The sequence below is a fragment of the Hyla sarda genome, chromosome 6 (assembly GCF_029499605.1).
Source record: "Hyla sarda isolate aHylSar1 chromosome 6, aHylSar1.hap1, whole genome shotgun sequence".
NCBI lineage: Eukaryota > Metazoa > Chordata > Amphibia > Anura > Hylidae > Hyla > Hyla sarda.
In genome coordinates, this window is record NC_079194.1 from 113,885,402 (window position 1) to 114,029,580 (window position 144,179).

Genomic DNA, 144,179 nt, shown 5'->3' on the forward strand with positions numbered 1-144,179 from the left:
CATAATCGCTTGCTCACAAAAAGCTTTCTAAAGTTATTGCCATTTAAAGGGGTAATCCTGTGCAAAACATCTTATCCCCTGCAATAGCCGGTGTGGCACCCCGGTCATCCATGCATGGAGCGAAACCTGCTCCATGCTAGGTGACTGGCAACTACAGCCGCCGCACCCCCTCCATTCAGGTCTATGGGAGGAGGCGTGACAGCTAGTATGTAGCCGTCACGCCTCCTCCAATAGACCTGAATGGAGTGGGTGCGGCAGCTGTAGTTGCCAGTCATCTGGCATGGAACAGATTTCGCTCCGTGCACGGATGACCGGGGTGCCATGCCAGTAAGTAGCCGTCACGCCTCCTCCCGTAGACATGAATGGAGGAAGCATGGCATGGCATGACGAATACGGGAGCTCCACGTTTTCGTGTTCTGGACGCCACTGCTGCCGGCCAGGAGATCGCAGAGGACCCCAGCAGCAGGACCCCTGCGATCTAACATCTTATCCCCTATACTTTTGATAGGGGATAAGATGTTTTGCTCCAAAGTACCCCTTTAAAGAGACACATGTCAAATAAATTTTTTTTTTTTTAAAAAGAGCTTGGTAATTAAGGTAAAAAAAATGGGTCCATCCTTAAGGGGTTAATGATCGTACATTTCCATATGCGACACCAAATATGTTTGTTTTTATTTGTTTTAATTATTTTTAAAATGGGAAAAGGGGAGTGATTTTATATTTTGTATTTGGGGGGGCGGGGGCTTTTTCACATTTATTAAACCTTTTTTGTTTAAGTCCCCATAGGGGACTATTTATAGCAATCTATTGATTGCTATTACTGTTCAGTGCTTTACACGGGCATAGCACTGATCAGTGATGTCAGATATCTAATTGTATGGTCTGCCAGAAGTGGCCCTGGAGCAGATGAGCGGTGCCCAGAGTTGGACTGACCATCGGGCACATCAGGAATTTGCCGGTCCGGGACTCATATAACTATAAGCGTATCTTACAGATGCGCCTATAGTTAAGGGGTATTCTGGCTTTATACATCTTATCCCTTAGCCAAAGGCTTGGGGATAAGATGTATGATCGCAGGCATCCCACCACTGGGGACCCCAGCAATCTCGGTGCAGCCCCCGGCATTACTTTGGATGAGGGATAAGATGAAAAAAGCTGGAATTCCCCTTTAATTGTAGCGCTCGGCTCAATGACAGAGTGAAGAACCATTGGCATAATACATAGACATACAAATCTATGAGAAATGATATAATCTAGCCATTTAGGTGTCTAAGAATAAGAAAGCTAAAAAGAATTCTGATTAGTTCATACAATGCAGATGAAAACTTTATTGTACAATGAATTTTCATAATAAATCTCCAGCACAACATATAGACTTTCCTAAAGTTACAAAGAAGACATTAAATATAAACATCTTTCTACACGAAATTCACTTTATCCATTATTTCATTTTTATGCTAAAATCTCAGTTGTCAAATATTCCTCAAAGCTTCTTAAGATAATTACAAGGAATATTTAATGCACTTATCTTTTGACTGTAATCATCATATCAGTGCTCCGAGCCAACAAAAGCATTAAATATACATTGGATAGAATTCAAAGAAATGGAAACTGCATACAGTATAGTGATCTATAACACTGTAAAGGCCATGACCTTATACATGTACATTCACAGCAAAGCTGAGAATGGAGCCCCGCTCTACCATAATCCCCTCCAGCAGCAAGTACATAAAATACAAAAGTTATAAACCTTCCATTTAAAGGAAACCTGTCACATTGTAAATGCAGCCAAATGTGCAGGCAGAATATTACTGAGCAGGAGGAGCAGAGCAGATTGATATATAGTTTTATAGGAAAAGATTAATCATTTAATGATCTAAATCTTTGCTCATTCTTTGCTTAGGGTCTATTCACACGTACAGTATTCTGCGCAGATTTGATGTGTAGATATGATGTACAGGATTTTAAGATGTGTAAGCTGAGCATCAAATCTGCGCAGAATACTGTACATGTGAATAGACCTTTCAGAGTCCAGTGGGAGGTCCTACTTATTGATTGAAAACCTTCCCTGTATAATTTTACGTAATAGCCATTAATTAGGACTGCCCACCGGACCCTTAAGTCCAGAATGAGCAAATATATTGATCAATAAAGTTTAAATGAATCTTTTTCTACAAAGCTACTTATCAACCTGTTCAGCTCCTCCTGCTCTATAACATGCTGGCCACAGATTGGATTGCATTTTCATGGTGCCAGGTTCCATTTACAGTATTCTGAGTTAATACTGGGAGGAAGACCATTTCTTTTTTCATTTTATAATCAGATTAAATCCACTTTAATAGCCCGAACATAGTAAGCCATGTGACTTAGCAGGACTTAAAAGCATAAATAAAAGCATATTTGCAAGAAGTGGCTTACTAGGTGTTTATGTCCAAGCCAAGTGCACCATGGTATATGTCGGTATCCCTTCTTTGATAAGATGCTTATGTTTATTTGAACTACATTAATGTAGGGTGAACCTAACAAGTCGGGACTGCCCAAAGTAGAAAATTCCATACCTTGGCCTTCACACTATCCCAAGTATGTAGAAACATAAATCTGATCCCATGTAAAAATTTATTTTGGGATAAGTTACTATCATTATATGGCATGTGCCATACACAATGCAAACAAAACATGATGGTGATGGGGTTAATGGGGAAATCTCTGGGGCAGTGGTGTAGCTATAGAGGTCGCAACGGTCGCCATGGCGACTGGGCCCCTTAGCCAGGGGGACCCGCATGATGGCCGGCCGCCATCATAAGTACTTATGTTATTGTCCTGGTGGGACATTCTTCAAGTCCAAGTGCGGCCGCTGCTGCAAAATGTTCCCATACTGCAGCAGTGGAGTCAAGATGAGGGCCCGGGGCCCGCTCCGAACATATCCCGGAATGGGCGGGGACAGCGCAGAGGAATCATCACGCCCTGGCCCCGACTGTCCCGCCCTTGCTTTGCCGCATTGTGAGTGGAGATGAGGAGGAGGGGCGGGGCACGCACGAGGCCCGTCCAGGAAGCTCTGCCCGAAGCCGTCCGCCTATCCTATACTGCCGATGTGTCTCACCTCACACCAACACTTCATCCAGGTGAAGGCTTCCCTGATCAGCCAGCGGTGCCCGCGTCCGGTATGACCCTGCCTTAGACGCTGCGCGCTGTAAATGCACGGCGCTAGGGTGTCCTTGCCGCAAAGTGACATGCAGTGTTTCCCAACCAAGGTGCCTCCAGCTGTTCTAAAACTACAACTCTCAGCATGTCCAGACATCCTTTGGCTGTCTGGGCATGCTGAGAGTTGTAGTTTTGCAACAGCTGGAGGCACCCTGGTTTGGAAACACTGCATTATTGTATATGTACCACAAATTAATTTATAGAAAAAAAATTTAAGTTATGGAAACTCACAATTAAAAGATTTATGATAAAACATCTTGTATGGATTAAAGTATTATTCCCATAAAGCAGTGGTCTCCAAACTGTGGCCCTCCAGCTATTGCAAAACTACAACTATCAGCATGCCCAGACAGCTTTTGGCTGTCTAGCCTGTCTGGGCATGCTGGGAGTTGTAGTTTTGCAACAGCTGAAGGTTTACAGTTTGGAGACCAATGTCATGAAGTGATAATGCATCAAGTGTAAAGCCCAGTGACGTAGTAGCTATAGATATCGCAACAGTTGCTATTGCGACAAGTCCTCTAGTTAATTCAAGCGAGGGTGTCTCATGATGACGGATATCAGCGATCATGCTGATGTCCGCCATTTACTCTATAGATGCCATGATTAATGCTGATCATGGCATCTATAGTGAGGATTGAGGTGCGGGTTTGGGTGGGCTCATCACAGCGGGATGTGTATTATGGATGTGTGTATGGGGGCGGTAGTGGGATGTGCATATGTATGATGGTTGTGTGTGTATGAATGATTGATAGATTTGTGGATGGATGGAGTAGTGGCAGTATTATATTCAGAGGGTACGGTGTGTGGCAGTATTATATTCAGAGGGTACAGTGTGTGGCAGTATTATATTCAGAGGGTACAGTGTGTGGCAGTATTATATTCAGAGGGTACAGTGTGGGACAGTATTATATTCAGGGGTACAGTGTGGGACAGTATTATATTCAGAGGGTACAGTATGTGGCAGTATTATATTCAGAGGGTACAGTGTGTGGTAGTATTATATTCAGAGGGATCAGTGTGTGACAATATTATATTCAGAGGATACAGTGTGTGGTAGTATTATATTCAGAGGGTGAAGTGTGTGTCAGTATTATATTCAGAGGGTGCAGTGTGTGTCAGTATTATATTTAGAGGGTGCAGTGTGTGACAGTATTATATTCAGAGGGTACAGTGTGTGGTAGGATTATATTTAGAGGGTACAGTGTGTGGCAGTATTATATTCAGAGGGTACAGTGTGGGACAGTATTATATTCAGGGGTACAGTGTGGGACAGTATTATATTCAGAGGGTGCAGTATGTGGCAGTATTATATTCAGAGGGTGCAGTGTGTGGCAGTATTATATTCAGAGGGTGCAGTGTGTGGCAGTATTATATTCATAGGGTACAGTGTGTGGCAGTATGATATTCAGAGGGGACAGTGTGTGGCAGTATTATATTCAGAGGGTGCAGTGTGTGGCAGTATTATATTCAGAGGGTACAGTGTGTGGCAGTATTATATTCAGAGGGTACAGTGTGGGACAGTATTATATTCAGGGGTACAGTGTGGGACAGTATTATATTCAGAGGGTACAGTATGTGGCAATATTATATTCAGAGGGTACAGTGTGTGGTAGTATTATATTCAGAGGGATCAGTGTGTGACAGTATTATATTCAGAGGATACAGTGTGTGGTAGTATTATATTCAGAGGGAACAGTGTGTGGCAGTATTATTTTCAGAGGATACAGTGTGTGGTAGTATATTCAGAGGGTACAGTGTGTGGTAGTATTATATTCAGAGGGTACAGTGTGTGGTAGTATTATATTCAGAGGGGGAAGTGTGTGTCAGTATTATATTCAGAGGGTGCAGTGTGTGTCAGTATTATATTTAGAGGGTGCAGTGTGTGACAGTATTATATTCAGAGGGTACAGTGTGTGGTAGGATTATATTTAGAGGGTACAGTGTGTGGCAGTATTATATTCAGAGGATACAGTGTGGGACAGTATTATATTCAGGGGTACAGTGTGGGACAGTATTATATTCAGAGGGTGCAGTATGTGGCAGTATTATATTCAGAGGGTGCAGTGTGTGGCAGTATTATATTAAGAGGGTGCAGTGTGTGGCAGTATTATATTCATAGGGTACAGTGTGTGGCAGTATGATATTCAGAGGGGACAGTGTGTGGCAGTATTATATTCAGAGGGTGCAGTGTGTGGCAGTATTATATTCAGAGGGTGCAGTGTGTGGCAGTATTATATTCAGAGGGTGCAGTGTGTGGCAGTATTATATTCAGAGGGTGCAGTGTGTGGCAGGATTATATTCAGAGGGTGCAGTGTGTGTCAGGATTATATTCAGAGGGTGCAGTGTGTGGCAGGATTATTTTCAGGTGCAGTGTGTGAAAAGGTTCTAATTATTATTGTCTTCATATAGAGGATGAGGATCTGTTGACAAAGTGGGGAACCAATGATGTCCGGGTGCCAGAAAATGTAGCAGAAGTAGTTCTGGTGTCTGGACCAGATGAATAAGAACGGGAAAGACTACAGTGAAGAACGCACTCAGGTCAAGGATATCATTGTGTATTCTCCTGACTGTCCCATTGCTGCTGAATTCACTTGTATGTTCTGCAGGGATGATGGGTGAAACGTTACCCCAATCTGAGGCTCTAAAGGTGTTACAAAACTACAACTCCCATAATGCCTGAGGCTCTCCAGACATGATGGGAGTTGTAGCTTTCCAACAGCCGGAGAGCCACTTGAACTGAGGTGATCACTGGGGGGTCAGCAGTAGGACCCCCACCAAAAAAATGGTCTTCTTAAATTGGTCCCAGTCAGGCCCTGTCTGTGATTCACTAATATCATTGTATATTATTTTGGCTGTGTTCCATCAGTGCTGTAGTCACTAATATCTTTGTGTGGTTGGGGAAGGCGGTCATTCGAGGTTGGGGGTCGTCGGGGGGTGGGGGCCCAGGAATTTTTTTTGCACCAGGGCCCTGTGGTTTCAAGCTATGCCCCTACTCTGGGGGTTTAGGGATTGAATGGTAATTGCTATAATGTTATAGCATATCCTGGCATATGACATTAGATGATCACTGGGGACAGCCTATGAGAACCTTGGTGAACTTTAGAATGAAGAAACCCTGGTTCTCCTGTATAGCTGTGCTCTGTCCATCTGCCATGTAAGGTGCTTACATGGGCTCATCACTTCTCCATGTCCTCCCTGTCACCATAGATTTTACCAGGAAGCTGAACGTAACTGCCTTCTGTTCTCTGGCTGCTGAAGGAGAAATGTATCCATATCAATGTGCAGCTACACAATATATATCTGACTCAGCTGGGTCCACCAGAGTAAGAGCTAATGTATTGAATGGCTTTTCCAAGCCGAGTAACTTGGTCTCAGTGCATGTAATGCAAGCCTCCATATTTCCCCAACCCTTTGTAAATAAATAAACCAAACTAGTGTTGGAAGAAATGGCCAAAGGCCTTTTGTTGGAGAAATAAACAATTTTATTAAACAAAATATTAAATAAATATTAACCAATAGTAAACATAAATATAACTATTAAACTTCAGCCATAAAATAAACTGTCCACCCAGGTTGCCTGGGCGACCACACACCAATAAAAGACCGATGACAGGGAGGGAGGGATGGGGGATAATCTTCTTGTCTTGATCCGAAGATGCTGTCAGAGGTCCCAGAGGAGGGGAATATATATCCCCAGCTTCCCGCTTCCACAGAATCCCGCAAATACGAAATTATAAATAAAACACAAATTTGCCCAGATACACCCGGCCCATAAGCAAATAACCCCAGCAACAGCTGGATAAAAAACGCTGCCCAGAGACAGGTGGCCAAACCTGCCCAGCAACTGACCTAACATATAAAAGTAAATAATTATCCCTTAACTGACCGGAAAATGGAGGCGCATTACATGTGGGCCCTCCATTAACCCTTCTGGCCCTTTGGCATGTAATGCAAGCCTCCATATTTCCCCAACCCTTTGTAAATAAATAAACCAAACCATTGTTGGAAGAAATGGCCAAGGGCCTTTTATTGGGGAAATAAACAATTTTATTAAAAGTAAGTAAATAATAAACATTAAACGAAATATTAAATAAATATTAACCAATAGTAAATATAACTATTAAACTTCAGCCATTAAATAAACTGTCCACCCAGGTTGCCTGAGCGACCAAACCCCAAAAGCATGGCTACTAAAAGCCATGGCCCTTTCTAACAGATTTTGTAGTCCCAAATTAAAAATGTCCAGACCAATTTCTGTTAAGTGGACCCTGTCTCGCCTATAAAGGCCCACCAAAAACCCTTCCAGGTCACAATGGCGATATGAAAATCCCCCAAAACTAGACAAAAATCTACCAATACCCCTATTTAGTCTGCGGCGGATACGCTCTATAAAGAAAAACCTGCGTTCCGCCCATACTAATCTGGGAATAATTTCAGAGAAACAAAGTCTGCAGGAGGGGAAATGCTATAAAAAAAAAAACATTTAAATACCTGAAACAAAGTTGAAGTGTTACCCCGATCAATGTCATTACCTCCCAAGTGTATCACCAAAATATCCGGTGAAGGCCAAACATCCGACTGTGAAATGCACAGCTCCAGAAGACCCGCTAGGCATAATCCACGAACTCCCAACCAAAAAACTGATGCTTTAGCCAGATCGATGCCTAGATTAGGTGTGTAAGGCCTAGAGAGCCCAATAAATAAAAGACTGCCCAATCACCCAGATGATGGTCGGCATGGCTTCTGTAAAATAAATCAAGAATAAATTAAAAATTGAGGTCTGACATACAACTTAAAACGGTCTGACTCCCACCTCCCTAATACTTTAATGTTGTCATCCAAAAGGCCAGCCACAGAGGCTTCCGTGGCAGCGCTATTCCGGAAGGAATGTGTGCCTAAGGACACACCCTGTAAACCCAAAACAGCCTTGCATTTGTTAAAAATATAGCGGAATTGAAAAGTGGTAACCGGAGAACTATCTACATGTATAAAAAAATAAACCAGAAACACAAGGACGGATAGACAGATAACTGGACACCTGAGACACCGGACATAAAGGAGCACCAGGAAGAGGATTCAGGTGAAGACGGCGCCCCTTACCAAGGCGGTCCGTCTTGGAAAAACGAACATAAACACACACACCGGAGGGAGACCATTGCACATCAGACAGACAAGGGGGGAACAGATTGTTTGTTAGCTGCAGTGAACTCACCTACACGAAAAGCACAGAAAAACGCAACAACAAAAGTAGTTTGAAACAGACAAACCTCAAAAGGATCTCTACAAACTGAAACACAAGCTGAACAAAAACGCACTAAAAGAGAAAAAACAATAGGCCTTCTATTATCCTTCTTAACCCTAGACAAACAATACCCCTTTAACCCCTTAAGGACCGAGGGTTTTTCCGTTTTTGCATTTTCGTTTTTTCCTCCTTACCTTTAAAAAATCATGGCTAAAACAGACAAAATGGGGTACAGCGCTCCATGGTGCATTAAAAGATAAACCTGTGAGGTGTATAGAATATGAATTCAACGCTCACCTATAGGGGTTGTGTTTCCACATACACAACAATGGTGAGCGCGTATAGTGGTGGTGTCCGCAGCCGGCCGGTCAGGTATAGAGATTAAACGGATATCTTCGAAGAGGAACACCGGTCTCAGTGTGGTGCTGGACACAGATGGTAGGAGTGGATAAAAGCAAGGTAGTTTATTCTCCCATCATGCAACGCGTTTCACTGCAACAGCAGTTGTGCGTGATAAGCAAAACCAGGGGCCAGTGGGCAATTACGGCAGCATTAGGTCGACTCACAGCCTCCTTCCAGGTACCGTGATCAATGCCGCGCGCTATTAGCCACGGGTCCCGGCCGTTGTTAGAGGCCGTGGCCCCGCGTTATAGATCGGGAGCGGACACGTGACGTACCGGTACGTCATGTGTCCTTAAGGGGTTAACAATTGCTTCACCTGAAAAAGAGAAGTCACTGGGCGCAAACCTAACCACCGCTGGAAGAAAGAAACACCTGCCAAACCATTACAAATAGCAGAATGAGACCAACCCTTTTTAAAACAAAAACACAAGAATTCAACACCAATCCCAGAATCTGCAGCAAAAGACATAGTATGTTTTGATAGACAAAATTCCTGCCACAAAGACCAAGATTTACAATACTTTGACCATGTAGAAGGAGCCACTGAAGACCTCAGCACATCAGCTACTAAGACAGGACAAGATCCCATAGAATGCAGGGGCAGGGGAGGCCTTCCTTGTCCGCACCAGGCACCAACTGGAAAAACCTGCAAAACTGACCACGGGAAAGGGAATCAGCAATGACATTCGATGTACCCCTAGCATACTTAGCCTTTATCCACACATTTAATTTTAAACACACTAGCACTAGGTGGTGCAACAACTTAACTACAGGTTCTGACTTGGAAGAAAGACAATTTAAAGCATAAGCTACTCCCTTATTGTCAGTATTAACAATCACCCTCCTATTACTAAAATAGTCCCCCCAAATTACCAAGGCTACCACCACAGGAAAAAGTTCAAGTAAAACAATATTACTAGTGAAACCCGCCTCAACCCAAGAGAGAGGCCAAGGCTCAGCACTCCAGTGGCCCTGAAAGAAAACACCATAACCCATAGAACCAGAAGCATCAGATAAAAACCTCAAACAGTCAAGATCACAAAATTCCTCCTGCCAAATAGAACACCCAACCGTATATGGCAGCGAGGGGATTTGACCCCCCTGCTTGCCATATATAAACGTTTAGAAAAAACCCACCCCATAGGGATAACCTTTGCTGCAAAATTAAACATTCCTAACAGACTATGTAAGGCTGGGTTCACACTACGTTTTGTCCCATACGGGAGCGCATACGGCAGGGGGGAGCTAAAACCTCGCGCTCCCGTATGTGACCGTATGCACTCCCGTATGCCATTCACTTCAATGAGCCGACCGGAGTGAAACGTTCGGTCCGGTCGGCTCATTTTTGCGCCGTATGCGCTTTTACAACCGGACCTAAAACCGTGGTCAACCACGGTTTTAGGTCCGGTTGTAAAAGCGCATACGGCGCAAAAATGAGCCGACCGGACCGAACGTTTCACTCCGGTCGGCTCATTGAAGTGAATGGCATACGGGAGCACATACGGTTACATACGGGAGCGCGAGCTTTTAGCTCCCTCCTGCCGTATGCGCTCCCGTATGGGACAAAACGTAGTGTGAACCCACCCTAACTCTTTCAATGTAACCTTCTGTTTACCTAACATAACCCGAATTAAAGATAACATACCTTCAACTTTGGCTATAGGAATTCTAAACTGCATAATATTGGAATCAACAGAAATACCTAAAAAAATCTAGAGAACAACAGGGATGAACAGTTTTTTCTACAGCTAAGGGGACACCAAAATAACCTGCAAAAGACACAAAACAATCCATCAATGACTGACAAACATCCGTACCTTGTGGACCTACAAAACAAAAAGTCATCTAAATAGTGCACCAATGTGTCATGACCAGAGGAAAAAGAAACCACCCAATGTAAAAAAAAACAAGAAAGACTCAAAATACGCACAGGACAGGGAAAAACCCAAAGGTAAACATTTATCAAAGTAAAACATATTATCAAATTGAAAACCAATGGAATTATAACCAGACTCACAAACAGGGAATAACCTAAATGCAGATTTGATGTTCACCTTAGCCATTACTAGTGTTGAGCGGCATAGGCCATATTCGAATTCGCGAATATTCGCGAATATATGGACGAATATTCGTCATATTCGCGAATATTTGCATATTCGTAATGTTCTCTTTTTATTTTCGCATATGCGAATATGCGCGTGTGCGAAAATTAACATATGCGAAAATTTGCATATACAAAAATTAACATAAGCTAAAATTCGCATATGCGAAACTTATCATATGCAAATATTCGCATATGCGAAAAATCGCACACCAGTCTCACACAGTAGTATTAGAGCCTTCTTACACCACATAAGCTGGAAGCAGAGAGGGATGATCACTGTGATGTGTACTGTGAAAAAAAAAAAAAAAAAAAAAATGAATATTCGTAATTACGAATATATAGCGCTATATTCGCGAATATTCGCGAATATGCGATATTCGCGAATAAAATTCGAATTGCGAATATTCGCGAGCAACACTAGCCATTACTGCACCCTGACCGCAGCGGCGCAGCAATGACAAGGCAGAGTCAAATGAGGAATAAACCACAGACACATTAAAGGGGTATTCCAGGAAAAAAACTTTTTTATATATATCAACTGGCTCCAGAAATTTAAACAGATTTGTAAATTACTTCTATTAAAAAATCTTAATCCTTTCAGTACTTATGAGCTTCTGAAGTTAAGGTTGTTCTTTTCTGTCTAAGTGCTCTCTGATGACACCTGCCTCGGGAAACGCCCAGTTTAGAAGAGGTTTGCTATGGGGATTTGCTTCTAAACTGGGCATTTCCCGAGACAGGTGTCATCAGAGAGGACTTAGACAGAAAAGAACAACCTTAACTTCAGAAGCTCATAAGTACTGAAAGGATTAAGATTTTTTAATAGAAGTAATTTACTAATCTGTTTAACTTTCTGGAGCCAGTTGATATATAAAAAAAAGTTTTTTCCTGGATAACCCCTTTAACCCCTTGGGGACGGAGCCCATTATGACCCTAAGGACGGGAGCATTTTTTGCAAATCTGACCACTGTCACTTTAAGCATTAATAACTCTGGAATGCTTTTACTTATAAATTTGATTCCGAGATAGTTTTTTCGTGACATATTCTACTTTATGTTAGTGGTAAATTTTCAGCGATACTTGCATCCTTTCTTGGTGAAAAATTTGAAAATTTCATGAAAAATTTGAAAATTTAGCATTTTTCTAACTTTGAAGCTCTCTGCTTATAAGGAATATGGATATTCCAAATAAATTATATATTGATTCACATATACAATATGTCTACTTTATGTTCGCATCATAAAATTGATGAGTTTTTACTTTTGGAAGACACCAGAGGGCTTCAAAGTTCAGCAACAATTTTAAAATTTTTCGCAAAATTTCGTGACCAGTTCAGGTTTGATGTGGATTTGAAGGGTCTTCTGGTTAGAAATACCCAATAAATGACCCCATTATAATAACTGCACCCCCCAAAGTATTCAAAATGACATTCAGTAAGTGTGTTAACCCTTTAGGTGTTTCACAGGAATAGCAGCAAAGTGAAGGAGAAAATTCAAAATCTTCATTTTTTACACTGGCATGTTCTTGTAGACCCAGTTTTTGAATTTTTACAAGGGGTAAAAGGAAAAAAATCATCTCAAAATTTGTAACCCAATTTCTCTCGAGTAAGACAATACCTCATATGTGTATGTCAAGTGTTCGGCGGGCGCAGTAGAGGGCTCAGAAGCGAAGGTGCAACAATGGGATTTAGGAGAGTGAGTTTTTCTGAAATGGTTTTTGGGCATGTCCCATTTAGGAAGCCCCTATGGTGCCAGGACAGCAAAAAAAACCACATCGCACACTATTATGGAAACGACACCCCTCAAGGAACGTAACAAGGGGTACGGTGAGCCTTAACACCCCACAGGTGTTTGACAACTTTTTGTTAAAGTCGGATGTGTAAATGAAAAAAAAATATGTTTCCACTAAAATGCTGGTTTTTCCCCAAATTTTACTTTTTTACAAAGGATAGTAGGAGAAAATGCCCCCCAAAATTTGTAACCCCATTTCTTCTGAGTATGGAAATACCCCATGTTTGGACGTCAAGTGCACTGCGAGCGAACTGCAATGCTCAGAAGAGAAGGAGCGCCATTGAGCTTTTAGAGAGATAATTTGTTTGGAATGGTAGTCAGGGGCCATGTGCATTTACAAAGCCCCCCGTGGTGCCAGAACAGTGGACCCGCGATCCCCCTTCTATACCGGGTCACCGGGTCACCATAGACCCGTAATGACCCGGAATCGGCGCAAATCGCAAGTGTGAATTCACTTGCGATTTGCGCCGATCGCCGACATAGGGGGGGGTCTAATGACCCCCCTGGGCATTTGCACGGGGTGCCTGCTGATAGATATCAGCAGTCACCCCGGCCCGGTCCCCGCCCGGCGCGGCGGGGGCCGAAATTCCCACGGGCGTATAGATACGCCCTTCGTCCTTAAGTACCAGGACGCAAGGGCGTATGCATACGCCCTTCGTCCCCAACAGGTTAAGAGGTAAAATGTCATCATTTAGCGAATTGTCAGGGGGGGGGGGGGAAGGATAAATGATGAATTAGCCTAAAACTACCTGGCTCCTTTTTTGGGACAACACCTAGGGGAGACAAGTGGAAATTGGGAAAAGGAGGGGAAGAAAAAGGACCTTCCACCCTCCCTTCCTCAATCTCTTAACCACATGCTTATGGAGAAAAACTGACCGCAAGTTATCAACCTACAGACAACCACTCCCCCTAAACTCGGGTACATAAAACTCTTTTGAGAACCCAGTAATTAAATGCTCAGCCATCTGTCTGTCTGGATACCAGTTTAGCCACGGCAGCGTGTTTTGCAGCCTCACTGGTGTCAAGGCTGCGGGAAAGCGCCTCCTTGGCCAGTGGCTGCTGTTGACTAGACTGGGACAACTTTTTAAAACATTTAGACACGGAATGAGCCCCGCTGCAATGGGCACACTCATGCTTGTAGCGACAATTGGCCTGCCATCTGCATTGTGCGTCATTGAAGGCGAAACACACCCCCTTACAAAAGGAGGGTGTGGATACCGCCGGAGCCTGTCTATGGCGTTGTGGAATCATTAAATGAATCCAAATGCCCACATCCTTCTGACCCCAGTGAATATGGGGGTGGACCGCTAGCTTCTGACGAAAAAGCTCATCATATTGAAGCCAGGCCACCCCCCCCAAAATTCCTGTATGCTTCTAACACAATGTCTACATGTTGAAAAAGGCTAGAGCAATGCTGGGGGGATTTCTCCCCCAGCACGGCTGCAAAAACACAGAAAGCCTGTAACCAATTATTAAAGGACTTAGTCACATTTACATGTTTTCTATCATCCTCTTTATCATCCCTCTTCTCATTAGCCTTTGTAATCTCTCTAAATGAAGGCAAGAGGGAAAATAAGTCCACATACTCCCCATTCCACATTTTCTCCTTTACCGCTGGGGATAAATGAAACCCCAGCGGGGAGACATCACACATCAGGGCCTCTTTGAAGCACGTTTCTGGTACACCTTTGGAATGGGTTGGCTGTGGAGGGTCCACGGCAGAAGGTAGAGGGGGGGGAACCCATAGCAGACTCCACCGCCATAGGGACCCCAGACCCAATAAAAGGGGGAATTTAAACTAGAGGCCGCTAAAGGTACTGAAGAAGGAGGGGCTGGGGGGACCCAAGCTGCTGATGCCCCCAATGCGGAACCAGACCCACCCTGCATTAGCGGAACTGTAGATAACAACTGTAAAAAATTTGCAATGCTACTGGCTAAGCTAAGGTGCCCAGGGAGAATATTACTACCCCTAGCAAAAGAAGGTGAAACATGCTCACCATCCTGGAAAGAGCCGCTCCCGCTGACGCCTGCCGACACCGGACCACCAACGCTGTCCCGGGACTGCACAGCTGGGGAATGAGAAGAAGCTGCACCGCTGGAACCGGAACCGGATGTAGAGGGCCGAGGAGGGACGCTCATGGAGGACTGCGAAAGCGAGGCTTGGCTGTAGGGCCGCTTCCTGCTTGAACCGGAAGCGACGTCTTGAAGAACAGGAGACGGCCGACACTTGGAACGGCTGGAGGAGCGCTCGGAGCGACGAACACCAGGAGGAGCAGGAACCACTTCAGGCTGTACCGGAGGCGATGCATAAAACGAGGAACCAGGATCAGTTGGCAGGGAAGACAAGTCCGCAGGATCAGGAACCGGAGAAGACAGGATGGCACCGGAGGAGGCCACAAACGAAGGTCCAGGCAGGTCATCAGCAGCAACGGAAGGATCCCCGACATCGGAAAGGCACCGCCGGGCCCAATCCGCACCATCAGGAAGCGAAGCTCGGGACATCAGAAGCTGAAGAATGTCCTGGACATCAGAAGCTGGATCCAACACGGTGAAGATCAACGCAACAGGTAAGGATAATCTTCTTGTCTTGATCCGAATATGCTGTGAGAGGTCCCAGAGCAGGGGAATATATATCCCCAGCTTCCCGCTTCCACAGAATCCCACAAATACGAAATTATAAATAAAACACAAATTTGCCCAGATACACCCGGCCCATAAACAAATATAAACAAATAATCCCAGCAACAGCTGGATAAAAAACACTGCCCAGAGACAGGTGGCCAAAACCTGCCCAGCAACTGACCTAACATATAAAAGTAAAGAATTAACCCTTAACTGACCGGAAAATGGAGGCGCATTACATGTGGGCCCTCCGTTAACCCTTCTGGCCCTTTGGCATTACCTGCAACAGGGCCTTCAATTATTATGTGTCATTTATAGTACTTGGAACACTTAGGCTCCAAGGCTTAGGTGTAACTGTAACTCCCTACACCAGTATTTCCCAAATGCGGTCCTCAAGTACCCCCAACAGGTCCTATTTTCTGGATTGCCTTAGTCTTTCACAGGTGATATAATTATGGTCAGTGCATCAGGCATCCCCATAATTATATCGTCTGTAAAGACTAAGGAAATCCGCACCCCCCCTCTCCCCCCCTTCTCTATAAGTATATGCAGAGCACCCCCCCCCCCCCCCCGCCCTTCCCTATAGGTATAGGCAGGGTTAAAAAAATAAAATAAAAAAAGGATGCTCACCTGATATCCCACGCAGCGATCTCCTCAGCTGCAGAGCCCTCGTCTTCTCCCCTCCACAGTACAGACCTCAGCAGCGGCGGTGGCGGGTCAATCCGCCCCTGGCACCCCCCTTGAGAGTGGCACCCGGGGCGGGCCTCCCCCCCCCGATTGGCTCCCGGGGCGGGCCTCCCCCCCCCCCCCCCCCCTTGGTACCCCACTGATAGGAAGCATTTTGGTTCACCTGTGAGGCCGGCAACATATCAGCCTACTAGGGTGGGGCTCATAGCCTTCTTCCCTCCTCCCATTGTATGTGTGCCCAGCCACACTGGAGGTAACTAGGAGCAGGCTGTGAGTTGGAGCTAATGTCGCTGTAATTGCCCACTGGTCCCTGGTTTTGACCATACAGCACAGGTAGGTTTAGTGTTAGGTCCCGTGCCACTTCAGAAACCTTGGCATTGGGGTGCGGGCTCAGGTAAGTCCTTTATATAAGGATATACTGGCTAATGTTTCAACTTTAACATCATTTTGAGGGTTAGTCATGTTACTGTCTACATCTACCACAGTAGTACACCTAAATTTATGCATTCATTTCTTTCTCATTCATGTCTCCGCTTTCTAATTTCCAGAAGTGTCCTAATATGAATTACCTGTGATTGACAATAATGACTGTCCCTTCATTTCTGTACATTAAGAAGTCTCATCAGCAAAGGAAACAATTTCCAGGCTTTACCCATTATTCAACGATGTTAAAAACATAAATTATACCAGCAATATATTTATTATAATATAAAGGCAATTGTCTGTGCCTCTCAGTGATGCATTACTGGAATGCTTTCACATTTTCAGCTACTTTACTAAGGATTCACTCCTAAAATGATAGCAAAATTTGGGTTAAAGGGGTACTCCGGTGCTTAGACATCTTATCCCCTATCCAAAGGATAGGGGATCAGATGCCTGATCGCGGGAGTCCCGCTGCTGGGGACCCCCGTGATCTTGCATGCGGCACCCCGTTTGTAATCAGTCCCTGGAGCGTGTTCGCTCCGGGTCTGATTACCGGCGACAACAGGGCCGACGGTGTGTGACGTCACACCTTCGCCCCTGTGTGACGTCACGCTCCACCCCTCAATGCAAGCCTACGGGAGATGGCATGATAGCTGTCATGCCCCCTCCCGTAGGCTTGCATTGAGGGGCGGAGCGGGACATCACACGGGGGCGGAGGCGTGACGTCACACGCCGTCGGCCCTGTGGTCGCTGGTAATCAGACCCGGAGCGAACACGCTCCGGGGACTGATTACAAACGGGGTGCCGCGTGCAAGATCACGGGGGTCCCCAGCGGCGGGACTCCCGTGATCAGGCATTTTATCCCCTATCCTTTGTATAGGGGATAAGATGTCTAAGCACCGGAGTACCCCTTTAAGTCTTCCTAGTTGAAAACCAGGAGGGCAATACAGCTACTGTTGTTTGTGGTCTAGTCAAATAAGGAACTCAAACTTACCTGTGGTTCTACACCACCAAACATTCCCCCCCCCCCCCCCCCCGCCCCGCATTAGAAGGTTGGGAATTTCTTGATTTGCACATGTTTAGAAACATGTGGCATAAAGTTGGCACACTCCATGCCATACATGTTCATACTGTCAATTGGAAATTTTTGCATTGTATGAGAAAATTAGGTCAGTGTTTTACATTTGTTGTGTGTTGTACAGTGCTTTTTTGGTGTGTTTTATCTAATGTAATAAAGTCATGTTTTATTGGCATCTTCCTTTGGGAATTATCACCATTTAGCATTTGTAGGCTATTTGCCCACTGGGGACAGATATGAGACAGTAACACATGGACCTTAGGATCAGACTCTAAACTATATCAATGATTTTTAATCTGTAACCATGGAGACACGTATATTTGCATAGGGAATGTAAATATAAACGGTAAAAAAATCTATTTAATGAATGCAGCTACATACATGAAATCTCTGACGCGTTTCACGCTTTCGCGCTTAGTCATAGAGTGGCATATAACACATAAGAACACATATATATACTAAAATTCCTCCTCACCAATTGGTGATAACACAGATGGAAGTAAAATGCGAAACGAATCCGGTGTGTTCGAAAACATGCACCGGATTCTCAAAAATACATTGTATTGAGAGTACGGTGTGGATAATATTCAAGACATTTGTAAAACTGCAACAAATATATATATTTATTAAAATCAGTATATACTGGTTATAAAAGAACAAAAATTTTTTAGAAATAATAACAATTATGAAAAAAATGCAGAAAAAAACGCATATGTCTGAATATGGTTCACACTATCCAATACCATATGTAATCAGGGACCATTATCAAAAACAAACTAATTAATTATATATATTTTACAATAAGTTCCTCTTTCTGCCGAACACCCAACAAAAATTTTAATATTAATATGTCATAATTAGGTCCAGTCTATGATTTAGACCTGTTGGGTGTCTGGTATTCAGAACGAACATCCAGTAAGTCTCTCTGTTAAGCAATTTTCTACGGAGATCTCCTCCCCTAATGTTATGTTTGACCTTTTCGATGCCCATAACTACAAGAGATATAACGTCCCCTTTATGAATATCTCTAAAATGTTTGCTCAATGCTGAGATGTTGAATTTATCAGTACGGACATCGGAAATGTGTCTCCTAATTCTTTCTTTTAAATGGTTGCTCGTACAACCGACATATTGTTGGCGGCAAACTGTACATGCTGCCAAATAAACCACCGATGTTGTGTTGCAGTTCACAAAGGTTTTTATGACATATTTTGTGCCCGTAACATACGATTCAAACTCCTTGCTAACCTTCATATGTGAACAAGTGACACATCTTCGGTGGCCACATTTCCAATTTCCCGTGCTGTTCAACCAAGTGCTGGCTGCCGCACTGTCTGTATTACTACTAAAGAGACTGGGTGATACTTTGGATCCTAAAGATGGCCCTCTTCTAGACACTACATTAACACCCCCAGATACTGAATTTTTCAAAAACGGATCCATTTCAAGTATTGGTAAATATTTGTTGATAATATGTCTAAACTGTCTACTATATGAGGTGATAAATGTTGGCTTACGTTTTTCTTGTTTTTTCCCCATCTCTATTTTTTCTTCTACTTTCTCTAATTAAATCTCTTCTGTCTATTTTCTCCACTTTATTTTTAGCTATCTCTATATCCTTTTTACCATACCCTCTTTCAAGAAATTGTTTTTCCCCAAATCCTTTTTTCTATTTCGTACTTGTCTGGATCCGAACAGTTGTGTTTAATTCGACATAATTTCCCAAAGGGAATATTTTTTACAACATGTCGTGGCAAGCAACACTGCATTGGTTGCTGTTTCTTTCCTATTTGGACTTACCACAAACCTGTCATCCCGGCATGTCACTGTAATGTCCAAAAAATTCACAGAGATATTATCAAAATGGGAGGTAAATTTTAAATTAACATTGTTTTCATTTATATAACTCATAAATGGATTAAATTCACTTTCTTTTCCCCTCCACACCAGCAGTAGGTCGTCTATAAAACGACCCACCCACTGGATGTGGAAGAAGAAAGGATTAGTGGATGAAAAAAGAAAACAAATTTCCCAATAAATCATGAAGATGTTAGCCAATGAAGGCGAATATTTGGCCCCCATCGGGGCTCCCCTGGATTGAAGGTAATACTGGCCGTCAAACATGAAAAAATTATTATGTAACAAAAAATGTAATGCCATAAGAATGTATTCCTTCAATCCAGGGGAGTAGCTACTGAACTGATCCAGACAATACTCTACAGCTCCCATGCCTTTGTCCCAGGGTATAGAGGGGTATAGTGCTGTGACATCACATGTGGCCAGGGCTAGGCCTGGCTCACAGGTGATGTCATGAAGCATATTGATGATATGTTTTGTGTCTCTTATATATGTCGGAGTCATTTTTGTAATGGGCTGCAGATAATAATCCACCCACTCCCCCAAACTTTCCACAAGGGAGCCTATACCCGCCACAATAGGTCTTAAAGGTGGCAGAAGATTCCCTTGTGGACTTTGGGGAGTGAGTGGAAAAATGGGCATCACAGGGTTTTTTACAAACATGTATTCCTCTAGTTTTTCATCAATAACACCTAGAGCTACTCCCTCACTCAGAACTTTTTCAAAGTGATCCATTCATTTTTTGGTTTGGAAGCTTTTATCATGAATACAATAAGTACACTTCATAGACATAAGACTGAGCAGCCCTATAAACACTGCCATAATAGCGTTAATCTTATCCTGGACTTTTTAATATATAAAAATATATATTTGCCACTATATTAAGTCACATAGCAAACATTACCTTGCGTAAAGTTAGTCTGTCATGTTGGAACTTGTCATTGTATTGTTTATGTCCATCCAGTCAGACAGAATTTATCCATTTTCCCTGTGGCGTAATGACTTCAGCCCGAAAAATATGTGTGTGATAAAGGAAGCATTGATCTTTGTTGTGACAACCACTGGACCTTGTGCCCACAGGCTGCTGGTATAGATCACTGACATTATTTAAGGTGTGACTAATCTATGGCCGTCAGCTGTTATCACAGAGATCAATATGAGAGCAAATGCTTTGTACTTAGAGAAACTTCAAGTATTTTAACAGCTCTTATTCCTTGCTTTTAAACTTTGCTTTTAAACTATTAAAACAATTTTCTCCCCTGAAATGACATGCTGTAGTTTGTAGAATCAGTTTTTATGATTGTAAAAAATCATATCCATATCCAAAAAATGTATCCATTTCGAAAAGGTGAATGTTGAAATTTAAATTTTGTTTAACAAGCTGCTACTATACATGTACAGTATTAGTTCTAAATACTGAACAATTGACCGCCTCTAGAGGTTTGATAATTTATATGGTGTCTATTATTCTAATCTAATCTATCTATGTCTCTATCTATCTGTAGAGAGGGTTAGGCTAAATTTCAACTTGTTTTTTTGTGTGGCCCAAAACACACAAGAAAAAAAAATGCCAGAAAAGACGCCACAGCATTTACCTATATTTGGCGTTTTTTCTTGTTTTTTTTCTATAATGTCATGTGTGTGTGTTTTTTCACTTTTTGTTCTTTATTTTTTAGGGAGTACTACTACTCACAGCATGGAGCAGACTGTGCCATGGTGGGATTAGTAGTACCTGTACTAATGGACAGATCGCCCGGGTGTCACTCCTTACACCCGATGCGATCTTCCATAATATAGCAGAGCGCTCGCATCTCTGCATTATATTCTGGGCCGTCCAGCGATGTGAATAGAATTTCACATCACTCATTCATATTTTCCGCCCAGATTGGGGATTGGCCGGATGGTGGCAGCCAATCCCTGCTCTCACCGGGAAATATGAATGAGTGAGTGACCGGCCAGAGTACAGAGCAGAGATGCGAGTGCAGGAGAAAGCCACTCCACATCTCAGGGATGAAGGATGATAGCAACAAGTGTCAGTAGTAACACCCACTGTGATGTGTCCTTAACTGCAGGTACTGCTGCTCCCAACATGGAGCAGAGTGTGCTCCATGTTGGAAGCAGTAGCACCTGCAGTTAAGGACAGATCATAGCAGATGTCACTCCTGACACCTGCTGTGATCCTCCTGTATAATGTATAGAGGCGGTCGGCCACTCTTCTAAGGACCCCTGCACTGACGTATATATACACCTATTCATATTTCCCACAGGGAGTTGTGATTGTCGGCAACCATCTGGCCAATCACAGCTCTCTGCGAGAGATATGAATAGGTGTATATATATGGCAGTGCAGGGGACCATAGAAGGGCGGCCGGACGCATCTATAAATTATACAGAAGGATCGCAACGGGTGTCAGAAGTGATACCTGGGGCGATCTGTCAATTAGTACAGATACTACTACTCCCATCATGAAACATTGTGTTCCATACTGGGAGTAGGAGTACTACCAGAATTTTTATTTTTTTTTAAAGTGAAAAACACACCCACACTACATTTTTTTATTGTCGGCTACATTTTTAGTGCCCTTCCCACCCACATAAATTGATCCCTGTTTAAAAAAAATTAAAAATTTTGTTATAAAAAATATACATTTCATTAAATACAATTTTTTCCATCACTACTGTATCTTTTTTAATATATTTTTTTTAATGGTACCCTATGACATTTTATTTAAAAAGGTATCTCCATCACTTTTTTGGATTGCTAAAGTCCAAAAAAGAATAAAAACCGCCTGCAAAAATGCCAAAGTTAAAACCCAGATGGCGTTTTTCTTGGCATTTTTTTTTTTACTCCCCTAGACTTCTACGGGAGTAAAACGGCCCAATTTCAGGGGAAAAAATACCATAGGTTCATGCTACGACTTTGCAAAACTACCAAGGAGCTAAAAAAAGAGGGAAAAAACGCCAAAAGGATAAAAAAAAAAAAAAACGCCAAACTGGAAAACTCAAAGTGGAAAAAGAATTTAGTGATTTCTCATTGATTTACATCTACTAACATCTGGCCACAGCGTGTTTTCAATGAAAAAACACCATGAGGGCTGTTTTGGCGTTTTTTGGGGGTAAAAAACGCACACAAGAAAACAAATGAAGTCTTAGCCTAAAAGAGCTATTACCAATAGAGGCACTTACCTCCTATCAGTAGAATAAGGGATGTGTCTGAACATCGGGGGTCATAGAAGTGAGTGGCATATTGGTAAACTATAGAGGAAGAGCGATGATCAGAACTAAGGGAGGCTGCAGATGGGTCCATTTTGGGCATCTTGAGAATTAAATGGGAAATCCCTTGCCTAGTAGGCCAATAGGAACTACTTGCCTGTAAAGTGGCCTTAGAAGTTATTCCTAAAAGTGTGCCCTGGATTGAGGGGCCTGGCAATTGGTCTGATTAGGTCAGTGCTCTCAGCATTGGATTGAGCCTGGTAGACATTGCAAGGGGTGGTAAAGTGGGGTCCCTGTGTGTGGGGTCCTAAGCATTAAAGAGTACTCTGGCAAAAAATAACTTATCCCCCTATCCGCAGGACAGAGGATAAGTAACTGATCGCAGGGGGTCCAACTTCTGGGGCCCCACGCAATAACCAGGACGGGACTCCAGTGCTCTCAGTGAGGAGCGCGTGTTGTCTACCAGTAGACGGCATGTGCTCCATTTATTTCTATGGGAGCGCCGATGATGCCCGAGAGCTGTACTCGGTTCTTGTCGGCACTCCCATAGGAATGAATGGAGCTCGTGCTAGCTGCAGCTCCTCACCGAGCGCCAGGTCTGGTCCCAGTGATGGGGGGAGGGGGGGGCAGCAGTCGGACCCCCACGATCAGCTTCTTATTCCCTATCCTGTAGATAAGGAATAAGTTATTTTTCGTTGGAGATCTCCTTTAAATTGGAGGGAAGCTACATTTTGGTCAGGCTCTGTCAAAAGCAAGCAATCACAAGGCAGAAGGTGGAAAGAGCCAAATGGGTGTACATGTATTTTAAGTAACAGTAACCAGAAGAGAGTTCCTGACAAGAGGTTAAGGTCCTAAGCCCTAAGTGAAGGGTTGAAGACTACTATGTCCCTGTTAACATTAAGTTATTTTATAACAATTACCAAAGTGTGCCAAATTGTGTGAAAGTAATGGCCAATCTATCTATCGATCTAATTTATCTTTCTTTCTGTCTTTAAAGGGGTATTCCAGGAAAAAACTAATTTTTCGATATGAACTTGCTCCAGAAAGTTAAACAGATTTGTAAATGACTTCTATCAAAAAATCTTAATCCTTTCAATAATTATCAGCTGCTGAAGTTGAGTTGTTGTTTTCTGTCTGGCAACAGTGCTCCCTGCTGACATCCCTGCTTGTCTCGGGAACTGCACAGAGTAGAAGAGGTTTGCTATGGGGATTTGCTTCTAAACTGGGCATTTTCGGAGACACGTGTCATCAGAGAGCATTTAGACAGAAAAGAACAACTCAACTTCAGCAGCACATAAGTACTGAAAGGATTAAGATTTTTTAATAGAAGTAATTTACAAATCAGTTTAACTTTCTGGAGCCAGTTGAGATAGATATATATATATATATATATATGTATATATATATATATATATATATATATATGTTTTTTCCTGGATAACCCCTTTAAGTCTAAATCTATCATACTGATCCTTGTCCATTCCTGCTTTTTATCTTTAACACTTATGTCAGACGGGTGCATTCTGTGCCCAGTGTAATGATAACACTATAGGAAACCTGATAATAACACTCTCTGTATGTCTTCACATCCCCTGCAGGCAGTGTAAATTTAGTGCCCTGTTATTTCAGAGCAGATACTCTGGAGTTTCCTCATTTACAGCTACTTTATTGAGAATCCCTATGGTATCATTGCCATTTGTTTATCCCCATGATGGTTTTAGAACATGCCCAGGTTATAAATGCTTAAAGCCTGTTTGAGTTCCAGGAGTGCAGTCAGCCTATAGCCAGCACATTACAGCACTGTACAGAGGCATGTATGCTCATTTTTACAGTCTTTTATTCATTAAAAATGATCAGTATATTATCTGTCTTCATAAAATTCTTCATTTGTGAATGTTTTCATTGCAGGTGTGTAAAAGAATAATTTTATGATATTGTCAAGATCCCTTAATAATCCTGAACTGGTTATATGGCCTCCGATAGCACCAATTAGGGGCCTGAAAAATAGGTAATCATGTAGGGTTTTAATATTTACATGTACAACTGGTTTAAGCAAAAATATTAGAGGTTTACTTCAAATATGCCCTAAGGGGACGTGCTGCATATTTTCTTTCCCACTGAAGTCAATGGGTAGAAAATACGCAGCTGATTTTGCTCCCATTTACTTCAATGGGTAGAAAAAATATGCAGCCGCAAATACGCAGCAAAATACGGCAGGTGGGAACGTACACTAAGGGTACGTTTACACGGGCGGTTTTATTTACGGGTTTCTCGCTGCGTATTTGAAAGGGGGCGGGCAGATTTTCCGCTGTGGAATTTCTGCTGAGGAAAATCCGCCGCAAGCCCCATTGAAGTCAGTAGGGTCTGTGGCGGATTTTCCACAGCGGAAATTACGCAGCGGAAAAATGTGCTGCGGACAGCCGAGAAGAGCCCACCCCCTTTCAAATACGCAGTGGGAAACCCGCAAATCTGCACGTGTGAATGTACCCTAAAGCAGCAAATGTTAAAGCTTTCCTTTTACTTTTGTGCCATTGGATGCTGTTGTACAGAAATATTCAACCACAGAAGCATTGTAAGGATGCCATACAGCCTCTAATGTGATAGTGCACCTTCCCTAGCTGTAACTGATGGCTATTTCTCCCATCCTCACTGTACACCTGCACACTTGGTTTGACCAAATATGCATGTGTAATTGCCTACACCTCCTGGTGACTTGTGCAGACATCAAGAGATCAGAGCTGCAGCCTACAGAGAAAGATTTTATGGTCAGGATTGTGGACTAAAGCATGTTAGAGGTAGCATGGTTAAAGTAGAACTTGTGGACTCGCGGGGAATTTACTTAGACCAGCGTTTTATAAACCAGTCTTAAAGGGGTTATCCACCATAAGGTAATTTTAGTACGTACCTGGCAGACAGTAAAGGACATGCTTAGGAAGGATCTTCGCTTGTCTTGGGGCTAAATGGCTATGTTGTGAGATTACCATAACACTGTGGCTAGCTTTTTGTGAACTGGTATTTCCTGTTTGAATTTTCTTCTTTTGCCTACAAATCTCATAATTCCATTTTCCTCCCTCCCACACATCAGCTACCCCATCCATCGAAACATAAATGAGCTGTATCCATTCAAAAGACCTGTGGTTTTCATTCAGGGTGCCTACAGCTGGTGCATTAGTTGCAGATTGATCTCTCTCCCACCAAGCGATCGCTCCACCCACTGAAGCAGACAGGCTCCCTGTCATCAGCTGACTAGTGAGTCAGGTCTCGGCCACATTGCAACCTGGGAAAAATCTGAGACAACAGTCATTTTGTATGCTGTTAAAAATAAATATTGGGGTGAAAATCACAGAAGAATTGTGAGAAAACCGTCACACACAGGTACAGACACTATATTATGAACTACACTAACTTTACAGCCCCTGTAGCATAGTCAAATAAAAAAAAATAATTCTGGAATGCCCCTTTAAAGTTATCAAGCTGATAAAATGTTTCCAAAGCTCTGCAAAACAAATAATTTGTTACTCATCAATCCAGTGGTGCACCCCCCATTCAAACTCCAATCAGTGCCTCCGTTTTTCTTGACAAGCAGGTGACACATGACCACGGAAGCCTCAGTGGTTACCCTCTATACTCCTGGCATTGTGCCCCCCCCCCCCTTAAGCCAAACAAAGCTAGTGTGAGATGTGCCTCTTAATAAATAAGGTGTATCTTTGTAAGTCATTACAATAAATAGCGTTTTTCGACAATTTGTAGTTCATAAAGATGTGACCCCTTTTTAAATAATACATCAAATTCATAAACAATGCTGCTATAGAGGTGGCCCACACCAACATTATGAAATCTAGGGGGCAGATACTATTTGAAGTGCTCCTACAAGTTTCCTCTAAAGGAATTGTCTCATGAATAAATATTATTTTATTCTGATAGATCAGGAAAACCATTGACCAATGCAAATCATCAAAAATGCTCCTGGTTGTACATTTTGCTGCTACACATCTGGTATTGTGGCATACCATGGTATACGCCGGTTTTAAGTCCGGTCACAGACCAGAGTCACTATCTCACCCCGGTCGGCTCCTTCAAATTAATGGGATGCGGACCCGGCCCACATCTCATTCATTTGATCCTGTGACCATATTAACAAACTTTGGTGTGAATGCACCCTAAGAATTGTAGCCTCAGTTTCTGATTTTAGCTGACAGGAGTGGCACCCAGTCTCCTGCTGCTGTAGTCCATCTGCTTTAAGGTTGGACATGTTGTGTATTTAGAGATGGTATTCTGCATACCTTAGTTGTAATGAGTGATTATTTGAGTTATTGTTGCTTTTCTGTCATCTCTAACTGCAGAAAAATAGAACTCAAAAAATCTGAGAAAAAAACCCCCCCACAGTTACTGGTTACTGGTACAAGGGCAGATTAGGCACCTATTCCCATTATGATGCAGATCAGCCACAATTCAATATAAGGGGAGGTCACTCAGGTGCAAAATACTGATGAACAACCACTCACACGCCTATTACTCATGAGGGGGGTAACTGCTTAGTAACATAGTTACACACAGATAAGGCATACACAGGGTGGCAGTGACATGATAATGTGTAGTGCACCATGCTAGCTTACAACCTTACTGATGCCCCTATTATTTAATCAGGTGGGCTGCCCAGCATCTTCTACCCCACAACGCACTGACACCCCGAGCACCCCTAGCATCACAGAGTCAGACTACATCATCAAATATACATATTATATATTAGAGATGAGCGAATTTACAGTAAATTCGATTCGTCACGAACTTCTCAGCTCGGCAGTTGATGACTTTTCCTGCATAAATGAGTTCAGCTTTCAGGTACTCCCGTGGGCTGGAAAAGGTGGATACAGTCCTAGGAGACTCTTTCCTAGGACTGTATCCACCTTTTCCAGCCCACCGGAGCACCTGAAAGCTGAACTAATTTATGCAGGAAAAGTCATCAACTGCCGAGCCGAGAAGTTCGTGACGAATCGAATTTACTGTAAATTTGCTCATCTCTAATATATATATACTCCAGTCCATATGATAAACATTAGGTATTAGTTGATATTTTAGCCAAAATATGCAAGCTCACAAACCACGTCAAGGGTCCTCATAAAAATGACAGAAAAAAGGCTACACTTACTGGTACAAGGGCAGGTTGGTTAGACCCCTTTTTCCATTATGTCATCTCTAACCAATCTGCCTATTCTCCTCTGACATTAACAAGGCATTTTCTTCCACACAACTCCCACTCACTAGATATCTATCTTTTTTCAAACCATTCTCTGTAAACCCTAGAGATGTTTGTTCATTAAAATCACAGTAGATCAGCAGTAGGGAACCAACATCCGTGCCACATTGACAGTCACTAAAATCTCTTTTCGATTGGACAAGTGTACCTAATAAAGTGGCCAGCGAGTGTATACTATAGTAATAGCCCATGTAAGCTGCTTTGGGGGTCTCTAGAGAGAGGAGCCAGACAGGTTTGCATTGTCTCTGACCCAGCTGGAAGAGTACACAGTGTTCTCTAGATCAGTGTTTCCCAACCAGTGTGCCTCCAGCTGTTGCAAAACTACAACTCCCAGCATGCCCGGGAAGCCGAAGGCTGCCCGGGCATGCTGGGAGTTGTAGTTTTGCAACAGCTGGAGGCACACCGGTTGGGAAACACTGCTCTAGATGGTAGAATTGAAATATGTTGATTTCTGTCCGGTAATTCACACTACAGTCCCATGCAAAATGCACAAATAATTACAATGCATGTTACAAATACAACATAGAATACATTGTGTCACCTCTGCTGGGGTTTATTTTTCTCTTTTTACAGCAGCCACTATGTTGCAAAGTAGAATAGAATAGTTGATCCCTCCTTACTGTTCCCATTGCTTAGCAACCATGTCAACATCTCCATGGTAACATAACCAAACATAACAGTGTGGGGAAACCAAATAGACAGGAGCCTCCACTGGGTCAAGAAGAACACCTGAAAATTAGGATTTGTATGTGGGCTGTGGATATAGGGTGATGCCTGAAGCAAATACTGGATCCTGGGTAACTATACATTTATTTTCTTATTGTTGTTTTCTTTTCTCCTTCTTTATGACAACATAGGTTTATACATTGTGATTGTTTGTAATCTGACCAGATATAAAGCTTGGATCTCCTGGGTCCCTAATACCAAACCTAAAGCTGGGTACCCCGCCAGATAACAGCCACTGGCTGCCAGTGCATGATGGGAGTTAGAATTTTAGAGACCATAGTTATGCCACTGGCTGACACAATCCAAGTACAGAACAGTGATCCCTCAACTTACAATGGCCTCAACATACAATAGTTTCAACATACAATGGTCTATTCTGGACCATTGTAACTTGAAACCAGACTCAACATACAATGCTACCGACAGTCCAGATCTGTGAAATGTGTCACAACTGGAGGTATTGACCAATCAGAATTGGCATTTTACTGGTAAATCACCTCTATTACTGAAGTGCATGCACTGACTGGTGTCTGGTAGCGACTCCCTACAGTACAGGTAGGAACTACAAGTTCCGTACTACTCCTTACCTGTGCCAGGGTGGCTCCATTTGGGACACTATGTGTACTGTTTAGGACCCTGAAGAAGCTCCTGTCCTCTACATAAACCATTGTTTCCCAACCAGGGTGCCTCCAGCTGTTGCAAAACTACAACTCCCAGCATGCCCGGACAGCCAACGGCTGTCCAGGCATGCTGGGAGTTGTAGTTTTGCAACAGCTGAGAGGCACCCTGGATGGGAAACACTGACATAGACAGTGATTTACAGCTCCCAGCAGATCTTTCTTACTTTTATATGCAAGGACTTAATTTATCTGTATTAGTTATCTACTTATTTTTCTTTAACCCCTTAAGGACCTGGGGTTTTTCCGTTTTTGCATTTTCGTTTTTTGCTCCTTGCCTTTAAAAAATCATAACTCTTTCAATTTTGCACCTAAAAATCCATATGATTGCTTATTTTTTGCACCACCAATTCTACTTTGTAATGACGTCAGTCATTTTGCCCAAAAATCTACGGTGAAAAGGAAAAAAAAATCATTGTGCGACAAAATTGAAAAAAAACCCACAGTTTTGTAACTTTTGGGGGCTTCCGTTTCTACGTAGTACATTTTTCGGTAAAAATGACACCTGATATTTATTCCGTAGGTCCATACGATTAAAATGATACCCTACTTATATAGGTTTGATTTTGTCGGACTTCTGGAAAAAATCATAACTACATGCAGGAAAATTAATACGTTTAAAATTGTCATCTTCTGACCCCTATAACTTTTTTATTTTTCCGTGTATGGGGCGGTATGAGGGCTCATGTTTTGCGCCGTGATCTGAAGTTTTTAACGGTACCATTTTTGCATTGATAGGACTTATAGATTTTTATTCATTTTTAAATGATATAAAAAGTGACCAAAAATGCACTATTTTGGACTTTTGAATTTTTTTGTGCGTACGCCATTGACCGAGTGGTTTAATTAACGATATATTTTTATATTTCGGACATTTCCACACGCGGTGATACCATATATGTTTATTTTTATTTACACTGTGTTTTTTTATGGGAAAAGGGGAGTGATTCAAACTTTTAATAGGGGAGGGGTTAAATGATATTCATTCACTTTTTTTTCCCACTTTTTTTTTGCAGTGTTTTAGCTCCCATAGGGACCTATAACACTGCACACACTGATCTATTACATTGATCACTGGTTTCTCATAGGAAACCAGTGATCGATGATTCTGCCGCTTGACTGCTCATGCCTGGATCTCAGGCACTGAGCAGTCATTCGGCGATCGGACAGCGAGGAGGCAGGTAAGGGCCCTCACGCTGTCCTGTAAGCTGTTCGGGATGCCGCGATTTCACCGTGGCTATCCCGAACAGTCCACTGAGTGAACCGGCACTTTTTACTTTCGCTTTTAGCGGCACGGCTCAGCTCTGAGCGCGCGGCTAAAGGGTTAATAGTGTGCGGCGCAACGATCGGCGCTGCGCGCTATTAGCGGCGGGTCCCGGCTTCACTATGACGCCGGGCCCGCCGTGATATGATACGCTGCTGTGTAACCCCACGTTTGCTTGTAACCCCATGTTTGCTTGTAAACATTTGCAACATTATCAGTTGTTTTGGTGCAAGGTCTAACTCCCACTTCTATGGCTTGTTCACATCATGACAGTTCACAGAGTAGTGTTTTTCAACCAGTGTGCCTCCAGCTTTTGCAAAACTACAACTCTCAGCATGCCGGGACATTCAAGGAGTTGTAGTTTTGCAACAGCTGTAGGCATGCTGATTGAAAACCACTGGACTATAGAGATTGGGGTCAGACTGGTCCCCCAGATTAACAGAGGATGATCCAGTGAATGCAGACTCTGTCACCATGATGTGTCCCAATAAGTATGGACAAAATCGCTTGCCGCTAGGATGTGTTTCTTAAGAGATTGTTCACAAATAATTTGTCGCATTTAATAAAATGTCCTATGTGTACTATGATAACAGCAAAGGTTATGACGCAGTTAAAGGAGTTGTACACATGTTCTGTATAGGTGAAAAAGAGGAACCCCAACTTCACCTCTTCCACTTGGAGACATTAGAAAAAACAAGGAAACTATAGGTTGGACTTCAATCTGTCAGATTCTAATGTTTCCTCTTAGATAAGGTCTCCTTTACACATGTCCGGTGTCCGGCATCTTTTCTAACCGACTCTGGAGAAAATGCGCAGGAGGGAAACTGATGCTTAAACTGATCCTATTCATTTAAATGGGACTGTTTACATTCATCTGGTGTATCAGTTTGGATCCTGGATGGTTGGACACACCGGACTGGCACTGGACAAGGGAACACGTCTAGCTGCATTCCCCCATCTGGAGATCAACAATGGATGCCAGATGCTACACAACCGATGCATGTTGTCATCAGTTGTGGCATCAGTTGCATCGAAATGTAGGCTGGGTTCAGGTATGGTGGATGCCGGACATATGTAATCCCAGCCTGGCAACTACTTATCTACATCCACTGGAACATCATGTATAAGTCATATATACCTTTGTACAGAGTCAGCTGTCATCTGAATAATCATGAGACTTATGGCTAATGCATTTCTATGGGTCAGTTTTAGCCACCCCGGTGTGATAATATTGTTTCTGCCTTTTTTTTTTCCCATGTATTTATTTGATTGATACATGATTTTTTTTTTTTTTTGTAAATCAATAACTACATACAGATCTGAGAATAAGCAGCAGATCCAGCAGAGATCTATCATACAAGCAGAATATTTTGAAACAGTTCCGAAGCTTTGTTTGTTATTATGGAAATCCTATGCCATAACTTAGGATAGGATGTAACAAGCCTCATGCATTTCCAAAGCATCTGTATAATCAGTATTGATGTATGCACCACTGGTGGAGCACATTACATCTGAGTAGGCCAAGCATTATATACATGTAGAGTGACCCAGGATTTATTTGCCTCATTCAATGCCAATCATGAGGTAGGAGGTGTCTCTCAAACTCCTTGTAGACACTGCAGCTAAACCATAGTCACTGTACAGCCCTGTACAAGAAAGGCTGAGCTCAAAAGCAGCCAGACAGCAAGATATTGGGAAAATAAATAACAGGTATACATTACCTGCTTGTACTGTAATGATGCTGGCTGGTCACTAGACTGCAGAACCAGGCTTCACCTTCAGTACTTGCCTTTCCCAAGTCCGAACAATGGCTCCTAGTACACAGATACCCCCAGGACTTATGGAAGGACACAATAGTGGGACCAATCAGCAGTGGCAGAGGAAAACCATACAAGTTTATATCAAACTTCAGAACCAAAAACAAATGTCAATTCACATTAAGGGTACGTTCACATGAGCGGATTTTGCTGCGGATCCGCCGCTGAAGGACTCTCTGTATTCTGCCTTCACATGTGCCTGCTCGTAGTGGCAATACGTCGCTACATGCAGACACACTGAAACAATGTGCGCCACGCATGCGTGGTGTTCTCGCACACATCGCGGCCGCTCCCCCTGCTCAATGAGCTCGGCCGAGAGCTGCCGCGAGTATACTGCACGCACATCGCACTGTGTCTGCTCGTAGTGGTGTATTGCCGCTCTGTAAAGGCAGAATACAGAGGGTCCATCAGCGGCGGATCTGCAGCGTAAAATATGCTGCAAATCCGCTCATGTGAACGCACCCTTAAGGTACGTTTCCACCTGGCGTATTTTGCTGCTGCATATTTTATTTCCCATTGAAGTCAATTGGTAGGAAAATATGCAGCAGCAAATACGCAGCAAAATACGCCAGGTGGGAACGTACCCTTAGATGTCCTTGGTCAAAATCTAATAGTAGTAGTATTTTTGCAGGATGGCTCAGACACAGTGCAACAACAGACACATAACAGGACAAAAAAGACAAATGGAAATGTGGTGTCCCAGTACCGCATTTCATACCGTACTTATTTATCTATGGGTCCCCGTAGCCAGAGTCCCTAGGATTTAGTAATCTCTGTTAGTCAGTCCGCCCCTAGTCGCCTCTATTATAGTATATAGATTTCTAATTTGTCCATAGAATAATGTATATAGTATTATTTCTGTATATAGATGGTTAATTACCTGTTGCTATTAGCGTTGCAGGACCTGCCGGTCGTGTGACAGGGTGAACTCTATGGTTTTAGCTTAAGGACCTTTGGAGGCCCTCTTATGTCAGTAATCCCATCACACCATGTACTGGTGAATGGCAGATGTTCGGACCAATCAGAATTGCCACGCCCCCTGCCCATATAAGGGAGCGACGGCCATCTTTTCGCTCTCTTTCTCCTGGCTCTTGATGAGAGAAGACCTATATCGCAGTAATCACAGTGATTTAGGCCTGAGCCTTGCGGCAACGGCTGAATGATCTAAATTATAGAGTGTGTCATCCCCTAAGCACTCTGCAGTATCACTGGACCCAATATTTCCCCTAAATCCGGATGGATCTGCACATCACTCCCTAAATTCAGAGACTATAAGTTTAATGCAAGGTCCACAACTTCTGCCAGTCGCTAAGCAACCTAAGAACTGTTATATGAGACTGTTACTACGCATTGGATATTGCAAGCACTGCAGTAAAGTTATTCAAGTTCAAGTTAAATCTACTTGTGGACCTTCAGTCATTTCATTGCACCTATCGCTTCTGGGAAGAGCGGCGGTAGGCCGGAACATAGATTCAGCATACCAGCCCTTACCCTGGCGTCACGAGTGACAGGGTTAATATTAACCCCTCATATATCAACATCATACCATCCCTACCATACACCCCCCAAGAGCTACCACAGAAACATCTGACAACAACAGGACCAGGAAAATCAATAGACAGAATTATGCAATATACCAGAGAAACGTCTAAAATCAAAACACATATTCAACAATATAGAAGAGCATGGCCACAGAGCGCTAACACAATGAACAACAAAAACCTGGCATGGATCTCCAGTACAGCAAAAACGAACTCTGCTGCCAACAAACATCCACATTAAAGGTTAGATGACATGGCTGCTAATAATAACTGATACAGTGGTATTTAAACAGTGTTTGACATCTCGGGGAGCTGATTCACTGTTATGGCAGCCTAAGGCCATTAGTAGCCTAAGCTACTGGTACATTCTGCCATAGGCAGTATTACATTGATCTGTATGAGCAATTAAATTTGTCCAAACAAGTCCCCTAGAGGGACTAAAAAAGTGGAAAAAAAAAGTGAAAACATGAACCCATTTTTCAAATAAAAAAAAATAGCTGGCAGTGATTGGCCGCAGGAGCCGGCTGCTGCGTATTGCCGGATACAAGAAGACTAGAGCATCACCTAAAATCTAGTTCTGACATTATAATCATTGAAAGTATGTCATCAATTGTAGGCCAATGGATTTTTCTTGTTTTTATAATGGGTAGAAGCTGTGGTGTTTCCCACTCTAGATATAGATCTATTAATACAGTCTGAAACAATATTTTTTTTCCATTGACATGTTAATTAAAAACAATAGCTACTAATATGCATTTTTTCAACATAAACTATAATGTGTAGAATGCCTAAAGCATCTGTATATATATATATTATAATTTTTCATGTACCATGCTCCAGTTAACCTTGAGCCATTAGAATTACTCCATGAATTATAAATCGTAATCTCCTTTGGGAATTAGAACAATGAATTGCACGATACGAAGTTTCTAATAATAATTTTGTAAAACATTCATGAACAACGGTTGCCCAAAGGCTTCAAGCTGTTTGCTTCAGAGGCAGACACGAATGGGCTGTTCACTACGTCGGTACAAAAATATGTCATTGTCTTGACGCCAAGGGGAAGAAGGAAGAATTTAGATGGGTGCAATTAATCCAAGCACCAATTTGATTCTTGACTAAAGGGAGGATAGAAAATAAGTCCTAGTCATGCTGATTTAGCCAGAATAGATTATATAACCGAGTACATATTGTAGCAATTATCCAGTAAGTTATCTGTAATGTACACAAACACATAAAAGGTAACAGAAGTTTAAATAAAAAAAACAATTAATTAGCTTTTTTTGTTGTTAAATTTTACAATATACCCATAAGAGATGATGGCATAGTTAAGCCCAAAACACAACAAAATATCTAGAATGTTTTTGTTTTTCAAAAATTCAAAAATAAAATGTGTCAGAATGATTGTGGCTTGTAAGGAGTATGAAATATCTTTTTATCTACTTTCAGTTCCCTTCTGGCTTTCATGGACATTTCAGAAGCCATATTCGCAATGATATATGTCAGGCATATCGCATGGAAGCAAAACCACCGCCTCCGAAAGCCTTCTCCAAACGAATAAAAGTAAGACTACAAAAAAAAAAATTTTTCATTTTCATTTCCAAAAGATGTCAGCATGCAAATATGTCAGAATGCAAATCTTAAACTTTTTCTCCATAGGAAAATGAATTTGAGTGGATGTGAAACACTTTATGAAGCACCTATGGCTTAGTTTTTTTCCCCATAGGTGTTGTGCCTCTTACTAATTGTGGCATGTTTAGGTTGTGTGCACACCACGTTGCTGCTAATTAGCGACACCGCAACTAATTACCATGTGCTACTAATTCCTAACAAAAACTCACATGGTAATTATTTACAGTACCGTTATGAAATGAATCAAAACATGTCCCAAATGAAATAAGATTGAAAGAAAATGCAAAAGGCTAAAAAAAAAAAAACATCTGAAAGTTTCAGATTTTATTTTTGTCTTTAAAAGGTCAGATACTCTGCCAGACAGTCATCCAAATAACTCTCCCAATCAATAAATTAGGGCATTGCTGTGTATTCTGTGCAGATTATTTTCCATAGATTAGGGCAACTGGACAGTAAAGATGATACAGACTGAGAATATCACACTTGATAGACATATTAGGTAGAGATAGCTGGGAGTATGTCACTGTTGCAGTCCTTGAACAATGTAAAGAATATAGACTTGGGGATTGTTTGAATTGTTGTAGACTAGTTCTCTATCCCTAGTGGTACATGCTGGGCTCAGAGTCGTGCAGTGATTCTGACCTGTACTACACTGCACTTGCAGGACAAGATTAGACACTTAAGACTTTAGACTACAACTTGAGACTTGAGTTAAGACTGAATTGAGTTGGCTGTACTTTTGGCAGCTTTCAAGTGTGAGTGTGTACTTAGTGGCCTTAATGTTGGTTTTCTGTGGTAAACTTTGCAAAGTCTTCCTCCCTATATTTCCTTGGGTTACTCTGAGACATCACTGACCAGAGGGCATCCAGAAGAGAGACTTCAGACGCTAGTCCATTACTTTGGACAGGCCAGCTCAGAGGATACCCAAACCTTGTCCTTCCTTTGCTAGAGGGCCTGTCAGCTTTGCTCTTGTCCCTAAAGCATCCACTTGGACAGGAAAGAAAATTTGCAGCTTGTTGTCTAGACCTGGAGTATTGTAGCTGGAGTCAGACTCCCACTGAAGGTATGAGAGCTGCTGTTGGGTGACCTTCCCTGACCAGAAGCTTAATACAGTGAAGTTAAGGATTGTGGGTAAAGACATCTACATATATAGAAAAATACACTTGCATAGCAATATGTTTAACAATAGACCTGAAACTGAGCTGGGGGCCTGGGAGGCAACAGCCACCCAAACACAGTTCATGGTAGCAAAAGATTAGCCCGCTACATCTACTTCTTTGTCTTGCAAGTTATAGCAGAATCCTTCAATATATGGAAAAATATCCCACCTCTAAGAGATAAATGGGTAAAAGCAGAAAAGCATGGTGTCATCACAACTCACTGATATAAATTATATATGCACAGAAGTGGGTTATGATGACATTACCACCTGTGTTCTGTGCAAATTATGACAGTAAAGGATCTGTCAGCGGCGCAGAGGCCGTGTCAGTTCTGCTTCGGTACAGACGAATCTTTCTCTTTATAATCCTGATCCATGGGGCTGTCTGCATAAACATCATCCTCTGGTGGTTGACGTGTTTGTTTACCGTCTCTTTGGGAGATGTTTACCTTGTGCTTTTTCCTTGTCTAACCTTCAGATTAGCGTATAGAAGACACATCTCCTTACTTGGAAAGAAATGTTATGACATGTTTATATTACGGCTACCAGGCCAAACTCAAAGGAAAGACTTTATCCCTCCATTATAACATCTGTGTTTCTAGCCTTACAGGATAATAGTTTGTCCTTGCTGAGAATATTTGCAGGATCTGCTGTAAAGATCGCTTCTCCGAGATAAAAAAAAATTAACAATTCTTGCCCCTTTCTGTTGTTTTTTTACGGCATTCACTGTGAGGGATAAATAACATTACTTGTCATTGTATTGAAAACCATTTGACTTTTTCCCTGTTATACTATGCTGAAGTACAGATGTATGTCAGTATAGTATAACTGTCAGTATACACTGACAGTTCGCCTGTAAGACGCTGCCTATAGCTTGACCTCACTGGTTTTCGTACTCGGCATACAGAAGGCCATTACTTGGCCTCCTGCTGCCGTCGCAATCATTGGGATGCCATAGTTGCATTGCAGGGTTGCCGATGAGCGACAGGGGTATCGCCACCACCTGTCAACCCTATAGATGCTGTGGTCAGTATTGACAACGGCATCTATGGAGTTAATAGCGCCAGTCTTGGCAGCTGCGGCGGGATCCAGGTTGTAATTAATAGCTGCCCTGCCATGGCAAATCTCTTGTGCCGCATCCAGGAGAACAGGAGATAGACGAATGGGTATGTTCTATCAGGGTAACGTACCCGCTGCAAGTCCGTAACCTATATGTCCCATACCTTTTACATTTTTTAGGTGAAAACATATAATCAGGTTGCGCTGCAGCTGCAATGCAATTATAAATGATACAATGAAATTCTTCCATTACTTACTACTGGAAACTGACGTGATACAATTACAAACCACTGTGTTGGTCAATGTCTGATCACAAAGAAAGAACATGATTAATACAGTCAGTGATGTTAGTGGAATTGTGACACCTCTTAAGGTGACCATATCATTTCAATATCTGTTGGCCTAACCTCCCCATACACATGAATGTTTGTGTGTTGTCTATAGGGAGGAAAGGGGTAAGCCACAGTCAGACAGGTCTTATACTGGCTTATCCCTCTCAGAACAACAGGTTTGGGCCGCTCCGGCAGAAATCCAAAACACTCCACAGGCTCAGGAGGCCACCATACACCTTAGACAATCGGCCAAATCCGAATAAGGTGTATGGGCACCTTTAGTTATTTCATAGTACCCAGAGAGGAACCATTGTGTTTCTGAGAGATAATGCAAGGGGGAGGATTATTGTACCTTTATAAAAAATTGTGGGAAGGGAGAAGAATTGTCCACAACAATTTATAGGGGTCTAGTGTTTACCACAACTGAACTTCTGTCCCAAGTGAATGAATGTGTTGTTGTGAATTTTAATAAATTGTTACTATCAAATCTAGAATATCTTTTTATTATTAAACTCAAAGTCTCAGCTGACCTCACATTAAGGATACAGGGCATCTGAACACAGAGCATTTACACTCGGATAGCTTTTTTTTTTTTTTTTTTTTTTTTTTTTTATCTCTCCCTGTATGAACGCAAGACTATTCCATTTTAGGAGATACAGTCAGGGTCGCATTTTCCATTTTTTACTTTAGGAACCAAGCAGAAGATTTCAGAGATAATTGTGTAATGTCACTTTCCTGCTCGGCCCCAGCTAACGCTTTTTCTCCCTCTCTCTCTCTCTCTCTCTCTCTCTCTCTTACATTTGTATGCACTCTCCAGTCTTTTGCATAAATTGGAAGTTTGGTAATTACTTATACTCTTAATCTTACTCGTCCTATTCAGCTATTCAGCCGCTTAGCTGCCTCAGAAAAGACAGAGAAATTCAATTCTGGGAGGTCAAAAATGGAAGAGCTCTGCAGTGTCCTGGCAGATTTTTGGCTTCTTATATGAAATGCTATTTGTGCTCTGTTTTCCTGGCCTATACACAGTGCACACCACTTGGTAGTAATTTTATAGTTGGTACTGTGTTTTTTCTTACTTGCCCTTGTTGTTATGCTTTGTCCTGTGATGTTTGCATTTTATCCTGGTTAATATTTGGCCATCTCCTTTTCTTAACATTTTGATGGCTGATGACCAATATGCGAGGTTAGTGCAAAACTGTGATCAAGATATACAGTGGGGGAAAAAGTATTTAGTCAGCCACCAATTGTGCAAGTTCTTCCACTTAAAAAGATGAGAGGCCTGTAATTTTAATCATAGGTACACTTCAACTATGAGAGACAAAATGGGGGGAAAGAATACAGGAAATCATATTGTAAAATGCTAAATTCCTAAAATAAGGATTTGGTCGACTATAAATAAGCAAGATTTCTGGCTCTCACAGACCTGTAACTCCTTCTTTAAGAGTCTCATCTGTCCTCCACTCATTACCTGTATTAATGGCACCTGTTTGAACTTGTTATCAGTATAAAAGACACCTGTCCACAACCTCAAACAGTCACACTCCAAACTCCACTATGGCCAAGACCAAAGAGCTGTCGAAGGACACCAGAAACAAAATTATAGACCTGCACCAGGCTGGGAAGACTGAATCTTCAACAGGCAAGCAGCTTGGTGTGAAGAAATCAAAACTGTGGGAGAAATTATTAGAAAATTAAAGACATACAAGACCACTGATAATCTCCCTCAATCTCGGGCCCCATTCAAGACCTCACCCTGTGGTGTCAAAATGATCACAAGAACGGTGAGCAAAAATACCAGGACCACACGGGGGACCTAGTGAATGACCTGCAGATAGCTGCAACCAAAGTAACAAAGGCTACCATCAGTAACACACTACGCCGCCAGGGACTCAAATCATGCAGTGCCAGATGTGTCCCCCTGCTTAAGCCAGTACATGTCCGGGCTCATATGAAGTTTACTAGAGAGCATTTGGATGATCCAGAAGAGTATTGGGAGAATGTGATATGGTCAAATGAAACCAAAGTAGAACTTTTTGGTAAAAACTCAACTCGTCGTGTTTGGAGGAGAAAGAATGCTGAGTTACATCCAAAGAACACCATACCTACTGTGAAGCATGGGGGTGAAAACTTCATGCTTTGGGGCTGTTTTTCAGCAAAGGGACCAGGACGACTGATCCGTGTAAAGGAAAGAATGAATAGGGCTATGTATTGTGAGATTTTGAGTGAAAACCTCCTTCCATCAGCAAGGGCATTGAAGATAAAACGTGGCTGGGTCTTTCAGCATGACAATGATCCCAAACACATCACCGGGGCAATGAAGGAGTGGCTTCGTAAGAAGCATTTCAAGGTCCTGGAGTGGCCTAGCCAGTCTCCAGATCTCAACCCCATAGAAAACATTTGGAGGGAGTTGAAAGTCTGTGTTGCTTAGCAACAGCCCCAAAACATCACTGCTCTAGAGGAGATCTGCATGGAGGAATGGGCCAAAATACCAGCAACAGTGTGTAAAAACCTTGTGAAGACTTTCAGAAAACGTTTGACCTCTGTCATTGCCGACAAAGGGTATATAGCAAAGTATTAAGATGATCTTTTCTTGTTGACCTAATACTTATTTTCCACCATAATTTGCAAATAAATTCTTTAACCCCTTAAGGACATGTGCCGGGAATGTACGGCGCTGCATAGCACCTCTTAGCGCACAGCGGCGTACATTTACGACGCGGCTGTGATACAAGCACAGAAGCTGCGCTCGCTTCATTCCCGGCGGGTCCCGGCGGCTGTCAGCAGCCGCGGACCCACCGGTAATGGCAGACATCAGCGATCATGCTGATGTCTGCCATTAACCCCTCAGGTGCCGTGATCAAAACAGATCATGGCATCTGCGGCAGTGGGCACTTATAACGGCTGATCTGATCACCCGCTGCACTGCTGTGGGGATCAGATCAGCCAAGATGGCGGACGAGGTCCCCTCACCTGCCTCCGTCCATCTCCCGGGGTTTTCTGCACTGATCTGCCTTCCAGCAGAAGATCACCGATAATACAGATCAGTGCTATGCCCTATGCATAGCACTGAACAGTATTAGCAATCTAATGATTGCTATAAATAGTACCTATGGGGACTAAAAAAGTGTAAAATAAATGATCCCCTACGGCGAACGGCGTAGACGTAAAAAAAAAGTCAAAAATTTCAGCTTTTTTGTCACATCAAACTGCCAAAAAATTTAATAAAAAGCGATCAAAAAGTCACATATATGCATTCTGGTATCAAAACAAACTACAGATCATGGCGCAAAAAATTAGCCCTCACACATCCCTGGATACGGAAAAAGAAGAAAGTTAGAGGTGGTCAAAATAGGGCAATTTTAACCCCTAAATGACGAAAGACGTAAATGGACGTCCTGGTGATGCGGTACTTAACGCACTAGGACGTACATTTACGTACTAAGCATAACCGTGGGCATCGGAGCGATGCCCGGATCATGCGCGGCAGGTCCCGGCTGTTGATCACAGCCAGGGACCCGCCGGTAATGGCGGACCTACGCGATCCCGCGGATGTCCGCCATTAACCCCTCAGATGCCGTGATCAGTGCAGATCACGGTCACTTAATTGGATGATCGGATCGCCTGCAGCGCTGCCGCGGCGATCCGATCATCCAGCACGACAGCCGGAGGTCCCCTCACCTGCCTCCGCTGTCTTCCGGGAGTCTTCTGCTCTGATCTGCCTTCCCGCAGACCAGAGCAGAAGATGACCGATAACCCTGATCAGTGCTGTGTCCTATACATAGCACTGAACAGGATTAGCAATCGAATGATTGATTTAAATAGTCCCCTATGGGGACTATTAAAGTGTAAAAATAAAAGTAAAAAAAGTAAAAAAATAAAGTAAAAGAAATGTGAAAACCCCCTCCCCCAATAAAAACGTAAATTGCCCCATTTTCCCTATTTCACCCCCAAAAAGTGTTAAAAAAACATTTTATATACATATTTGGTATCGCTGCTTGCGTAAATATCTGAACTATTAAAATAAAATGTTAATGATACCGTACGGTGAACGGCGTGAACGTAAAAAAAAAAAGTCCAAAATAGCTGCTTTTTTATAACATTTTATTCCAAAAAAAATTAATAAAAAATGTATTAAAAGTTTTATATAAGCAAATATGGTATCAATAAAATGTAAAGATCACGGCGCAAAAAATGAGCCCTCATACCACCGCTTATACGGAAAAATGAAAAAGTTATAGGTCTTCAAAATAGGGGAATCTTAAACGTACAAATTTGGTTAAAAAGTTTGTGATTTTTTTTAAGCGCAACAGTAATAGAAAAGTACGTTATCATGCTAAATAATGATTTTTTTTAAATTTCCGAATACAAAAAATTATTTTTGGGGTTTGCCATAAATTTTAGGGTAAAATGAGGGATGTCATTACAAAGTACAACTGGTCACGCAAAAAACAAGCCCTCATATGGGTCTGGGAATGGAAATATAAAAGAGTTTTGAATTCTAGAAGGCGAGGAGGAAAAAACAAAAACGCAAAAATAAAATTGGCTGCGTCCTTAAGATGAAAATGGGCTGAGTCCTTAAGGGGTTAAAAATCCGACAATGTGATTTTATGGATTTTTTTTCCCTCATTCTGTCTCTCATAGTTGAGGTATACCTATGATGAAAATTACAGGCCTCTCATCTTTTCAAGTGGGAGAACTTGCACAATTGGTGGCTGACTAAATAGTTTTTTGCCCCACTGTATTTACTGTACAAGTTAAAGGAGATCTGCGGTGTATAAAACACTTATCTCCTATCCGCAGGAGTGTCTGATCGTGGGTGTTCCGAATGCTGGGACCCCCCGCGATTTCCCGTACAGGGTTCGTATAAAGGGTTAGTATAAAAGAATGAAATTAGAAATAAAAAGGGTTGCCCCTCCAACAAATACAGGCTGAGACATCAGACTTAATTAAAGGGGTACTGGTGGCAGAAAGTTAAACATATTTGTAAATTACTTCTATTAAAAAATCTTAATCCTTCCTGTACTTATTAGCTGCTGAATACTACAGAGGAAATTCTTTTCTTTTTGTAATTCTCTCTGATGACATCACGAGCACAGTTCTCTCTGCTAACGTTATTATAATAATGACACTTTATTTATTGTTGTCCTTAGTGGGATTTGAACCCCAGTCCTTAGTGGGTCAAGTCCCCAGCACTGCAAGGCAGCAGTGCAAACCACTGAGCCATCATGCTGCTTTTAGCATACAACTGCTATGCATCTGCTATGCATGGTTGCTAAAATGGACAGAGATGTCAGCAGAGAGCACTGTGTTCGTGATGTCATCAGTGTTCCAAAAAGAAAGGAATTTCCTCTGTAGCATTCAGCAGCTAATAAGTACTGGAAGGATTAAGATTTTTTAATAGAAGTAATTTACAAATATGTTTAACTTTCTGCCAGCAGTTGATTTAAAAGAAAAAAGGTTTTCACCGGAGTACCCCTTTAAAACAAACTTACAGAACGTGCAGTACTCATGCATTACATCACATGCCCTAAACTACGGTGATACTGATAATACATTTATCTCTATCAGCTCAGTAGATATAATTTCCTTTATTATACCTTATTTAAAGCATTTGCGCTAATCCTCCCTCTCTGAGGCTGAATAATTACAATTAGTTGTCATCTGATTAATGTTCGTTCGTACTTTGCAATTATTACAACAAAATGATTACATGTTATAGATGGGAGCATTTCTTCTTTCCTGAACATTCCATGAATTAAATGATAAATCATATGCGTCTGCAGTCACTTTGCTTTTAATTACCCCTCAGATGTGAGCTTTGATTATATACTTCCTGACGGCCTGGCGTTCACAGACACAGGAGCATAAAAGGAGAATCACAACTTCCTGCTATTCATTAATCCATTATTCTAATAAGAGAACATCACCCGTGGCTCTTTACTCTTCATTTCTGGCCCTGTCCTTATATAGTACATTTAACCCATGTGGTAATCTAAGTCCATTGAACCACCAACTGCTTAAAAAAAAAAATAGAATATTCAAAGCCACCTAGTGTCATTTTGTAGGGGGACATGGGCCAACATCTACAGCCTGCCACCTTCCAAAACTATATATAAGCATTGTACATAATGTGTCCCACTGTCACTATGGATAGGGAGAGTTAGGAACACATACAGACACACCCACCTGGCCATCCGTAGTTTCTTCTTTTATTGTGGTGGCCGGGACTGATGTGTGATGGTGCTCCTACGCGGGTCTGCACAGGAACTTCACTTGTACGACATTCCGGCCACAGGCACACTGTTTTAACCCCTTCAGGACCAAGCCCATTTTGGCCTTAAGGACCAGAGCGTTTTTTGCACATCTGACCACTGTCACTTTAAACATTAATAACTCTGGAATGCTTTTAGTTATCATTCTGATTCCGAGATTGTTTTTTCGTGACATATTCTACTTTAACATGGTGGTAAATTTTTGTGGTAACTTGCATCCTTTCCTTGTGAAAAATCCTAAAATTTGATGAAAAATTTGAAAATTTTGCATTTTTCTAACTTTGAAGCTCTCTGCTTGTAAGGAAAATGTATATTACAAATAAAAAAAAATTTATTCACATATACAATATGTCTACTTTATGTTTGCATCATAAAAGTGACGAGTTTTTACTTTTGGAAGACACCAGAGGGCTTCAAAGTTCAGCAGCAATTTTCCAATTTTTCACAAAATTTTCAAACTCACTATTTTTCAGGGACCAGTTCAGGTTTGAAGTGGATTTGAAGGGTCTTCATATTAGAAATACCCCACAAAAGACCCCATTATAAAAACTGCACCCCCCAAAGTATTCAAAATGACATTCAGTCATCATTTTAACCCTTTAGGTGTTTCACAGGAATAGAAGCAAAGTGAAGGAGAAAATTCTTAATTTTTTACACTCGCATGTTCTTGTAGACCCAATTTTTGAATTTTTACAAGGGGTAAAAGGAGAAAATGTATACTTATATTTGTAGCCCAATTTCTCTCGAGTAAGCACATACCTCATATGTCTATGTAAATTGTTCGGCGGGCGCAGTAGAGGGCTCAGAAGGGAAAGAGCGACAAGGGGATTTTGGAGAGTACGTTTTTCTGAAATGGTTTTTGGGGGGCATGTTGCATTTAGGAAGCCCCTATGGTGCCAGAACAGCAAAAACCCCTCACATGGCATACCATTTTGGAAACTAGACCCCTTGAGGAACATAACAAGGAATAAAGTGAGCCTTAATACCCCACAGGTGTTTCACGACTTTGGCATATGTAAAAAAAAAAATATTTTTTTTCACTAAAATGTGTGTTTCCCCCCAAATTTCACATTTTTCCAATGGTTAATAGCAGGAAATACCCCCCAATATTTGTAACCCCTTCTCTTCTGAGTATGGCGGTACCCCATAAGTTGACCTGAAGTGCACTATGGGCGAACTACAATGCTCAGAAGAGAAGGAGTCATATTTGGCTTTTTGAGAGCAAATTTTGCTCGGGGGGCATATCGCATTTAGGAAGCCCCTATGGTGCCAGAACAGCAAAAAAAAAACACATGGCATACCATTTTGGAAACAAGACCCCTTGAGGAACGTAACAAGGGATACAGTGAGTATTTGCCCCCCCACTGGTGTCTGACAGATCTTTGGAACAGTGGGCTGTACAAGTTTTCATTTTCACGGACCACTGTTCCAAAGATCCGTCAGACACCTGTGGGGGGTAAATTCTCACTGCACCCCTCATTACATTCCGTGAGGGGTGTCGTTTCCGAAATGGGGTCACATGTGGGGTTTTGTTTTTTTTGCGTTTGTCAAAACCGCTGTAACAATCAGCCACCCCTGTGCAAATCACATCAAATGTACATGGCGCACTCTCCCTTCTGGGCCTTGTGCGCCCCCAGAGCACTTTGCGCTCACATATGGGGTATCTCTGTAGTCGGGAGAAATTGCGTTACAAATTTTGGGGGGCTTTTTTCCCTTTTACCTCTTGTGAAAATGTAAAGTATAGGGCAACATCAGCATGTTAGTGTAAAAAATGAAATTTTTTTACACTAACATTCTGGTGTAGACCCCAACATTTCCTTTTCATGAAGGGTTAAAGAAGAAAAAGACCCCCAAACCTTGTAACGCAATTTCTCCCGAGTACGGCGATACCCCATATGTCGCCCTAAACTGTTGCCTTGAAATACGACAGGGCTCCAAAGTGAGAGCGCCATGCGCATTTGAGGCCTAAATTAGGGATTTGCATAGGGGTGGACATAGGGGTATTCTACGCCAGTAATTCCCAAACAGGGTGCCTCCAGCTGTTGCAAAACTCCCAGCATGCGTGGACAGTCAACGGCTGTCCGGCAATACTGGGAGTTGTTGTTTTTCAACAGCTGGAGGCTCTGCTTTGGAAACAGTGGCGTACCGGACGTTCTTATTGGGGGAGGGGGGCTGTGTAGGGGTATGTGTATATGTAGTGTTTTTAACTTTTTATTTTATTTTGTGTTGGTGTAGTGTAGTGTTTTTAGGGTACAGTCACATGGGCGGGGGATTACAGCGAGTTTCCCAGCGCAAAATTTGCTGCATCTCAAGATGCGAGAAACCCACTGTAAAAGCCTCGCCCATGTGAATGTACCCTGTACATTCACAGGGGGGGGGGGGGGGTGCACCAGCTGTTGCAAAACCACAACTCCCAGCATGCATGGTCTGTTAGTGCATGCTTGGAGATATAGTTTTGCAACAGCTGGAGGCACACAGGTTAGGAAACACTGAGTTAGAGACAGACAATGTTTCCCAACCAGTGTGTCTCCAGTTGTTGCAAAACTACAACTCCCAGCATGCCCAGTCAGCTGAAGGGCATGCTGGGTGTTGTAGTTCGGCAACATCTGAAGGGCCAGATGTTGCTGAACTAAAACTCCCAGCATGCCTGGACAGTCAGTGCATACTGGGAGTTGTAGTTTTGCAACAGCTGGAAGAGCACAGATTGGAGACCATTATACAATGGTCTCCAAACTGGGGCCCTCCAGATGTTGCAAAACTACAACTCCCAGCATGCATGGTCTGTTAGTGCATGCTGGGAGTTATAGTTTTGCAACAGCTGGAGGCACACAGGTTAGGAAACACTGAGTTAGAAACAATGTTTCCCAACCAGTGTGTCTCCAGTTGTTGCAAAACTACAACTCCCAACATGCCCAGACAGCTGAAGGGCATGCTGGGAGTTGTAGTTCGGCAACATCTGAAGGGCCAGATGTTGCTGAACTAAAACTCCCAGCATGCCTGGACAGTCAGTGCATGCTGGGAGTTGTAGTTTTGCAACAGCTGGAAGAGCACAGATTGGAGACCATTATACAATGGTCTCCAAACGGGGGCCCTCCAGATGTTGCAAAACTACAACTCCCAGCATGCCCAGACAGCCAAAGGCTGTCTAGGCATGCTGGGAGTTGTAGTTTTCAGACTCCTAGAAGCAGCAGTGAAGATCTTCACTGCTGCCTCTGAGGACCACATACTTACCCGTCGCTGCTCCTCGGTCCCGCTGCTGGATCAGGTAAGTCCGCCGGTCCCCACGTGTTCCCCTCCTATGCCGCAGGTCCCCGCAGCCATCGTCCCCCGTTCTGCCCGACTTCCAGGGGCGGGCAGTGCGGGGGATCTGAACGTTCACCCCAGATCACTGTGATTGGTCCACAGGGACCAATTACAGTGATCGCTGACCAGGACCATCAATGGATGGTCCTGGGGGTGAAGCAGAAGTTGTCCCCTGCTGGAAACAGCGGGACTTCTGCCAGTTAACCCGTGCGATGCTGCGCATCGCCGGGTTAACTGAATGTCATTTATAAACGCCGGGATGCGCGAACACACTGCACAACCCAGCGTTTATATATGACATTCTGCGGGAAGGGGTTAAAGGCCGTGGCATTGCTTTGGAACAGTGAGCCGCAGCACAGCGGCAGGGCCGGCTCAAGACATTGTGCTGCCAGGGTCCAAGAATGAAATGCTGGACCCCCCCCCCCCCCCCCCCAAAAAAAAAAGAAAAATAAATAAAACACAAATACACGTGCTCATATATATAGTTAACATAACAATACTGTATACCTAAATATACTAGTCGAGCAGTTACCAATTGATACCACTGAACTAGGAGCAAATAGTACCTTACATTATTGTAACCTGACCAGATCGGGCATACTGAGACCAACAATACCAATAATACTGGTATAGCAAGATAAATATTACCAATATTACACCTATATAAGGGACACATAATACCGCCACACGAGGACCATTACACCACAAAGCAACTAGTGACTGGATAATTCCACTATACTGTTATTAAATAAAATCCACTATATACAAACAAAGATTCCCCAAATACTCCCCCCCCCCCCCAATACAGTGACCATATAGTGGTATATACAGGATCTGTATACCATATAAGTGATTAAATACAGGACCATGTATTGCTATATACCAGCTGTACACAGGTTCTGTATACCATATAAGTGATTATATAAAGGACCATATAGAGGTATATACCAGATGTTTAAAGATCTGTGTACGATATAAGTGATTACAATTACATTTAGGGACTGTAAAGATCTTACCGTAAGGGCTGAGTAGTTGTAGTGGATCCGCTGTCCTGTGTGAACTTTGACTGAACCATACCAGGGAGTGGAGTCAGTGCCGCTGGTTTTCACCAGAGCCCACTGCAAAGCGGGATGGACTTCCTGCGGCAGGCGGCACCCAGGTCGCTACCCCTGGCACGATCCGTCCACACAGGTTGCCCAGTTGATGCTTTGCCCAGAAGAAGGCGGAGTCAGACGAAGCACAGGTCAGAAGGAACACACTTCTGTAATGCTTTTGTGGTAGCTTGGGGGGTGCAGGGTGAATAGGGTGTAGCTGTGCAGTGATGAAAGGGTGTAGCATTAACCCTTAACTGTCGTGACGCCAGGGTGCGGGTTCCTCTGCATATATATATCCTACCGCCACCCGTCCCAGGAACGATAGGGAGGAATAAAGGATTGTCCACAACTGGAATTGTAATAAACTGGAAATAACTTTACTGCAGATTTTATGCAGGATGCAATCAGTAAACAGTCTTTACAAGAGGACCGGACTTTAGGCTCCTCACAGGTTGGTTGGGACTTTGTAGGGAATAAGCTTTGAGGCTTGCTTTACGCTGTTCCACTGAATTTAGGGGTTTGATTTAGGTTCAGTAGTCACGTAGAATTAGCTGAATTGGAGTTAGATAGACTCACGGTTATCAAGAAGTTGAAGAGATAGGCTTCAGGCCTAATAAGACTTGTAGATTTGCACAGAGCTCCGCTCACTGTCATATCCCAGGGGAAAGAGAGCGATCATTGGATACAGCGCCCTTATATCTGAAGGGGTAGGCTCAAAGCTTATTGGTTCCCCAAACCTGTCAGTCCTATCACAAAGGATTGTGGTACATCACATGACTAAATCACATGACCCGAAAGGTCCTTAACTTTAGCATAACACATTTACTATGAATCACATGACCCAAGGTCCTGTAAGTAACCTTTATATTATTAAATATTCTAAATATATACAATAAATTACAGATTTATGAGGCGACTGAGGGTTATCCCACTGAGAGAATCCTAACAGCACGGAGGAACTCTGACTCTGACTCTGACACTTTCTCTTGTCACAAGGCACATAGATCCGGCACCACAATAAGGAGGTGTTGGACTAATATAGGGTCCGCCGAGCAGGACATCAATTAAGGGCGTACTGGCCCCTTAAACTTAGTAACGCCGGCGCGCGTGCTCCTTAAGGACGGTGGGTGCGCACGAAGGCAAGGCAAGACAGCAGAGAGGCTGTGGACGGAGGAAGATAAGGGAATGCCCAGGGATCGCATGCGGGAGCGCTCCGCATAGCGAGTCCCGGAACCAACAGTAAAGACAGAAGTGGTGTACTCACGGCCGGAGCGTTGCCCCTAGTAACGCCGGGGACACACGTGCGGGTGCGTCCTGCACTGCGAGTCCCGGAGCCAGGGAAGTCAGGGAGGGGGGAGCGCTAATGGCCAGAATGAATGGCCAGAGCACAGGCACAGGGGGGGATCAGAGGGGGATTTGGAATTGAGGTGGCCCCTCTGATCCCCCTGTGCAATTTTAATTACCCCCCATGCCATTTCATTCACAACCCTCCCTCCCTTGTGCCATTTTAATTAACCCCCCCCAAAACCCCCTGTGCCATTTTGCCATTTCATTAACCCGTCCATCACCTTAGCCATTTCATTAACCCCCCTCCCTATGCCATTTCAATGCCCCCTTCCTCTCATCCCCGGTGCCATTTTATTACCCCCTCTCCCCCCCCTGTGCCAATTCATTAATCCCCCCTCCCTCTGTGCCAATTCATTAACCCCCACCTCCCCTCATCCACCCTGTGCCAACTCATTAACCCCCCCCCCTTCCCCTCTGTGCCAATTCATTAACCCCCCCTTCCCCTCTGTGCCAATTCATTAACCCCCCTTCCCTTCTGTGCCAATTCACTACCCCCCTTCCCCTCTGTGACAATCCATTAACCCCCCCTTCCCCTCCTCTCTCCCCCCACTGTTCTAATTCATTAACCCCCTCCCCCCCTACTGTGCCAATTCATTAACCCCCTCCCCTCTTAGCCATTTAATAACCCCCCCCCCCGCTGCTGCCTCACCTTAACACACACTCACCTGACCTGTGAATGCAGCAGACTCAGGTAGTGCACTGTGTCCATAGCCGGGAGTTGAAGTTATGCAACAGCTAGAGGCACATGGTTGGGATTGGGAAACACTGAGTTAGGTAACAGAATATCGCAGTGTTTCCGCACCACTGTCTGTTTCCTAAATTAGTGTTTCCCAACCCATGTGCATCCAGCTGTTGCAAAACTACAACTCCCAGCATGCATGGTCTGTCAGTGCATGCTGGGAGTTATAGTTTTGCAACAGCAGGAGGCACACGGGTTGGGAAACACTGAGTTAGGAAACAGACAATGTTTCCCAACCAGTGTGCCTCCAGTTGTTGCGATACTACAACACCCAGCATGCCCAGACAGCCGAAGGGCATGTTGGGAGTTGTAGTTATGCAACAACTGGAGGAGAACAATTTGGAGATCACTGTGTAGTGGTCTCCAAACTGTAGCCCTCCAGATGTTGCAATACTTCAACTCCAAGCATGCCCAGACTGCCCAGGCATGCTGGGAGTTTTAGTTCGGCAACATCTGAAGGGCCAGATGTTGCCGAACTACAACTCCCAGCATGCCTGGACAGTCTCGGCATGCTTTGAATTGACATCTGGAGCGCTACAGTTTGGACACCACTGTATAGTGCTCTCCAAACAGTGCCCTTCCAGATGTTGCAAAACTACAACTCACAGCATGCTGAGACTGAGTCAGTCCCCGCCGCATCCATGGCCCCCGCACATCGTCGCCATCTTCCCCCGCTCTGCCCCGACATCCAGGGGCGGGCAGAGCAGGGCAAATGAACGTTTATCCCCACCCCTACCCTGCGATTCGCAGGGGATAGGAGGAGGTGGCACCCCTGCCACCTCATTCCTATCCTTTAGGATGATCAGTTATTCTCTTTTTTTTTTCCCCATCTGGCACAGGACATCATGGAACCTGCAACACAAACATATTAGTATTAGACTCTGCACTTTTCCAGCATTATCCTCCCCTTTTCCGTACAAATGACTCCAGCCATCTCCAAACACAATGCCACCAGCCTTCCCACAATGCACGAGGGGGAGGTTTACCAAAACCTGTGCAGAGTAAAAGTTTCCCAGTTGCCCATAGCAACCAATCAGCTTGCATTTTTCATTTTTAACAAGGCCTTTGCAAAATGATTGGTTGCTTTGGGCAACTGGGCAACTTTCCTTTGCACAAGTTTTGATAAATCTCCCCCAATGTTTCCAGCCTCACTCAAATGCCCCCCGCCCCCACCCACAAGCACACACAATGCCTCCTGCATTACCCCACAAAGTGACAGAGGGGTGTACATGGGAGACAGGGGTGTAGAGGGGTGTACATGGGAGACAGAGGGGCATACAGGGGTGACGGGTGTAGAAGGGTGACAGAAGGGTGTACGGGATAGCAGAGGGGTGTCCAGGGGTTGCAGAGAAGTTACAAGAGGTGACAGAGAGGTTTAGAGGAGTGAAGGAAGGGTGGGGGTGCACTACCTGAAGCTGAGTAGGCCTCTGTCAGCGCTGCCCCTGCTCCTTCCCTCCATCCACATCATTCTGCTGAGGGACCAGGGAGAATCCCGAGCTGCTCCACAGGAGAAGGAGGATACATGAGGATTGGAGCTCCAGAATCACCCTTCCCGGTGTGAGGTGGTTTTTTGCACCCCCGTAGATCCATGCGTCCGCTCCTCCCCCAGCTCTCCGAACATTTCCGAAGCTAGAACTGGGGGAGAGCAGAGCAAGGGGAGAGAGAAGGTCCACGCCCCCTCCCTCATCTCCCCTCCCTGAGCTCGGCTGGACACAGATCTCTACGGCACGCCCCCTCCCTGAGGACGTAAATCTCCATGGCAGGTCCCTCCCTCACCTCCCCTCCCTGAGGACGTACATCTCCACGGCAGGTCCCCTCCGAGGACGTAAATCTCCACGGCACGCCCCCTCCCTGAGGACATAGATCTCCACGGCAGGTCCCCTCCCTGAGGACGTATGGCAGTGCTCCCAATGAGCTCTAAGTGTAAAGAGGGACATACTGTACGGGCTAAAGGGGGACATACTGCACGGGCTAAAGGGGGACATTTAGCCTGAACAGTATGTCCCCCTTTACACATAGAGCTCATTGGGAGCTTTAGCCCGTGCAGTATGTCCCCCTTTAGCCCGTACAGTTTGTCCCCCTTTAGCCTGTGCAGTATTCCCCCCTTTAGCCCGTGCAGTATGTCCCCCTTTAGCCCGTGCAGTATGTCGCCCTTTAGCCCGTGCAGTATGCCCCCCTTTAGCCCTTGCAGTATGTCCCCCTTTAGCCCGTGCAGTATGTCCCCCTTTAGCCCGTGCAGTATGTCCCCCTTTAGCCCGTGCAGTATGTCCCCCTTTACACATAGAGCTCATTGGGAGCACTGCTCTACGTCCTCAGCTCGGGAGATGAGGGAGGGGACCTGCCGTGGAGATTTACGTCCACAGGGAGGGGAGATGAGGGAGGGGACCTGCCGTGGAGATCTATGTCCTCAGCTCGGGAAGATGAGGGAGGGACCTGCTGTGGATATCTCTGTCCTCAGGGAGGGGGCGCGCCGTAGAGATCTGCGTCCAGCCGAGCTCAGGGAGGGGAGATGAGGGAGGGGGCGTGAACCTCCTCCCTCCCCTTGCTCTGCCCTCCCCCAGCTCTAGCTTCGGAAATGTTCGGAGAGCTGGGGGAGGAGCGGACGCATGGATCTACGGGGGCGCGCCGTAGAGATCTGCGTCCAGCCGAGCTCAGGGAGGGGAGATGAGGGAGGGGGCATGAACGTCCTCTCTCCCCTTGCTCTGCCTTCCCCCAGCTCTAGCTTCGGAAATGTTCGGAGAGCTGGGGGAGGAGCGGACGCATGGACCTACGGGGGCGCAAAAAACCTCCTCACACCGGCACTGCACACAGACTTCCTTCCCGCCTGGCCTGCACGTCTGTGACTCACAGGTCTGGGCAGAAAAATAAAAAAATATTAGCACCATATTTCCCACCTGAGTGTCCTGGCACCCTGGTTGGGAATCAATACCTCAGTGTAATGTGTGCTGGATGTGCCCCCTTGCAACAGCACACCTGAAAATGTGCAAAAAATACAAACTTCTAAAAAAAACTAAAATCTGTGAAAAAAGAGGTAGTATTATATGTGACAAGGTCATCAAGGGTGGATTTAAAAGGGGGGCAGTTTAAGTTGTAGAAATTTCACATAACCTCAACACTACATACTGTCCTGCACAACACCTCAACACTACATACTGTCCTGCACAACACCTCAACACTACATACTGTCCTGCAGGACAGTATGTAGTGTTGAGGTGTTGTGCAGGACAGTGTGGGATGTTGAGGTGTTGTGCAGGACAGTATGTAGTGTTGAGGTGTTGTGCAGGACAGTGTGGAATGTTGAGGTGTTGTGCAGGACAGTATGTAGTGTTGAGGTGTTGTGCAGGACAGTGTGGGATGTTGAGGTGTTGTGCAGGACAGTATGTAGTGTTGAGGTGTTGTGCAGGACAGTGTGGGATGTTGAGGTGTTGTGCAGGACAGTATGTAATGTTGAGGTGTTGTGCAGGACAGTATATAGTGTTGAGGTGTTGTGCAGGACAGTATGTAATGTTGAGGTGTTGTGCAGGACAGTGTGGGATGTTGAGGTGTTGTGCAGGACAGTATGTAGTGTTGAGGTGTTGTGCAGGAGAGTGTGGGATGTTGAGGTGTTGTGCAGGACAGTATGTAGTGTTGAGGTGTTGTGCAGGACAGTGTGGGATGTTGAGGTGTTGTGCAGGACAGTATGTAGTGTTGAGGTGTTGTGCAGGACAGTATGTAGTGTTGAGGTGTTGTGCAGGACAGTGTGGGATGTTGAGGTGTTGTGTAGGACAGTATGTAGTGTTGAGGTGTTGTGCAGGACAGTGTGTAGTGTTGAGATGTTGTGCAGGACAGTATGTAGTGTTGAGGTGTTGTGCAGGACAGTATGTAGTGTTGAGGTGTTGTGCAGGACAGTATGTAGTGTTGAGGTGTTGTGCAGGACAGTGTGGGATGTTGAGGTGTTGTGCAGGACAGTGTGGGATGTTGAGGTGCTGTGCAGGACAGTATGTAGTGTTGAGGTGTTGTGCAGGACAGTATGTAGTGTTGAGGTGTTGTGCAGGACAGTATGTAGACGTTAAGGTGTTGTGCAGGATAGTGTGTGATGTTGAGGTGTTGTGCAGGACAGTGTGGAATATTGAGGTGTTGTGCAGGACAGTATGTAGTGTTGAGGTGTTGTGCAGGACAGTATGTAGTGTTGAGGTGTTGTGCAGGACAGTGTGGAATGTTGAGGTTTTGTGCAGGACAGTATGTAGTGTTGAGGTGTTGTGCAGGACAGTGTGGGATGTTGAGGTGTTGTGCAGGACAGTATGTAGTGTTGAGGTGTTGTGCAGGACAGTGTGGGATGTTGAGGTGTTGTGCAGGACAGTATATAGTGTTGGGGTGTTGTGCAGGACAGTATGTAGTGTTGAGGTGCTGTGCAGGACAGTGTGGGATGTTGAGGTGTTGTGCAGGACAGTATGTAGTGTTGAGGTGTTGTGCAGGACAGTGTGGGATGTTGAGCTGTTGTGCAGGACAGTATGTAGTGTTGAGGTGTTGTGCAGGACAGTGTGGGATGTTGAGGTGTTGTGCAGGACGGTATGTAGTGTTGAGGTGTTGTGCAGGACAGTGTGGGATGTTGAGGTGTTGTGCAGGACAGTATGTAGTGTTGAGGTGTTGTGCAGGAGAGTGTGGGATGTTGAGGTGTTGTGCAGGACAGTATGTAGTGTTGAGGTGTTGTGCAGGACAGAATCTAGTGTTTAGGTGTTGTGCAGGACAGTGTGGAATATTGAGGTGTTGTGCAGGACAGTATGTAGTGTTGAGGTGTTGTGCAGGACAGTATGTAATGTTTAGGTGTTGTGCAGGACAGTGTGGGATGTTGAGGTGTTGTGCAGGACAGTATGTAGTGTTGAGGTGTTGTGCAGGACAGTATGTAGTGTTGAGGTGTTGTGCAGGACAGTATGTAGACATTGAGGTGTTGTGCAGGATAGTGTGGGATGTTGAGGTGTTGTGCAGGACAGTATGTAATGTTTAGGTGTTGTGCAGGACAGTGTGGGATGTTGAGGTGTTGTGCAGGACAGTATGTAATGTTGAGGTGTTGTGCAGGACAGTATGTAGTGTTGAGGTGTTGTGCAGGACAGTATGTAGTCTTTAGGTGTTGTGCAGGACAGTGTGGAATATTGAGGTGTTGTGCAGGACAGTATGTAGTGTTGAGGTATTGTGCAGGACAGTGTGGGATGTTGAGGTTTTGTGCAGGACAGTATGTAGTGTTGAGGTGTTGTGCAGGACAGTGTGGGATGTTGAGGTGTTGTGCAGGACAGTATGTAGTGTTGAGGTGTTGTGCAGGACAGTGTGGGATGTTGAGGTGTTGTGCAGGACAGTATATAGTGTTGAGGTGTCGTTCAGGACAGTATGTAGTGTTGAGGTGTTGTGCAGGACAGTGTGGGATGTTGAGGTGTTGTGCAGGACGGTATGTAGTGTTGAGGTGTTGTGCAGGACAGTGTGGGATGTTGAGGTGTTGTGCAGGACAGTATGTAGTGTTGAGGTGTTGTGCAGGAGAGTGTGGGATGTTGAGGTGTTGTGCAGGACAGTATGTAGTGTTGAGGTGTTGTGCAGGACAGTATGTAGTGTTGAGGTGTTGTGCAGGACAGTGTGGAATATTGAGGTGTTGTGCAGGACAGTATGTAGTGTTGAGGTGTTGTGCAGGACAGTATGTAGTGTTGAGGTGTTGTGCAGGACAGTATGTAGTGTTTAGGTGTTGTGCAGGACAGTGTGGAATATTGAGGTGTTGTGCAGGACAGTATGTAGTGTTGAGGTGTTGTGCAGGACAGTATGTAGTGTTGAGGTGTTGTGCAGGACAGTATGTAGTGTTGAGGTGTTGTGCAGGACAGTGTGGGATGTTGAGGTGTTGTGCAGGACAGTATGTAGTGTTGAGGTGTTGTGCAGGACAGTGTGGGATGTTGAGGTGTTGTGCAGGACAGTATGTAGTGTTTAGGTGTTGTGCAGGACAGTGTGGAATATTGAGGTGTTGTGCAGGACAGTGTGGGATGTTGAGGTGTTGTGCAGGACAGTATGTAGTGTTGAGGTGTTGTGCAGGACAGTATGTAGTGTTTAGGTGTTGTGCAGGACAGTGTGGAATATTGAGGTGTTGTGCAGGACAGTATGTAGTGTTGAGGTGTTGTGCAGGACAGTATGTAGTGTTGAGGTTTTGTGCAGGACAGTATGTAGTGTTGAGGTGTTGTGCAGGACAGTGTGGGATGTTGAGGTGTTGTGCAGGACAGTATGTAGTGTTGAGGTGTTGTGCAGGACAGTGTGGGATGTTGAGGTGTTGTGCAGGACAGTATGTAGTGTTGAGGTGTTGTGCAGGACAGTGTGGGATGTTGAGGTGTTGTGCAGGACAGTGTGGAATGTTGAGGTGTTGTGCAGGACAGTATGTAGTGTTTAGGTGTTGTGCAGGACAGTGTGGAATATTGAGGTGTTGTGCAGGACAGTATGTAGTGTTGAGGTGTTGTGCAGGACAGTATGTAGTGTTGAGGTGTTGTGCAGGACAGTGTGGGATGTTGAGGTGTTGTGCAGGACGGTATGTAGTGTTGAGGTGTTGTGCAGGACAATGTGGGATGTTGAGGTGTTGTGCAGGAGAGTATGTAGTGTTGAGGTGTTGTGCAGGACAGTATGTAGTGTTGAGGTGTTGTGCAGGACAGTATGTAGTGTTGGGGTGTTGTGCAGGACAGTATGTAATGTTGAGGTGTTGTGCAGGACAGTATGTAGTGTTGAGGTGTTGTGCAGGACAGTATGTAGTGTTGAGGTGTTGTGCAGGACAGTGTGGGATGTTGAGGTGTTGTGCAGGACAGTAAGTAGTGTTGAGGTGTTGTGCAGGACAGTATGTAGTGTTGAGGTGTTGAGCAGGACAGTGTGGGATGTTAAGGTGTTGTGCAGGACAGTATGTAGTGTTGAGGTGTTGTGCAGGACAGTATGTAGTGTTGAGGTGTTGTGCAGGACAGTATGTAGTGTTGAGGTGTTGTGCAGGACAGTATGTAGTGTTGAGGTGTTGTGCAGGACAGTATGTAGTGTTGAGGTGTTGTGCAGGACAGTATGTAGTGTTGAGGTGTTGTGCAGGACAGTATGTAGTGTTGAGGTTTTGTGCAGGAGAGTATGTAGTGTTGAGGTGTTGTGCAGGACAGTATGTAATGTTGAGGTGTTGTGCAGGACAGTATGTAGTGTTGAGGTGTTGTGCAGGACAGTATGTAGTGTTAAGGTGTTGTGCAGGACAGTATGTAGTGTTGAGGTGTTGTGCAGGACAGTATGTAGTGTTGAGGTGTTGTGCAGGACAGTATGTAGTGTTGAGGTGTTGTGCAGGACAGTATGTAGTGTTGAGGTGTTGTGCAGGATAGTGTGGGATGTTGAGGTGTTGTGCAGGACAGTATGTAGTGTTGAGGTGTTGTGCAGGACAGTATGTAGTGTTGAGGTGTTGTGCAGGACAGTGTGGGATGTTGAGGTGTTGTGCAACACAGTATGTAATGTTGAGGTGTTGTGCAGGACAGTATATAGTGTTGAGGTGTTGTGCAGGACAGTATGTAGTGTTGAGGTGTTGTGCAGGACAGTATGTAGTGTTGAGGTGTTGTGCAGGACAGTGTGGGATGTTGAGGTGTTGTGCAGGACAGTATGTAGTGTTGAGCAGGACAGTATGTAGTGTTGAGGTGTTGTGCAGGACAGTATGTAATGTTGAGGTGTTGTGCAGGACAGTATGTAGTGTTGAGGTGTTGTGCAGGACAGTATGTAGTGTTAAGGTGTTGTGCAGGACAGTATGTAGTGTTGAGGTGTTGTGCAGGACAGTATGTAGTGTTGAGGTGTTGTGCAGGACAGTATGTAGTGTTGAGGTGTTGTGCAGGACAGTATGTAGTGTTGAGGTGTTGTGCAGGACAGTATGTAGTGTTGAGGTGTTGTGCAGGACAGTGTGGGATGTTGAGGTGTTGTGCAGGACAGTATGTAATGTTGAGGTGTTGTGCAGGACAGTATATAGTGTTGAGGTGTTGTGCAGGACAGTATGTAGTGTTGAGGTGTTGTGCAGGACAGTATGTAGTGTTGAGGTGTTGTGCAGGACAGTATGTAGTGTTGAGGTGTTGTGCAGGACATTATGTAGTGTTGAGGTGTTGTGCAGGACAGTGTGGGATGTTGAGGTGTTGTGCAGGACAGTATGTAGTGTTGAGGTGTTGTGCAGGACAGTATGTAGTGTTGAGGTGTTGTGCAGGACAGTATGTAGTGTTGAGGTGTTGTGCAGGACAGTATGTAGTGTTGAGGTGTTGTGCAGGACAGTGTGGGATGTTGAGGTGTTGTGCAGGACAGTATGTAGTGTTGAGGTGTTGTGCAGGACAGTATGTAGCGTTGAGGTGTTGTGCAGGACAGTATGTAGTGTTGAGGTGTTGTGCAGGACAGTATGTAGTGTTGAGGTGTTGTGCAGGACAGTATGTAGTGTTGAGGTGTTTTGCAGGACAGTATGCAGTGTTGAGGTGTTGTGCCGGACAGTATGTAGTGTTGAGGTGTTGTGCAGGACAGTATGTAGTGTTGAGGTGTTGTGCAGGACAGTATGTAGTGTTGAGGTGTTGTGCAGGACAGTGTGGGAGTGTGGGATGTTGAGGTGTTGTGCAGGACAGTATGTAGTGTTGAGGTGTTGTGCAGGACAGTGTGGGATGTTGAGGTGTTGTGCAGGACAGTATGTAGTGTTTAGGTGTTGTGCAGGACAGTGTGGAATATTGAGGTGTTGTGCAGGACAGTGTGGGATGTTGAGGTGTTGTGCAGGACAGTATGTAGTGTTGAGGTGTTGTGCAGGACAGTATGTAGTGTTTAGGTGTTATGCAGGACAGTGTGGAATATTGAGGTGTTGTGCAGGACAGTATGTAGTGTTGAGGTGTTGTGCAGGACAGTATGTAGTGTTGAGGTTTTGTGCAGGACAGTATGTAGTGTTGAGGTGTTGTGCAGGACAGTGTGGGATGTTGAGGTGTTGTGCAGGACAGTATGTAGTGTTGAGGTGTTGTGCAGGACAGTGTGGGATGTTGTGGTGTTGTGCAGGACAGTATGTAGTGTTGAGGTGTTGTGCAGGACAGTGTGGGATGTTGAGGTGTTGTGCAGGACAGTATGTAGTGTTGAGGTGTTGTGCAGGACAGTGTGGGATGTTGAGGTGTTGTGCAGGACAGTATATAGTGTTGAGGTGTTGTGCAGGACAGTATGTAGTGTTGAGGTGTTGTGCAGGACAGTGTGGAATGTTGAGGTGTTGTGCAGGACAGTATGTAGTGTTTAGGTGTTGTGCAGGACAGTGTGGAATATTGAGGTGTTGTGCAGGACAGTATGTAGTGTTGAGGTGTTGTGCAGGACAGTATGTAGTGTTGAGGTGTTGTGCAGGACAGTGTGGGATGTTGAGGTGTTGTGCAGGACGGTATGTAGTGTTGAGGTGTTGTGCAGGACAGTGTGGGATGTTGAGGTGTTGTGCAGGAGAGTATGTAGTGTTGAGGTGTTGTGCAGGACAGTATGTAGTGTTGAGGTGTTGTGCAGGACAGTATGTAGTGTTGAGGTGTTGTGCAGGACAGTATGTAATGTTGAGGTGTTGTGCAGGACAGTATATAGTGTTGAGGTGTTGTGCAGGACAGTATGTAGTGTTGAGGTGTTGTGCAGGACAGTATGTAGTGTTGAGGTGTTGTGCAGGACAGTATGTAGTGTTTAGGTGTTATGCAGGACAGTGTGGAATATTGAGGTGTTGTGCAGGACAGTATGTAGTGTTGAGGTGTTGTGCAGGACAGTATGTAGTGTTGAGGTTTTGTGCAGGACAGTATGTAGTGTTGAGGTGTTGTGCAGGACAGTGTGGGATGTTGAGGTGTTGTGCAGGACAGTATGTAGTGTTGAGGTGTTGTGCAGGACAGTGTGGGATGTTGAGGTGTTGTGCAGGACAGTATGTAGTGTTGAGGTGTTGTGCAGGACAGTGTGGGATGTTGAGGTGTTGTGCAGGACAGTATGTAGTGTTGAGGTGTTGTGCAGGACAGTGTGGGATGTTGAGGTGTTGTGCAGGACAGTATATAGTGTTGAGGTGTTGTGCAGGACAGTATGTAGTGTTGAGGTGTTGTGCAGGACAGTGTGGGATGTTGAGGTGTTGTGCAGGACAGTATGTAGTGTTTAGGTGTTGTGCAGGACAGTGTGGAATATTGAGGTGTTGTGCAGGACAGTATGTAGTGTTGAGGTGTTGTGCAGGACAGTATGTAGTGTTGAGGTGTTGTGCAGGACAGTATGTAGTGTTGAGGTGTTGTGCAGGACAGTATGTAGTGTTGAGGTGTTGTGCAGGACAGTGTGGGATGTTGAGGTGTTGTGCAGGACAGTATGTAGTGTTGAGGTGTTGTGCAGGACAGTGTGGGATGTTGAGGTGTTGTGCAGGACAGTATGTAGTGTTTAGGTGTTGTGCAGGACAGTGTGGAATATTGAGGTGTTGTGCAGGACAGTGTGGGATGTTGAGGTGTTGTGCAGGACAGTATGTAGTGTTGAGGTGTTGTGCAGGACAGTATGTAGTGTTTAGGTGTTATGCAGGACAGTGTGGAATATTGAGGTGTTGTGCAGGACAGTATGTAGTGTTGAGGTGTTGTGCAGGACAGTATGTAGTGTTGAGGTTTTGTGCAGGACAGTATGTAGTGTTGAGGTGTTGTGCAGGACAGTGTGGGATGTTGAGGTGTTGTGCAGGACAGTATGTAGTGTTGAGGTGTTGTGCAGGACAGTGTGGGATGTTGAGGTGTTGTGCAGGACAGTATGTAGTGTTGAGGTGTTGTGCAGGACAGTGTGGGATGTTGAGGTGTTGTGCAGGACAGTATGTAGTGTTGAGGTGTTGTGCAGGACAGTGTGGGATCTTGAGGTGTTGTGCAGGACAGTATATAGTGTTGAGGTGTTGTGCAGGACAGTATGTAGTGTTGAGGTGTTGTGCAGGACAGTGTGGAATGTTGAGGTGTTGTGCAGGACAGTATGTAGTGTTTAGGTGTTGTGCAGGACAGTGTGGAATATTGAGGTGTTGTGCAGGACAGTATGTAGTGTTGAGGTGTTGTGCAGGACAGTATGTAGTGTTGAGGTGTTGTGCAGGACAGTGTGGGATGTTGAGGTGTTGTGCAGGACGGTATGTAGTGTTGAGGTGTTGTGCAGGACAGTGTGGGATGTTGAGGTGTTGTGCAGGAGAGTATGTAGTGTTGAGGTGTTGTGCAGGACAGTATGTAGTGTTGAGGTGTTGTGCAGGACAGTATGTAGTGTTGAGGTGTTGTGCAGGACAGTATGTAATGTTGAGGTGTTGTGCAGGAGAGTATATAGTGTTGAGGTGTTGTGCAGGACAGTATGTAGTGTTGAGGTGTTGTGCAGGACAGTATGTAGTGTTGAGGTGTTGTGCAGGACAGTATGTAGTGTTGAGGTGTTGTGCAGGACAGTATGTAATGTTGAGGTGTTGTGCAGGACAGTATGTAGTGTTGAGGTGTTGTGCAGGACAGTATGTAGTGTTGAGGTGTTGTGCAGGACAGTGTGGGATGTTGAGGTGTTGCGCAGGACAGTAAGTAGTGTTGAGGTGTTGTTCAGGACAGTATGTAGTGTTGAGGTGTTGAGCAGGACAGTGTGGGATGTTAAGGTGTTGTGCAGGACAGTATGTAGTGTTGAGGTGTTGTGCAGGACAGTATGTAGTGTTGAGGTGTTGTGCAGGACAGTATGTAGTATTGAGGTGTTGTGCAGGACAGTATGTAGTGTTGAGGTGTTGTGCAGGACAGTATGTAGTGTTGAGGTGTTGTGCAGGACAGTATGTAGTGTTGAGGTGTTGTGCAGGACAGTATGTAGTGTTGAGGTGTTGTGCAGGACAGTATGTAGTGTTGAGGTGTTGTGCAGGAGAGTATGTAGTGTTGAGGTGTTGTGCAGGACAGTATGTAATGTTGAGGTGTTGTGCAGGACAGTATGTAGTGTTGAGGTGTTGTGCAGGACAGTATGTAGTGTTAAGGTGTTGTGCAGGACATTATGTAGTGTTGAGGTGTTGTGCAGGACAGTATGTAGTGTTGAGGTGTTGTGCAGGACAGTATGTAGTGTTGAGGTGTTGTGCAGGACAGTATGTAGTGTTGAGGTGTTGTGCAGGACAGTATGTAGTGTTGAGGTGTTGTGCAGGACAGTGTGGGATGTTGAGGTGTTGTGCAGGACAGTATGTAATGTTGAGGTGTTGTGCAGGACAGTATATAGTGTTGAGGTGTTGTGCAGGACAGTATGTAGTGTTGAGGTGTTGTGCAGGACAGTATGTAGTGTTGAGGTGTTGTGCAGGACAGTATGTAGTGTTGAGGTGTTGTGCAGGACAGTATGTAATGTTGAGGTGTTGTGCAGGACAGTATGTAGTGTTGAGGTGTTGTGCAGGACAGTATGTAGTGTTGAGGTGTTGTGCAGGACAGTGTGGGATGTTGAGGTGTTGCGCAGGACAGTAAGTAGTGTTGAGGTGTTGTTCAGGACAGTATGTAGTGTTGAGGTGTTGAGCAGGACAGTGTGGGATGTTAAGGTGTTGTGCAGGACAGTATGTAGTGTTGAGGTGTTGTGCAGGACAGTATGTAGTGTTGAGGTGTTGTGCAGGACAGTATGTAGTATTGAGGTGTTGTGCAGGACAGTATGTAGTGTTGAGGTGTTGTGCAGGACAGTATGTAGTGTTGAGGTGTTGTGCAGGACAGTATGTAGTGTTGAGGTGTTGTGCAGGACAGTATGTAGTGTTGAGGTGTTGTGCAGGACAGTATGTAGTGTTGAGGTGTTGTGCAGGAGAGTATGTAGTGTTGAGGTGTTGTGCAGGACAGTATGTAATGTTGAGGTGTTGTGCAGGACAGTATGTAGTGTTGAGGTGTTGTGCAGGACAGTATGTAGTGTTAAGGTGTTGTGCAGGACAGTATGTAGTGTTGAGGTGTTGTGCAGGACAGTATGTAGTGTTGAGGTGTTGTGCAGGACAGTATGTAGTGTTGAGGTGTTGTGCAGGACAGTATGTAGTGTTGAGGTGTTGTGCAGGACAGTATGTAGTGTTGAGGTGTTGTGCAGGACAGTGTGGGATGTTGAGGTGTTGTGCAGGACAGTATGTAATGTTGAGGTGTTGTGCAGGACAGTATATAGTGTTGAGGTGTTGTGCAGGACAGTATGTAGTGTTGAGGTGTTGTGCAGGACAGTATGTAGTGTTGAGGTGTTGTGCAGGACATTATGTAGTGTTGAGGTGTTGTGCAGGACAGTGTGGGATGTTGAGGTGTTGTGCAGGACAGTATGTAGTGTTGAGGTGTTGTGCAGGACAGTATGTAGTGTTGAGGTGTTGTGCAGGACAGTATGTAGTGTTGAGGTGTTGTGCAGGACAGTATGTAGTGTTGAGGTGTTGTGCAGGACAGTGTGGGATGTTGAGGTGTTGTGCCGGACAGTATGTAGTGTTGAGGTGTTGTGCAGGACAGTATGTAGTGTTGAGGTGTTGTGCAGGACAGTATGTAGTGTTGAGGTGTTGTGCAGGACAGTATGTAGTGTTGAGGTGTTTTGCAGGACAGTATGCAGTGTTGAGGTGTTGTGCCGGACAGTATGTAGTGTTGAGGTGTTGTGCAGGACAGTATGTAGTGTTGAGGTGTTGTGCAGGACAGTGTGGAATATTAAGGTGTTGTGCAGGACAGTATGTAGTGTTGAGGTGTTGTGCAGGACAGTATGTAGTGTTGAGGTGTTGTGCAGGACAGTATGTAGTGTTTAGGTGTTGAGCAGGACAGTGTGGGATGTTGAGGTGTTGTGCAGGACGGTATGTAGTGTTGAGGTGTTGTGCAGGACAGTGTGGGATGTTGAGGTGTTGTGCAGGAGAGTATGTAGTGTTGAGGTGTTGTGCAGGACAGTATGTAGTGTTGAGGTGTTGTGCAGGACAGTATGTAGTGTTGAGGTGTTGTGCAGGACAGTATGTAATGTTGAGGTGTTGTGCAGGACAGTATATAGTGTTGAGGTGTTGTGCAGGACAGTATGTAGTGTTGAGGTGTTGTGCAGGACAGTATGTAGTGTTGAGGTGTTGTGCAGGACAGTATGTAGTGTTGAGGTGTTGTGCAGGACAGTATGTAATGTTGAGGTGTTGTGCAGGACAGTATGTAGTGTTGAGGTGTTGTGCAGGACAGTATGTAGTGTTGAGGTGTTGTGCAGGACAGTGTGGGATGTTGAGGTGTTGCGCAGGACAGTAAGTAGTGTTGAGGTGTTGTGCAGGACAGTATGTAGTGTTGAGGTGTTGAGCAGGACAGTGTGGGATGTTAAGGTGTTGTGCAGGACAGTATGTAGTGTTGAGGTGTTGTGCAGGACAGTATGTAGTGTTGAGGTGTTGTGCAGGACAGTATGTAGTATTGAGGTGTTGTGCAGGACAGTATGTAGTGTTGAGGTGTTGTGCAGGACAGTATGTAGTGTTGAGGTGTTGTGCAGGACAGTATGTAGTGTTGAGGTGTTGTGCAGGACAGTATGTAGTGTTGAGGTGTTGTGCAGGACAGTATGTAGTGTTGAGGTGTTGTGCAGGAGAGTATGTAGTGTTGAGGTGTTGTGCAGGACAGTATGTAATGTTGAGGTGTTGTGCAGGACAGTATGTAGTGTTGAGGTGTTGTGCAGGACAGTATGTAGTGTTAAGGTGTTGTGCAGGACAGTATGTAGTGTTGAGGTGTTGTGCAGGACAGTATGTAGTGTTGAGGTGTTGTGCAGGACAGTATGTAGTGTTGAGGTGTTGTGCAGGACAGTATGTAGTGTTGAGGTGTTGTGCAGGACAGTATGTAGTGTTGAGGTGTTGTGCAGGACAGTGTGGGATGTTGAGGTGTTGTGCAGGACAGTATGTAATGTTGAGGTGTTGTGCAGGACAGTATATAGTGTTGAGGTGTTGTGCAGGACAGTATGTAGTGTTGAGGTGTTGTGCAGGACAGTATGTAGTGTTGAGGTGTTGTGCAGGACAGTGTGGGATGTTGAGGTGTTGTGCAGGACAGTATGTAGTGTTGAGCAGGACAGTATGTAGTGTTGAGGTGTTGTGCAGGACAGTATGTAGTGTTGAGGTGTTGTGCAGGACATTATGTAGTGTTGAGGTGTTGTGCAGGACAGTGTGGGATGTTGAGGTGTTGTGCAGGACAGTATGTAGTGTTGAGGTGTTGTGCAGGACAGTGTGTAGTGTTGAGGTGTTGTGCAGGACAGTATGTAGTGTTGAGGTGTTGTGCAGGACAGTATGTAGTGTTGAGGTGTTGTGCAGGACAGTGTGGGATGTTGAGGTGTTGTGCAGGACAGTATGTAGTGTTGAGGTGTTGTGCAGGACAGTATGTAGCGTTGAGGTGTTGTGCAGGACAGTATGTAGTGTTGAGGTGTTGTGCAGGACAGTATGTAGTGTTGAGGTGTTGTGCAGGACAGTATGTAGTGTTGAGGTGTTTTGCAGGACAGTATGCAGTGTTGAGGTGTTGTGCCGGACAGTATGTAGTGTTGAGGTGTTGTGCAGGACAGTATGTAGTGTTGAGGTGTTGTGCAGGACAGTATGTAGTGTTGAGGTGTTGTGCAGGACAGTATGTAGTGTTGAGGTGTTTTGCAGGACAGTATGCAGTGTTGAGGTGTTGTGCCGGACAGTATGTAGTGTTGAGGTGTTGTGCAGGACAGTATGTAGTGTTGAGGTGTTGTGCAGTACAGTATGTAGTGTTGAGGTGTTGTGCAGGACAATGTGGGATATTGAGGTGTTGTGAAGGACAGTATGTAATGTTGAGGTGTTGTGCAGGACAGTATGTAGTGTTGAGGTGTTGTGCAGGACAGTGTGGGATGTTGAGGTGTTGTGCAGGACAGTATGTAGTGTTGAGCAGGACAGTATGTAGTGTTGAGGTGTTGTGCAGGACAGTATGTAGTGTTGAGGTGTTGTGCAGGACAGTATGTAGTGTTGAGGTGTTGTGCAGGACAGTATGTAGTGTTGAGGTTTTGTGCAGGACAGTGTGGGATGTTGAGGTGTTGTGCAGGACAGTATGTAGTGTTGAGGTGTTGTGCAGGACAGTATGTAGTGTTGAGGTGTTGTGCAGGACAGTATGTAGTGTTGAGGTGTTGTGCAGGACAGTATGTAGTGTTGAGGTGTTGTGCAGGACAGTGTGGGATGTTGAGGTGTTGTGCAGGACAGTATGTAGTGTTGAGGTGTTGTGCCGGACAGTATGTAGTGTTGAGGTGTTGTGCAGGACAGTATGTAGTGTTGAGGTGTTGTGCAGGACAGTATGTAGTGTTGAGGTGTTGTGCAGGACAGTATGTAGTGTTGAGGTGTTTTGCAGGACAGTATGTAGTGTTGAGGTGTTGTGCAGGACAGTATGTAGTGTTGAGGTTTTGTGCAGGAGAGTATGTAGTGTTGAGGTGTTGTGCAGGACAGTATGTAGTGTTGAGGTGTTGTGCAGGACAGTATGTAGTGTTGAGGTGTTGTGCAGGACAGTATGTAGTGTTGAGGTGTTGTGCAGGACAGTATGTAGTGTTGAGGTGTTGTGCAGGACAGTGTGGGATGTTGAGGTGTTGTGCAGGACAGTATGTAGTGTTGAGGTGTTGTGCCGGACAGTATGTAGTGTTGAGGTGTTGTGCAGGACAGTATGTAGTGTTGAGGTGTTGTGCAGGACAGTATGTAGTGTTGAGGTGTTGTGCAGGACAGTATGTAGTGTTGAGGTGTTTTGCAGGACAGTATGCAGTGTTGAGGTGTTGTGCCGGACAGTATGTAGTGTTGAGGTGTTGTGCAGGACAGTATGTAGTGTTGAGGTGTTGTGCAGGACAGTGTGGAATATTAAGGTGTTGTGCAGGACAGTATGTAGTGTTGAGGTGTTGTGCAGGACAGTATGTAGTGTTGAGGTGTTGTGCAGGACAGTATGTAGTGTTTAGGTGTTGAGCAGGACAGTGTGGAATATTGAGGTGTTGTGCAGGACAGTATGTAGTGTTGAGGTGTTGTGCAGGACAGTATGTAGTGTTGAGGTGTTGTGCAGGACAGTGTGGGATGTTGAGGTGTTGTGCAGGACAGTATGTAGTGTTGAGGTGTTGTGCAGGACAGTGTGGGATGTTGAGGTGTTGTGCAGGACAGTATGTAGTGTTTAGGTGTTGTGCAGGACAGTGTGGAATATTGAGGTGTTGTGCAGGACAGTGTGGGATGTTGAGGTGTTGTGCAGGACAGTATGTAGTGTTGAGGTGTTGTGCAGGACAGTATGTAGTGTTTAGGTGTTGTGCAGGACAGTGTGGAATATTGAGGTGTTGTGCAGGACAGTATGTAGTGTTGAGGTTTTGTGCAGGACAGTATGTAGTGTTGAGGTGTTGTGCAGGACAGTGTGGAATGTTGAGGTGTTGTGCAGGACAGTATGTAGTGTTGAGGTGTTGTGCAGGACAGTGTGGGATGTTGAGGTGTTGTGCAGGACAGTATGTAGTGTTGAGGTGTTGTGCAGGACAGTGTGGGATGTTGAGGTGTTGTGCAGGACAGTATGTAGTGTTGAGGTGTTGTGCAGGACAGTGTGGGATGTTGAGGTGTTGTGCAGGACAGTAAATAGTGTTGAGGTGTTGTGCAGGACAGTATGTAGTGTTGAGGTGTTGTGCAGGACAGTGTGGAATGTTGAGGTGTTGTGCAGGACAGTATGTAGTGTTTAGGTGTTGTGCAGGACAGTGTGGAATATTGAGGTGTTGTGCAGGACAGTATGTAGTGTTGAGGTGTTGTGCAGGACAGTATGTAGTGTTTGAGTGTTGTGCAGGACAGTGTGGGATGTTGAGGTGTTGTGCAGGACGGTATGTAGTGTTGAGGTGTTGTGCAGGACAGTATGTAGTGTTGAGGTGTTGTGCAGGACAGTATGTAGTGTTGAGGTGTTGTGCAGGAGAGTATGTAGTGTTGAGGTGTTGTGCAGGACAGTATGTAATGTTGAGGTGTTGTGCAGGACAGTATGTAGTGTTGAGGTGTTGTGCAGGACAGTATGTAGTGTTAAGGTGTTGTGCAGGACAGTATGTAGTGTTGAGGTGTTGTGCAGGACAGTATGTAGTGTTGAGGTGTTGTGCAGGACAGTATGTAGTGTTGAGGTGTTGTGCAGGACAGTATGTAGTGTTGAGGTGTTGTGCAGGACAGTATGTAGTGTTGAGGTGTTGTGCAGGACAGTGTGGGATGTTGAGGTGTTGTGCAGGACAGTATGTAATGTTGAGGTGTTGTGCAGGACAGTATATAGTGTTGAGGTGTTGTGCAGGACAGTATGTAGTGTTGAGGTGTTGTGCAGGACAGTATGTAGTGTTGAGGTGTTGTGCAGGACAGTGTGGGATGTTGAGGTGTTGTGCAGGACAGTATGTAGTGTTGAGCAGGACAGTATGTAGTGTTGAGGTGTTGTGCAGGACAGTATGTAGTGTTGAGGTGTTGTGCAGGACATTATGTAGTGTTGAGGTGTTGTGCAGGACAGTGTGGGATGTTGAGGTGTTGTGCAGGACAGTATGTAGTGTTGAGGTGTTGTGCAGGACAGTATGTAGTGTTGAGGTGTTGTGCAGGACAGTATGTAGTGTTGAGGTGTTGTGCAGGACAGTATGTAGTGTTGAGGTGTTGTGAAGGACAGTGTGGGATGTTGAGGTGTTGTGCAGGACAGTATGTAGTGTTGAGGTGTTGTGCAGGACAGTATGTAGCGTTGAGGTGTTGTGCAGGACAGTATGTAGTGTTGAGGTGTTGTGCAGGACAGTATGTAGTGTTGAGGTGTTGTGCAGGACAGTATGTAGTGTTGAGGTGTTTTGCAGGACAGTATGCAGTGTTGAGGTGTTGTGCCGGACAGTATGTAGTGTTGAGGTGTTGTGCAGGACAGTATGTAGTGTTGAGGTGTTGTGCAGGACAGTATGTAGTGTTGAGGTGTTGTGCAGGACAGTATGTAGTGTTGAGGTGTTTTGCAGGACAGTATGCAGTGTTGAGGTGTTGTGCCGGACAGTATGTAGTGTTGAGGTGTTGTGCAGGACAGTATGTAGTGTTGAGGTGTTGTGCAGTACAGTATGTAGTGTTGAGGTGTTGTGCAGGACAATGTGGGATATTGAGGTGTTGTGAAGGACAGTATGTAATGTTGAGGTGTTGTGCAGGACAGTATGTAGTGTTGAGGTGTTGTGCAGGACAGTGTGGGATGTTGAGGTGTTGTGCAGGACAGTATGTAGTGTTGAGCAGGACAGTATGTAGTGTTGAGGTGTTGTGCAGGACAGTATGTAGTGTTGAGGTGTTGTGCAGGACAGTATGTAGTGTTGAGGTGTTGTGCAGGACAGTATGTAGTGTTGAGGTTTTGTGCAGGACAGTGTGGGATGTTGAGGTGTTGTGCAGGACAGTATGTAGTGTTGAGGTGTTGTGCAGGACAGTATGTAGTCTTGAGGTGTTGTGCAGGACAGTATGTAGTGTTGAGGTGTTGTGCAGGACAGTATGTAGTGTTGAGGTGTTGTGCAGGACAGTGTGGGATGTTGTAGTGTTGAGGTGTTGTGCCGGACAGAATGTAGTGTTGAGGTGTTGTGCAGGACAGTATGTAGTGTTGAGGTGTTGTGCAGGACAGTATGTAGTGTTGAGGTGTTGTGCAGGACAGTATGTAGTGTTGAGGTGTTTTGCAGGACAGTATGTAGTGTTGAGGTGTTGTGCAGGACAGTATGTAGTGTTGAGGTTTTGTGCAGGAGAGTATGTAGTGTTGAGGTGTTGTGCAGGACAGTATGTAGTGTTGAGGTGTTGTGCAGGACAGTATGTAGTGTTGAGGTGTTGTGCAGGACAGTATGTAGTGTTGAGGTGTTGTGCAGGACAGTATGTAGTGTTGAGGTGTTGTGCAGGACAGTGTGGGATGTTGAGGTGTTGTGCAGGACAGTATGTAGTGTTGAGGTGTTGTGCCGGACAGTATGTAGTGTTGAGGTGTTGTGCAGGACAGTATGTAGTGTTGAGGTGTTGTGCAGGACAGTATGTAGTGTTGAGGTGTTGTGCAGGACAGTATGTAGTGTTGAGGTGTTTTGCAGGACAGTATGCAGTGTTGAGGTGTTGTGCCGGACAGTATGTAGTGTTGAGGTGTTGTGCAGGACAGTATGTAGTGTTGAGGTGTTGTGCAGGACAGTGTGGAATATTAAGGTGTTGTGCAGGACAGTATGTAGTGTTGAGGTGTTGTGCAGGACAGTATGTAGTGTTGAGGTGTTGTGCAGGACAGTATGTAGTGTTTAGGTGTTGAGCAGGACAGTGTGGAATATTGAGGTGTTGTGCAGGACAGTATGTAGTGTTGAGGTGTTGTGCAGGACAGTATGTAGTGTTGAGGTGTTGTGCAGGACAGTGTGGGATGTTGAGGTGTTGTGCAGGACAGTATGTAGTGTTGAGGTGTTGTGCAGGACAGTGTGGGATGTTGAGGTGTTGTGCAGGACAGTATGTAGTGTTTAGGTGTTGTGCAGGACAGTGTGGAATATTGAGGTGTTGTGCAGGACAGTGTGGGATGTTGAGGTGTTGTGCAGGACAGTATGTAGTGTTGAGGTGTTGTGCAGGACAGTATGTAGTGTTTAGGTGTTGTGCAGGACAGTGTGGAATATTGAGGTGTTGTGCAGGACAGTATGTAGTGTTGAGGTTTTGTGCAGGACAGTATGTAGTGTTGAGGTGTTGTGCAGGACAGTGTGGAATGTTGAGGTGTTGTGCAGGACAGTATGTAGTGTTGAGGTGTTGTGCAGGACAGTGTGGGATGTTGAGGTGTTGTGCAGGACAGTATGTAGTGTTGAGGTGTTGTGCAGGACAGTGTGGGATGTTGAGGTGTTGTGCAGGACAGTATGTAGTGTTGAGGTGTTGTGCAGGACAGTGTGGGATGTTGAGGTGTTGTGCAGGACAGTAAATAGTGTTGAGGTGTTGTGCAGGACAGTATGTAGTGTTGAGGTGTTGTGCAGGACAGTGTGGAATGTTGAGGTGTTGTGCAGGACAGTATGTAGTGTTTAGGTGTTGTGCAGGACAGTGTGGAATATTGAGGTGTTGTGCAGGACAGTATGTAGTGTTGAGGTGTTGTGCAGGACAGTATGTAGTGTTTGAGTGTTGTGCAGGACAGTGTGGGATGTTGAGGTGTTGTGCAGGACGGTATGTAGTGTTGAGGTGTTGTGCAGGACAGTATGTAGTGTTGAGGTGTTGTGCAGGACAGTATGTAGTGTTGAGGTGTTGTGCAGGAGAGTATGTAGTGTTGAGGTGTTGTGCAGGACAGTATGTAATGTTGAGGTGTTGTGCAGGACAGTATGTAGTGTTGAGGTGTTGTGCAGGACAGTATGTAGTGTTAAGGTGTTGTGCAGGACAGTATGTAGTGTTGAGGTGTTGTGCAGGACAGTATGTAGTGTTGAGGTGTTGTGCAGGACAGTATGTAGTGTTGAGGTGTTGTGCAGGACAGTATGTAGTGTTGAGGTGTTGTGCAGGACAGTATGTAGTGTTGAGGTGTTGTGCAGGACAGTGTGGGATGTTGAGGTGTTGTGCAGGACAGTATGTAATGTTGAGGTGTTGTGCAGGACAGTATATAGTGTTGAGGTGTTGTGCAGGACAGTATGTAGTGTTGAGGTGTTGTGCAGGACAGTATGTAGTGTTGAGGTGTTGTGCAGGACAGTGTGGGATGTTGAGGTGTTGTGCAGGACAGTATGTAGTGTTGAGCAGGACAGTATGTAGTGTTGAGGTGTTGTGCAGGACAGTATGTAGTGTTGAGGTGTTGTGCAGGACATTATGTAGTGTTGAGGTGTTGTGCAGGACAGTGTGGGATGTTGAGGTGTTGTGCAGGACAGTATGTAGTGTTGAGGTGTTGTGCAGGACAGTATGTAGTGTTGAGGTGTTGTGCAGGACAGTATGTAGTGTTGAGGTGTTGTGCAGGACAGTATGTAGTGTTGAGGTGTTGTGCAGGACAGTGTGGGATGTTGAGGTGTTGTGCAGGACAGTATGTAGTGTTGAGGTGTTGTGCAGGACAGTATGTAGCGTTGAGGTGTTGTGCAGGACAGTATGTAGTGTTGAGGTGTTGTGCAGGACAGTATGTAGTGTTGAGGTGTTGTGCAGGACAGTATGTAGTGTTGAGGTGTTTTGCAGGACAGTATGCAGTGTTGAGGTGTTGTGCCGGACAGTATGTAGTGTTGAGGTGTTGTGCAGGACAGTATGTAGTGTTGAGGTGTTGTGCAGGACAGTATGTAGTGTTGAGGTGTTGTGCAGGACAGTATGTAGTGTTGAGGTGTTTTGCAGGACAGTATGCAGTGTTGAGGTGTTGTGCCGGACAGTATGTAGTGTTGAGGTGTTGTGCAGGACAGTATGTAGTGTTGAGGTGTTGTGCAGTACAGTATGTAGTGTTGAGGTGTTGTGCAGGACAATGTGGGATATTGAGGTGTTGTGAAGGACAGTATGTAATGTTGAGGTGTTGTGCAGGACAGTATGTAGTGTTGAGGTGTTGTGCAGGACAGTGTGGGATGTTGAGGTGTTGTGCAGGACAGTATGTAGTGTTGAGCAGGACAGTATGTAGTGTTGAGGTGTTGTGCAGGACAGTATGTAGTGTTGAGGTGTTGTGCAGGACAGTATGTAGTGTTGAGGTGTTGTGCAGGACAGTATGTAGTGTTGAGGTTTTGTGCAGGACAGTGTGGGATGTTGAGGTGTTGTGCAGGACAGTATGTAGTGTTGAGGTGTTGTGCAGGACAGTATGTAGTCTTGAGGTGTTGTGCAGGACAGTATGTAGTGTTGAGGTGTTGTGCAGGACAGTATGTAGTGTTGAGGTGTTGTGCAGGACAGTGTGGGATGTTGTAGTGTTGAGGTGTTGTGCCGGACAGTATGTAGTGTTGAGGTGTTGTGCAGGACAGTATGTAGTGTTGAGGTGTTGTGCAGGACAGTATGTAGTGTTGAGGTGTTGTGCAGGACAGTATGTAGTGTTGAGGTGTTTTGCAGGACAGTATGTAGTGTTGAGGTGTTGTGCAGGACAGTATGTAGTGTTGAGGTTTTGTGCAGGAGAGTATGTAGTGTTGAGGTGTTGTGCAGGACAGTATGTAGTGTTGAGGTGTTGTGCAGGACAGTATGTAGTGTTGAGGTGTTGTGCAGGACAGTATGTAGTGTTGAGGTGTTGTGCAGGACAGTATGTAGTGTTGAGGTGTTGTGCAGGACAGTGTGGGATGTTGAGGTGTTGTGCAGGACAGTATGTAGTGTTGAGGTGTTGTGCCGGACAGTATGTAGTGTTGAGGTGTTGTGCAGGACAGTATGTAGTGTTGAGGTGTTGTGCAGGACAGTATGTAGTGTTGAGGTGTTGTGCAGGACAGTATGTAGTGTTGAGGTGTTTTGCAGGACAGTATGCAGTGTTGAGGTGTTGTGCCGGACAGTATGTAGTGTTGAGGTGTTGTGCAGGACAGTATGTAGTGTTGAGGTGTTGTGCAGGACAGTGTGGAATGTTGAGGTGTTGTGCAGGACAGTATGTAGTGTTGAGGTGTTGTGCAGGACAGTATGTAGTGTTGAGGTGTTGTGCAGGACAGTATGTAGTGTTTAGGTGTTGAGCAGGACAGTGTGGAATATTGAGGTGTTGTGCAGGACAGTATGTAGTGTTGAGGTGTTGTGCAGGACAGTATGTAGTGTTGAGGTGTTGTGCAGGACAGTGTGGGATGTTGAGGTGTTGTGCAGGACAGTATGTAGTGTTGAGGTGTTGTGCAGGACAGTGTGGGATGTTGAGGTGTTGTGCAGGACAGTATGTAGTGTTTAGGTGTTGTGCAGGACAGTGTGGAATATTGAGGTGTTGTGCAGGACAGTGTGGGATGTTGAGGTGTTGTGCAGGACAGTATGTAGTGTTGAGGTGTTGTGCAGGACAGTATGTAGTGTTTAGGTGTTGTGCAGGACAGTGTGGAATATTGAGGTGTTGTGCAGGACAGTATGTAGTGTTGAGGTTTTGTGCAGGACAGTATGTAGTGTTGAGGTGTTGTGCAGGACAGTGTGGAATGTTGAGGTGTTGTGCAGGACAGTATGTAGTGTTGAGGTGTTGTGCAGGACAGTGTGGGATGTTGAGGTGTTGTGCAGGACAGTATGTAGTGTTGAGGTGTTGTGCAGGACAGTGTGGGATGTTGAGGTGTTGTGCAGGACAGTATGTAGTGTTGAGGTGTTGTGCAGGACAGTGTGGGATGTTGAGGTGTTGTGCAGGACAGTAAATAGTGTTGAGGTGTTGTGCAGGACAGTATGTAGTGTTGAGGTGTTGTGCAGGACAGTGTGGAATGTTGAGGTGTTGTGCAGGACAGTATGTAGTGTTTAGGTGTTGTGCAGGACAGTGTGGAATATTGAGGTGTTGTGCAGGACAGTATGTAGTGTTGAGGTGTTGTGCAGGACAGTATGTAGTGTTTGAGTGTTGTGCAGGACAGTGTGGGATGTTGAGGTGTTGTGCAGGACGGTATGTAGTGTTGAGGTGTTGTGCAGGACGGTATGTAGTGTTGAGGTGTTGTGCAGGACAGTGTGGGATGTTGAGGTGTTGTGCAGGAGAGTATGTAGTGTTGAGGTGTTGTGCAGGACAGTATGTAGTGTTGAGGTGTTGTGCAGGACAGTATGTAATGTTGAGGTGTTGTGCAGGACAGTATGTAGTGTTGAGGTGTTGTGCAGGACAGTATGTAGTGTTGAGGTGTTGTGCAGGACAGTGTGGGATGTTGAGGTGTTGTGCAGGACAGTAAGTAGTGTTGAGGTGTTGTGCAGGACAGTATGTAGTGTTGAGGTGTTGTGCAGGACAGTATGTAGTGTAGAGGTGTTGTGCAGGAGAGTATGTAGTGTTGAGGTGTTGTGCAGGACAGTATGTAATGTTGAGGTGTTGTGCAGGACAGTATGTAGTGTTGAGGTGTTGTGCAGGACAGTATGTAGTGTTAAGGTGTTGTGCAGGACAGTATGTAGTGTTGAGGTGTTGTGCAGGACAGTATGTAGTGTTGAGGTGTTGTGCAGGACAGTATGTAGTGTTGAGGTGTTGTGCAGGACAGTATGTAGTGTTGAGGTGTTGTGCAGGATAGTGTGGGATGTTGAGGTGTTGTGCAGGACAGTATGTAGTGTTGAGGTGTTGTGCAGGACAGTATGTAGTGTTGAGGTGTTGTGCAGGACAGTGTGGGATGTTGAGGTGTTGTGCAGGACAGTATGTAATGTTGAGGTGTTGTGCAGGACAGTATATAGTGTTGAGGTGTTGTGCAGGACAGTATGTAGTGTTGAGGTGTTGTGCAGGACAGTATGTAGTGTTGAGGTGTTGTGCAGGACAGTGTGGGATGTTGAGGTGTTGTGCTTGACAGTATGTAGTGTTGAGCAGGACAGTATGTAGTGTTGAGGTGTTGTGCAGGACAGTATGTAGTGTTGAGGTGTTGTGCAGGACAGTATGTAGTGTTGAGGTGTTGTGCAGGACAGTGTGGGATGTTGAGGTGTTGTGCAGGACAGTATGTAGTGTTGAGGTGTTGTGCAGGACAGTATGTAGTGTTGAGGTGTTGTGCAGGACAGTGTGGGATGTTGAGGTGTTGTGCAGGACAGTATGTAGTGTTGAGGTGTTGTGCAGGACAGTATGTAGCGTTGAGGTGTTGTGCAGGACAGTATGTAGTGTTGAGGTGTTGTGCAGGACAGTATGTAGTGTTGAGGTGTTGTGCAGGACAGTATGTAGTGTTGAGGTGTTTTGCAGGACAGTATGCAGTGTTGAGGTGTTGTGCCGGACAGTATGTAGTGTTGAGGTGTTGTGCAGGACAGTATGTAGTGTTGAGGTGTTGTGCAGGACAGTATGTAGTGTTGAGGTGTTGTGCAGGACAGTATGTAGTGTTGAGGTGTTTTGCAGGACAGTATGCAGTGTTGAGGTGTTGTGCCGGACAGTATGTAGTGTTGAGGTGTTGTGCAGGACAGTATGTAGTGTTGAGGTGTTGTGCAGGACAGTATGTAGTGTTGAGGTGTTGTGCAGGACAATGTGGGATATTGAGGTGTTGTGCAGGACAGTATGTAATGTTGAGGTGTTGTGCAGGACAGTATGTATTGTTGAGGTGTTGTGCAGGACAGTGTGGGATGTTGAGGTGTTGTGCAGGACAGTATGTAGTGTTGAGCAGGACAGTATGTAGTGTTGAGGTGTTGTGCAGGACAGTATGTAGTGTTGAGGTGTTGTGCAGGACAGTATGTAGTGTTGAGGTGTTGTGCAGGACAGTATGTAGTGTTGAGGTTTTGTGCAGAACAGTGTGGGATGTTGAGGTGTTGTGCAGGACAGTATGTAGTGTTGAGGTGTTGTGCAGGACAGTATGTAGTGTTGAGGTGTTGTGCAGGACAGTATGTAGTGTTGAGGTGTTGTGCAGGACAGTATGTAGTGTTGAGGTGTTGTGCAGGACAGTGTGGGATGTTGAGGTGTTGTGCAGGACAGTATGTAGTGTTGAGGTATTGTGCAGGACAGTATGTAGCGTTGAGGTGTTGTGCAGGACAGTATGTAGTGTTGAGGTGTTGTGCAGGACAGTATGTAGTGTTGAGGTGTTGTGCAGGACAGTATGTAGTGTTGAGGTGTTTTGCAGGACAGTATGCAGTGTTGAGGTGTTGTGCCGGACAGTATGTAGTGTTGAGGTGTTGTGCAGGACAGTATGTAGTGTTGAGGTGTTGTGCAGGACAGTATGTAGTGTTGAGGTGTTGTGCAGGACAGTATGTAGTGTTGAGGTGTTTTGCAGGACAGTATGCAGTGTTGAGGTGTTGTGCCGGACAGTATGTAGTGTTGAGGTGTTGTGCTTGACAGTATGTAGTGTTGAGGTGTTGTGCAGGACAGTGTGGAATATTGAGGTGTTGTGCAGGACAGTATGTAGTGTTGAGGTGTTGTGCAGGACAGTATGTAGTGTTGAGGTGTTGTGCAGGACAGTATGTAGTGTTTAGGTGTTGTGCAGGACAGTGTGGAATATTGAGGTGTTGTGCAGGACAGTATGTAGTGTTGAGGTGTTGTGCAGGACAGTGTGGGATGTTGAGGTGTTGTGCTTGACAGTATGTAGTGTTGAGGTGTTGTGCAGGACAGTATGTAGTGTTGAGGTGTTGTGCAGGACAGTATGTAGTGTTGAGGTGTTGTGCAGGACAGTATGTAGTGTTGAGGTGTTGTGCAGGACAGTATGTAGTGTTGAGGTGTTGTGCAGGACAGTGTGGGATGTTGAGGTGTTGTGCAGGACAGTATGTAGTGTTGAGGTGTTGTGCAGGACAGTGTGGGATGTTGAGGTGTTGTGCAGGACAGTATGTAGTGTTTAGGTGTTGTGCAGGACAGTGTGGAATATTGAGGTGTTGTGCAGGACAGTGTGGGATGTTGAGGTGTTGTGCAGGACAGTATGTAGTGTTGAGGTGTTGTGCAGGACAGTATGTAGTGTTTAGGTGTTATGCAGGACAGTGTGGAATATTGAGGTGTTGTGCAGGACAGTATGTAGTGTTGAGGTGTTGTGCAGGACAGTATGTAGTGTTGAGGTTTTGTGCAGGACAGTATGTAGTGTTGAGGTGTTGTGCAGGACAGTGTGGGATGTTGAGGTGTTGTGCAGGACAGTATGTAGTGTTGAGGTGTTGTGCAGGACAGTGTGGGATGTTGAGGTGTTGTGCAGGACAGTATGTAGTGTTGAGGTGTTGTGCAGGACAGTGTGGGATGTTGAGGTGTTGTGCAGGACAGTATGTAGTGTTGAGGTGTTGTGCAGGACAGTGTGGGATGTTGAGGTGTTGTGCAGGACAGTATATAGTGTTGAGGTGTTGTGCAGGACAGTATGTAGTGTTGAGGTGTTGTGCAGGACAGTGTGGAATGTTGAGGTGTTGTGCAGGACAGTATGTAGTGTTTAGGTGTTGTGCAGGACAGTGTGGAATATTGAGGTGTTGTGCAGGACAGTATGTAGTGTTGAGGTGTTGTGCAGGACAGTATGTAGTGTTGAGGTGTTGTGCAGGACAGTGTGGGATGTTGAGGTGTTGTGCAGGACGGTATGTAGTGTTGAGGTGTTGTGCAGGACAGTGTGGGATGTTGAGGTGTTGTGCAGGAGAGTATGTAGTGTTGAGGTGTTGTGCAGGACAGTATGTAGTGTTGAGGTGTTGTGCAGGACAGTATGTAGTGTTGAGGTGTTGTGCAGGACAGTATGTAATGTTGAGGTGTTGTGCAGGACAGTATATAGTGTTGAGGTGTTGTGCAGGACAGTATGTAGTGTTGAGGTGTTGTGCAGGACAGTATGTAGTGTTGAGGTGTTGTGCAGGACAGTATGTAGTGTTGAGGTGTTGTGCAGGACAGTGTGTAATGTTGAGGTGTTGTGCAGGACAGTATGTAGTGTTGAGGTATTGTGCAGGACAGTATGTAGTGTTGAGGTGTTGTGCAGGACAGTGTGGGATGTTGAGGTGTTGCGCAGGACAGTAAGTAGTGTTGAGGTGTTGTGCAGGACAGTATGTAGTGTTGAGGTGTTGAGCAGGACAGTGTGGGATGTTAAGGTGTTGTGCAGGACAGTATGTAGTGTTGAGGTGTTGTGCAGGACAGTATGTAGTGTTGAGGTGTTGTGCAGGACAGTATGTAGTATTGAGGTGTTGTGCAGGACAGTATGTAGTGTTGAGGTGTTGTGCAGGACAGTATGTAGTGTTGAGGTGTTGTGCAGGACAGTATGTAGTGTTGAGGTGTTGTGCAGGACAGTATGTAGTGTTGAGGTGTTGTGCAGGACAGTATGTAGTGTTGAGGTGTTGTGCAGGAGAGTATGTAGTGTTGAGGTGTTGTGCAGGACAGTATGTAATGTTGAGGTGTTGTGCAGGACAGTATGTAGTGTTGAGGTGTTGTGCAGGACAGTATGTAGTGTTAAGGTGTTGTGCAGGACAGTATGTAGTGTTGAGGTGTTGTGCAGGACAGTATGTAGTGTTGAGGTGTTGTGCAGGACAGTATGTAGTGTTGAGGTGTTGTGCAGGACAGTATGTAGTGTTGAGGTGTTGTGCAGGACAGTATGTAGTGTTGAGGTGTTGTGCAGGACAGTGTGGGATGTTGAGGTGTTGTGCAGGACAGTATGTAATGTTGAGGTGTTGTGCAGGACAGTATATAGTGTTGAGGTGTTGTGCAGGACAGTATGTAGTGTTGAGGTGTTGTGCAGGACAGTATGTAGTGTTGAGGTGTTGTGCAGGAAAGTGTGGGATGTTGAGGTGTTGTGCAGGACAGTATGTAGTGTTGAGCAGGACAGTATGTAGTGTTGAGGTGTTGTGCAGGACAGTATGTAGTGTTGAGGTGTTGTGCAGGACATTATGTAGTGTTGAGGTGTTGTGCAGGACAGTGTGGGATGTTGAGGTGTTGTGCAGGACAGTATGTAATGTTGAGGTGTTGTGCAGGACAGTATGTAGTGTTGAGGTGTTGTGCAGGACAGTATGTAGTGTTGAGGTGTTGTGCAGGACAGTATGTAGTGTTGAGGTGTTGTGCAGGACAGTATGTAGTGTTGAGGTGTTGTGCAGGACAGTGTGGGATGTTGAGGTGTTGTGCAGGACAGTATGTAGTGTTGAGGTGTTGTGCAGGACAGTATGTAGCGTTGAGGTGTTGTGCAGGACAGTATGTAGTGTTGAGGTGTTGTGCAGGACAGTATGTAGTGTTGAGGTGTTGTGCAGGACAGTATGTAGTGTTGAGGTGTTTTGCAGGACAGTATGCAGTGTTGAGGTGTTGTGCCGGACAGTATGTAGTGTTGAGGTGTTGTGCAGGACAGTATGTAGTGTTGAGGTGTTGTGCAGGACAGTATGTAGTGTTGAGGTGTTGTGCAGGACAGTATGTAGTGTTGAGGTGTTTTGCAGGACAGTATGCAGTGTTGAGGTGTTGTGCCGGACAGTATGTAGTGTTGAGGTGTTGTGCAGGACAGTATGTAGTGTTGAGGTGTTGTGCAGTAAAGTATGTAGTGTTGAGGTGTTGTGCAGGACAATGTGGGATATTGAGGTGTTGTGCAGGACAGTATGTAATGTTGAGGTGTTGTGCAGGACAGTATGTAGTGTTGAGGTGTTGTGCAGGACAGTGTGGGATGTTGAGGTGTTGTGCAGGACAGTATGTAGTGTTGAGCAGGACAGTATGTAGTGTTGAGGTGTTGTGCAGGACAGTATGTAGTGTTGAGGTGTTGTGCAGGACAGTATGTAGTGTTGAGGTGTTGTGCAGGACAGTATGTAGTGTTGAGGTTTTGTGCAGGACAGTGTGGGATGTTGAGGTGTTGTGCAGGACAGTATGTAGTGTTGAGGTGTTGTGCAGGACAGTATGTAGTGTTGAGGTGTTGTGCAGGACAGTATGTAGTGTTGAGGTGTTGTGCAGGACAGTATGTAGTGTTGAGGTGTTGTGCAGGACAGTGTGGGATGTTGAGGTGTTGTGCAGGACAGTATGTAGTGTTGAGGTGTTGTGCCGGACAGTATGTAGTGTTGAGGTGTTGTGCAGGACAGTATGTAGTGTTGAGGTGTTGTGCAGGACAGTATGTAGTGTTGAGGTGTTGTGCAGGACAGTATGTAGTGTTGAGGTGTTTTGCAGGACAGTATGCAGTGTTGAGGTGTTGTGCCGGACAGTATGTAGTGTTGAGGTGTTGTGCAGGACAGTATGTAGTGTTGAGGTGTTGTGCAGGACAGTGTGGAATATTAAGGTGTTGTGCAGGACAGTATGTAGTGTTGAGGTGTTGTGCTGGACAGTATGTAGTGTTGAGGTGTTGTGCAGGACAGTATGTAGTGTTTAGGTGTTGAGCAGGACAGTGTGGAATATTGAGGTGTTGTGCAGGACAGTATGTAGTGTTGAGGTAGTGTGCAGGACAGTATGTAGTGTTGAGGTGTTGTGCAGGACAGTGTGGGATGTTGAGGTGTTGTGCAGGACAGTATGTAGTGTTGAGGTGTTGTGCAGGACAGTGTAAGATGTTGAGGTGTTGTGCAGGACAGTATGTAGTGTTTAGGTGTTGTGCAGGACAGTGTGGAATATTGAGGTGTTGTGCAGGACAGTGTGGGATGTTGAGGTGTTGTGCAGGACAGTATGTAGTGTTGAGGTGTTGTGCAGGACAGTATGTAGTGTTGAGGTGTTGTGCAGGACAGTATGTAGTGTTAAGGTGTTGTGCAGGACAGTATGTAGTGTTGAGGTGTTGTGCAGGACAGTATGTAGTGTTGAGGTGTTGTGCAGGACAGTATGTAGTGTTGAGGTGTTGTGCAGGACAGTATGTAGTGTTGAGGTGTTGTGCAGGATAGTGTGGGATGTTGAGGTGTTGTGCAGGACAGTATGTAGTGTTGAGGTGTTGTGCAGGACAGTATGTAGTGTTGAGGTGTTGTGCAGGACAGTGTGGGATGTTGAGGTGTTGTGCAGGACAGTATGTAATGTTGAGGTGTTGTGCAGGACAGTATATAGTGTTGAGGTGTTGTGCAGGACAGTATGTAGTGTTGAGGTGTTGTGCAGGACAGTATGTAGTGTTGAGGTGTTGTGCAGGACAGTGTGGGATGTTGAGGTGTTGTGCTTGACAGTATGTAGTGTTGAGCAGGACAGTATGTAGTGTTGAGGTGTTGTGCAGGACAGTATGTAGTGTTGAGGTGTTGTGCAGGACAGTATGTAGTGTTGAGGTGTTGTGCAGGACAGTGTGGGATGTTGAGGTGTTGTGCAGGACAGTATGTAGTGTTGAGGTGTTGTGCAGGACAGTATGTAGTGTTGAGGTGTTGTGCAGGACAGTGTGGGATGTTGAGGTGTTGTGCAGGACAGTATGTAGTGTTGAGGTGTTGTGCAGGACAGTATGTAGCGTTGAGGTGTTGTGCAGGACAGTATGTAGTGTTGAGGTGTTGTGCAGGACAGTATGTAGTGTTGAGGTGTTGTGCAGGACAGTATGTAGTGTTGAGGTGTTTTGCAGGACAGTATGCAGTGTTGAGGTGTTGTGCCGGACAGTATGTAGTGTTGAGGTGTTGTGCAGGACAGTATGTAGTGTTGAGGTGTTGTGCAGGACAGTATGTAGTGTTGAGGTGTTGTGCAGGACAGTATGTAGTGTTGAGGTGTTTTGCAGGACAGTATGCAGTGTTGAGGTGTTGTGCCGGACAGTATGTAGTGTTGAGGTGTTGTGCAGGACAGTATGTAGTGTTGAGGTGTTGTGCAGGACAGTATGTAGTGTTGAGGTGTTGTGCAGGACAATGTGGGATATTGAGGTGTTGTGCAGGACAGTATGTAATGTTGAGGTGTTGTGCAGGACAGTATGTATTGTTGAGGTGTTGTGCAGGACAGTGTGGGATGTTGAGGTGTTGTGCAGGACAGTATGTAGTGTTGAGCAGGACAGTATGTAGTGTTGAGGTGTTGTGCAGGACAGTATGTAGTGTTGAGGTGTTGTGCAGGACAGTATGTAGTGTTGAGGTGTTGTGCAGGACAGTATGTAGTGTTGAGGTTTTGTGCAGAACAGTGTGGGATGTTGAGGTGTTGTGCAGGACAGTATGTAGTGTTGAGGTGTTGTGCAGGACAGTATGTAGTGTTGAGGTGTTGTGCAGGACAGTATGTAGTGTTGAGGTGTTGTGCAGGACAGTATGTAGTGTTGAGGTGTTGTGCAGGACAGTGTGGGATGTTGAGGTGTTGTGCAGGACAGTATGTAGTGTTGAGGTATTGTGCAGGACAGTATGTAGCGTTGAGGTGTTGTGCAGGACAGTATGTAGTGTTGAGGTGTTGTGCAGGACAGTATGTAGTGTTGAGGTGTTGTGCAGGACAGTATGTAGTGTTGAGGTGTTTTGCAGGACAGTATGCAGTGTTGAGGTGTTGTGCCGGACAGTATGTAGTGTTGAGGTGTTGTGCAGGACAGTATGTAGTGTTGAGGTGTTGTGCAGGACAGTATGTAGTGTTGAGGTGTTGTGCAGGACAGTATGTAGTGTTGAGGTGTTTTGCAGGACAGTATGCAGTGTTGAGGTGTTGTGCCGGACAGTATGTAGTGTTGAGGTGTTGTGCTTGACAGTATGTAGTGTTGAGGTGTTGTGCAGGACAGTGTGGAATATTGAGGTGTTGTGCAGGACAGTATGTAGTGTTGAGGTGTTGTGCAGGACAGTATGTAGTGTTGAGGTGTTGTGCAGGACAGTATGTAGTGTTTAGGTGTTGTGCAGGACAGTGTGGAATATTGAGGTGTTGTGCAGGACAGTATGTAAAGTTGAGGTGTTGTGCAGGACAGTATGTAGTGTTGAGGTGTTGTGCAGGACAGTATGTAGTGTTGAGGTGTTGTGCAGGACAGTGTGGGATGTTGAGGTGTTGTGCAGGACAGTATGTAGTGTTGAGGTGTTGTGCAGGACAGTGTGGGATGTTGAGGTGTTGTGCAGGACAGTATGTAGTGTTTAGGTGTTGTGCAGGACAGTGTGGAATATTGAGGTGTTGTGCAGGACAGTGTGGGATGTTGAGGTGTTGTGCAGGACAGTATGTAGTGTTGAGGTGTTGTGCAGGACAGTATGTAGTGTTTAGGTGTTATGCAGGACAGTGTGGAATATTGAGGTGTTGTGCAGGACAGTATGTAGTGTTGAGGTGTTGTGCAGGACAGTATGTAGTGTTGAGGTTTTGTGCAGGACAGTATGTAGTGTTGAGGTGTTGTGCAGGACAGTGTGGGATGTTGAGGTGTTGTGCAGGACAGTATGTAGTGTTGAGGTGTTGTGCAGGACAGTGTGGGATGTTGAGGTGTTGTGCAGGACAGTATGTAGTGTTGAGGTGTTGTGCAGGACAGTGTGGGATGTTGAGGTGTTGTGCAGGACAGTATGTAGTGTTGAGGTGTTGTGCAGGACAGTGTGGGATGTTGAGGTGTTGTGCAGGACAGTATATAGTGTTGAGGTGTTGTGCAGGACAGTATGTAGTGTTGAGGTGTTGTGCAGGACAGTGTGGGATGTTGAGGTGTTGTGCAGGACAGTATGTAGTGTTTAGGTGTTGTGCAGGACAGTGTGGAATATTGAGGTGTTGTGCAGAACAGTATGTAGTGTTGAGGTGTTGTGCAGGACAGTATGTAGTGTTGAGGTGTTGTGCAGGACAGTATGTAGTGTTGAGGTGTTGTGCAGGACAGTATGTAGTGTTGAGGTGTTGTGCAGGACAGTGTGGGATGTTGAGGTGTTGTGCAGGACAGTATGTAGTGTTGAGGTGTTGTGCAGGACAGTGTGGAATATTGAGGTGTTGTGCAGGACAGTGTGGGATGTTGAGGTGTTGTGCAGGACAGTATGTAGTGTTGAGGTGTTGTGCAGGACAGTATGTAGTGTTTAGGTGTTATGCAGGACAGTGTGGAATATTGAGGTGTTGTGCAGGACAGTATGTAGTGTTGAGGTGTTGTGCAGGACAGTATGTAGTGTTGAGGTTTTGTGCAGGACAGTATGTAGTGTTGAGGTGTTGTGCAGGACAGTGTGGGATGTTGAGGTGTTGTGCAGGACAGTATGTAGTGTTGAGGTGTTGTGCAGGACAGTGTGGGATGTTGAGGTGTTGTGCAGGACAGTATGTAGTGTTGAGGTGTTGTGCAGGACAGTGTGGGATGTTGAGGTGTTGTGCAGGACAGTATGTAGTGTTGAGGTGTTGTGCAGGACAGTGTGGGATGTTGAGGTGTTGTGCAGGACAGTATATAGTGTTGAGGTGTTGTGCAGGACAGTATGTAGTGTTGAGGTGTTGTGCAGGACAGTGTGGAATGTTGAGGTGTTGTGCAGGACAGTATGTAGTGTTTAGGTGTTGTGCAGGACAGTGTGGAATATTGAGGTGTTGTGCAGGACAGTATGTAGTGTTGAGGTGTTGTGCAGGACAGTATGTAGTGTTGAGGTGTTGTGCAGGACAGTGTGGGATGTTGAGGTGTTGTGCAGGACGGTATGTAGTGTTGAGGTGTTGTGCAGGACAGTGTGGGATGTTGAGGTGTTGTGCAGGAGAGTATGTAGTGTTGAGGTGTTGTGCAGGACAGTATGTAGTGTTGAGGTGTTGTGCAGGACAGTATGTAGTGTTGAGGTGTTGTGCAGGACAGTATGTATGTGAGGTGTTGTGCAGGACAGTATATAGTGTTGAGGTGTTGTGCAGGACAGTATGTAGTGTTGAGGTGTTGTGCAGGACAGTATGTAGTGTTGAGGTGTTGTGCAGGACAGTATGTAGTGTTGAGGTGTTGTGCAGGACAGTGTGTAATGTTGAGGTGTTGTGCAGGACAGTATGTAGTGTTGAGGTGTTGTGCAGGACAGTATGTAGTGTTGAGGTGTTGTGCAGGACAGTGTGGGATGTTGAGGTGTTGCGCAGGACAGTAAGTAGTGTTGAGGTGTTGTGCAGGACAGTATGTAGTGTTGAGGTGTTGAGCAGGACAGTGTGGGATGTTAAGGTGTTGTGCAGGACAGTATGTAGTGTTGAGGTGTTGTGCAGGACAGTATGTAGTGTTGAGGTGTTGTGCAGGACAGTATGTAGTATTGAGGTGTTGTGCAGGACAGTATGTAGTGTTGAGGTGTTGTGCAGGACAGTATTTAGTGTTGAGGTGTTGTGCAGGACAGTATGTAGTGTTGAGGTGTTGTGCAGGACAGTATGTAGTGTTGAGGTGTTGTGCAGGACAGTATGTAGTGTTGAGGTGTTGTGCAGGAGAGTATGTAGTGTTGAGGTGTTGTGCAGGACAGTATGTAATGTTGAGGTGTTGTGCAGGACAGTATGTAGTGTTGAGGTGTTGTGCAGGACAGTATGTAGTGTTAAGGTGTTGTGCAGGACAGTATGTAGTGTTGAGGTGTTGTGCAGGACAGTATGTAGTGTTGAGGTGTTGTGCAGGACAGTATGTAGTGTTGAGGTGTTGTGCAGGACAGTATGTAGTGTTGAGGTGTTGTGCAGGACAGTATGTAGTGTTGAGGTGTTGTGCAGGACAGTGTGGGATGTTGAGGTGTTGTGCAGGACAGTATGTAATGTTGAGGTGTTGTGCAGGACAGTATATAGTGTTGAGGTGTTGTGCAGGACAGTATGTAGTGTTGAGGTGTTGTGCAGGACAGTATGTAGTGTTGAGGTGTTGTGCAGGACAGTGTGGGATGTTGAGGTGTTGTGCAGGACAGTATGTAGTGTTGAGCAGGACAGTATGTAGTGTTGAGGTGTTGTGCAGGACAGTATGTAGTGTTGAGGTGTTGTGCAGGACATTATGTAGTGTTGAGGTGTTGTGCAGGACAGTGTGGGATGTTGAGGTGTTGTGCAGGACAGTATGTAATGTTGAGGTGTTGTGCAGGACAGTATGTAGTGTTGAGGTGTTGTGCAGGACAGTATGTAGTGTTGAGGTGTTGTGCAGGACAGTATGTAGTGTTGAGGTGTTGTGCAGGACAGTATGTAGTGTTGAGGTGTTGTGCAGGACAGTGTGGGATGTTGAGGTGTTGTGCAGGACAGTATGTAGTGTTGAGGTGTTGTGCAGGACAGTATGTAGCGTTGAGGTGTTGTGCAGGACAGTATGTAGTGTTGAGGTGTTGTGCAGGACAGTATGTAGTGTTGAGGTGTTGTGCAGGACAGTATGTAGTGTTGAGGTGTTTTGCAGGACAGTATGCAGTGTTGAGGTGTTGTGCCGGACAGTATGTAGTGTTGAGGTGTTGTGCAGGACAGTATGTAGTGTTGAGGTGTTGTGCAGGACAGTATGTAGTGTTGAGGTGTTGTGCAGGACAGTATGTAGTGTTGAGGTGTTTTGCAGGACAGTATGCAGTGTTGAGGTGTTGTGCCGGACAGTATGTAGTGTTGAGGTGTTGTGCAGGACAGTATGTAGTGTTGAGGTGTTGTGCAGTAAAGTATGTAGTGTTGAGGTGTTGTGCAGGACAATGTGGGATATTGAGGTGTTGTGCAGGACAGTATGTAATGTTGAGGTGTTGTGCAGGACAGTATGTAGTGTTGAGGTGTTGTGCAGGACAGTGTGGGATGTTGAGGTGTTGTGCAGGACAGTATGTAGTGTTGAGCAGGACAGTATGTAGTGTTGAGGTGTTGTGCAGGACAGTATGTAGTGTTGAGGTGTTGTGCAGGACAGTATGTAGTGTTGAGGTGTTGTGCAGGACAGTATGTAGTGTTGAGGTTTTGTGCAGGACAGTGTGGATGTTGAGGTGTTGTGCAGGACAGTATGTAGTGTTGAGGTGTTGTGCAGGACAGTATGTAGTGTTGAGGTGTTGTGCAGGACAGTATGTAGTGTTGAGGTGTTGTGCAGGACAGTATGTAGTGTTGAGGTGTTGTGCAGGACAGTGTGGGATGTTGAGGTGTTGTGCAGGACAGTATGTAGTGTTGAGGTGTTGTGCCGGACAGTATGTAGTGTTGAGGTGTTGTGCAGGACAGTATGTAGTGTTGAGGTGTTGTGCAGGACAGTATGTAGTGTTGAGGTGTTGTGCAGGACAGTATGTAGTGTTGAGGTGTTTTGCAGGACAGTATGCAGTGTTGAGGTGTTGTGCCGGACAGTATGTAGTGTTGAGGTGTTGTGCAGGACAGTATGTAGTGTTGAGGTGTTGTGCAGGACAGTGTGGAATATTAAGGTGTTGTGCAGGACAGTATGTAGTGTTGAGGTGTTGTGCTGGACAGTATGTAGTGTTGAGGTGTTGTGCAGGACAGTATGTAGTGTTTAGGTGTTGAGCAGGACAGTGTGGAATATTGAGGTGTTGTGCAGGACAGTATGTAGTGTTGAGGTAGTGTGCAGGACAGTAATGTAGTGTTGAGGTGTTGTGCAGGACAGTGTGGGATGTTGAGGTGTTGTGCAGGACAGTATGTAGTGTTGAGGTGTTGTGCAGGACAGTGTAAGATGTTGAGGTGTTGTGCAGGACAGTATGTAGTGTTTAGGTGTTGTGCAGGACAGTGTGGAATATTGAGGTGTTGTGCAGGACAGTGTGGATGTTGAGGTGTTGTGCAGGACAGTATGTAGTGTTGAGGTGTTGTGCAGGACAGTATGTAGTGTTGAGGTGTTGTGCAGGACAGTATGTAGTGTTAAGGTGTTGTGCAGGACAGTATGTAGTGTTGAGGTGTTGTGCAGGACAGTATGTAGTGTTGAGGTGTTGTGCAGGACAGTATGTAGTGTTGAGGTGTTGTGCAGGACAGTATGTAGTGTTGAGGTGTTGTGCAGGATAGTGTGGGATGTTGAGGTGTTGTGCAGGACAGTATGTAGTGTTGAGGTGTTGTGCAGGACAGTATGTAGTGTTGAGGTGTTGTGCAGGACAGTGTGGGATGTTGAGGTGTTGTGCAGGACAGTATGTAATGTTGAGGTGTTGTGCAGGACAGTATATAGTGTTGAGGTGTTGTGCAGGACAGTATGTAGTGTTGAGGTGTTGTGCAGGACAGTATGTAGTGTTGAGGTGTTGTGCAGGACAGTGTGGGATGTTGAGGTGTTGTGCTTGACAGTATGTAGTGTTGAGCAGGACAGTATGTAGTGTTGAGGTGTTGTGCAGGACAGTATGTAGTGTTGAGGTGTTGTGCAGGACAGTATGTAGTGTTGAGGTGTTGTGCAGGACAGTGTGGGATGTTGAGGTGTTGTGCAGGACAGTATGTAGTGTTGAGGTGTTGTGCAGGACAGTATGTAGTGTTGAGGTGTTGTGCAGGACAGTGTGGGATGTTGAGGTGTTGTGCAGGACAGTATGTAGTGTTGAGGTGTTGTGCAGGACAGTATGTAGCGTTGAGGTGTTGTGCAGGACAGTATGTAGTGTTGAGGTGTTGTGCAGGACAGTATGTAGTGTTGAGGTGTTGTGCAGGACAGTATGTAGTGTTGAGGTGTTTTGCAGGACAGTATGCAGTGTTGAGGTGTTGTGCCGGACAGTATGTAGTGTTGAGGTGTTGTGCAGGACAGTATGTAGTGTTGAGGTGTTGTGCAGGACAGTATGTAGTGTTGAGGTGTTGTGCAGGACAGTATGTAGTGTTGAGGTGTTTTGCAGGACAGTATGCAGTGTTGAGGTGTTGTGCCGGACAGTATGTAGTGTTGAGGTGTTGTGCAGGACAGTATGTAGTGTTGAGGTGTTGTGCAGGACAGTATGTAGTGTTGAGGTGTTGTGCAGGACAATGTGGGATATTGAGGTGTTGTGCAGGACAGTATGTAATGTTGAGGTGTGTGCAGGACAGTATGTATTGTTGAGGTGTTGTGCAGGACAGTGTGGGATGTTGAGGTGTTGTGCAGGACAGTATGTAGTGTTGAGCAGGACTGAGGTGTTGTGCAGGACAGTATGTAATGTTGAGGTGTTGTGCAGGACAGTATGTAGTGTTGAGGTGTTGTGCAGGACAGTATGTAGTGTTAAGGTGTTGTGCAGGACAGTATGTAGTGTTGAGGTGTTGTGCAGGACAGTATGTAGTGTTGAGGTGTTGTGCAGGACAGTATGTAGTGTTGAGGTGTTGTGCAGGACAGTATGTAGTGTTGAGGTGTTGTGCAGGATAGTGTGGGATGTTGAGGTGTTGTGCAGGACAGTATGTAGTGTTGAGGTGTTGTGCAGGACAGTATGTAGTGTTGAGGTGTTGTGCAGGACAGTGTGGGATGTTGAGGTGTTGTGCAGGACAGTATGTAATGTTGAGGTGTTGTGCAGGACAGTATATAGTGTTGAGGTGTTGTGCAGGACAGTATGTAGTGTTGAGGTGTTGTGCAGGACAGTATGTAGTGTTGAGGTGTTGTGCAGGACAGTATGTAGTGTTGAGGTGTTGTGCAGGACAGTGTGGGATGTTGAGGTGTTGTGCAGGACAGTATGTAGTGTTGAGGTGTTGTGCAGGACAGTGTGGGATGTTGAGGTGTTGTGCAGGACAGTATGTAGTGTTGAGGTGTTGTGCAGGACAGTATGTAGTGTTGAGGTGTTGTGCAGGACAGTATGTAGTGTTGAGGTGTTTTGCAGGACAGTATGCAGTGTTGAGGTGTTGTGCCGGACAGTATGTAGTGTTGAGGTGTTGTGCAGGACAGTATGTAGTGTTGAGGTGTTGTGCAGGACAGTATGTAGTGTTGAGGTGTTGTGCAGGACAGTATGTAGTGTTGAGGTGTTTTGCAGGACAGTATGTAGTGTTGAGGTGTTGTGCAGGACAGTGTGGAATATTGAGGTGTTGTGCAGGACAGTATGTAGTGTTGAGGTGTTGTGCAGGACAGTATGTAGTGTTGAGGTGTTGTGCAGGACAGTATGTAGTGTTTAGGTGTTGTGCAGGACAGTGTGGAATATTGAGGTGTTGTGCAGGACAGTATGTAGTGTCGAGGTGTTGTGCAGGACAGTATGTAGTGTTGAGGTGTTGTGCAGGACAGTGTGGGATGTTGAGGTGTTGTGCAGGACAGTATGTAGTGTTGAGGTGTTGTGCAGGACAGTGTGGGATGTTGAGGTGTTGTGCAGGACAGTATGTAGTGTTTAGGTGTTGTGCAGGACAGTGTGGAATATTGAGGTGTTGTGCAGGACAGTGTGGGATGTTGAGGTGTTGTGCAGGACAGTATGTAGTTTTGAGGTGTTGTGCAGGACAGTATGTAGTGTTTAGGTGTTGTGCAGGACAGTGTGGAATATTGAGGTGTTGTGCAGGACAGTATGTAGTGTTGAGGTGTTGTGCAGGACAGTATGTAGTGTTGAGGTTTTGTGCAGGACAGTATGTAGTGTTGAGGTGTTGTGCAGGACAGTGTGGGATGTTGAGGTGTTGTGCAGGACAGTATGTAGTGTTGAGGTGTTGTGCAGGACAGTGTGGGATGTTGAGGTGTTGTGCAGGACAGTAAATAGTGTTGAGGTGTTGTGCAGGACAGTATGTAGTGTTGAGGTGTTGTGCAGGACAGTGTGGAATGTTGAGGTGTTGTGCAGGACAGTATGTAGTGTTTAGGTGTTGTGCAGGACAGTGTGGGATGTTGAGGTGTTGTGCAGGACAGTATGTAGTGTTGAGGTGTTGTGCAGGACAGTGTGGGATGTTGAGGTGTTGTGCAGGACAGTATGTAGTGTTGAGGTGTTGTGCAGGACAGTGTGGGATGTTGAGGTGTTGTGCAGGACAGTAAATAGTGTTGAGGTGTTGTGCAGGACAGTATGTAGTGTTGAGGTGTTGTGCAGGACAGTGTGGAATGTTGAGGTGTTGTGCAGGACAGTATGTAGTGTTTAGGTGTTGTGCAGGACAGTGTGGAATATTGAGGTGTTGTGCAGGACAGTATGTAGTGTTGAGGTGTTGTGCAGGACAGTATGTAGTGTTGAGGTGTTGTGCAGGACAGTGTGGGATGTTGAGGTGTTGTGCAGGACGGTATGTAGTGTTGAGGTGTTGTGCAGGACGGTATGTAGTGTTGAGGTGTTGTGCAGGACAGTGTGGGATGTTGAGGTGTTGTGCAGGAGAGTATGTAGTGTTGAGGTGTTGTGCAGGACAGTATGTAGTGTTGAGGTGTTGTGCAGGACAGTATGTAATGTTGAGGTGTTGTGCAGGACAGTATGTAGTGTTGAGGTGTTGTGCAGGACAGTATGTAGTGTTGAGGTGTTGTGCAGGACAGTGTGGGATGTTGAGGTGTTGTGCAGGACAGTAAGTAGTGTTGAGGTGTTGTGCAGGACAGTATGTAGTGTTGAGGTGTTGAGCAGGACAGTGTGGGATGTTAAGGTGTTGTGCAGGACAGTATGTAGTGTTGAGGTGTTGTGCAGGACAGTATGTAGTGTTGAGGTGTTGTGCAGGACAGTATGTAGTGTTGAGGTGTTGTGCAGGACAGTATGTAGTGTTGAGGTGTTGTGCAGGACAGTATGTAGTGTTGAGGTGTTGTGCAGGACAGTATGTAGTGTTGAGGTGTTGTGCAGGACAGTATGTAGTGTTGAGGTGTTGTGCAGGACAGTATGTAGTGTTGAGGTGTTGTGCAGGAGAGTATGTAGTGTTGAGTTGTTGTGCAGGACAGTATGTAATGTTGAGGTGTTGTGCAGGACAGTATGTAGTGTTGAGGTGTTGTGCAGGACAGTATGTAGTGTTAAGGTGTTGTGCAGGACAGTATGTAGTGTTGAGGTGTTGTGCAGGACAGTATGTAGTGTTGAGGTGTTGTGCAGGACAGTATGTAGTGTTGAGGTGTTGTGCAGGACAGTATGTAGTGTTGAGGTGTTGTGCAGGATAGTGTGGGATGTTGAGGTGTTGTGCAGGACAGTATGTAGTGTTGAGGTGTTGTGCAGGACAGTGTGGGATGTTGAGGTGTTGTGCTTGACAGTATGTAGTGTTGAGCAGGACAGTATGTAGTGTTGAGGTGTTGTGCAGGACAGTATGTAGTGTTGAGGTGTTGTGCAGGACAGTATGTAGTGTTGAGGTGTTGTGCAGGACAGTGTGGGATGTTGAGGTGTTGTACAGGACAGTATGTAGTGTTGAGGTGTTGTGCAGGACAGTATGTAGTGTTGAGGTGTTGTGCAGGACAGTATGTAGTGTTGAGGTGTTGTGCAGGACAGTATGTAGTGTTGAGGTGTTGTGCAGGACAGTGTGGGATGTTGAGGTGTTGTGCAGGACAGTATGTAGTGTTGAGGTGTTGTGCAGGACAGTATGTAGCGTTGAGGTGTTGTGCAGGACAGTATGTAGTGTTGAGGTGTTGTGCAGGACAGTATGTAGTGTTGAGGTGTTGTGCAGGACAGTATGTAGTGTTGAGGTGTTTTGCAGGACAGTATGCAGTGTTGAGGTGTTGTGCCGGACAGTATGTAGTGTTGAGGTGTTGTGCAGGACAGTATGTAGTGTTGAGGTGTTGTGCAGGACAGTATGTAGTGTTGAGGTGTTGTGCAGGACAGTATGTAGTGTTGAGGTGTTTTGCAGGACAGTATGCAGTGTTGAGGTGTTGTGCCGGACAGTATGTAGTGTTGAGGTGTTGTGCAGGACAGTATGTAGTGTTGAGGTGTTGTGCAGGACAGTATGTAGTGTTGAGGTGTTGTGCAGGACAATGTGGGATATTGAGGTGTTGTGCAGGACAGTATGTAATGTTGAGGTGTTGTGCAGGACAGTATGTAGTGTTGAGGTGTTGTGCAGGACAGTGTGGGATGTTGAGGTGTTGTGCAGGACAGTATGTAGTGTTGAGCAGGACAGTATGTAGTGTTGAGGTGTTGTGCAGGACAGTATGTAGTGTTGAGGTGTTGTGCAGGACAGTATGTAGTGTTGAGGTGTTGTGCAGGACAGTATGTAGTGTTGAGGTTTTGTGCAGGACAGTGTGGGATGTTGAGGTGTTGTGCAGGACAGTATGTAGTGTTGAGGTGTTGTGCAGGACAGTATGTAGTGTTGAGGTGTTGTGCAGGACAGTATGTAGTGTTGAGGTGTTGTGCAGGACAGTATGTAGTGTTGAGGTGTTGTGCAGGACAGTGTGGGATGTTGAGGTGTTGTGCAGGACAGTATGTAGTGTTGAGGTGTTGTGCAGGACATTATGTAGCGTTGAGGTGTTGTGCAGGACAGTATGTAGTGTTGAGGTGTTGTGCAGGACAGTATGTAGTGTTGAGGTGTTGTGCAGGACAGTATGTAGTGTTGAGGTGTTTTGCAGGACAGTATGCAGTGTTGAGGTGTTGTGCCGGACAGTATGTAGTGTTGAGGTGTTGTGCAGGACAGTATGTAGTGTTGAGGTGTTGTGCAGGACAGTATGTAGTGTTGAGGTGTTGTGCAGGACAGTATGTAGTGTTGAGGTGTTTTGCAGGACAGTATGTAGTGTTGAGGTGTTGTGCAGGACAGTGTGGAATATTGAGGTGTTGTGCAGGACAGTATGTAGTGTTGAGGTGTTGTGCAGGACAGTATGTAGTGTTGAGGTGTTGTGCAGGACAGTATGTAGTGTTTAGGTGTTGTGCAGGACAGTGTGGAATATTGAGGTGTTGTGCAGGACAGTATGTAGTGTTGAGGTGTTGTGCAGGACAGTATGTAGTGTTGAGGTGTTGTGCAGGACAGTGTGGGATGTTGAGGTGTTTTGCAGGACAGTATGTAGTGTTGAGGTGTTGTGCAGGACAGTGTGGGATGTTGAGGTGTTGTGCAGGACAGTATGTAGTGTTTAGGTGTTGTGCAGGACAGTGTGGAATATTGAGGTGTTGTGCAGGACAGTGTGGGATGTTGAGGTGTTGTGCAGGACAGTATGTAGTGTTGAGGTATTGTGCAGGACAGTATGTAGTGTTTAGGTGTTGTGCAGGACAGTGTGGAATATTGAGGTGTTGTGAAGGACAGTATGTAGTGTTGAGGTGTTGTGCAGGACAGTATGTAGTGTTGAGGTTTTGTGCAGTACAGTATGTAGTGTTGAGGTGTTGTGCAGGACAGTGTGGGATGTTGAGGTGTTGTGCAGGACAGTATGTAGTGTTGAGGTGTTGTGCAGGACAGTGTGGGATGTTGAGGTGTTGTGCAGGACAGTATGTAGTGTTGAGGTGTTGTGCAGGACAGTGTGGGATGTTGAGGTGTTGTGCAGGACAGTATGTAGTGTTGAGGTGTTGTGCAGGACAGTGTGGGATGTTGAGGTGTTGTGCAGGACAGTATATAGTGTTGAGGTGTTGTGCAGGACAGTATGTAGTGTTGAGGTGTTGTGCAGGACAGTGTGGAATGTTGAGGTGTTGTACAGGACAGTATGTAGTGTTTAGGTGTTGTGCAGGACAGTGTGGAATATTGAGGTGTTGTGCAGGACAGTATGTAGTGTTGAGGTGTTGTGCAGGACAGTATGTAGTGTTGAGGTGTTGTGCAGGACAGTGTGGGATGTTGAGGTGTTGTGCAGGACGGTATGTAGTGTTGAGGTGTTGTGCAGGACAGTGTGGGATGTTGAGGTGTTGTGCAGGAGAGTATGTAGTGTTGAGGTGTTGTGCAGGACAGTATGTAGTGTTGAGGTGTTGTGCAGGACAGTATGTAGTGTTGAGGTGTTGTGCAGGACAGTATGTAATGTTGAGGTGTTGTGCAGGACAGTATGTAGTGTTGAGGTGTTGTGCAGGACAGTATGTAGTGTTGAGGTGTTGTGCAGGACAGTGTGGGATGTTGAGGTGTTGTGCAGGACAGTAAGTAGTGTTGAGGTGTTGTGCAGGACAGTATGTAGTGTTGAGGTGTTGAGCAGGACAGTGTGGGATGTTAAGGTGTTGTGCAGGACAGTATGTAGTGTTGAGGTGTTGTGCAGAACAGTATGTAGTGTTGAGGTGTTGTGCAGGACAGTATGTAGTGTTGAGGTGTTGTGCAGGACAGTATGTAGTGTTGAGGTGTTGTGCAGGACAGTATGTAGTGTTGAGGTGTTGTGCAGGACAGTATGTAGTGTTGAGGTGTTGTGCAGGACAGTATGTAGTGTTGAGGTGTTGTGCAGGACAGTATGTAGTGTTGAGGTGTTGTGCAGGAGAGTATGTAGTGTTGAGGTGTTGTGCAGGACAGTATGTAATGTTGAGGTGTTGTGCAGGACAGTATGTAGTGTTGAGGTGTTGTGCAGGACAGTATGTAGTATTAAGGTGTTGTGCAGGACAGTATGTAGTGTTGAGGTGTTGTGCAGGACAGTATTTAGTGTTGAGGTGTTGTGCAGGACAGTATGTAGTGTTGAGGTGTTGTGCAGGACAGTATGTAGTGTTGAGGTGTTGTGCAGGATAGTGTGGGATGTTGAGGTGTTGTGCAGGACAGTATGTAGTGTTGAGGTGTTGTGCAGGACAGTATGTAGTGTTGAGGTGTTGTGCAGGACAGTGTGGGATGTTGAGGTGTTGTGCAGGACAGTATGTAATGTTGAGGTGTTGTGCAGGACAGTATATAGTGTTGAGGTGTTGTGCAGGACAGTATGTAGTGTTGAGGTGTTGTGCAGGACAGTATGTAGTGTTGAGGTGTTGTGCAGGACAGTGTGGGATGTTGAGGTGTTGTGCAGGACAGTATGTAGTGTTGAGCAGGACAGTATGTAGTGTTGAGGTGTTGTGCAGGACAGTATGTAGTGTTGAGGTGTTGTGCAGGACAGTATGTAGTGTTGAGGTTTTGTGCAGGACAGTGTGGGATGTTGAGGTGTTGTGCAGGACAGTATGTAGTGTTGAGGTGTTGTGCAGGACAGTATGTAGTGTTGAGGTGTTGTGCAGGACAGTATGTAGTGTTGAGGTGTTGTGCAGGACAGTATGTAGTGTTGAGGTGTTGTGCAGGACAGTGTGGGATGTTGAGGTGTTGTGCAGGACAGTATGTAGTGTTGAGGTGTTGTGCAGGACAGTATGTAGCGTTGAGGTGTTGTGCAGGACAGTATGTAGTGTTGAGGTGTTGTGCAGGACAGTATGTAGTGTTGAGGTGTTGTGCAGGACAGTATGTAGTGTTGAGGTGTTTTGCAGGACAGTATGCAGTGTTGAGGTGTTGTGCCGGACAGTATGTAGTGTTGAGGTGTTGTGCAGGACAGTATGTAGTGTTGAGGTGTTGTGCACGACAGTATGTAGTGTTGAGGTGTTGTGCAGGACAGTATGTAGTGTTGAGGTGTTTTGCAGGACAGTATGCAGTGTTGAGGTGTTGTGCCGGACAGTATGTAGTGTTGAGGTGTTGTGCAGGACAGTATGTAGTGTTGAGGTGTTGTGCAGGACAGTATGTAGTGTTGAGGTGTTGTGCAGGACAATGTGGGATATTGAGGTGTTGTGCAGGACAGTATGTAATGTTGAGGTGTTGTGCAGGACAGTATGTAGTGTTGAGGTGTTGTGCAGGATAGTGTGGGATGTTGAGGTGTTGTGCAGGACGGTATGTAGTGTTGAGGTGTTGTGCAGGATAGTGTGGGATGTTGAGGTGTTGTGCAGGACAGTATGTAGTGTTGAGGTGTTGTGCAGGACAGTGTGGGATGTTGAGGTGTTGTGCAGGACGGTATGTAGTGTTGAGCAGGACAGTATGTTGTGTTGAGGTGTTGTGCAGGACAGTATGTAGTGTTGAGGTGTTGTGCAGGACAGTATGTAGTGTTGAGGTGTTGTGCAGGACAGTATGTAGTGTTGAGGTTTTGTGCAGGACAGTGTGGGATGTTGAGGTGTTGTGCAGGACAGTATGTAGTGTTGAGGTGTTGTGCAGGACAGTATGTAGTGTTGAGGTGTTGTGCAGGACAGTATGTAGTGTTGAGGTGTTGTGCAGGACAGTGTGTAGTGTTGAGGTGTTGTGCAGGACAGTGTGGGATGTTGAGGTGTTGTGCAGGACAGTATGTAGTGTTGAGGTGTTGTGCAGGACAGTATGTAGCGTTGAGGTGTTGTGCAAGACAGTATGTAGTGTTGAGGTGTTGTGCAGGACAGTATGTAGTGTTGAGGTGTTGTGCAGGACAGTATGTAGTGTTGAGGTGTTGTGCAGGACAGTATGTAGTGTTGAGGTGTTGTGCAGGACAGTATGTAGTGTTGAGGTGTTGTGCAGGACAATGTGGGATATTGAGGTGTTGTGCAGGACAGTATGTAATGTTGAGGTGTTGTGCAGGACAGTATGTAGTGTTGAGGTGTTGTGCAGGATAGTGTGGGATGTTGAGGTGTTGTGCAGGACGGTATGTAGTGTTGAGGTGTTGTGCAGGATAGTGTGGGATGTTGAGGTGTTGTGCAGGACAGTATGTAGTGTTGAGGTGTTGTGCAGGACAGTGTGGGATGTTGAGGTGTTGTGCAGGACGGTATGTAGTGTTGAGCAGGACAGTATGTAGTGTTGAGGTGTTGTGCAGGACAGTATGTAGTGTTGAGGTGTTGTGCAGGACAGTATGTAGTGTTGAGGTGTTGTGCAGGACAGTATGTAGTGTTGAGGTTTTGTGCAGGACAGTGTGGGATGTTGAGGTGTTGTGCAGGACAGTATGTAGTGTTGAGGTGTTGTGCAGGACAGTATGTAGTGTTGAGGTGTTGTGCAGGACAGTATGTAGTGTTGAGGTGTTGTGCAGGACAGTATGTAGTGTTGAGGTGTTGTGCAGGACAGTGTGGGATTTTGAGGTGTTGTGCAGGACAGTATGTAGTGTTGAGGTGTTGTGCAGGACAGTATGTAGCGTTGAGGTGTTGTGCAGGACAGTATGTAGTGTTAAGGTGTTGTGCAGGACAGTATGTAGTGTTGAGGTGTTGTGCAGGACAGTATGTAGTGTTGAGGTGTTTTGCAGGACAGTATGCAGTGTTGAGGTGTTGTGCCGGACAGTATGTAGTGTTGAGGTGTTGTGCAGGACAGTATGTAGTGTTGAGGTGTTGTGCAGGACAGTATGTAGTGTTGAGGTGTTGTGCAGGACAGTATGTAGTGTTGAGGTGTTTTGCAGGACAGTATGCAGTGTTGAGGTGTTGTGCCGGACAGTATGTAGTGTTGAGGTGTTGTGCAGGACAGTATGTAGTGTTGAGGTGTTGTGCAGGACAGTATGTAGTGTTGAGGTGTTGTGCAGGACAATGTGGGATATTGAGGTGTTGTGCAGGACAGTATGTAATGTTGAGGTGTTGTGCAGGACAGTATGTAGTGTTGAGGTGTTGTGCAGGATAGTGTGGGATGTTGAGGTGTTGTGCAGGACGGTATGTAGTGTTGAGGTGTTGTGCAGGATAGTGTGGGATGTTGAGGTGTTGTGCAGGACAGTATGTAGTGTTGAGGTGTTGTGCAGGACAGTGTGGGATGTTGAGGTGTTGTGCAGGACAGTATGTAATGTTGAGGTGTTGTGCAGGACAGTATGTAGTGTTGAGGTGTTGTGCAGGATAGTATGTAGTGTTGAGGTGTTGTGCAGGACAGTATGTAGTGTTGAGGTGTTGTGCAGGACAGTATGTAGTGTTGAGGTGTTGTGCAGGAGAGTATGTAGTGTTGAGGTGTTGTGCAGGACAGTATGTAATGTTGAGGTGTTGTGCAGGACAGTATGTAGTGTTGAGGTGTTGTGCAGGACAGTATGTAGTGTTGAGGTGTTGTGCAGGACAGTATGTAGTGTTGAGGTGTTGTGCAGGATAGTGTGGGATGTTGAGGTGTTGTGCAGGACAGTATGTAGTGTTGAGGTGTTGTGCAGGACAGTGTAGGATGTTGAGGTGTTGTGCAGGACGGTGTGGAATATTGAGGTGTTGTACCGGACAGGGTAACATTTTGGGCAGGATCGTGTTGAGTGTCAAAGTGTTAGTCAGGGCAGTGAGGAGTGAGAATCCGGGGAGAGACCGAAGAAGTCTATGAGGTTATGTAGCCAAAGACATAGCAGTACTGGACGAGGCCACTATAACCAGTCTACACAGGAATAACTGGGCTCATAGGTCAATTGTTTATCCTGGTCCACTCCATGCTACTCAGTATTGGTACAGGCTAAGAATTCTTTGTCTCCTGAATATGTAGGTGGCATCTGCCTTCATGTGATTAAACTACTAAACAACTGGAATCAATTTAGAGAACAAAACCAAATAGCCTGCTGAGACTGTATAAGAGCTCTAATAACTGTTCTGTGCGTCTTCTAACAAATAAAGCAATAAAAACAATTAGGAGCAGTAATGTTTCTGCTGCTGTACGGCACATTCTCTTCTGCGCACAGAAGGTGTTGGCACCAGTCTGCTCACCTTCACCCCCTTCCATTAATTATACAGCATTAAGAGTAACACTTTTACACTGAGTGTCGGCTTTTCCAGTAATAATGAGGACTGGCTCATGTAGTCACACCTTTCCCCCCGTAATGGAGCAATCTGTCATCATTACTATCTCCTGCTGATGCTTTGTCTCTCAGAGGAACTAAAGAAATCTGTGTGACCTGAATTAAACATATGGATCAGAGTAAAATGTGGAGCCAAAGGTCGGCAAGATATTGAAACCTAAAGTGCAGGTTTATCTAGGTATTTTGGACTAATATTTAAAGGCACTTTCCAGGTAAAACACGAAAAGATGGGCCATGGCCTATAGTGCTCTATTTGCCATGAACATGACACAATTGTTCCATCAGCCCCTATTGTACACCTAGTCATGGTCTACCCCCTTTTCTTACACCATTCCTCCTCCCTGCTCCCTTATAACTCATTTTATATTAATCCGAATGCAGCATAAATGAAGCGCCTGCTATAGGACCTACAAGTCATATTACTTGCTTCTTCCAGACAAAGCTGCATTGATAACAATTCCTTCTCACATGTTATATCAAAGGGATATTCTGTGAATGAAGAGATCATCTTTATGTTGCATTGTAGCTTGTATAGGGTTAAATATAAGCAGTCAAGCTGACCTTCAACAGGCTGCGAAAAGCAGCTGCAGCTTCGAGCAGTGATATATACAGTATATACTGTAATACATCCTTTTTAACAGTATCCACCAACAATATAATGTCTAAGGGAACTAGCCAACACCTCTTAGGAATAGAGATGCAAGGGGGCGTGAGGGGATATTTCAGCCCTCATCACTTCAGGGGATTATAAACGCATCGAGTTCAGCGCCAGAGGCTCATGACGTCACGGCCGTGCCTGCTTGTGATGTCACAGCCACGCCCCCTCAATGTGATGTCACGGTCGTGGCGTGACTGTGATGTCAGGAGCCTTCGCCCCGCATCACCAGTCATCCGACACGGAGCGCAGTTTACTCCATGCACCGGATGACTGGGGTGCCACAGCCCAGATCGCGGGGGTTCCCAGCAGCGGGACCCCCACGATCAGACATCTTATCCCCTAGCCTTTGGATAGGGGATAAGATGTCTAGGGACAGAGTACCCCTTTAAACCGTATTGTGTACCCCTTTTCAATTTAGCTCTAAAGTATGCTGTAAGATCCCTAGCTCCCCCTAGAGGTGATTACGGGCAGACAGAATTGTACAGTTTAACTCTCTGGGAATGCACGGACTTCTGAGTTTTGCATAAGAAAAACAGACTTCTGACCAATATAACGTAATATTAAGAAATTAGTCATAACAAAATGCTGGATCTGAAAATGATTTTATGATGAATGGTGAACATTAAGGCTTCAGTAATTGTTATGTATTTTAATGCACTTGGATACACAGTGTCTTGACTATTTTTAGCATCAAAGAAGATGAAAATCATTTTACTTTTAATTATTTCAGCATAAATTACGCCTGCTGATCATAACAATGTTCCCCTTTGACGCCTCCAAATCTCAGTGGTAGATGTATGCAGCTCACTAATGTCATTTGTATAATGAATGCTTTGGAGGTAATCACATTAAAGTCATTATTATGCTGAGATAATATTTGGCTACTGGTATTGTTTCCATCTTAATGATATAACCTGCCCAGGACGGTAACCTTATACCACAATCTAATTGATCTCGCTGTTTGCCCCTTCTTTTTTCCAGGAACATCCAACAAAACATATATTCTCCATGCATGACAACCGACACATATTCCCCAGTTCTGTGTTTTCTTTTGAAAATGTAAGTACAAAAAATATTTGAATTTTATATTTTACTGTATGTTGTATATATCTATGCCACAATATAAAATCTGTTACAAAAGGGGTTGTTCAGGGATATAACATCCTTTATTTGTGGTCGTTGCTACATGACTGATATGCGTACAACCCTAATACTAACCTAACAACCAACTGTAACCAATAATCTATCAACCTCAACTAAGCAGTTTGGAGTGTGCCATAACTGCGGCGTAAAGAATATGCCTGGAAAAGAGGGCATACCCTGTGGTAAGTGTGATGGAATGAAAAGAAGGGGGGGCGGGTGGGAGGGAAGAACCCACGGCGTCAATGAAGGGGGGAGAGCCGTGGGTATTATGGTCATCCCGCTCCTCCCACAATTACAGGCCAGCTGCGCAGGCCTTTCCATTTGTGGTCGTTGCTACATGACTGATATGCGTACAACCCTAATACTAACCTAACAACCAACTGTAACCAATAATCTATCAACCTCAACTAAGCAGTTTGGAGTGTGCCATAACTGCGGCATAAAGAATATGCCTGGAAAAGAGGGCAAAACCCGGATTTAAACAAACATTTGTTTATTGCAGATTACAACACAAGAGACTGGAATGCGCTAGCCATTTCTTTGCGAGGGTTAGGGAAATACTGCATGTAGCATCCGCATTTCCAACATCCTAATTTCATGATTACGTGGGTCGGGACCCCGTGCTTAGAAGTGGCTGTAGCTGCGCCAATACGGAAGGAGTGACCGGATAATGAAGTCGGGACTCCTCCCAGCGACCTGACCGAAATGCGTAAATGTTTGATGAATTGAGAAGTAGTTAGCGGGTTGGATCTGAAATGGAGTAAAGGGTCGTCAGCTGATAGGTTAACACAGGCATTCAACAATTCACGGAGGATTGTGACAGGACACCATTTGTGCACGGTGGGAAAACCGAACAACCACCGTATGACCCGGAGACGAGGTCTTGGTCTGACTGAGGGACAGCTGGAAATGATCAGAGACATGTGACAGCTGACTGACCTTAGGATAGGGCGCGTTAATGGTCCGAGTAGTACACTCACCCGGTCTGAGAAACCCATAACAGGCAAGGTACATGGCCGCTTTTAATGTGAGGCTATCACGAATACCCAATGGTGTGGAGTCTAACAAGTCGGACAACTGCCTGAACATGTTGCCTGTGATTGGTTGTCTGACTGGGCTGCGAGGGACTTCCTGCTCAAGGATGCCCTTCAGAGCGGACTTCACCAAGCGAGAAGAGAGTATAGAGTAATTACGGGTATTGGTCAAGGATAGATGGTGTTGGATACCGGCTAGATAACTCTTAATAGTATTGTGGGATAAATGCAGTGTGATATGGCAAAACCCGACATATGCAAATAGGAAGGGAACTGAAATCTTGTCGCCCTCGGCGTGCTTGGATCTGGATTTGGAAATGAGTTCCACGCCGTACCATAAATTTTTTTTTTTTTCCGTATTTGCTGACAAGGCATCTGCTGCAATATTCTGGACTCCTTCAACGTGAGCACATGTGAGAGTAAATGTATGTAGTAGGGACAGCCAAACTAATCGTCTAGCCAAGCTCGTTTATCTATAACATAGCTGACCGTCTAACACCAGGACAGAGAGAGAGTATCCGAAGACGTGACGGATGAGAATTGTATACGTGACTGGACCTGGACAAGTATGCGCCCGGTGACAAGAGCGAAACGTTATACAAGTACCTTAACAACCTAGAACACCCTGAAGAGCATCTTTAGGAACGAGACTACACAGAGAAAGGAATGCACCGACAACGCAAGCAATCACAACCTGAAAACGTGTCAGGTTCATGAGGTGATTACTTGGACAACAATAAACAACTCTTTAAACCAGGACAGAGGGAAAGTATCCGAAGACGTGTCGGACGAGAACCGTATGCGTAACTGGGCCTAGACGAGTATGCGCCCGGTGACAAGTGCGAAACGCTAAACGAGTATCATATCAACCTAGAACACCCTGAAGTACACTTTTGGACATGACTACACAGAGAAAGGAGCGCATCGACAACGCAAGCAATCACAACCTGAAAGCGTGTCAGGTTCATGAGGTGATTACTTGGACAATAATAATCAACTCTTTAAACCAGGGCAGAGGGAAAGTATCTGAAGACGTGTCGGACGAGAATCGTATGCGTAACCGGGCCTAGACGAGTATGCGCCCGGTGACAAGTGCGAAACGTTATACGAGTATCATATCAACCTAGAACAGCATGAAGTACATTTTTGGGACATATCTACACAGAGAAAGGAGCGCATCGACAACGCAAGTAATCACAACCTGAAAGCGTGTCAGGTTCATGAGGTAATTACTTGGACAATAATAATCAACTCTTTAAACCAGGACAGAGGGAAAGTATCTGAAGACGTGTCGGACGAGAATCGTTTCCGTAACCGGGCCTAGACGAGTATGCGCCCGGTGACAAGTGCGAAACGTTATACGAGTACCAAATCAACCTAGAACACCATGAAGTACATTTTTAGGACATAACTACACAGAGAAAGGAGCGCATCGACAACGCAAGTAATCACAACCTGAAAGCGTGTCAAGTTCATGAGGTGATTACTTGAGAACAATGTACGACACTTTAAACCAGAACAGAGGGAAAGTGTCCGAAGACGTGTCGGACGAGAATTATATGCGTAACTGAGTCTAGATAAGCGTGTGCCCAGTGGTAAGTGCGAAAGTTTATACGAGTACCATGACAACCCAAAACATCGTGAATTCCGTTTTTTGAGAACGTGACTATATCGTAAAAGAGGTGCACCGACGACACAAGTAAACACAACCTGAAGACGTGTCAGGTTCATGAGGTGATTACTTGGATAATAAAACAAATCTTATCACCTATGTGTGGCGTTATTGCTGTTCTGAAGGCGTGTCAGTAACAACCGTGCGACGTACTCCCTGCAGGCGTGGCAGGCATGATGGGTATACATCACCTATGTGTGGCATGACAGTCATAAGAACTATGCGACGTACCCTTCCTGTAACATGACAGGCTTAACAGGTAAATACCACCTATGCGTAATGTCAGTGTCGTTCAGAAGGCATGTCAGTACCAACGATAATGAGACATACCCCGTCTGCAACGGTTTACTGGGTAAGCCCCGCCTGTGCGACGTGTAATTGTCGTTCTGAATATGTGTCAGCAGCGACAACTGCTATGTATCACTCTGTCTATATAAAGATGCATGCAGAACGACTACGTGTGAAACTGTCGTGAACCGCTATGCATGGCTGTACCACCAACTTGATGAACCTATACTCGGGCCAACCATATACGCGTATAGACCACCAGTGAATGCCTGAAGCTAACCACGACCTGATGGCAGAGAATATGCCGGGAAGTAGTAACTATTATAACCACATACCTGCGTACAGGGCCACACCCCATGTGCTGTATGAGCATGTGCGCTGCACTAAACTGCGGGCGTACGAACTTCACAAATAGCGCAAGTGCAGGTACAGAACACATGCCACGGGTGCACAGGCAGCCTGATTCCCGCGTGCACCCGAGTAATATAACCCTACAAACACGCGTGATACAGGTCCTGCGAGCGGGAGTGCAGCACAAACCTTATGAGTGCATATTCAGTAGTAATCTTACAAGCGTGGACCATGTAATACTATAAACGTGCGTACAGAGTGACTCGTATGAGCGTGTACAAAGTATGAAACCTATGAGTGTGTACAACATGACTCCTACAAGAGTGTGTGTAGTATGAACCCTGCAAGCGAGTACAAGCGTGTATACTACGTAAACCTACGAGCAAGTGTACAGTATGGATGCTACAATGGTATGTACCGCATGAACTTTATGAATTATGCGATCAAGTGAACCGTATAAATGCTACCGGCGAATGTGCTGGATAATCCTAACGCGTGTAAGTAAGAATCCAACAAGCGTGTGTACAGGATATCCTACCAGTGTGTACTGTGTACGGCATGAATCTTATAAGTGTGTACGCAGCATAATGCTACAATTATGTACAAGCGTGTGTATAAATGTAACCGGCATGAATCCTACCAACGTGTATGGGTACCAGGATGTGTACAGCATGAACCCTACGGCATGATTCCTATAAGTGAGAATCGTAGCTCCACAACAGCTGGAGGCACACCGCCCGGAAACACAGAAGTATAAATATAAAATAAATGAAAAGAAAACTGTGAGGAAGTTAGTTAAGAGACAAAGGTTGGAGGTGAGCGCAGCTGTTGGTGTAGCGTGCCTAAGACTGACCAGATTGGCAGCTGTGGGGGTGAAGCATAAGGCCACAGGGTGGGGCGGAGCGGTGAGTCCGATTGAGTGTAAAGGTGTGCGAGTCTCAGTATACCGGAGACACATATAGATCCTCCCAGCAGCACAGAAGTACAAAATGTGATAATGATATATATGTGCAGGAGGCTGTTACATAGAGCGGCAATGATATGCACGTGCAGGAGACTGTTCATATAGTGCAGTAATGTTATACATGTGCAGGAGACTGTTCACATAGTGCGGCAATGATAAAATAAGTAGGAGGCTGACCACATAGTGCGGTAATGATATACATGTGCAAGAAGCCTATCACGTAGTGCGGTAATGATATACATGTGCAAGAAGCCTCTCACGTGGTGCGGTAATGATAAGCATGTGCAGGAGACTGTTCACACAGTGCGGTAATGATATGCATCAGCAAGAAGCCTATCACACAGAGCGGTAATGATATGCATGTGCAGGAGACTGTTCACACAATGCAGCAATCAAATACATGTGCAAGAGGCCAAACACATAATGCGGTAATGATATGCATGTGCAGGAGACTGTTCGCACAATGCAGTAATCATATACATGCGTAGCAAGCCGTTCACATAGTGCGGTAATGATATGCACGTGCGGGAGGCTATTCACATAACAAAGTAACGGTATACATGCGCAGCAAGTCGTTCACATAGTGCGGTAATGATATGCACGTGCAGGAGACTGTTCAAATGGTGCGGTAATGATATGCATGTGCAGGAGGCTGTTCACATAACAAAGTAATGGTATACATGCGCAGCAAGTCGTTCACATAGAGCGGTAATGATATGCACGTGCAGGAGACTGTTCACATAGTGCAGTAATGATATGCATGTGCAGGAGACTGTTCACATAGTGCGGTAATGATATGCATGTGCAGGAGACTGTTCACATAGTGCGGTAATGATATGCACGTGCCGGAGACTGATGACATAGTGCGGTAATGATATGCACGTGCAGGAGGCTGATGACATAGTGCGGTAATGATATACATGTGCAGGAGACTGATCACATAGTGCAGTAATGATATACATGTGCAGGAGACTGATCACATAGTGCAGTAATGATATACATGTGCAGGAGACTGATCATATAGTGCAGTAATGATATACATGTGCAGGAGACTGATCATATAGTGCAGTAATGATATACATGTGCAGGAGACTGATCACATAGTGCGGTAATGATATGCATGTGCAGGAGACAGTTCGCATAACAAAGTAATCATCACATAATAAAGCAAGCCATAAGAAAACACATACATGCGCAGCAAGCCGTTCACCTAGTGCGGTAATGATATACCTGTGTAGGAGGCTGTTCGCATACAAAGTATCCATATACATGCGCAGCAAGCCGAAGTAAATATATGTGGCCGAAAACCGTATAATGCGACCGGCGAATGCCGAATGCCGACATGTAATACGAAAACCTGGGGCCGGGCTGACCAAGGGTTTCCCTGAACTCCGGCTCACCTCCGGAGTCCGGGAACCGCCAGCGTTACCCCCGGTCAGCCACGGCCACTTACCCCCACCATGCCGGCTGAAGCGAGGTTCCTGTCAGCTGACTCGTGCAGTCAGCTGACCGGTGGGAACGTGACTCCACTTCCTGCCGACATCACGTGACACCCTCAAACGAAGAACCCACGGCGTCAATGAAGGGGGGAGAGCCGTGGGTTTTATGGTCATCCCGCTCCTCCCACAATTACAGGCCAGCTGCGCAGGCCTTTCCATATATGGCTGGGGACATATTAAACATGAAGAATACCGTATTTTTCGCCGTATAAGACGCACTTTTTCTTCCCCAAAACTGGGGGGAAAAAGTCGGTGCGTCTTATACGGCGAATACACCCCTATCGCGTCGGTCCCTGCGGCCATCAACGGCCGGGACCCGCGGCTAATACAGGACATCACCGATCCCGGTGATGCCCTGTATTAACCCTTCAGACACGGCGATCAAAGCTGACCGCCGCGTCTGAAGGGAAAGTGACACTAACAGGGCTGTTCAGTCGGGCTGTTCGGGACCGCCGCGATTTCACAGCGGCGGTCCCGAACAGCCCGACTGAATAGCCGGGTTAGTGCTTACAGGACACCGGGAGGGAACTTACCTGCTTCCTCGGTGTCTTCTCCGTTCAGGGATCCCCTGTATGGCCGGCGCTCTCCTTCCTCGTCATCACGTCGTCGCGTACGTGCGTCGGCGTGCGTAACGACGTGATGGCGGCGACGGAGAGCTAGGATACCCGGCCGGCAGCAGAGACGTTCCGGAGCGACGGAGACACGGCGACATCGATGGAGCGACATCGATGGAGCGACATCCAGGGCAGCGGTGACGGGTCCGGAGAGGTGGGTACACGTGAGTATTACCTCCTATGCAGTGGTCTTCAATCTGCGGACCTCCAGATGTTGCAAAACTACAACTCCCAGCATGCCCGGACAGCCAACGGCTGTCCGGGCATGCTGGGAGTTGTAGTTTTGCAACATCTGGAGGTCCGCAGGTTGAAGACCACTATTGGGTTCAAAATCTTTATTTTTTTAGATTTTGCACCTATAAATTGGGTGCGTCTTATACGCCGGTGCGTCCTATAGGACGAAAAATACGGTAAGCCATACTGACCTAACTCCGATTCCTCACAGCTGCTTTTCTGCAGTCTCCCAGTCTCTCATAGTGAACACTTCTTCCTGATCACCCTCTATTAGCTCAGAATTCCCGGATAGAGTATATGAAAATTGATTTTTCGAAACAAGGCAAGCCCTTAAAAAGGGCTCGGGCATCAAATTATACAACTATTAAATAGCAGTTCTTGAATTGTCTTCTAATATTGGTTAAGGCCCTTAGGCGAATAGTAGGACCATAATCCAAATGCTATACACAGAAGTATATGTTATCGCTAACCTGCTGTCAGTTCTGCCTTGTGGTACAATGATACGTCACAAAATAATATATTGCCGTTTTAACTAGGCACATTCTTCGTTCAGATTTCCATAAGTTTTTTCTTCAGAGGACTCAGCATTATATGTTTAATTTTCCCAGTTGTGGCACTGCTGGAAAACCAGATTGTTTGCACACATTACAGTTAATAGCTGGAGATCTCAGCAGACAGGTAACCATCTTATCCTCTAAAAAGAGGACAGCTCCTCTAAAGTGGCCAGCCAAAAAAGATTTGTACATCATTTTACAGATTTAGATGCCCCTCCCTCTCCTCAGCACAATCCCCAAATCACATCCCGTAAGCATAGCATTATTTAGCAATATACAGTGCTAAAAAAATAAATAAAGGAAACACTTAAACAACACTATGTAACTCCAAGTCAATCACACTTCTGTGAAATCACATTGTCCACTCAGGAAGCAACACTGATTGACAATCAATTTCACATGCTGTTGTGCAAATGGAACAGACAACAAGTGGAAAGTATAGGCAATTAGTAAGATACCCCAATAAAGGAGTGGTTCTGCAGGTGGTGACCACAGACCACTTCTCAGTTCCTATGCTTCCTAGCTGATGTTTTGGTCACTTTTCAATGCTGGCGGTGCTTTCACTCTAGTAGTAGCATGAGATGGAGTCTACAACCCACACAAGTGGCTCAGGTAGTGCAGCTCATCCAGAATGTCACATCAATGCAAGCTGTGGCAAGAAGGTTTGCTGTGTCTGTCAGCGTAGTGTCCAGAGCGCTATCAGGAGACAGGCCAGTATATCAGAAAACGTGAAGGAGGCCGTAGGAAGGCAACAACAAAGCAGCAGAACCGCTACCTCGCCTTTGTGCAAGGAGGAGCACTGCCAGAGCCCTGCAAATTGACCTCCAGCAGGCCACAAATTTGCATGTGTCCAATCAATCGGTCAGAAACAGGCTCCATGAGGGGGGTATGAGGGCCCGACGTCCACAGGTGGGGGTTGGGCTTAGAGCCCAACACCGTGCAAGACGTTTGACATTTACCATAGAGCACCAAGATCTGCAAATTTGCCACTGGCACCCTGTGCTCTTCACAGATGAAAGCAGCTTCACACTTAGCACATGTGACAGACATGACAGAGTCTGGAGATGCCGTGGAGAACGTTCTGCTGCCTGCAACATCCTCCAGCATGAACGGTTTGGCGGTGGGTCAGTGATGGTGTGGGGTGGCATTTCTTTGGGGGGGGGGCACACAGCCCTCCATGTGCTTGCCAGAGGTAGCCTGACTGCCATTAGGTATGGAGATGAGATCTTCAGACCACTTGGGAGACCATTTGCTGGTGCGGTTGGCCCTGGGTTCCCTCTAATGCATGACAATGCTAGACCTCATGTGGCTGGAATGTGTCAGCAGTTCCTGCAAGAGGAAGGCATTGATGCTATGGACTGCCCCGCCCGTTACCCGGACGTAAATCTGAATGCGCACATCTGGGATATCATGTCTCGCACCATCCACCAAGGCAACGTTGCACCACAGACTGTCCAGGAGTTGGTGGATTCTTTAGTCCAGGTCTGGGAGGACATCCCTCAGGAGACCATCCGCCACCTCATCAGGAGCATGCCCAAGCATTGTAGGGAGGTCAATGATAGGGGATAAGATGTCTGATTGCGGGGATCCCGCCACTGGGGACCCCCGCAATCTCTCAAGCAGCACCACCTGTCTCAGCTGCACGAAGCGATAATCGCTTTGTGTCTGAAGACTCACGACCCTGAGGCCGGAGTATCGGGACACTTCTTGTGACGTCACACCCCGCCCCCTCAATGCAAGCCTATGGGAGGGGTCATGGCGGCTGCGATGGAATAGCAGCGGGGGAAAGAGAACACCTCCGGACAATTGTTTCATGCTAAGTAAAAGCTGCTATATCAGACACAGACCATGGAGAAAAGTGCCACTCTTTCTGAAAAACTGGCCAACTCTTGTTTCTAATCTCTTGACAACCCCTTTGATAATTGGACTGGTCAGGTGAATGGAACATTAGGATGAATTGCTGCAGCCATAGTCCTGTAGGTTAATTGTCAGCGTTGGCATAGTCTGTCCACAGAAGAGTAACTACTGGGTTTCCTTAGCATCTGTGCATATTACGGACTCCATTCATTGCCGGTAGTTCTCCCTGGTGTCACCTCATTAGGCGTGTGTGTTTGAATTCTAAATTGGGCATTTAATTCTAAGGAGCGAAGCAGCAATTCCTAGCTCTAGAGATTCTAAACTGTAATGAATGTGCCCATGCCATTCACCAGTCTTTCTCTAAGTACATATTTTTATGACTTCTCACTCTGAGGAACGAAGTACAAACTGCACACAGCAACAGAGCAGCCAATTATCTTTATCATCCCGGTAACCATGGCTTGTTTTACTCTGCAATACAGTTTAAGAAGACAGAAATTCTCCCGCCTATTCAAAACACATGCAATGAGGATAAGTAAAATAACCACTGAGACAATACATACACACATATACACACACAGAGGGAGATGTATCATTGTTTTTGGAAAGTGAGCTTTAAAAGGGTATTCCAGGAGGTTTTTTTTATGTGACTATGCTACAGAGGCTGTAAAGTTAGTGTAGTTCATAATATAGTGTCTGTACCTGTGTCTGACGGTGGTCTTGCAATTCTTCTGTGATTTTCGCCTCAATATTTCTTTTTATCATCATACAAAAGAACTCAGGTCTTGGGTTTTCCAAGGTTGGAGTGCGTCAAGACATGATATCACTAGCCAGGTGTACAAAGGGAGCCTATTCTGCTTCAATGGGTGGAGGAACCGCTGGTTGGGAGAGAGATAATTTTGCAACAGCTGTAGGTACCCTGGTTAGAAAACACTTGTCTTTTGAATGGAATGCAGCTCATTTGTGTTTCAATGGGTGGGGGGAAGAAAGTGACCTCACACTTACAAACAAGGAATTATGGGATGCTTCGTTTGAGAACAAAAGCCAACAGGAAATACCCAGTTCACAAGAAGAGAGCCTCAGCGTTATGGTATTCTCACAAGATAGCCATTTAGCTCCAAGACAAGTGCAGATCCTTCCTAAGCATGTCCATTACTGTCTGGCAGGTACGTACTAAATTCACCTTATGGTGGATAACCCCTTTTTTTTTGGCGGGGGGTGGGGGGTTGATAAATTTGACGCACATAAGCAAAAAAAAAATTATAAATCACTTCCGAACACCATTGTGTATGATTTCTCATCTCCTCTGTGACTTTTCTGTACAAATAGTTGCGGTTGTGACTTTTTGTGTGACTTTTTAAAAGTGCCCTCCAAAGGCAGTCTTGTAAGCCAGGTCTGACCTGGCTTTGGTTTGCAATTTTTTTTTATGCCTATGTTCGACATTCGCACTTCATAAATTCGCCACCACTGCAAAGTGAAAACTGAAAGTTGCTTAGGTAAGGTTATTTGCTATTTGCATATATTAAAGGGGTATTCCAGGCCAAAACTTTTTTTTATATATCAACTGGCTCCGGAAAGTTAAACAGATTTGTAAATTACTTCTATTAAAAAATCTTAATCCTTCCAATAGTTATTAGCTTCTGAAGTTGAGTTGTTGTTTTCTGTTTAACTGCTCAATGATGATGTCACATCCCGGGAGCTGTGCAGTTCCTATGGGGATAATTTCCCATCATGCACAAATCCAGGGATGTGACATCATTATTGAGCAGTTAGACAGAAAACTTCAGAAGCTAATAACTATTGAAAGGATTAAGATTTTTTAATAGAAGTAATTTACAAATCTGTTTAACTTTCTGGAGCCAGTTGATATATAAAAAAAAGTTTTGGCCTGGAATACCCCTTTAAGGAGTGACTCAAGGATTTCTTTGTCTTATGCATGGCTTTGTTTTTCATGCCTTAAAGGGGTTGTCCCATGAAATTTATGTTTTACAATTGTCCCCAGGCTACTTAATACAATAACCAAAACTATAACCCATTTTCCTCCGCTTACTTGTAACTCTGGTATCAGGGCGTCCCATCCACAGCCGGTGACGCAGCTGGTGACGGATGGGGCGCCCTGGTACTGGAGTTACAAATTGAGGAAGATGAGTTAAAGTTTTTGTTATTTTATCAAGCAGACAATTAAGCAGACAATTGTTTTTGTAATTTTATTAGGCAGAGAACCCCTTTAACAAAACTTTTTATTACGGATAGGAATTATAAAGGTTACATCAAGACAAAATATAAAGTCCATCTCAAATAATAATAAAAAAGCTTTACAATTTTGGGTATCTAGCCCCTTCGCAGACCCATGTGTCTCCATGGTTACAAACTACAAACAAAGCCTTTGGGTAGTCTTGTCAGGAGAGGGACTACATAAATTACCATGGAAACACATAGGTCTGTAAGTGCTGTATACAAAAGATAGTTGCCTAATTTTTATTGACTACTTGCAAAATAATTTGTATTAATAAAAATCGGATGTATATATTTCGATGCACTCTATGAAGAAATGGTTGCAAAAGTCTACATATCCTTCAAGTTAGGGAAAGTCACCAGTTGATTGTAATTGTTCTTCCCTGTACCCAATAGCTATTGTCCTAAAATAAAGTCATGGCAGCCAATGGCCACATGCAGATTTTCCTGTACAAATAGTCAAATGAACGGTATATTTATAGATGACGTGTTAAAGGGATACTCCGGCGCTAAGACATCTTATCCCCTATCCAAAGGATAGGGGATAAGATGCCTGATCGTGGGAGTCCCGCCGCTGGGGCCCCCTGTTCTCTTGTACGCAGCCCCCCCCCCCCTCCCGTTACAATCAGTCCCCGTAGCATGTTTGCTTCGGGTCTGATTACTGGCGACCACAGGGTCGGAGCATTATTAGGTCAGGCCCCACCCCCTCAATGAAAGCCTATGGGAGGAGCGTGACTAGGAGCATGATGTCACACGGGGGCGGAGCCTTGATGTCACAATGCTCCGGCCCCGTGATTGCCAGAAATCAGACCCGGAGCGAACATGCTTCGGGGACTGATTGTAACGGGGTGCTGCGTACAAGATCACGGGGGTCCCCAGTGGCGGGACCCCCACGATCAGGCATCTTATCACCTATCCTTTGGAGTACCCCTTTAAAGAAACAGGTATGCTCGGCACCGCAACCTTCAGTCCACTGCACCACTAATCCACTCCAGTAAATGGGACAAACTACAGCAATCCACCGTCTGTGAGCACTTTTGGGTGCTTAACCCATAAAGCACTAAATGCTAAGTCACATATGGTATATAAGGAATAGGCAGCACTCACTAGGTTCTTCTGTGCAAAACAGGCTTTATTAAATCATGGCATAAAACAGCGTGGAGCAGTCGTGCAAGGCAGAGTGCACAGCCACCGGTAACAACAACCGACGTTTGTGCCCCCGGCCTTGCACGACTGCTCCACGCTGTTTTATGCCAAGATTGAATAAAGCCCGTTTTGCACAGTGGAACCTAGTGAGTGCTGCCTATTCCTTATATACCATATATTTATAAATGAGTTTATAGATGTCAATCTCATGTCTCAGATAAATGGGGGAGCAGTATCATACAATAGGTAGGGAGGGGTAGCTGATCAGATTATGATAATGTCCCCAGCAGCTGAAGGTGGACGTTATGAACCTGCAGCATGCAGTGGCCTCTCCTCTCATGTGGCAAGACGTTGTATTAATTGGAATAGGGTAAAATTGAGGGCTCAGGGTTAACAGGTGGAAAAAGTAGTTAAACCCCACATAGCTTCTGATGCACATGTGAACAAAGCTTAAATAAGTCCTTATAAGTCTGTATGAGTATGACACTTTTATCTTTTTTTTTTTTTGTCAAGGGATTGGGAAAGAAAAAACTACTCAAGCATAGAGAGTCCTATAACTTTACACACTGGGTCCCTCTGGAAGAGGAATTGAAGAGGCAAAAACCTTTCATCAGCACGTATCGAAGTGATTTTTGGAGAAAAGATGATGAGACGGGGAACGTAGTACCTCAGATTTTGGTTCCCAGGTTGACCCGGGCTACTTCAGCCTCATGTTCAGGGTTGACGACCTACAGACAAATGTTGAGAAGCCATAGTAATCTACAAGCTTCACAGAACTCAACCACAATGGACATTACCCTGATTTCTAACAACAGCAGAGCAGGAGGGACTGGACCATCGCTGCAGAGATCTATGTCTGCTCCATATAAGCGCCTAACCGTATCTGACTGCCTTGTTTGGCGTACTCCAGAGAGCATTAAAAAAGAAAACATTCAAACCACTGAGGTGCTTTAGCAGTATACTTTATACCCTTTCTAAAACAATTACCATAATTTATTAATAAAATGTAATGACTGTCAAGATGAGTGTTTCGTGCATTTTCTTTGTGTTTATCCTCACTTTGCCAGGTTTCTTTAGCATATTATGAAATGCTTATATATAGATAGTGTAGATAAGTCAATAACTTAAGTGTAGATGTTTACAGTGTAAATAACTTCCAAACCTATGTGGCTATCTGTGCTTTCAGTTATAATCAATTCATTTAAACGGCACGTACCATAGAATAGTGTTGAGCGGCATAGGCCATATTCGAATTCGCGAATATTCGCGAATATATGGACGAATATTCATCATATATTCGCGAATATTCGTGTTTTATTTTCGCATATGCAAATATTCACGTATGCGAAAATTAACATATGCGAACATTTGCATATACAAAAACCCATACAAGCAAATTTTCGCATATGCGAAAATTCGCACAACAGTCTCACACAGTAGTATTAGAGCCTTCTTTACACCACACAAGCTGGAAGCAGAGAGGGATGATCACTGTTATGTGTGGTTGTGAAAAAAAAAAAAACGAATATTCGTAATTACGAATATATAGTGCTATATTCGTGAATATTTGCGAATTCGCAAATATAATATTCGCGAATAAAATTCGTATTGCGAATATTCGCGAGCAACACTACCATAGAAGAGTGCCAAGAGGTTTGCTGGCCTCCATCTACACTTCAAGAAAGGCCACCGATGCCACCCTTGAGGAGCCAGCATCATTCTTCTTTCTCATTGGCTCACTCTGCTCCTCTTTTGTGCAATATATAGGAATATATATTATATATAGATATAGATTAAGTAATCCTACAAGTGTCCACCAAAAGTAAACTACAGGGTACAAAACTGAGTACAGAAGGCCAGGGAGCCCAGGGAGCTGATGACAGCCATGGTCCTCTGACATGAAGCTGATCTCAGATCATGTGCCTAGTTCACCTGTAGTGCCACCACTGGGGAAATTAAGCAAATTCATATTTGCTTCTATTATTTTTGTACCCAATTGTTAGGAAGAAGAAGGTGACAAGGCCTGGTGCTAGATCACAGATTCATCAAAATGAGTGTAGAGTGGGGGAGAAAACAGACCCCTTTTCTCTTCTATTCACATTCTATAGCATAATGAAAATAACTCATTGCTATTTTCCACTAATGCATCACATATAGCATTCACAGGCTCACATTAATAAAGACATGTGTTAATTCCATCAAGGTCTGATCAATTTTATAATGTTAAATGTTGGAAGCCATGGCTCTTCAGATGCAAAACATGCAGGAAGCCAGTCACTGTAAGGGGCCTATTGTATGTGGAAAAAGGGAAACTGAAAAGCATTTTTCATGTCTGTCATGAACACTAAAAATATCCCACACCTGCTCATCCCCTCTCCTACATGCACGCCGATGATACACATCATCTTATCACCTTCTGCATTCTGTACATATATTCAATGTGAAAGCTGAACCAACAACACAATTTACAGGAGATTAATCAAATTAATAGAACCAAAACTGTAACATATGGTGTTGGTTAGGTTTAAAAATAAAGGAGAACCCCAGTCAAATAAGAAAATTCTATTTGGATATTCTTAGGTGGACATTGTTTAATTCTTTTTAATACAACATTTGGATGTACTAGAGAAAATGGGGATTATTACAAACATTTTAAGGGGGTTCTCAGCTTCAAACTATCTTTTTTGTTAAAAAAGTGCCTTGGCAAAAAGCAGATCACAAAGTATCTCTCTTTTGGGACCCCAAATAAATAGCTGTTATGTTAAGAAACCTGGCACTAAATATTAAATTTCCCTGCAGCATCACTACAGGGGAAATTAAGCAATACATAGTACCACTTGAAATCAATGGTCAACAGGTCCTCAGAGAAGACTGTCATTATGTGGGGGCAGGGAACAGGGAGTAGTGAGCCCTAAAACCACTCTCCCTGCCTACTTGCCTAGACACCCTAGGGGTGAATGACAACTAGGTGCCGGTCCCTTCCTACGCTAAAGTGTATGGGCGTAAGAGTCAAACAAAACAAGCCAAACTGTACATGTCAGGAAACAAGTCAGGAACATAACGAGAATACTTTAAAGCTACAAACAGATATACCAGGCAGGATATAGCATACTAACAAACAGTTCAAAAACCAGGATTAAGATTAACGGCAGAAATGATATTATGAACAAGACTAGATATGAGGATAAGTATACAGCAGACAAAACCAGAAGATGCAGGGGATGAACAGGTTCAAGAGCACTTTTCACACTAGACTCAGAACAAGGAACACACTGGACACCCCACTCCAATCATGGAGGGACATCAATACCAAAGCCAAATAGGCTCAGAGTTAGCAGGCACACTCCACAGTGAACAGGAGGCTAGCCTAGGAGGAAACAAAAATCCTAAATACAAGCAAACATAGGTACAGACACATGACTAACTCATTCCTAGATAGACTGATTAGCACAAGGCTCAGAACAGGATACCATCCTAGAAGATCCAAGATCAAACAAGGTTAAAAACAGGACTGACAAACGCACAGAGTGAACTCGGACTAAGGCAACACAAAGCAGAACGAACAATACAAGAATACTAAAACCCGACAAAGGTACATAAACAAAGCAGGCTGAAATCTAGATATCAAACAGGACAGATAACCATGGTTAAAACTCAGGATACATGTGCTCAGACAGACATAGTGAACATAATGCAAACATAGTCAGAGTAACAGGTGCAATTACCAGTCCAGAGCAGCACCTGAAGAGGCCTAATATACCCTGCCAGTGCTGAAGGGTTAACTCTTCCCAAACCAGGAAGAATAAACACAGAAACTGTTCACACAACCTAAGGTCTCAACAGGACCCAAAGCAGAAAAATGCAAAACCCAGACAAACGGGCATTACAAAGACATTCTTTGTGGCTACTCTCTATTATCTCATTAACCCCCCCCCCCCCCCTTATTAACTTTATTACTTTACAATCAGTAGGAGGAAGTGACGATCAGTAATACTTATGAGACAAAGAATCATTAAGACATAACAGAATACATTAAAAAGCTGATTGCAAAGAACAGGATAGAGTTTGAATCTCTGGATATAAGCAATAATGATTCTATTCTTTGATAGCAAACAGAGAAAAAAAATCACATAAAATCAGAAACATTTAATTCTGCCCAATGAATAATGTTCAGCTTCCCTCTCTATATTCTGGGTGCCCCGAAAGACCACTGGCTTGCTGGCATACAGGTATAATCCAAAGCACGGAATGGAATCCAGCACATCCAAACAATACTTCTTTATTCCATATCCATTATTGCATGTCAAGTACAGCCAGGTGCATGAGGAATTTCATTGCTTTTGGACACGACTTTGTTCACAGCATATCAAGAATGTTTCTATTCTTTGACCACAAACAGTGGTCTTGAAAAAAAATGCACATAAAACCAGAAACCTTTACTTCTGCATAATGGATAAGGAGAGTGGCCTACATTATTAGGAAGTAGACCTTTACATTTGCAGCTCTTCTTAACCGCTGTCAGAATTATTTCTTGAGATTGTATTTGTGGAGACCATTTTTAAGAGACAGATCTTCTCTACCTTTCACCCTTCATCTAACTTCTTGATTAAGACTATAAGTGACATTTGAAACACTTAGCTTGACTTTAGAAATCTCTCAGAGCGGAAAAGCCTTTACACTGAGCAAAACCTGCTCCCTCTGGGCTGTTTTTAAGGTTTGCTTTTTAAGCGCTACCTCTTGTCAAACTTGGCAGCCATAAAGCTCTTCAAACTTCTCCTATATGCTTATAATGGGGTACTCCTGTGGAAAACTTTTTTTTTTAATCAAATGGTGCCAGAAAGTTTAAACAGATTTGTAAATTACTTCTATTAAAAAAAAATCTTAATCCTTCCAGTACTTTTTAGGGGCTGTATACTACAGAGGAAATGCTTTTCTTTTACGATTTCTCTTCTGTCACGACCACAGTGCTCTCTGCTGACCTCTGTTGTCCATTTTAGGAACTGTCCAGAGCAGCATATGTTTGCTATGGGGATTTTTTCCTGCTCTGGACAGTTCCTAAAATAAACAGCAGAGGTCAGCAGAGAGCACTGTAATCGTGACAGAAGAGAAAACCAAAAAGAAAAGCATTTCCTCTGTAGTACAGCCCCTAAAAATTACTGGAAGGATTAAGATTTTCTAATAGAAGTCATTTACAAATCTGTTTAACTTTCTGGCACCAGTTGATTAAAAAAAAAAAAAAGTTTTCCATGGATATACCCCTTTTAACCCCTTAACGACCACGGACCTAAATGTACATCCTGGCTTGGTGGGACTTCCCGCATCAGAACGTACATTTACGTCCTGTGTATGACCGCGAGCATCGGAAGGGTGCTCGCGTCATACACGGCAGGTTCCGGCTGCTAGCAGCAGACGGGGACCCGCCCGTAATGGCCGACATCCGCGATCGCGCGGATGTCCGCCATTAACCCCTCCGATGCCGTGATCAATAGAGATCACGGCATCTGCGGCATTTTGATTGGATGATCGGATCGCCCACATCGCTGCCGCGGGGATCCGATCATCCAGCATCATCGAGCAGAATTGTCAGTTTTTCCCATTTTACCCCCAAAAAGCGTAATTTTTTTTTATAAACATATTTGGTGTCACCGCGTGCGTAAATGTCCGAACTATCAAAATATAATGTTACTGATCCCGTACAGTGAATGGCATAAACGTAAAAAATGAAAAAAGTCCAAAAATGAAGCTTTTTTGTCACATTTTATTAAAAAAAAAATTAATAAAAAATGATCTAAAGTTTTATATATGCAAATGTGGTATCTAAAAAAAAAGTACAGATGACGGCACAAAAAATTAGCCCTCATAACTCATACCGCCCTATATACAGAAAAATGAAAAAGTTATAGGTGGTCAAAATAGGGCGATTTTAGATTACTGATTTTGTACATAAAGTTTTAGATTTTTTTTAAGCCGTACAAAAATATAAAAGTATCTAGCCATGGGTATCATTTTAATCGTATTGACCCACAGAATAAAGAATACATGTCGTTTTTACCGTAAAGCGTAAACAAAACCCTCCAAAATGTGCAAAATTTTGGTTTTCATTTACATTTCCTCCCTAAAAAATTTATTTTTGGGTTTGCTGTACATTTTATGGTAAAATAAGGGGTTTCATTACAAAGTTCAATTGGTCACGCAAAAAACAAGCCCTTATATGGGTTGTTAGATGGAAATATAAAAGAGTTATGGATTTTAGAAGGCGAGGAGGAAAAAACGAAAACGCTAAAATAAAATTGGCCTGGTCCTTAAGGTGAAAATGGGCTTGGTCATTAAGGGGTTAAGGTAATGCAAATATTCTCTTATATACCTGTAGATGAGAACAATTCGAAATGGAAATTGCTGTTTTTTTTTTTTTTTTTTTTTTTTTTTTTTTTAATAAAGCCTATAGAGAGAGAAGATCTAGGTCAGGTTGGTCCCATTGAGAAACCTACAAGACACAGGACTCCTCTGCAACATCAACAAAACAAAAAGTTCCTTATGTCCTAGAATGACATGTATATTTTATATTTATGTATCTGGGTATTACTGTTTCTAGCAAACATCATCTGTAACATTATAAAGTCTGTAATAGCTTTAACAAAATCAGATTGGGGGACTTTGGTCTGAAACTGATTTTGACCAATATAGATCAATACTGCAATGAAGCCATTATTGGTTGTTACTAAACGTGTCAAAGACCAAGGTTACTTGCTGACAAGGCCATAATACACAATGGCTCTTTAATGGGGCTAGAATTCTGGTTTCCTGATACAGAGTTTTATATTCCCTATTACCTGTTTTGCCATATAATTAAATTATGATATTCTGCCTCAAGGGGTAGCTTAGAAGCTTACTGCATTCAGTTCCCATTAGACGCTATAATAAACATGTCTTCGTTTAACTTTCCCTAGTGTCACTTCAAGCAGCCAAAATGTAACCAATTTTAGACCTTAAACAATGTCACATAAATAGACAAATTACGGTCTTTAGTACATCTTCTTTGGGGAAAAGGGGTGAAATAATCCAAATGAATATTTCCAGGCAGATAGATACAGATATATACTGTTCTTGTTGTCTTATTATTTGTTCAGATCTATTTGTCAAAACAAAATTCCAATTAGGCTGAGAACAAGAAAGAGACATGAGGCCTTTCACTTTCCTACCTCTAAATCTTATCTCACTGTCCTAGTAATAGCGGATATGTAGCTCTGCCCTGTCAGGTATTATTGCTTTTAAAAATGGTTTTGTTCTGGCCTTCAGATAAGCTGTAGAAGTTCAGAAATCTTAGTCATAGGATTGAGAAAACTGCTGGTCACCTGTATACAAATAAAAGATTAGTGGTCGGTATAAGGCCACAGATCGCAATGTCAATATACAAAATCAATCTAATAAATGCACTGTGCTGAGAAAACAGTAAATATGTGGGAATCGATATCTATACATTAATGTCTGTGTAGGAGCATTGAAAGGACAAAAAGATATCTCTAGAAGCCTACATATAGGACAGTAGAGCTACAAGGGAGAACTAATAAAAATTGGATATACATAAAATCCTTTATTTATCAGAACCCAACTAGGTTTTGGCGGAAAGTAAAATTTGTCCCTGGGCATTAAAGAGTTATTCCTAGCACATAAATGCCTAAAATATCCCTACAATATGCTATTAAAGAGGACCTTTGGCCAACTAAAAAAATGAGATTGCATTATCATTAAATAGCTTAGAATGTCCTGATCGCACATCTTATTATAGTTTTTTATACGCTCTTCCTTTCCCAAGATATATGGGTTTATAGTTTGTTTAAACTTAATTTTATTATTGTCAAAGAAGAGGATAACGTGAGTAAAAGCCTTCAGCAGCTCTGGTCTATACAAGTCCATCTTGACGGTAAGCCCTTACACTGGATTCTACATGTAAAGTTGCGAGAGTTAGTGATTGTCAGCTCCAAAGTCAAGTCAAGCTTTATTTCAATAAAGTCCCGGTCAGTCAGTCTGTCCAAGTCAAGTTCAGATCAGTCTAAGCTACAGTGGGGCAAAAAAGTATTTAGTCAGCCACCAATTGTGCAAGTTCTCCCACTGAAAAAGATGAGAGAGGCCTGTAATTTTCATCATAGGTATACCTCAACTATGAGAGACAGAATGAGGAAAAAAAAATCCATAAAATCACATTGTCTGATTTTTAAAGAATTTATTTGCAAATTATGGTGGAAAATAAGTATTTGGTCGCCTACAAACAAGCAAGATTTCTGGCTCTCCCAGACCTGTAACTGCTTCTTTAAGAGTATCCTCTGTCCTCCACTCGTTACCTGTATTAATGGCACCTGTTTTAACTTGTTATTAGTATAAAAGACACCTGTCCACAACCTCAAACAGTCACACTCCAAACTCCACTATGGCCAAGACCAAAGGCCTGTCGAAGGACACCAGAAACAAAATTGTAGACCTGCACCAGGCTGGGAAGACTGAATCTGCAATAGGCTGGCAGCTTGGTGAGAAGAAATCAACTGTGGGAGCAATTATTAGAAAATGGAAGACATACAAGACCACTGATAATCTCCCTCGATCTGGGGCTCCATGCAAGATCTCACCCCAGGTGAGCAAAAATCCCAGAACCACATGGGGGGACCTAATGAATGACCTGCACAGAGCTGGGACCAAAGTAGCAAAGGCTACAATCAGTAACACACTATGCTGCCAGGGACTCAAATCATGTAGTGTCAGACATACCCCTGCTTAAGCCAGTACATGTCTGGGCCCATCTGAAGTTTGTTAGAGAGCATTTGGATGATCCAGAAGAGCATTGGGAGAATGTCATATGGTCAGATGAAACCAAAGTAGAACTTTTTGGTAAAAACTCAACTCGTTGTGTTTGGAGAAGAAAAATGCTGAGTTACATCGAAAGAACACCATACCTACTGTGAAGCATGGGGGTGGAAACATCATGCTTTGGGGCTGTTTTTCAGCAAAGGGACCAGGACGACTGATTCGTGTAAAGGAAAGAATGAATGGGACCAAGTATCATGAGATTTTGAGTGAAAACCTCCTTCCATCAGCAAGGGCATTGAAGATGAAACATGGCTGGGTCTTTCAGCATGACAATGATCCCAAACACACCGCCCGGGCAACAAAGGAGTGGCTTCATAAGAAGCATTTCAAGGTCCTGGAGTGGCCTAGCCACTCTCCAGATCTCAACCCCATAGAAAACCTTTGGAGGGAGTTGAAAGTCCGTATTGCCCAGCGACAGCTGCAAAACATCACTGCTCTAGAGGAGATCTGCATCGAGGAATGGGACAAAATACCAGCAACCGTGTGTGAAAACCTTGTGGAGACTTACAGAAAACGTTTGACCTCTGTCATTGCCCACAAAGGGTATACAACAAAATATTGAGATTAACTTTTATTATTGACCAAATACTTATTTCCACCATAATTTGCAAATAAATCCTTTAAAAATCAGACAATGTGATTTTATGGATTTTTTTCCTCATTATGTCTCTCATAGTTGAGGTTTACCTAAGATGAAAATTACAGGCCTTTCTCATCTTTTTAAGTGGGAGAACTTGCACAACTGGTGGCTTACTAAATACTTTTTTTGCCCCACTGTATTTCTAAGTCGTGGAGGACTACAAGTCCCAAAGTGCCAAAAAGCAACTGTGGTTCTTCAGCATATCTCACACCTAAACTGAACTGTACTTGCTATATCAGCTGAAATAAAGTTTCCCTAACCTTGCATTTGTGGTATTTCTTACCCGACACTTGGCACCGGCAACCAGCAACCACTTCATCCTTGGAAGTGTGGTGGTAACACTCCTGGCATCATGAACATTCTTATGGTCCCATGACCCCACAGTACACCAACACGTCATTAACCCCAGCACTTCACACTATGGTGGAGGAAGCTATAATGTTTGGTAGAGGCTTTGGCCAGAATTTCATTTGGCAGCAATGGTGCCCACTGTACTGGGGAGGGGTGAAGCACCCGGTACATTAGTCAGTGTAGCTATAAATGAGAACCTAAAATAAGAGATATAATTGATGTATACAATGTAGAGGAGCTTAAATAAAATGTAAAAAATATTCTGGTGGAAACTTGACCACATGACAAAGAAATCATAAATTCCCAATGGCAAAACATGGGCATTCAAAACAATTCACTGCATGGCTAAAATTGGGCAATGCTACAAGACAAGTCTGTCACCTCGCTCCATGTTCAGGTTGCCTGCTGCTATTTTCACTTTGTGAAAAGAGAACAACTTTATTCTATATTACCCACAGGGACAGTCAGAAATAATCGCTACTGCCAAAAATCCTGCTGGCTGCAACACAACATGAAAATACAGAGAAACAATAAAAAAAAAGGCTATTCAAATACAGATGAGGCCGTCATGTCGTCATAGAAGTAAGCAATGCTGTAACTACCATGAGACACAGTGTTTAAGTGGTGTGCAGCTCCACTTTCACATTGCCCTACTTACATAAAGTTGTACTTTCCTTCTATGATCTAAGCGGGCATCAACGATAACAGAGAAGCAAACATAGCAGCTACCAATGGGGTCAGTAGTAGAGGAGAGGGATATTTTGTGACATTTTCAAGGGAAGACTACCTATATAGGGACCTAAATACAGGGGGAAAGCTACCTACAGGTAGACTAGTTAGATGGGACCTATATACATGGGGGAACTACCTACAGGGTGTGGGGGGCAGCTATATAGGGACCGATATAACTACCTACAGGGAGGGGGAATCTATGGGGACCAATATACAGAGGGGGGAACTACCTATATGGATATTTGTACACAGGGGGAAACTACCTCGGGGGTTTGGGGAAATTGGGGGGTTTGGGGGCTTTTGGACTACCACCTAAATACAGGGGGAACTACCTATATGGGGAACTATAAACATGGGAAAACTACCTAAAGGGGGCAGGGCTACCTACATGGGGTTCTTAACAAAGGGAGGATTTACATATGGGGAATAAAACTTTTATGGGGACCTATATACAGGGGGAAACTACCTTTAGGGGGAAAAGAAGCTACCTATATTCAGGGGAGCACTACCTCCAGGGGGGAGAAATACCTATATGGGGGCCTATATACAGGGAGAACTACCTAAAAGGGGGTGGGGGAAACTACCTACATATGGCATAGAACTACCTTACAAGGGGCAAACTACCTACAAGCGGCAACTATCTCAAGGGACTCCTCCTACAGGTAGTAACTGTCTTCGGGGGCTCTTCCTACAGGGATCAACTATCTACAAGAGAACAAGGAAAAATAGCTATAGGGCAGAACCTAAATGTGTAGACCTCTGTGGAGACAAGTTGTGGCTGGAAAAAATCCTTATGATGGTTTGGGTAGGGAAGAAAAAGTGTACACTCAGATCAGAGAAAGGTCATCTGTGAGTCACCAGATGTAACTCCACTATAATCACTTATTTGGTCTGCTGGGGTAATTATAGCAGTTATGGTGTGGTAGTAAAATTTAGGCAGCATATAGGGGCATCACGGGATATAAATTATGACTGTAATCACTTATATGGTGTGAAGTGGTAATGATAGTGGTTATGGTGTGGCGGTATTGTTTAGGCATACAAGGGATCACTGGATATAAATGCACTGTAATCACTTACATGATCTGTTTTGGTAATAATAGTCAGTCTGTCAGTAAGAAAGGTTCCTCCTAATCTCAGGTGACGGACAGACAACATTATTGCTGTTATCATCATAAGTTTTATGTTTCCCACCACACCACAGGTAGCATAAAACTGATGCAGTCTGGAACACTATGAATATGTTTAGGCATATGGGACACTCTGATATATTCAGGCGTTTGAGTGTACTCATGTACTTGAAGATGCCTCCAGGACTTGGGTAACTATTCTTTAGGGAGGATCCTGGCATCTGTTCGTGGATAGGGGCAAGGTTTGGGAAATGCTAAATTCTGCACTCGCCTATGCTGTAGACCAATAACGAAGTCTTGGTTCTGTTACTAATGTTAAACATAACTCCTATATATATATATATTATGCAGGCCATCAGTAGCAAATCTATTGCAGAAGCAAGCCATATCATAGAGTAAAACACACAATGTACGGCAAAGTATTTGCAAATTTCTTTAACTTACAGATGTGAAGTATAACAGATAAATGGATAAAACAAGTACAAACTCTAGCCTTGTTCATGCCCATTCTAGTCTACCCATCCCCAACAATGAATAGAGAGACAATATTTGGTTGTTTGCTGAAACTTTTTATCATATAGTTTATGCATACACTGAATAATTTTTAAGACAATTGCGTGTTGAAAACAGAAAACAAAATCTTAATAAAAAATAAATCCCTTATAAAGAGTCACATGTTGTCCAAAACATACAGTAAGAATCTGGCTTTAAACATCCAAACTTAACAACAATGGACAAGTTTTTGAATTAATACAAGTAGGATTGTCAATCATATTAGTAAATATTACTTTCTACTACCTTATTTTTGGTCTACTTTATCTTTTTGTATCATCTTCCATATGCTTCCATATGTGTGAGTCAGTTTGGATACAGCTCTCTACTTTACTCCTAGAATATTACTCAGTTGGTCTTACTCAACTGCACTACTCGGATGAATCTATACTTGGCCTTATATAAAGGTGACCATGACTAATAATGTCCTGGGATCATCGAGAGATACCTCTCCTTGGTCTTCATCCATCTTCTGCTTTTTATGTTTGACTGAAGAACAGCAGATAATCGAACATTGTAAGTCTCCAATCTACATGACCAGAGATGATCAGGCACTTTCCACTACCAACATTGTTGGTTAAGTTTTCATGATTTTTAAGGTCCTTCTCATATGTCCTCCAAGACACATAAAGCTTCCACAGCACTGCTGGGCCCCTGTGCTACTCCACCGATAACGAAGAGCATGTTGTCGGACTGAATGCTTGAGCATGAACATCTTCCTGTTGGCATGGATGGCAAAAATTCCCATCTCTTTTTCACCATGTTAAAGCCTTCTACTGAGTTTAAGGGGGAAGGTTGATTACCTATTGAAACAAAAACATGGAATACAGGGTATGATTTCAGCCTTATAGAATTGTCCTACACATTTATATCATCATTGTTAATAGTCTAAAACATGCAGAAAAAAGAAAGATTTACATAAATAGTCATATTGGGATTACTTGGTCATGGGGCTTAAAGCGGTACTCCGCCCCTAGACATTTTATCCCCTATCCAAATGATAGGGCATAAGATGTCTGATTGCAGGGGTCCTGCCGCTGGGACCCCTCGTGGTCTCTCTGCAGCACCCGGCGTTTGTTTAGAACACATTCTAAACAAATGCCGGGTGCTGCAAGGAGATTGCGGGGGTCCCAGCAGCGGGAACCCCGCGTTCAGACATCTTATGCCCTATCCTTTGGATAGGGGATAAGATGTCTAGGGGCGGAGTACCACTTTAAGCTATTGAAAGCTTACAGGCCCATTATGTTGAGTCCGGAATTGGAATTTCTGCAGTGTGTACAGTGCAGCAGTATCTCACTGAAAACAATAGGAAGCAGCTGCACCAGAATTTTCTGAGCTGAATTTCTCAGCTCGGAAATCCCATAGTGTGAACATGCCTTATAACTTCATACCTCCCATTTGAGGGGCGGGCAGCCTATTTTTTCAATCTGTCATACATATCCCAATACCAAAAAAAAAATGGAGTAAGTTTTTCATAAACATGACACACATCAATTTTTATAAGTGTGCCATAATGTTTACAACTGATGGTTGGTTTCTTCCCAGCAGCTTTCCTTACAGTGTCTAAGACATTGGCTCTTATGAGTACAGAAATGTCATTTAGTGTGGACAACCAAAGGTGCCGCAAAAGTCACCACAGAATAGATGGTCCTGAGCGTAAACAGACAGTGTTTCACAAGGTTTCTGCAATATACACGACAGAACTGCTGGCAGCAGATCATGTATTAATTTATAATCAAACCCTACAAGAGAATTACATTGAAGATCCAATTTGGAGCAACTATAAAGAAGTTTTCTTGTTTTGTTAATGCCTCATGCACATGGCAGAGTCATGTGTATGGAGCCTGTAAAGCCGAGTAGAGATGAGTGAAGTTACAGTGATTCGATTCGTCACAAACTTCTTGGCTCGGCAGTTGCTAACTTTAGCCTGCATAAATTAGTTCAGCTTTCAGGTGCTCTGGTGGGCTGGAAAAGGTGGATACAGTCCTAGGAGAGAGTCTCCAGCCCATCGGAGCACCTGAAAGCTGAACTAATTTATGCAGGCTAAAGTCAGCAACTGCCGAGCCGAGAAGTTCGTATCGAATCACTGTAACTTTACTCATCTCTAAAGCCGAGTACTACAGAGACATATGCATTCTGTCTGTCGCCAGGTGGTCTACATTTGCCCCCATTGAACATTTTATATATTATTTTTTTACACTGTTTATTACTGTGTCGTAAAGTGCTGTGCACTAGCTTTATGTAATCCAATACACTTAAAGCGAAACTGACAGGCTGTTTACTTTCACTAAACCCAATATACTTGGTTAAAGTGAGTGGTCACTTACGTAAATTGGTGAAGTATTGCCAGAGTTATGTGTCTTCTTTCTTCTGTGCACAATGGAGGCATGGAGCCGGCTTGCCGTGCTCCCCTGCCGCCCCAATATTCCCCTCTCTGCCCAGCCCCAGTAATTAATATGGAAAAGTATTCACTCTCACATCACTAGGATGTTAGAGCCTGCGCCTGCGCCTGCGCTCTGCTCTAACAAAAGCGCAGGCGCCGGCAGGCTCTCACGTCCTAGTAGAGAAACCGATGCATGAACTAGCCTGAAATGGTCTGGAAATAGGTAATTTACAGTGTGGCCCCTATGAGAAGTGGAATCTTGAAGAAACCCCTGTAAGAACATATGCACTGAATACAAGTGACTAACCCGTGAATAGTGTCAGGCAGCTTTTGTTGTGGTAATTGGTAGCCTACCTTAAACTTTTCATAAAAGATTGAGGAAGAAGCTAGCAGACATCTGGGGCGTCACCTGATCTTAGACCTGAAAATAGCCTCTACAGTTTACTGCAACTGTTCTGCTATTAAAGAGACTGTTCCCAGCAAGTCTAAGAGTAATACCTAGTCGAAAAACTGTTACTATTATATGACCATCAAAAATATGTGCCTTTCTTTAAGAAATGGACTCAAGATTCAGGTCTGCAACATACATCCCAAGGAGGGCAGCATCCCACCACTACAGCTCCTACACCTATAATGCATTCGGAATGTTTTTAGATGCTTTATGTTTAAAATAAAATAAAAAAAATCTACATTTCCCAATCATTCATGTATAAAGTATTGATAAATCATAAAAAATGTAAATAAAAATTTTTGCATGGACAGAAGTACTTAGACTCTTTGCTATGACAATTAAATTTAAGTCTAGGGCCTCCCATTGCTCTTGGTTAACTTTTAGATGTTTCTATAACTTGACTGAAGTCCAATTCATTTGATTGGACATGATTTGGTAAGACGCAATCCTGTCTATAACAATGATAACAATGCATATCAGAGCAAAAAAACAAAAGCTATGAGTAGAAAAAGAACAGGCTGTAGAGCTCAGAGACAGGATTGTTTGGAGACACAGGTCTGGAAAAAAGTGCACAAACTTTTCTGCTGCATTGAAAGTCCTGAAAGCACAGTGGCCTCTATAATTCTAAAAGGAAGAAATTTGGAACAACCTCGTCCTATTAACCTTTTAAGGACGCCGGGCGTATGCATACGCCCTGCATCCCGAGTCCTTAACCCCTTAAGGACGCAGGACGTAAATGTACGTCCTGGTGAGGTGGTACTTAACGCACCAGGACGTACATTTACGTCCTAAGCATAACCGCGGGCATCGGAGCGATGCCCGTGTCATGCGCGGCTGATCCCGGCTGCTGATCGCAGCCAGGGACCCGCCGGCAATGGCCGACGCCCGCGATCTCGCGGGCGTCCGCCATTAACCCCTCAGGTGCCGGGATCAATACAGATCCCGGCATCTGCGGCAGTTCGCGATTTAAATGAACGATCGGATCGCCCGCAGTGCTGCTGCGGGGATCCGATCATTCAGAACGCCGGACGGAGGTCCCCTCTCCTTCCTCCGTCCGGCTCCCGGCGTCTCCTGCTCTGGTCTGTGATCGAGCAGACCAGAGCAGGAGATGACCGATAATACTGATCTGTTCTATGTCCTATACATAGAACAGATCAGTATTAGCAATCATGGTATTGCTATGAATAGTCCCCTATGGGGACTATTCAAGTGTAAAAAAAAATGTAAAAAAATCTAAAAGTAAAAGTAAAAAAAAGTGAAAAATCCCCTCCCCCAATAATAAAGTAAAACGTCCGTTTTTTCCTATTTTACCCCCAAAAAGCGTAAAAAACATTTTTTATAGACATATTTGGTATCGCCGCGTGCGTAAATGTCCGAACTATTAAAATAAAATGTTAATGATCCAGTACGGTGAACGGCGTGAACGGAAAAAAAAAAAAAGTCCAAAATTCCTACTTTTTTAATACATTTTATTAAAAAAAAATTATAAAAAATGTATTAAAAGTTTTTTATATGCAAATGTGGTATCAAAAAAAAGTACAGATCATGGCGCAAAAAATTAGCCCCCATACCGCCGCTTATACGAAAAAATAAAAAAGTTAGAGGTCATCAAAATAAAGGGGTTATAAACGTACTAATTTGGTTAAAAAGTTTGTGATTTTTTTTAAGCGCAACAATAATATAAAAGTATATAATAATTGGTATCATTTTAATCTTATTGACCCTCAGAATAAAGAACACATATAATTTTTACCATAAATTGTACGGCGTGAAAACAAAACCTTCCAAAATTAGCAAAATTGCGTTTTTCGTTTTAATTTCCCCACAAAAATAGTGTTTTTTTGTTGCGCCATACATTTTATGATATAATGAGTGATGTCATTACAAAGGACAACTGGTCGCGCAAAAAACAAGCCCTCATACTAGTCTGTGGATAAAAATATAAAAGAGTTATGATTTTTAGAAGGCGAGGAGGAAAAAATGAAAACGTAAAAATTTAATTGTCTGAGTCCTTAAGGCCAAAATGGGCTGAGTCCTTAAGGGGTTAAGGACGTTGGGCATATGCATACGCCCGTGGGAATTCCGGTCCCCGCCGCTAGCCGGTTGGGGACCGGACCGGAATGCCTGCTGAAATCATTCAGCAGGCATCCCGGCACATCGCCGAGGGGGGTCCTGAGACGCCCCCATGTCGGCGATCGCAGAAAATCGCATGTCAATTCAGACATGCGATTTTCTCCAATTCCGGGCTGATCGGGTCTCTGGTGACCCGATCACCCGGAAAAAAGGGCTGATCGGAGTTGTCAGCAACACCCCAGATCAGCCTAAAGGATTGGAGTGAGATCGCAAAGCTGCGATCTACTCCTATCCCCTGCCATTACTCAGAACATGTGATTTTCTGCTATTCCGGGCTGATTGGATCTCTGGTGAACCGATCACCCAGAAAATAGGGATGATCGGAGCTGTCGGGGACAGCCCTGATCATCCTGAGGGTTAGGAGCGAGGTCGCAGTGCTGCGATTTCCTCCTATCCCCTGCCATTGGTCAGAACTGATTCTGACCAATGGCAGGGCAGGACAGTGGATTGCCATGACAACCCCCCCCCCCTCCCCCCCGTTCTACCCACCCCTGGATGTCGAGGGGATCGTGGGAAGAAGATGGAGGCCGGTACCTGCAGGAGAAGATGCCTGGGGATCCCCGATCTTCGCTGGAGACTGCTGGATCCTGGCTCAGGTAGGGAAACTACATGGGGGGGGGGGGAATGAAAGTGAAAGTAAAGTGATCTTTACTGTGGCAACCACTAGGAAGGCCAAACTGCAACTCCCAGCATGTCCAGACAGGCAAAGGCTGTCTGGGCATGCTGGGAGTTGTAGTTTTGCAACATCTGGAGGGTCACAGTTTCGAGACCACTGTTACAGTGGTGCCTAAACGGTAGGCCTCCGGATGTTGCCAAACTACAACTCTCAGCATGCCTAGACTGCCCAGGCATGCTGGGAGTTTTAGTTCTGTAACATCTGTCCCTTCAGATTTAGCAATTTTCATGAAATTTTTGAAAATTGCTTCTCTACTTTGAAGCCCTCTAATTTTTTCAAAAAGCTAAAATATGTCCATTTTATGATGCCAACATAAAGTGGACATATTGTGTTTGTGAATAAAAATAAAATTTATTGGGAATATCCATTTTCCTTACAAGTAGAGAGCTTCAAAGTTTGAAAAATGCAAAATTTTCAAAATGTTCATGACATTTTGGGATTTCTCACCAAAAAGGATGCAAGTAACACCGAAAATTTACCACCAAAACAAAGTAGAATATGTCATGAAAAAACAATCTCAGAATCAGAATATACGGTAAAAGCATTTTCGAGTTATTAATTCGTAAAGCGACGGTGGTCAGAATTGCGAAAAAGGGCTCAGTCCTTAAGGTGAAAAGGGGCTGTGTCCTTAAGGGGTTAATGGCTATCCCACCAAACTAAGTAATTGGGATAGATGGGCCTCAGTAAGATAGGTGACTGAGAACCTAATCGTCACTCTGGCTGAGCTATATAGATTCTGGGGGAGATTTATCAAAACCTGTGTAGAGGAAGGGTGGTGCAATTTCCCATAGCAACCAATCAGATCGCTTCTTTCATTTTTATAAGGGTCTCTCAAAACTAAAATAAGCAATCTGATTGGTGGCTATGAGCAACTGGTCAACTTTTCCTCTACCTGGCTTTGATAAATCACCCCTGTGTGCAGATTGAAGATATTTTTTATATAGACCCAACATTTACCTAAACCCAAAATTTCAGTTTGGCCTCAATTCTAAGCATCATGTCTGGAGGAAACCAGGTATTGCTTATGACCTGCCCAATACCATCCCTACAGTGAAGAATGGTGGGGGCAGCATCATGCTGTGGGGGGTGTTTTTCAGCAGTTTGTATGGAGAGATTGGTAAGGGTTAAGGGAAAGCTGAGTGGAGAAATATGCAGAGATATTAAACCATGTTCCAGACTGATTGGACCTCAGACTAGGCCGGTCGAAGACTGACCTCTTACAAGTGGTGCAGTGCCCGTCGCATGCAATCAGATCGCTTCTTTAATAAAAAAAAGGCCTCTGAATAATTAAAGAAGTAATCTGATTGGTCGCTATGGGCAACTGCACCAGCCCTTCTCTACACAGGTTGTGAAAAACTGAGAAGCTGTGGAGACTCAGGTGCACTACAACACACGCAGGTGCGAACTGCACCCTCTGCCTTCATTGTATGAGATAAATCTCCACTGAGAAGCTGTGGAGACTCAGGTGCACTACAACACACGCAGGTGCGAACTGCACCCTCTACCTTCATTGTATGAGATAAATCTCCACTGAGAAGCTGTGGAGACTCAGGTGCACTACAACACACGCAGGTGCGAACTGCACCCTCTACCTTCATTGTATGAGATAAATCTCCACTGAGAAGCTGTGGAGACTCAGGTGCACTACAACACACGCAGGTGCGAACTGCACCCTCTACCTTCATTGTATGAGATAAATCTCCCCCATGGACCCTTAACACACAGTCAAGACAACACTGAAGTGACTTAGGGAACATTCTGTGAATGTCTTTAAGTGGCCCAGCCAGAGATGTGACTTTTTTTCTGAAGAGACTTGAAAAAAGCTTCCACTGATGGTTCACATCACATCCTGAGTTTGAAAGGATCTGCAGAGAAGAATGACAGAAAATCCCCAAATCCAGGTGTGTAAACCATGCCACCACTGGACTGCTTAAAGTGTATCTTTTTATATAATGTAGATAATACCATTATATGTATATTTGTAATACACATTGGTTAAAAATTGTGTATATTTTTGGGTAAAAAAAAAAGGCTGTCCCTTCAGCTATTGTCTGTGTGACTCTATGAGGAGTCCAAAAACAGGAAGTGAGAGTAGGACAAGCAGGGATCTGTGCAGACTGCTGGATTGTCAATCATCCTGATGTATGAGCCAGGAGCATGTTAGAGAGCCTCTGTGCACACTGTCCTGCTTGTCCTCAGTGTACAGAGCCCTGCTTGTCCACCCTCACTTCCTGTATTTGGACTCCTCATAAAGATATATATATATATAATGGTATAATCTACATTATAAAAAATGTTTTTGTTGACGACAGGTACACTTTAAAGGCATAGTTCTTGGTGCTCCCCACCACCAAGCACTATGCCATCAAGCAGTGAAGGGAAGTATTAACTAGGGATGCACCGATATATCGGCGGTTGATACATATCGGCCGAAAATAGCTGTTTCGGGGAAATGCCGAAACAACAAAAAATGTCCCGAGAATGACCCACCTCCCCTGCCCGCCCACAGCACAAGTTGCAAACACTGCCAGTGGCAGAGGCACTCGTGGGGGGTGCAGGGGGGGGGCGGCCGCTCCGGGCACAACATCTGGGGGGGCTCGCTCTCCGGGATAGGAATACTTCTTTTTATGTGCCCGGGCCGGCTCCCGTGTGTGGCTGCAGGCGGGGGCCGGCCAGAGCATATAAAACCTAATATTGTATACTAAAAACCAGGGGGCCTCCAGCTGTTGTGAAACTACAACTCCCAGCATGCCCGGACCGGCAAAGTCTGTCCGGGCATGCTGGGAGTTGTAGTTTCACAACAGCTGGAGGCCCCCTGGTTTTTAGTATATAGTCTTAGTTTTTATATCCTCTGGTCGGCCCCCGCCTACAGCCACACACGGGAGCCGGCCCGGGCACATAAAAAGAAGTATTCCTAATCCTATCCCGGACATCCCTGTGTCCTGAAAAATCTTTTCGGGACATAAGGATGTCCGCCAGTCACTCACCATTCCCCGGCGTCCTCCTGCGATCCTCCTTCGGTCCCTCGCTTCTCCCCCTCTATGGTCGCACGCACGGGACGTCACTGACGTCCCGTGCGTACAACCATAGAGACGCAGGAGGACCGCAGGTTTGTCGCAGGAGAACGCACGCGGCCGGGGCCTGGTAAGTGACCGCGTCATCTTGTTCAGTGTTCCGGTCACCGCTCCCCCGGTCCCGGCACCTACTGCTATGGTCCATAGCAGTAGATGTGACCCCGGGCCGGAGGAGCGGTGACCGGATCACTGTGGGGGCAGCAGTACAGACATATAGCCTCCAGCCATACACTGTATATGGCTGAAAGCTGTATGTCTGTGGGGTGGGGGGAAGCTGCCTACTATTGTGGGGGAACTGCTGACCTAATGGGGGGGGAGCTGCCTACAAATGTGGGGGGGAGCTGCCTAATATTGTTGGGGGGAGCTGCCTAATATTGTGGGGGAACTGCCTACTATTGTGGGGAACCTGCCTACTATTGTGGGGGAAATGCTGACCTAATGTGGGGGAGCTGCCTACTATTGTGGGGGAGCTGCCTACTATTGGGGGGGAGCTGCCTACTATTGGGGGGGGGAACTCCCGACCTAATGTGGGGGAGCTGGCAATCTAATGTGGGGGAATCTAATCTAATGAGCGGAGCACTGCATTTTACCAGAAGACGGGGAGAAGTCATTTTCGGTTTCGGTATCGGCCGGACATTTTTTTTTATTTCGGTTTCGTTTCGGTTCTGAAATTTCCATTTCGGTGCACCTCTAGTATTAACCCCTTAAGGACTCATTGTGCGACAAAATCGAAGAAAAAACGCCATTTTGTAACTTTTGGGGGCTTCTGTTTCTACGCAGTGCATATTTCGGTAAAAATTACACCTTATCATTATTCTGTAGGTCCATACGGTTAAAATGATACCCTACTTATTTAGGTTTGATTTTGTCGCACTTCTGGAAAAAATCATAACTACATGCAGGAAAATGTATACGTTTAAAAATGTCATCTTCTGACCCCTATAACTTTTTTATTTTTCCACGTACAGGGCGGTATGAGGACTCATTTTTTGCGCCGTGATCTGAAGTTTTTATCGGTATGATTTTTGTTTTGATCGGACTTTTTGATCACTTTTTCTTCATTTTTTAATGGTATAAAAAGTGACCAAAAGTGCGCTTTTTTTCACTTTGGAATTTTTTTGCGCGTACGCCATTGACCGTGCGGTTTAATTAATGATATATGTTTATAGTTTGGACATTTACGCACGCGGCGATACCACATATGTTTATTTTTATTTTTTTTTACACTGTTTTATTTTTTTTTATGGGAAAAGGGGGGTGATTCAAACTTTTATTAGGGAAGGGGTTAAATGACCTTTATTAACACTTTTTTTTAACTTTTTTTTTTGCAGTGTTATAGATCCCATAGGGACCTATAACACTGCACACACTGATCTCTCATCCTGATCACAGGCGTGTATTAATACGCCTGTGATCAGTGTTATCGGCGCTTGACTGCTCCTGCCTGGATCTCAGGCAAGGAGCAGTCATTCGCCGATCGGACACCGAGGAGGCAGGTAAGGGCCCTCCCGGTGTCCTGCAAGCTGTTCGGGACGCCGCGATATATATCAACTGGCTCCGGAAAGTTAAACAGATTTGTAAATTATTTCTATTAAAAAATCTTAATCCTTCCAATAGTTATTAGCTTCTGAAGTTTTCTGTCTAACTGCTCAATGATGATGTCACGTCCCGGGAGCTGTGCATGATGGGAGATTATCCCCATAGGAACTGCACAGTTCCCGGGACGTGAGTCATCAGAGAGCAGTTAGACAGAAAACAACAACTCAACTTCAGAAGCTAATAACTATTGGAAGGATTAAGATTTTTTAATAGAAGTAATTTACAAATCTGTTTAACTTTCCGGAGCGAGTTGATATATAAAAAAAAGTTTTGGCCTGGAATACCCCTTTAAGGTTTCAGCATACCAGGATATTATAGACATTTGTATGTTTCCAACTTTGTAGCAACAGTGTGGGCTCAGCTCTTATCTATTTCAGCATGACTACGTCCCAGTGTATAAAGCAAGATCCATACAGGCATGGTTGGGCGAGTCTGGTGCAGAAGAACCTGACTGGCCCGAACAGGGCACCTTTAGCATGAACAACAACAGCGACTGTGCGCCAAGCCCTGTGACCCAACATAAGTGTCTGACCTCACAAATGCTCTTCTGGATGAATGGGCAAAAATTCCCACAGATACACTGCAAAATCTTGTAGAAAGACTTCCTAGAAGAAAGCAAGCTAATATACCAGCTAAGGTGGGACCAACTATGTATTAATGGCAATGGATTTAGAATGGGATGTCCTAAAAGCTCCTGTAGGTGTAGTGTCCTGATATTTTTGTCCATATAGTGTATGCTGAACCCCAGCCTGTAGAAGTAGTGATTCGCCAGTCAGGAACTCCACCAAATCTAATGAAAATAATATTTGTATCCTTTAACTGAGTGACATTTGGTAAGTGAGCATGAAAAGACATTTGTGATGAGTGAAGCATTCATCTTAGCAGGAGCCCTGAAGATCAGCGCCATTGTGTCGGAAAGGTCAGGCTTTATGTGTGCAGAATGGAGCCCGCTCCCTTTAGGCGAGTCTACCTTCCCGCAGCTTCCTTACAATCCCTGTTGCCATGGAAATCTATAGGACCAGACCTTCTTATACAATAATTCTGTATTATTCATGCTTTCCGCCCAGAATATTCTATTAACAGATTCTAAATACAATTCATCCGGGTCCCATGGTACGCAACAATATAGCCAAAATGAAAAAATGCACTTTTTCCATCATTTTATTTTTGAGAAATTGTATACAATGTGGTATGTATGGTGCTAATATATTATAGATGTCTACCTACAGCTGCCCAGATCAAGCAGCCTCCTACATTTATCGTCTGCAGCCTTGGCTGACATTCATGCTTTTGACTGATAGATGTGACCTTTACACAATAAATAATCGCTACCCGCCATCCCACCATGGCATTAGTACAGGCAGTGTGGGGTGCATAGCATGCAGCATACTGATACGACACAGATAGATAGACAAATAGATAAATATGATATCCTTATCCATCAGAAGAGCCACTAGTGCACGAATTGCCGAAAAGGTTAATGCATGTAGTTAAAAAAGGGGACATTTATTGAAAAACCGACATAAAAAAAAGACAAAAAAGGGGACATTGATTGGAAAACTGACATAAAAAAAAGACATAAAAAAGGGGACATTTATTGAAAAACTGCTTTCTACATGTACATGCTCATTTTAAAGTGGTACTCCACCCTAGACATTCTATCCCCTATTCTAAGAATAGGGGATAAGATGTCTAATCGTGGGGGGTCTGGCCGTTGGGACTCCCCGTGATCATACATTGTGGGGCCCTAGGGCTGCCACATGCTGGGACCGGTACACCCCCTGCAACTGAGCCATGGGGTGAAGAGAGGGGACACCTGAATTCCTGAGCCGCAGCATTCAACACTGAGTACACCTTTAAGACGCACACAATGTTGAACGTGCTCTCGGCTGCGATGGCTGACGTGACAGGAAGGAGCCAGAGGCTGCGTCCCCTCACTCCAGCTTGGGGTTCCTGTGCGGCAGCGACTCTGCAGACTACAAGCTGTGTAAGGGGCCCCAAAATTTCTGATTGCAGCCCTGGGTGGAGTACCCCTTTAAGGCTAAGTTTCTGCAAAGAAAAATGCCAAATCTGCCCCAGATGTTAGCTGCAAGTCAGTAGGAAAACACAAAATGCCTTTTCCACTTGGCATTTTTTTTATCCTTTTGGCATTTTTTCCACTCCTCTTTGGTGTTTTCCTGCTCCTTGGCAGTTTTTCAAAATCGCAGCATGTTGAGACTTATTTTTCACTGAAATCGTGACGTTTTTCTCCCATAGAAGTCTAAGGGAATGAAAAAACACCAAGAAAAATGCCATGTGGGTTTCAACTTTGGCATTTTTGCAAGCGTTTTTTTTTTTCTTTAGCGATCCAAAAAAGGGATGGAGATACATTTTTGTAAATTAAATTTCGTAGGATACCATTAAAAAAAAAAAAAAAAGAAGAAGATACAGTGGGGATGGAAAAAATTGTATTTAACAAAATTTATATTTTTTTGAACGAAATGTGATTTTTAAACAGGGACCAATTTGTGTGGGCGGGCAGTGACCTAAAAATGTAGCCGGCAATATTAAAAATGTAGAAAGGGGCCATGTAATTGTAAAAAATATATTTTTTATAACAACTTTTTATTAGTAATTAATGTATTTTCATTATGTGTTTAATAAAGTGTGTTTTTTTCTTCCTTTTTTGTTCCATGCTGGGAGTAGTAGTACCTGTACTAATAGACAGATCGCCCCGGGTGTCACTTCTGACACCCGTTGCGATCCTCCTACATAATCTATAGAAGCAGGCGGTATGGATGCTTCTCCGCTCCCCTGCACTGTACTGTACTCTGTGATGTGAAGTTCTCTTCACATCACAGATTGATATTTCCTGCTGAGAGCTGTGATTGGCCTGATGGTTCCAGCCAATCACAACTCTCAGCAGCATATACGAATCTATGATGTGAAGATAACTTCACATCACAGAAGGCAGGGGACCAGAGAAGAGCATCCGTACTGCCCGCAGCTATAGCTAATACAGGAGGATCACAGCGGATGTCAGCAGTGACATCCGCTGTGATCTTTCCTTAACTGCAGATACTACTGCTCCCAACATGGAGCACACTCTGCTCTATGCTGGGAGCTGTAGTGCCTGCATTAATAGATCGCAATGGGTGTCAGAAGTGACACACACTGTGATCTGTCTATTAATGCAGGTACTACAGCTCCCAGCATGGAGCAGAGTGCAGTTAAGGAAAGATCACAGCGGATGTCACTCCTGACACCAGCTGCGATCGTCCTTCATCCTTCTGAGATGCAGAGCGGCTTTCTCCTGCGCTCCGCATCTCTGCTCTGTACTCCGGGCCGGCCAGTAATGTGAATAGAAATTCACATCACATCATTTGAATAGAAATTCACATCACTGATTCATGTTTCCCGCTGAGAGTGGTGCCAGCCAATCACCGCTCTCAGTAGGAAATATGAATCAGTGATGTGAAATTCTATTCACATCACTGGCCAGAGTTCGGAGCAGAGATGCGAGCGCTGTAGAGAGCGGCTCCGCATCTCTGCAATATAAAGGACGATCGCATCTATTAGTACAGGTACTACTACTCCCAGCATGGAACAGTACAAGTACAATTAAATATATCCCTACATCCTAAATACAAATAAATACATCCCTACTGCATCATTTTTTTTTTTTTGTACCCAACAAAATTCTTTAAAAAAAGGCCAAATGAGCCAAAAATGCAATTTCTACACAAAAGCAAAAACGCAAACAAAATAAAAAAACGCAAGAAAAAGAACCCAGAAAAAGAACAAGTGGAAACTTAGCCTAAGGAAGAGTGCACTAGTGCAAGAGTTTGATTAAAAGGCACCAGCCTTTTAATAACTTAGGCACATCAGTAACTGGGTGCCATACACTGAAATCTTGTAGGTGGCATAGATTTCTGCTATAGTTTATGCCAGGTTGTAAATATGCCAGAACACTGGAGTCCATGCTCCCTTTATTGCTCACTTGAAAAATTCAAGTATGGTGTAACCCAAAAGTTGCTAATTCTGGCACAAATCAGCTTTTTGCGAAAATCTATGGCTTTTTGTAAGCCAGCAATCTGGCATAAAAGCCTTAATAAATTCCCCCCTGGTGTGCATTGTAGCTTGCTGTGTATGGGTATGCATGGCTGCATATTAGTCAGAGTGTCCATGCTGTTGACAGTGCCTACAATGCACATGGCTGCATCAGAACTGGACCATGGAACAATAAAAGAAGGTGGCCTAGTGTGTTTGCATCACCTACCAGCATGCATAATGGGAAGAAGGCAAGGAAGCCAACATTCCTGTTTTTGAGTGACAAAAATAACCTTTCTACATAACTCCTCGGATCATTCTGAGGGAGGAGGTTGGATCCCTACTATCATCACACCATGGCATCAGTACAGGCACAGAATGATGTGCAGCCCATGCAGCTTGTTTATAGATATGATATACACTCACTGGCAACTTTATTAGGTACACCTCGAAAGTACAGGCGTTTACCCTCTTTTGCCTTCAGAACTGCCTTTATTCTTTAAAGGGGTACTCCGGTGCATAGACATCTTATCCCCTATCCAAGGGATAGGGGATAAGATGCCTGATCGCAGGGGTCCCGCCGCTGGGGACCCCCGTGATCTTGCACGCCGCACCCTGTTTATAATCAGTCCCCGGAGCGTGTTCGCTCCAGGTCTGATTACCGGCGACCACAGGGCCGGCAGCGTGTGACGTCACGCCTTCGCCCCCGTGTGACGTCACGCTCCACCCCCTCAATGCAAGCCTATGGGAGGGGGCGTGATAGCTGTCAAGCCCCCTCCCATAGGCTTGCATTGAGGGGCGGAGCGTGACATCACACAGGGGCGGAGGCATGACGTCACAGAGGTGTCAGCAGAGAGCACTGTGGTCATGATGTCAGCAGAGAGCTCTGTGTTCCAAAAAGAAGAAAAAATTGCTCTGTAGTATTCAGCAGCTAATAAGTACTGGAAGAATTAAGATTTTTTAATAGAAGTAATTTACAAATCTGTTTAACTTTCTGGCACCAGTTTTCCACTGGAGTACCTCTTTAACCCCTTAAGGACCAAGGACGTACCGGTACGTCCTTGGTCCTGCTCTCCTGATATAACGAGGGGTTACACAGTAACCCCGCATCATCTCACGGCGGGCCCGGCGTCATAGTGAATCGTGGCTAAAAGCGAAAGTTGCCGGCTAGCTCAGTGGGCTGTTCGAGATAGCCGCGGCGAAATCGCGGCATCCCGAACAGCTTACAGGACAGCGGGAGGGCCCCTATCTGCCTCCTCACTGTCCGATCGCCGAATGACTGCTCAGTGCCTGAGATCCAGGCATGAGCAGTCATGCGGAAGAATCGTTGATCACTGGTTTCTTATGAGAAACCAGTGATCAATGATGAAGATCAGTGTGTGCAGTGTTATAGGTCCCTATGGGACCTATAACACTGCAAAAAAAAAGTGAAAAAAAAAAGTGAATAAAGATCATTTAACTCCTCCCCTATTAAAAGTTTGAATCACCCCCCTTTTCCAATAAAAAAAAAAAAAACAGTGTAAATAAAAATAAACATATATGGTATCACCGCGTGCGGAAATGTCCAAATTATAAAAATATATCATTAATTAAACCGCTCGGTCAATGGCGTGCGCGCAAAAAAATTCCAAAGTCCAAAATAGTGCATTTTTGGTCACTTTCTATATAATTTAAAAATGAATAAAAAGCGATCAATAAGTCCTATCAATGCAAAAATGGTACCATTAAAAACTTCAGATCACCGCACAAAAAATGAGCCCTCATACCGCCCCATACACGGAAAAATAAAAAAGTTATAGGGGTCAGAAGATGACAATTTTAAACGTATTAATTTTCCTGCATGTAGTTATGATTTTTTCCAGAAGTCCGACAAAATCAAACCTAAATAAGTAGGATATCATTTTAATCGTATGGACCTACATAATAAAGATAAGGTGTCATTTTTACCGAAAAATGTACTACGTAGAAACGGAAGCCCCCAAAAGTTACAAAACAGCGTTTTTTTTTCAATTTTGTCGCACAATTATTTTTTTTTCCGTTTCACTGTAGATTTTTGGGCAAAATGACTGACGTCATTACAAAGTAGAATTGGTGGCGCAAAAAATAAGCCATCATATGGATTTTTAGGTGCAAAATTGAAAGAGTTATGATTTTTTAAAGGCAAGGAGCAAAAAACGAAAATGCAAAAACGGAAAAAACCCCGGTCCTTAAGGGGTTAAGGTGAAAATAGGCTGTGTCCTTAAAGGGGTTAAACAATGCAATATTGGTACTAAGGGGTCCACAGTATGTCAAGAAAATGTCCACCACACCATTGCACCACCAACACCAGCCGGAGCCTTTAATACAAGGCAGGTTGACACATATCAGACCAGGAAACATTCTTCCAGTCTTTCATTGTCCAATTTTGGTGAGCCTGTGTGAATTGTAGCCTAAGTTTCCTATTCTTAGCTGACAGGAGTAGCTGCAGCCCATCTGCTTCATGGTTGGATATATGTTTATAGATGGTATTCTGCATACCTTGGCTGTAACAAGTGGTTATTTAAGTTACTATTGCTTTCTGGGAATATTTTCTCTTTTTGGAACATTCTCTGCAAATCCTAGAAATGGTTGTGTATGATAAACCCAGTAGAACTCAGAACAGCCTGTCTGGCACCCACAGCCATACTACATTCAGAAGTCATTTAAATCCTCTTTCTTCCCCATTATAATGCTTGGTTTGAACTCCAGCATGTTGGCTTCACCCCATCTACATGCCTAAATGCATTGAGTAGCTGTCATGTAATTGGCTGATTAGCTATCTGTGTTAATAAGCAATTGAACAGATTTACAGACAGATAGATAGATAGACAGACAGACAGACATATAGATAGACAGATAGACAGACAGATAGACAGACATATAGATAACATTTGGGGCAATTCTTTAGTCCTGCTCACATTTCCATTTACTGTAATAATGAAGGGGATGTACCAAGCCACTGTGGCTGCCTCATTATTATGGGGACAGCCATATTGCCTACGCTTTCTTCACAGAACGGAGATATCTCTAAATGCAGTAGTCTAACTGACATAAGAAACAATAGATGGGAACTGATCCTATTAACTTCTATAGTTTTCTAAGCATGTTCTGTTACTTGTGTGACCATCACCTATTGTGAATGGCCTGATCCTATCTTTTCTATACACTAGTGTCATCTTTCACTTTAATCCTGACTGTGATGATAAGGAGTACACTGCTAGAAAGTGATCTGTACATAACAGGAAGAATCATCTTATTATTAGGCCAAGTGGTCTTAATAAAAGCTGTAACATGTCAGGAGCAGTAG

General features: G+C 44.6%; 2 protein-coding genes across 7 annotated transcripts in view; one reads left to right on the forward strand and one right to left on the reverse strand.

The window, feature by feature from the left end:
- Positions 1-2,657: 2,657 nt before the first annotated feature.
- On the forward strand, positions 2,658-115,259 carry C6H3orf84 (chromosome 6 C3orf84 homolog). Of its 6 annotated transcripts, XM_056524744.1 has the most exons (5): positions 19,527-19,649; positions 24,525-24,624; positions 35,348-35,461; positions 101,636-101,713; positions 114,759-115,259. In XM_056524744.1, exons 3-5 carry the CDS (start codon positions 35,414-35,416, stop codon positions 115,197-115,199), a joined length of 567 nt encoding a protein of 188 aa, XP_056380719.1. In that variant the 5' UTR covers positions 19,527-19,649; positions 24,525-24,624; positions 35,348-35,413; the 3' UTR covers positions 115,200-115,259. The 6 variants fall into 6 exon arrangements, with proteins under 6 accessions (XP_056380717.1, XP_056380719.1, XP_056380722.1 ...); XM_056524742.1 differs by lacking the exons at positions 19,527-19,649; positions 24,525-24,624 and adding an exon at positions 2,658-3,122; XM_056524743.1 differs by lacking the exons at positions 19,527-19,649; positions 24,525-24,624 and adding an exon at positions 28,510-28,670.
- An 11,252-nt stretch (positions 115,260-126,511) lies between these two features.
- KLHDC8B (kelch domain containing 8B) overlaps positions 126,512-144,179 on the reverse strand; it is a 165,996-nt gene continuing 148,328 nt past the window's right edge. Inside the window, exon 6 of the mRNA XM_056524759.1 lies at positions 126,512-127,312. Coding sequence (XP_056380734.1) covers positions 127,116-127,312 — 197 coding nt within the window. The 3' untranslated portion in view covers positions 126,512-127,115. The remainder of the gene's footprint in view (positions 127,313-144,179) is intronic.

Excerpts from the sequence above, each read along its gene's own strand:
- C6H3orf84 (XM_056524742.1), top strand. The coding sequence starts at position 3,090 with ATGTGTCTCACCTCACACCAACACTTCATCCAG. Across the intron at positions 35,462-101,635 it reads CCTTCTCCAAACGAATAAAA|GAACATCCAACAAAACATAT; the intron begins GTAAGACTACAA and ends TCTTTTTTCCAG. Across the intron at positions 101,714-114,758 it reads CTGTGTTTTCTTTTGAAAAT|GGATTGGGAAAGAAAAAACT; the intron begins GTAAGTACAAAA and ends TTTTTTGTCAAG.